Below are 144,179 nucleotides of genomic sequence, written 5' to 3'. Positions count from 1 at the left end.
AGAGATTATGACTGGTGTTTATTGAAAGTGTTTGTTGCCTTTTTGGACTTGTTGCTTTCCACCTTCTCTGTCTCCTCCTCTAATGGATCTACCCTTTTCGCCACCTTCTCTTGGACAGCATCCTCTAACCTGGCCTTTTTAGGGGACTTTCCTCTCAGGGCGAATGAAAGGATGCTTAATTGCTTTTTACCTGACATCTTTGAAAGACAGATGCAATGATTAATGCATTCATGGCCAGGATATATTTATAAAATATGACATGATTTTAAAAGTGACCTATAACATTGTCTATGCAATACACTTTAATTTATTTAGTGCTAATAAAATTATTAAGCCTATTTGGAGAGAGAGAGAGAGAGAGAGAGATGTTTATAATGTGACAATATGTCAGTCATCGTGTGATAACGAAAATATGACTAGGCCTAGACTACTTGTTCTGAGCAGGTGTTGTCAGTGAACAGGCTGTAAAACTGTTGGCTAAGTTTTTTTTTCCCCACAGGTGACTTCCCGGGCTCCGTACGTTAACAATTCCAGATGTGCTTTTTTTCATTGGTTGTTTTGCGTTAAATCTTACCCAGATACAATAGTGCTATTTTCTGATTGGCTATTGTGTAGCCCCTTTGTTTGTTTTTTTTTGATTGGCTGATTAGTGAGATCGGCACGCCCAGAGAAATTTTGGGCGCTGCGGCATAAATAGTTTTTCCGTGTGAGAAATACAATGTGTGGCGGGAGTGCGTGACAAAAGACCGAAATGAGTGACTGTCACGCTCAATGTGTGACACTTGAGAGCCCTGTTGGTCCCGACATGAGCAGTAGAACCTGCGTGACGCCGTGTGACATAGGGTGATAATTCCCCTATAAACACAATTTCCTATGTTTTTATACAAACTAGATAGTAGTCACTAAGCCTCTAGTGTGGACTTTAGGTTCCAATTTAAGAAAGAACTTATGAACGGCTGGTGCAACACAATACTTCTTTTAGTTGTCTATGGTCTTGTCTCAGACTGAGACATGGCAGGTGGCTTCTATTTCTGGCTCCATTTTTGTATTTAAAAATTTGTTAGAAACACATCTTTCACTGTTGCTAGGCGACAGGAGCGGCGGGAACAGCTGGTGATGTAAACAGGAAATCCTCCATATTTTAGAGCGTATTGTTTAACAACATTCTCATCAACCTTACTGGACTTCGAAGGATTCAGCTCTGAATTGGGACACAATTATTGTGTGACTTTCCTGTTGTTTCAATACAACTAACAGATGAATAAGACTGAATGAAACATAATGAAATATGTTTAGAACAATAACACACTGTTTCTCCTGTTTCACGTCAGAGATGGAAATATCATCCATCCTGAAAGTCTAAATGTAGACATAATCAAATGAGTGATGAGGATGTGTTTACATGCAAATGTGTTCATGTTTTATAGACAAACATATAAACAGTAAACAGCAGGAGTATGAAATGAAACAAAATAATAATTTCACAAAGAGATACAATCTGAAAATGCATAACAAAATTTTAATCTCTTCATTCCAGCCAATCACAATCAAGTATTTAGACGGAGAAAATAAAGACAGGTTTATTCTGAAACAGCAGCAGCAGAAGATGATGATATTATTTCAGTGAGATAATGAGAGTCCAACAACCTTTACTAACATTAGAAATGGACTTCAGGGGAATGAAGCATAATATGAGCACTTTAATGTCTTTATCTCGTCTCTGTTGTGAATGTTTGTCGTGATCTCCTCCTCAACACCAGCGATCTCGGCTCTCAGAAGAGGAACAAGAAGAAATATAAAAATATAAGAGCAAAAACAGTTTTCAAACCCTCTTCTCAACACAAACTCTATTAATAGTCAAACTCACTCCCAACACAAACACACAATAAATTGAACAGTGATGCAAGTTATACAGTCCAGCAATAACATTAAAGCAGCTGTTTAGTTATTAATGTTAAAAAATAAATTATGAATGTAAATATGATTATATTTTCTGTTTAAGGTCCATGTTTATATTGACTGATATTGGCTGACAATATGCAAATAAAGGAAAAGAGAAAAATGTACAACTAAGGAAGAATTAGTATATGAAAATTAGTTTTAGTGAAATATACAAATGACGTGATGAGCTGAATGAGGGATGAGAGCAGATATAATAATCACGTAGTGTAAATCTGCAGACAGAAACATCAGACTCAGGACAGAAACACACGACCTCTAAAGTAAGAACATGTTCATTCTTCAAACACAATTACACTTTCGGATGTTAATATTGTCTCAATGATTGTGAATCGTGCTTTGCTGCTAAAATGTTTTTATTACATGATGTTAAAACGTGAGTTTTTTTTTTTTTTTTACTTGGGTTTTTGAGTTTTTCTATGTGTTTCTTCCTCAGAAATGGAGCAAACTCTATATTTGACTCTTCTTCTCATTGGTGAGTGTGTTTGTTGTATTATTTATGGTTTATAGTTTCATCAGGTTTGACCCTGTTATGAAAAGCATTAAATCAAACGCTCTCTTTCACAGCTCTCTGCTCCGTATCTGAATGTGTTCAGCGTCAGTATCACTTTATAAACGTGAACAAGACCTGGACTGAAGCTCAGAGATTCTGCAGAGAGAATTACACAGATCTGGCCACCGTTGACAACATGAACGACATGAACGAGCTGAAGAAGAGTGTGAATGATGGACGTGTTCAGTATATCTGGATTGGACTGCAGTGTTGATAAATGGCAGTGGTCTTCAGGTGAACCTGCGCTCTATCTGAACGAAACTTATCAATTCACAAAATTAACGGAATGCATAGCGGATATAAAAAATTGGATGACTCGTAATTTCCTACTTCTAAATTCTGAAAAAACAGAGTTTCTAATTATTGGACAAAAAACTTCCTCACGTAATAACCTAGAATACTGTCTAACACTTGATGGCTGCTCTGTTAAGTCTTCGTCGTCGGTTAGGAACCTGGGTGTGCTCTTTGATACCAATCTTTCATTTGAAAGTCACGTGTCTAGTATCTGTAAAACCGCATTTTTCCATCTTAAAAATATATCTAAATTACGCCATATGCTCTCATTGACAAATGCGGAACAATTAGTTCATGCGTTCATGAGCTCAAGGCTAGATTACTGTAATGCCCTACTGGGTGGTTGCCCTGCACGCTTAATAAACAAACTACAGCTAGTTCAAAACGCAGCAGCTCGAGTTCTTACCAGAACCAGGAAGTATGACCATATTAGCCCGGTTCTGTCAAAACTGCATTGGCTCCCTATTAAACATCGCATAAATTTTAAAATATTGCTGATCACTTACAAAGCACTAAATGGTTTAGCTCCGCAGTACTTGAGCGAGCTCTTAACGCATTATAGTCCTTCACGTCTATTGCGATCTCAAAATTCCGGCCAGTTACTAATACCTAGAATATCAAAGTCGACTGCTGGCGGTAGATCCTTCTCCTATTTAGCACCAAAACTCTGGAACAGTCTTCCTACCATTGTCCGGGAAGCAGACACACTCTGTCAGTTCAAAGTTAGATTAAAGACACATCTCTTTGACCTAGCATTCACATAATACATTATAGACTTCTATAATTTAATGTTAGGCTGCATAGATTAGGTCAGCCGGAACCGGGAACACTTCCCATAAATCCTGATGTACTAGTTACATCATGAGAAGAATGGCATCTACGCTAATTTTAGTGTCTGTGTTTACCCCGAGGTTTTCCCGCAGCCTGCCGGATCCAGGCCGTATCCAGATCTGACGAAGGACCTTCGCCTGGGCCGATGACAACGCAGTGCTGAAGTGCCAACTAGTCTCCCCCTATGGAGGATCCCTCTACCACTATACAGATAAGGCGTTGTCCGGAAAATTCGTTTCGCGTTCCTACCCCAAAGCAACAAAATAAAATAAAATTCTTTATCAAAATCTATAAGGAAAGACAAGTACTTTGTTTAGGCTTGGCTTGTAGGGAATTCCAAACCTGCGTATATTCAAACGCACATAACTATAGAACCCATTCTTAATGCGCATGTGAACGCCATCAGCATTTCTCACAGGTTCGCGTTTAAAGTCTGTGTAGAGAGAATGGTGTTGTCTTAGCGGCCCCTAATTTAATAACAAATGATCGTTGCGACGGAAGCAAATCAATCAAAACTAACTTTAGATTGAAACTAACTTAACTCTGCTATAAAGCCAAAACAATCTCTGTTACCTTACATTATACGCTTATCTCTGTAAAGCTGCTTTGAAACAATCTATATTGTTAAAAGCGCTATATAAATGAAGATGACTTGACTTGACTTGACTTGAACTGGGGATCTGGACAACCTGATGGCAGAGATGAGTGTGCTATGATGAGAAATGGAGAATGGAATGATGTGTCATGTAGTAACAGCCGGACTTTCATCTGCAATTCATCTAACAGTAAGTGCAGCTCCATACAATCACAATAAACATTCATTTATAAAAAGATGCACAATTTACTGTACAAAATTTTAATGCAATAAATGCTGCTATTTTTTAATGTGCTCATAAATATAGGAGAGACTGTGGATTTTTGTCAGAATTTTAACCCTCTGGGGTCTGAGGTGTTTTTGGGGTCCTTGAGATGTTCTGACATGCGCTGACATTTTTGCTTTTTTCAGTTGCTTATAAACATATTAATGACAAAGGTGTAAATTCACTCTATTTAGCACAAACAGGGCTACCATAATATGTGAGCACCATGCATGTACATGTTTGTATTTTTGAGAGAATAATGTTTATGCATGGTTATTGAAAAAACTAAAAACTAAAGTTTCTGAAATAAGGCCACAAAACACATAGTAAATATGTGTCAATACGACTTTTGACTAATGGATGTCATTGCCATGTGTTTTTTCTTCAAAAGTATGTGAAAATTATCCTGCCTAATCATTCACATAACACAATACATTGATTTAAATTTTACAAAACACTTTCTATCTGGAAAGTCAACATGCGGAGTGGGCGTCAACGATCATGCATATTTAGTGGTTCGCACCTGGAGACAATGGGGCCGCATACTTAATGAGGCATTCATTCAGGTGTGTCACAAGAAAGAATGCAAGAGCAACAGTTGGAAGCATTTAGTATTGGCCTATAATATGAAAAGGAAAACATGTCTAGTAATTGTGCAGTTAATTCTCATACTGTATTTTCAGTTTTGGAATATTTATCCTCTCCCCAAATTTGTCACAAATAAAACACAATAAAATATTATTTTAAAGAAAAGTCTTATATTTACCTTTTATTAGTTTGTTTACATCTACCTTGATTTTTTTTTTTTATTAAAAAGGTTACAATTACAACAACAATTCAAGTGTAATATTTATTTGTAAAAACTAAAGTATACATTTATCATACATATTTCAAAGTTAAGGATTCATTACTTGAATATAGCCTAGGCTACATTGGAATAAACACTATAACATATTATTTGATTACTTTATTTTTGACAAAACATACTATATTTAACATATGAGCAAAAATTGTCAAACAAAAGCTTATTTGAGGTGGCAGATATTTTACAGTGAAAACGTATAATCTATTCAAAACTAATCAATGAAATGTTGACTTTCATATGTCTGTAACATAGTTACTTTCGTTTTTATAATAAGAAATATAAATGTTAATTTGCAGTTTAATACATTGCTTATACAAATGCATTTTAATTCAACATATTTCACTCGATTTTTACTCAGTAGCCTATAGCAATGCAGTTTGCTAAAAGCGAAACATTCACAGACAGAAACGATTCAAATTTAAACCGTCTTTTGCCAGTTTTGGTAAACAGCGCGCATCTCTGCCGTTCATTCATTCATTCATGCACAGAAACGCGACGCACTTGAGAATGAAAAAAAACAAACTTACTACATTATTCCATAGCCTCGGATCTTTTGCTCCTCGTACGTCTAAGGTAAATTTTCCATTATAGTATTATTCCTCACAGCGCTGCGAGACTGTGTAAACAAGTACAATGATCTGATGTGTTTTCTCGAGCTGATGTGTATTACTTCATTTAAAAGGAGAGAATTCAAGCTTCATGCCTGTGTGTCTGTATGCCTGTTTGACTGAGTATTCGCTGAGTTATGGTTCATTTTCGGACAGGTTTCAGAATGGACTACACTGACAGAGAGGAGGCAGAACTCGCATCATGTTTATTTTTCTTTATTTGGCGAAAAGCACAACACTTTGTTTTTATTGTGAGTGTACACAAAAATAATACACACTTAACAGGATAGATTGATGTATAACACAAGCATATAAGATAAAAATAATTTAAAAAAAAAATTTTTTTTTTGCACTCATACGGAAAAAAAACGTGCCGACCCCGATATTAAACACATGTTGATCTTTTGTTGTTGATAACTGCACTGTAAAACCCAACAAGTTAACTCAACTCAAACCGATTGAGGAAACTGATTGCGGCAAACCATTTGAGTTTAAAAATAAATACATATGAGTATTGTGAACTTATATATATATATATATTGAGTCATATATATAATATCAATATATATATAAGTTCACAATACTCATATGTATTTATTTTTAAACTCAAATGGTTTGCCGCAATCAGTTTCCTCAATTGGTTTGAGTTGAATTAACTTGTTGGGTTTTACAGTGTGTGATAATCTGACATTAGAGCCTAGATAATTATTTTTCAGAAATTTCAAACCATTGTTTTGACAAACATAACTTGTAATGATTTAATGAATGCATAATATTTTAACATATAATAGATCTTGCCCCATCTTGATATTTATGAACAAAGAGAACAAGTTGTTTTTATTGTTTTCAACTGTCTTACAGAAATATGATATAGTCATTTTGTTTTGGAGATTGTTATTAAAAAGAAATTATCTCAACATAAACCTGTAAAAAATGTCATTCTTAGATGAACTTTAAATGACCTCACATAGACAAATTGTCCATTACAACATGAAAAACCAAACAGACTATTAACAAAACAAACACTAATAGTGTTATTATTGCAACAATATTAATTTGTATGTATTATTAGTCTACAATTCAACCTTTTGAATGAATATTTTACTGATATATTTTTTAAGGACTAGTTAAAATATATATTTAGCTGCAGTTTAACATCTTCATCTGTTTGATGTGTCTCTCATTCAGCTCTGTGTGTCTGAATCCAGTATTCTAGAGAAATGTGTAACAAAACATGATGGAGAAATATAAAGATGCAATAAAATTACCACAAACATTCACAAATGATACTTAATGTTAGCAAAATCATCATTAATATAATTTGTAATATAGCATCAGCTGTAGAAACAGTCTTTGAATGACACGTGTTTCTGATGCTTCGCTGCTCTTATTCACATTAAAAACCATAAACCAGCATAAGAATGATGAACAAACTGATTTATGAATATGTTTCCATGTGTTTTTCTTAAAGTGAACACAGGACTCGTCTTTGTCAATCAGACGAAGAACTGGAGAGACGCTCAGAGTTACTGCAGACAGAATCACATTGATCTGGTCAGTGTGAGGAACCAGAATGAGAATCAACAGATTCAGAAGTTCATCAATGATAGTCACATATCTGATGATGTCTGGATCGGTCTGTTCAGAGACTCGTGGCAGTGGTCAGATCAGAGTGACTCCTTATTCAGAGACTGGTATTATGGTGAACCTGATAATGTTGGAGGTGTTGAAAACTGTATAATGATCGAACCAAAAGCTCCAAAAACTCTGGGTCAATGGCATGACTACTCTTGCATTAACCAACTTCCTTTTGTGTGTCATGAAGGTGAGCAGATCCTCACAAACACACACAATCCATCCATCACCTCCAGATATCTTAAAGTTCACGCTACATGTCTGACATGACAGTTTCCTCCACAGTGTTTGTTCTGCATGTTGTTTTTGATCAGTCTCTCTCTAGTTTTTGCTTGTGGTTTGTTTTGTGTCCAGATAAACTGATTCTGATCAAAGAGACTCTGACGTGGCCTGAAGCTCTGAGATACTGCAGACAGAATTATACGGATCTGGTCTCGGTTCATTCAGAGGAGATGCAGCGTCGTGTGATGAATGTGGTTAAAGGTGCGTCTACTGAGGCGGTGTGGTTGGGTTTACACAACTACTGCCAAATGAACATGTGGCTCTGGTTGAGCGGAGAGATCGTGTGCTATCAGAACTGGGCTCCAGGGAACGGAACGACACCGGAAAACTGCAGCCTTACGAAGAGAAAAGGAGCAGTTCAGTCTGGAGGAGATCAGCGCTGGATCAGCCGTCCTGAGACTCACAAACTCAACTTCATCTGCAGCAGATCTGAGGAGTGAGAAGACGTCAGTGCTTGTGGGTTTACTTACATTCACTGTTTTCATTCCTCATTATTTTTTCTTATTTACTTTCAGGTTTAATTAGTTAGTTTTTTGGTAATTTCTGAGTGAATCTTCTAATTATATTTTAATAGTCTGTAATATTACTCTGTGTTAATTATCATAACATAATGTGATCTTATTAAAGTTTTCTGACATCAATGAATGTTCTTTAGGTGTCTAAAATACTAACACAATATATGTGTGTATTAAGAATCTCTGCATATCTGGTGTGTTTATGTGTCTTTATGTTTTTCACTAATCTTATCTGTATCAATAACTGTTGAATATGATTCTGTGAGCAGCAGCTCTTAAGAATATTCATTATTTGTGTCTCAGGAGAATTAAATCTGGTTTATGCTTAGAAAGGCAGAAGTGAAGTGATGTCACAATAAACTGTCAGTTATATGTAATAAATTTGTAAAATTTATATTTGCTGGTTTGGTGTTCTTGGTTGATATTTAGGATATGATGTTACTTACAAAACATGCATATTTCAGTTTCCTGAATAAATTAGTGGTGTGAATCTTTGGGGTGAAAGCGAATCGATTTGATTCATGATTCATAGGTTTTCACAAATTCAGAATGATTCGATTTGAGACGTTTCACAATGCGATACAATTCAATTAATTATTTGATTCTGAATTTCTAAAGTGCATTCATAAAATTGTTTAAATGCTTCCCTTAATGTGTCTTAGTCATGGTGTGAATCACACAGAAACCTTCAGTGGGTCTAAGAGTCAAAATCAAAACCCTTTTTTCCATTGATAGATCATGTTGTTATTAATGATGCGACATCACTTTATTTTATTAGCCAAATGTCTAACAAATAGAACCTGCATTTGTCCATAAAGCTTCCTATGGAAGTAAAATAATGCCAAATGTTTTTGAAACAAAAAAGCCTGTTGAATTGCACTACTTGTAAAAATATGCATTGCATTAACCATGCTTGCATTTTAATGCATTGTATTTTAGGGCTTGCATTTTAATGGGCTGAAATTCAACATGGTTGAATATTTAAGCGGTGAATATTTCAATTAAAAACATTTCAAACACATTTTCATTATTAAAAATTCAATAATCCATATTCACCTTTCATATTTCACTTCCAAAATATTCAAACTGTTTAAAAATACAACCTATAATATTCAACAGGCAGTTTTCGGTCCATTTAATTTCACTTTGCAAATTCACATCTGTGAATCTCTTGCTGTTAACTACATACTTGAATTAATGTAACTAAACTTCACTGCATCTGCAACTACACAGTTAATGCCTCTTAACCCTCTGGGCTTCTTCGTAAAATAGTCACACTTAGCTTCCTCCCGCCCGAATACGGGCGAAGCCTTAAAATTTTACTTTACTTTTTCCCAGGATAACCAATCAAATATATTTGTGTTCTATAATGTTTTCTGATTATTATTTAGAATTTTTAGAATTTTTTATGATATATCTGCATTAATTATATAATTTTAATGAGCTATTTTTGAATTAATATATTTTTTTTTTTATTTTTTTTTTTTTTCAATAAATGCAACATTTCACATCAAATTAGAGTGCAGGCCTAAAAAAAAAAATTCAAGTGAGAAGAGCGCCACCTAGTGGCTTCAAAATGTATTAATTTGTGCCATGTCCTATAACCGCCTATAGGCGGCCTATAGCTTTTTTATTTATTTATTTGATTTATTCCCATTCGGAACGAAAAAAATGTATTACTAAGCAACCACTGAATTACATTTATTAATTCCTAACGAGTGCTGAGTAATCCCTCTAAAACCAAGTGTAACACCAGCAGGCGCCACCTAGCTGCGAAAATATTCATTACCATATTTTTCAAAAATCTTGCCTTGATTAACACAAAGTTGATGTCATTTGAAAGCTTGAAGTCTGAACTTTACAGTGAATGTATCCACTTTGAAAAACTCTTAAGTATTGCTGAGTTATTTGCTGATAAATAGAATTTCTTTTTTTTCATAATCTATAAAATAATGTACTGCAATGTGTCAAAAACATCATACAGCTCATGAAACATTCTCAGATAATTGAAAATGTCACTTCATTTTTTACAGCATATTATTACAATTGAAATGAGCCTAAAATTAACATAATCTCTTGCTTTTATGACAAGATATTCTTCATGGAGAAAAAATTGCCCATGAGGGGGGGTGTCAAAGACTTTACAAAAGGGCCATCTCTTTTCAAAATGCTGTAATTTTTGATTCCTTTATCCAAAAATTATTATTTTTTTATCCAGATGCAGCTAACATGTAGGGGGACTTCACTAAAAAAGAATTTTCCTCCTACCTTATTTCCTTCCTGAGTTATTCCATGACAAATAAGAAAGATATGCAAAATCATAATAAAAATTATATATATATATTGTCTTTTATCCGCCGTTTCTTGGCAGGACAATGTCCAAATGTAATGTAATTTATATTTTCAAAAAATTTAAAAAGAGTTCTTTCAAACGATACCTACCTTTTGACTCTCCTTGCTATAGTTTTGGAGTTATATTGATTATATAATTTTTATATACTTTGGGGCAAAATTTGCTGTTTCAGTCTTACCAGTTCATTTCTCTCTGCGTGTGTGTTTGTGTGTGTGGGTGTGTGTGTGTGTGTGGGGGTGTCTTATTTGACTCTTGATGTTCTAGAGTAGAGACCTGCGCGGGACACAATGTTCAGTCCCGCTCCCGCCCGCTCCCGCAGTGTTCAGTCCCGCTCCCGCCCGCTCCCGCAAAGATTTGTCATTTTTAGTCCCGCTCCCGCCCGCATCTGTGATATTATGTCCCGCTCCCGCCCGCAAATGCCCGCAAGACGGCAGGCAGCAGGATGGATGTTCACATTCTGTCTCACGAAAGGTCTTGGAAAAAAAAATGCGTGCGCACATAATTCCTTACAGTAACTAACGCCAACAAAGATAAACATTAATCGGCCCAAATTTCAATAGGCTTAATTATCATGTAACATAAAAACAGCCTTAGGCATGGCCTACACACATAGGAACATTTGTTAAACGGATCATTTTTATCCTAGACTACAGGCCATTTAAACATTTAAAATGTGATCACCAAAACACGAAACGGTCCCATATTAGGCCTACGAACAGCATAATATTCACTAGTAGGCTAACAGTAACCAAAAAAAAAAAAAAAAAAAAAAATGTATTCGATTAGGTAATATTATTATCTATCTAATATATATAATTATATATTAGATAATGTTAGAATGTTATTGCTGTCTATTTTGAGCTTTCGAGTTCGAACACGGAGCAGCGGGAAGGAATTGTCTCTAAACAAGTGTGCGTGAGATTAGGCCCCGCCCGTACTCCAAAGGACAACATCCACAAGTTTAGGCTGCTTAAAACGTTTTTATTGCTGCCAAACAGAATCTCCCTCAAAACTACAAATTATGTACGCTACTTTAATCATTTATATATTTTACTTTACACTCATATTTAATTTGCGGGAGTGCAGCGTATCATCCCTCCCGCCCGCACCCGCAAGTGCACCTCCATCATCCCGCCCGCGCCCGCAATGACCTTTCAAAATTTGTCCCGCGCCGCACTGTTTTGCGTCGCAACCCGCGGGTCCCGCGGGACTCCCGCGGGAGTGCAGACCTCTATTCTAGAGTGTCACCCCTTCATTGCTGTACACTTTTTTTCAGCACAGTGGCTGATCTGTAGCTTGTACCACCAAAAGTTTCTCTGAGTTTTCCTATTTTTTCGTATTTCCCATTCATTTCCTATGTCGCCCGTTTTCGGGCGGGAGGAAGCTAAGTGTGACTTTTTTTTTACGACCCTTTAACATATCAGAATCATCTCCTTGATTTTTTTGTGTGTTCATATCGGTAATAAAACAAAAGTCACAAAGTTTCACCCCCATCCGATGAAGCAAAAAAAATTTTATAATTCGAAATGTTCAAGTTTTCGCCCGTTTTCTGGCGAAGAAGCCCAGAGGGTTAAATAAACAACAGCTCATCAATGTTTCTCGGTCTTCTCCTGGACTGAAGCACAGGCTCTACTCTTCAATAGGGATGGCTGACGCGAAACAGTTGTTCCGAAGCTTTGCGAGATCCCGAAGCGCAGATGCTTCGAAACACTGATCCGAAGCGTGATTCAAAACACCCATGTCACGTGACTATGGCCAAACGAAGCCTCGAAGTGTTTCGCCAAGAGTTTCATCAGGTCTGGTCCGCTGAATCAGCGTTTGATTGACACGGTCGGGAACAACCACACAATCGCACATCTGTATAAAAGTGAAATCAGTGCATATTGACCTCGTGGGTTTTTGTGAGAGGAGTTTGATTTTGAGATAGCGGATTTTTGGTGATATAGTGACATAGTCCTTCCACAAAGTCCTTCCACAGCAGAGAAATTAATATTTTTGAATAAAAATCTCTAAAAAAGTGAGACATTTTGGCTTGATTTCTTTTATTAATATAAATTTTGCAGGACCATAACATTATGCACAGTGAGGAGCCTATAGGTTACAAGCTTCACATATTACAAAAATACAATAAAAAAAAAAAAAAAAAAAAAAAAAAACATTTTTTTAATGGCTCGTCAAGGTGGTTTCAGATCAACACCTGCAAGTGACCACTAGGTGTCACCGTTGAGACGGGTGTCGGATTGATTTGAAGCCTTGAAACAATATGATCTTTTAGTATTTTTTTTTAATTAGTCATTTCTCATGACAACACTACTGCAAAAGTACCTGCAGTGCTGTGATATTCTAGAAGATTTTAGTAAATAATTATGGAGAAAATGACAATTGTTACCATTGTTGAGATTCATATGTTGATTCATGATGTCTCTGTGTGCCAAAAAAAAGTCTTCTCTGTATAAAGACATAAAACAAATCAAAATACCAGATATATCACAAGAAAATATGTGATATTAACAGCTAAAATACTCATATGTTTGCCTTAAAGCAATATTAGTGAACCAGCAGAGATCTTGAGAGATATGTTAGGGTGTATGTGCTGTTGCTGCCATTCATTTGAATTAATTCAGGAAAAACCTACAAAATAATAATACATTTAAGGAAAAAATCTGTTAAAGTTTTATTAACTTTATTGAAAATAGGATTTTTACTTTAATTTTACAGTTTTTGTAGTGAGGAAGGAGATTAATAGCCTTCATATAAAAGTTTGAATTTGGATCTGTTCCTGTAATAACTTAGAGAGAGATACAGTAGGTCTGAGAATTAAAGATTGATCATTTACTGAGTGAGTTTAATCTAGCGCATCACTGGATCCACATGCACAAACAACAGCTTCTTCTTTGCTGCTTTTAAAGCTGTTGAACTGCACTAGACTGTCGTAAATATTCACATACAACATTTAAATCTCACTCTACAACAATTCCTCACACAAAGCATCACATCCCGAAGAGTTGGATTACAGTCCAGTAATAAAATACAGTGTATTCTATGAGAGCATATTAATAGATTAAGAAAATACTGCATGATAATCATGTACATTTTAATCAATTCAATGTTGTAGTGTTGTTTAAATGTAATCTTTGAAATGCCAAGTAACAACAGATGAAACATTATAATTTCAAATTAAGTACATTGTAAATCAGTCAAGTCAACTGCATTAAAGTGCACTTAATATGCCCAAGGTCACAAGCCTGATTTGGAGCAGATGATCACTGGATTGATCATGCTGTGCCATCATTGCCACACAGGACCCAGCTCTGACATTGCCAACACGAGGCCAGCAGTGCCAGCGTGAGGACACATTCGGGCCAAGATCGCTTGCTATGTGGGATGTACCCTTTAGGTACTATGAACTTTTAGGGGTAAAAATGGTACAAATAAGTCCTTTTGAGGGCAATGCTCCAGTGAATCTGTTGTACATCTGAAGGTACAATTTTTGCACATGTTTTTTCTACATACACTCTCAGTAGTCAAAGTTATTCCTTCATCTCACACACGTTTCTTTCTCTTTGACTGGAGTCTCAAACAGGGGTTTTTAAAGGCTCTCAGTAACCAGTATCACCAGTCTTCACTAATGAACTCAACCCTCATTAATCAGATCATTAGTGGGTTGTTCAGATGAAAAATGCCTGAAAACATTTGTCAGAAAAAAAAATGTATGTCAATTTAAACAGGGAAGTAACACGTTTCGCTGCCTAGCAATAACATGAAAGCAGCTGTCTGGATGTGAAATTTAAAATGTAATTTTACATAGTTTCTTGGTAATTCTTTTTTTCAGCAGAAATTGTAGTTTCATTGATATTGACTGACACATATGCCAATATGCAGATACAGAGAAATACAAATAAGGAGGAAGTAAAAATATAAAAATTAGTTTTAGAATAATACACAAATGATGTAAGCTGAATGAGGGATGAGAGCAGATATAATAATCACATTGCAAACACACTGTAAAAAATATTTTTGCAATTTAGTTATTTCAACTTATTTTTGTGAGTAGAGATAACTAGATTGTCCAGACAACAATTTTTTTTAAGTTTTCTTGTCCTCAACTAGACTGAAAATTGAATGAACAACTTAAATTGTTATTTTAACTCAAAAATGTATGTTTAAACAACTGCACTAGATTTTCTGTTGAATTAACAAGTATAATTGTTATTTTAACTTATAAATGTAAGTTGAAACAACTGCACTAAATTTTCTGCTGGTTTTACTTCAATTATACTCTAATGCTTTATTAGAAGTAAATTTACTTTGTAAACTAAACTTAGTAAACTAAACTTAATTTATCTATATATCTTGCTGTCTGGTAGACTGCATAAAAACCTAAACTTCAATTTTATTAGTGTGTACATTAAAAACAATACACTGTAAACCCCAATGTTGTCGTTAATAAAGAAATCAAGTTATCATAACTTATTTAACATTACTTACAATAGCAAGTTTTTGCATCAAAAAATAAACATTTGATTTTAATGCAGCCTACTCATTTGGCAGCAAAAATCGTTCATTAAGATTTTAAGTGTTATGCACTCAAAATGTCAAGTAATTTAAATGATTGATTCCCTATGTGTCTGTTTAATATGATTGTGCCGGAAATTCTGCCTTGACAACACGCTGATTGGTCGATGCACAAGGTAGTAGTTTTTTTTGTTAAATCGTGAATTTGCTGATGCAGGTGTAACAGAGTTAGAATTGTATTTAGTTTTATTGTGAATCCTCCTGAATTCAACAGTAGTTATTCGTTTCATGTTAAAGTAGTGCCCTCATGTGGTTTGTTTGGGAGCTGCAGACAAAAATGCGTGGTTTGACGGAATATAGCATAACACAGCAGTTGCTATGGGGAATGCGTGCTGTTGGTGCGTATGGTCATGCTCTGTCTCATTTTGGCAATATTTGTGTGATTATGACACAAAATGACTAGCAATTTCAAGTATTTTGTGTTTGTGATTTGGTTTAGCCAATGTTTAAACCATTTAATCTGAGTAGTAACATATATTTGATTAGTTATGGCCTTTTGTAAACTTCCGTCTGATAGTGCTCTCGTTAGCAAGGCCACGAGGTTGCTAATTATATCATATATTTTATTTAGATGTGTAATGTCTGCAGCAAAACACCACTGAGAGGATGTTTTATTTCACTTTTCAGGTATGTTTTTATGTATATTTTTGTGTTTATTATTGCTTTTGCTTTTATTATTGCGTCAAGTTTCATATGAAATGTGGTCATGTGTCGTGTGTTCTATTATTGGTTATATACTGTTGTAGCATAACACAGCAGTTGCTATGGGGAATGCGTGCTGTTGATGTGTAATGTCTGCAGCAAAACACCACTGAGAGGATGTTTTATTTCACTTTTCAGTAAATACAGATCAACACAAAAGATGTGTCCTTGCATTTATTGGGGAATTGAGCCCACTGAGTCCTGTTTATCTGAGTGCACGAAGGACGTGTGAACGAATCACAACGCAGAATACGGGGAAAGAGACCAGATCCATTTACAAAAGCGACGAGATCCGTCACACAGGCAGCAGGCCAGAGGCACTGACACGGCATAAAAACAGTAATCTCGGGGTTAAAACGGAGCCGGTGTAGCAGTCGATTCTGTTCCCTATCGGAATTCCTGTTCCCTTTACGCAATCATACTACAAATCATGCATAGTTGTCGAGTTACCATGCGTACCATCAGAACTGAATACGAGCAAGAAGCTCAAATGGATGTACGGGAAGCGAAAAGGTTAAAAAAAAGGATTGTATGTTTTCCCGAAATTTAAGCGTTTTTTATTGTTTTTATTTTTTATTAGAAGCGAGTTTTTCCCCATCTGTCAATTCAATCCAGATTATTTATTTTCAAATTTAAAACGTTATTATAGATTATAATGTAATGTTTATTAAGGCTTTGATTTATTAAGGTTTATTAAGGCTTTGGCGCATGCGCTGTCAGCAGACACGGCTCGTTCAGGGGGAACAGGAATTCCGGGAGGGAACAGAATCGACTGCTACACCGGCCCGTCCATCACGTAGCCTACGGACATTTCAGGCCTCGCATTTGGAACTGAATCACAGGAGACTTTAAATTCCTGACGCCTGTAAATGGAATCTTTTTTTGAACCGACTCAGTCTCGAGCCTCTTCTCCCCCTCCCCCGCTGATTCACTGCAGTTCTTCCGCGCGCAGAGAGCGTCCGGTATTTTCTGAGGCTGAAAAAACGTATGGTAAGTGTGAATTCATAAAACTATTTTAAATAACATGTTTGCCAGAACATAACGTCAACATTTGTTCAATGTTCTAACATTTTTTTTACTGTATTTTCTAGACCGACATTGTTTTCGAGCCGTTAATTCCCGCTCCTGCTCCATTCAAATCTTGCGCGCTGATAACGCCCGGTATTTTCTGTGAGATTTACATCAGACGAAGGTAAGTTTGAAAATCATTGTAAATAACATGTTTACCATAAACAACGGCAAAGTTTTTCAATGCCATATTTTATCTGAACCGTATTTTCTAGCCCACTGCCTTCAGTTAATGTTACTGCGTGCGCTGCCATCGTCCAGTGTTTTCAGACATTTAACGTTATATCAGACGAGGGTAAGTGCAAATTCATAAAACCTTTTTAAATAGAGTAACTACACACATTTCTAAGAAGTTAGTCATTAGTTAAATATTCACGTTATTAATTAATTTATTTATTAACTAGTGTGCTTGAGTTGTTAACGTATTCTCCTTTGACAAATTAGTAGACACTTTCTTCTCAACTGTCCTCGGAGGCTTCAGAAACGGCACTGAAGGAAGCTGACTTTTGATTGATGTGAGGCAGACAAGGCCGAAAAGGTGTTTTAGCTATGTACTTAAAAATATATCATATTTGTTAAAGTGCAGTGTAAATTTCACTCCTTTTGTTTGTTTTAATGTTCTAGTAAGTGTGGAAATCTACCATGTACTTAGTTTTATTATGATGTAATGTACTGTGCAAGTTATATATATGATTGTTTTCAGGCCAGTTGGTAAATGCTGCCATTCTTCTCATACTGCTGCTCTTCAAAGAACAGAGTCATCCATCAGGTAACACACACAGAAAGAGTTTTTGTTTGAATACCATTTAGTTTCCCAAGTTATCTTGTATTTTATTTAGTTAATGAAACGGCAAGAACACACTTTGACTTGCTTTATTTCCATTATTGTTGCTGTCCAACTAACAAAATTGCTTTGTATTGTTACATTTTTATTATTATATCACTCTAACCTGTTATTTACAATTATGAGCACAGATTAATTAAATTACACAAAAAAATTGTCTAGCTGTTTCAGTTTTTATTCATGGTCAGATTCAATCCATCATGGATGGATTTGAGCACATAAACGATTCACTGATTTTAAACTTCCTTGTGTTCAAGCTTCAGTCAAGTTGATTAAAAGCTGCTTGTTCACCAACCGGACCAAACAGGATTTTTTCTTTTACCTCAGTTTCATCTCAGTTGTCTTAGGTAAGTCTTCACCACAATCTTTGAATTAAAAAAAAGTTACTGTCAAATTGAATCGAAATGGGTGATATAAATAGCAAGTAAAACGATGTTGTCACAAATTTAAGATTATTGAGTGTATTTCAAATCAGAGTGTTTTGCACATAGAAGATTCGCTCATTGTATTTCCTCGTGTTGACTCACAGGTTCTTTCAAGTTGACTAAAAGCTTGTTCACCAACCGGATTTATTACCTCAGTCACTACATCTCAGTTGCAGAGCACCAGATACAGGTGAGTTTTCACTGCAATCCTTGGGAATCATTAAAATTAACTATCAATTTTAATTGATGTGTGTAAAATAAGTAACTTATTATATCTGTACTTTTAAATGTTACTGTTTTTATTGATATTGGAAATGGTTGTGATTGACACTGCATGTTTCAGTGATGCGTGTTTGAGTCACCTGTAATTTGAGAACACATTTCAACCATCTTCCGAAATGAATCATGTGAATCGTTTATAAACCTGTTGTCTGAAGTTTTAGGCATTTGGAAGCAAAAATATTAAAGGGTTAGTTCACCCAAAAATGAAAATTCTGTCATGCATTAATCATTTCTTGTAAAATAATTCTGTAATTAATCACCCTCATGTTGTTCCAACCCCGTAACCCCTCATTTCCACCAACTGCAGAACGGCTGCGGATCCGCTCCGAAACGGCGTGGAGTCAATAGGTTTCCATTAAAGTCAATGTGTGTATTTTCACTTACTGCGGAACGGCTGCGTTCTGACTCCGGCGATCTGCAGCCCTCCGGAGCAGATACGCAGAGCTTCTATTTTTGTCGGATGCCGGAGAGCTCCGCAGCAATTCAGCACTTATATCACGCAATCATACGTGAATTTGCGAGATCTCATGGGTCCTTGTGACTCAGCTGTCAGTCATGGCCGCAGCCGTTCTGCAACAAATCGGACCTGGTGGGTATTGAAGTATGACAGAGCACAGAGCCTACACGCAGCGGAGCCGATCTGCAGCCGTTTCGCAGTTGGTGAAAATCTGGGGTAAGACTTTCGTTCATCTTCGGAACACAAATTAAGATATTTTGTCATGATTCTGCCTTGTCTCTGATTTTCCCTGGTCTTGAGGCAGGATCATGACAGGCCCATGTTTTGTGTGTAAGCACATGGCCATTTGTTTGGCTGCGTGCTTGCGTTGTCTCGTCATGTAACCCCGCCCCCTTGTTATCTCATCTTATTATCTTTATTGTATCATCGCCGTCACCTGTTTCCCTCATTAGTTTCTCCCTATTTAATCCCCTTGTGTTTGCTGTCTTGTTTCGGTTCATTGCCATACTTTATGTGATTCTCAGTGTGTGTAAACCTTCCTGTGAGTACCCTGTGAAGAACTTTGTCTTGTAAAGTCCTGATCTTGTAGCTGTTGTTAGTTTATTGTCTAGTTATCAGTTTAATCTTAGTCTAGTGTAGTTTGTCTTTGCTTTTGCCCACCAGCCATGTTTTGCCCCATCGTTGGTGTTGTTTTCCCTGTTTTCTCTGAATAAATCTGTGTTAATTGTGACCTCTGTCTGCGCTTGGGTTCATCTCTCCTACAACCACATAACAGAATGAACCGACCAAAGCAGAACCCTGCAGACAGTTTGTCTTCCCCTGTTGATCAACCTTTGGCTCTTCTGGAAGATTGGTGGCTCAGAGCCGTTTCTGACTCGAAGAGGGGCAAGCTCCCGTTTCCTCCTCAGGGAGAACTGCCATTGATGGAGTATGCTCAAGTCGTAGAAAAGAGGAGGTTTTTCTTACCTGATGATCTCCTTAATCGTTACCTCATCGCGGGTCTCAATGATCCCCCTCCACTGGCAGAGCGGGAGAAGCTGGTCCGCCGCTCGTTCCGGGATATGGTGCTCTGCTTATCACGGAGGTCATCGCAGGGTTCCTCCTTGTGGTCTTCCCCTGGTATGCTGCCCGGGATCCCGGAGGGTTGCATTCTCGCTGTTGCTTCGCTGGGGGACCAAGCTCACTCCTCTTCTACGCCCGAGACACCCACCGCGTCTGTCAGCCTCAGCGGAAAGCGAGGAAGACGCTTATCGTGGGAATCTGCCTCAGAGTCCTCTTCGACGGAGTCTACCCTTCCTGGGGTTGTCTTCCCAACTCCTGCTACAGACCCCACGGAGATTCTTCAACCGGTCGCTAGTCCAGCTACGGATTCCGCTCCGCGACCAAGGAGAAAGAGGAGGAGAAGGGGAGCCTCTAGTTCTTCATCTCAGGCTGCCCCTTGCGCTGTTCCAGAGCCCGCTCCTGCAAGCGCTGTTCCAGAGCCCGCTCCTGCAAGCGCTGTTCCAGAGCCCGCTCCTGCAAGCGCTGTTCCAGAGCCCGCTCCTGCAAGCGCTGTTCCAGAGCCCGCTCCTGCAAGCGCTGTTCCAGAGCCCGCTCCTGCAAGCGCTGTTCCAGAGCCCGCCACTGCAAGCGCTGTTCCCGAGCCCGCAGTCGTGTGTGCTGTAGAGAGAGCAGCGGCCGATTCAGCTGCTGAAGCTGTCTTGCGGTCGGTTTCTGCTTCTCAAAAGATGCCTGTCCTCGTTGTTGCCGATGCATTGTCTCAATACTTAAAACGTCTTGTCCAAATCCTTGAAGTCCCCGCCATGTCTTGTCCTGAGTCTGTGAGCGTCGTACCCCAGTCAGCTGCCGAGAGCGCCGTACCCCAGTCAGCTGCCGAGAGCGCCGTACCCCAGTCAGCTGCAGCCAGTGTTGATCTGAGGCCAGCCACTCAGAGCGCTGTTCCTAAGTCAGCCACCGCTTGCACTGTTCCAGCAGATGTGTCCAGCACTGTTCCAGCAGATGTGTCCAGCACTGTTCCAGCAGATGTGTCCAGCACTGTTCCAGCAGATGTGTCCAGCACTGTTCCAGCAGATGTGTCCAGTCCTGTCCCAGCAGATGTGTCCAGTCCTGTCCCAGCAGATGTGTCCAGTCCTGTCCCAGCAGATGTGTCCAGTCCTGTCCCAGCAGACAGGAGGATGTCTGTGTCCAGTCCTGTCCCAGCAGACAGGAGGATGTCTGTGTCCAGCCCTGTCCCAACTGTGTCCAGCCCTGTCCCAGCTAATGTGTCCAGCCCCGTACCAGCTGTCACCCGACCTCTGTTTGTTTCCCCGGACACCCCTGTCACCACTTCACCCCGGTCTGTTTCTCCTAAGACTGTTCCTCGTGTTTCCCCATCCAAGTCTGCCCGGACCCCTCGCCCTCAGCCATCATCCTGTCCACCCAGGACCACAGTCCCATCCACCCACCCTGGACATTCCCCCATGAACTCTGTGTTGTCTCCACCTCCTCTGCCTTGTCTGTTGTTTTTGATTTTTCACCCCAACCCAGCTATTGTTTATTCATGTTTGCCGTTGTTGGTTTTTGTCATGTTTTGTTGGTTTGTGTCCATGTCTCAGTCCGTCATGTCACGTGTTTAGTGTTCCCTTAGGGAGCGTCTGGAAGCCGCTCCTTAAGGGAGGGGTTCTGTCATGATTCTGCCTTGTCTCTGATTTTCCCTGGTCTTGAGGCAGGATCATGACAGGCCCATGTTTTGTGTAAGCACATGGCCATTTGTTTGGCTGTGTGCTTGCGTTGTCTCGTCATATAACCCCGCCCCCTTGTTATCTCATCTTATTATCTTTATTGTATCATCGCCGTCACCTGTTTCCCTCATTAGTTTCTCCCTATTTAATCCCCTTGTGTTTGCTGTCTTATTTCGGTTCATTGCCATACTTTATGTGATTCTCAGTGTGTGTAAACCTTCCTGTGAGTACCCTGTGAAGAACTTTGTCTTGTAAAGTCCTGATCTTGTAGCTGTTGTTAGTTTATTGTCTAGTTATCAGTTTAATCTTAGTCTAGTGTAGTTTGTCTTTGTTTTTGCCCACCAGCCTTGTTTTGCCCCATCGTGGGTGTTGTTTTCCCTGTTTTCTCTGAATAAATCTGTGTTAATTGTGACCTCTGTCTGCAATTGGGTTCATCTCTCCTACAACCACATAACATATTTTTGATTAAATCTGTGAGCTGTCTCACTCCTCCATAGGCTTCTAGGCAATTTCATTCTGCTGGTCCAGAAAAGTTAGTACAAACATTGTTAAAATAGTCCAAGTGACTAGTGCTGGGCGGTTTGACCAAAAATCAACATCACGTTTTTTTTCTAAATTATACCGGTTTCACGGTTTTTACCGTTTTTTTTTTTTTTAAGCATGATGGGTGTTAACCACATTTTCTACTGAGTGAGAGAGGAAATACTGGAGTAGATTTACTTATAATGCCCTATTTTATTGTCATGAGTGAATATTATAGAAAAAATCCACACTAATATTAATAATACAGGTTTGCAAGGCTGTTTACAAAGAGGTGCCAGCAGGACGCGCTTTAGGAGCGGCAGAAACAGTGGTTTCCCCGGTAACGGCTGTACACAAAGCAGCAACGCTCATAAACACTGCTTTATCAGGAAAGATAAAGAAAGATTCAATCGTAATACCAAAGAAACTTTTCTAAAGACCGTCAGTTCACTTCAGATATGTTAATACAGTATAAAAACACGCGCCGCGAGAAAAAAAGACACTCTCACCCCCACACGTCTCGTGCCCATTCTAGTCAATGCTTGTGTTTCAGATCGAAGCTTCCCAGAAGCGGCTCTCCGCGCCGCTTCGCTAAATATAGGCGCCTAGTCTATTTTGACACACCGCGTGGAGGACGGAATAAAACCTTGTCGCAGCTGTAATGCGCCGCAGACGTGTGTTGTAATTGAGGGGTGAGACTGTCGCGCTGCGCGCAGCGCTGCGTTCCGATTAAAGCGACATGCACCGGTATTGCGGTATATTAAAAATTCATATCGTAACAAAAATAAACACTGGTATTTGGTTTGAACCGGTAAACCGCCCAGCACTACAAGTGACTACAGTGGCTCAACCTTAAAGGAGAACTCCAGGCAATTTTTAAGTTAATCTTGATCGTTATACCTTTGTGAGTACTGTCTATAGAAAAAATGACACAAAATGCAATTAAAATGTCTGTCCAACATGAACAGGGCCCTTACATGACAACAAGATGCGTTTGGCAACATAGCCATTGTTTAAATTCACCTAAATAGTGTTTTAGACAGCTAGCTGTAGTCTCGCGCTGAAGTCCCGTGGGAGAACTCGGTTGTAGCCGGAAAAGGTAAATAGCAGTGTGCAGGTGGGAGGAGCGTAGTGTGTGAAGAGTGATGATCGGAGTTGCTCACAAGTGAAGAAGAAATGGTTCGCGTTTGTGCCGTTCCGAACTTCAGCGCGAGACTACAGCTAGCTAGTTATGCCCCCATAACTGCCATTTTAGCTGAGTGGGAGCTCTGGGCATTAGCTATAGCAGCTCTGTGTTGAAAGCACCAATCCGTTTATATATATATATATATATATATATATATATATATATATATATATATATATATATATATATATATTGTGACGAGCGTCCTCGAGGGAATCAGCGTCGCCCTGGCAACAGACACAAAACACCTGCACGTCCTCACAGCGGGCTGATCGGTCACAGCTGCACCTGATCAGCCCACAGCTACAAGAGCAGCACGCGCTGAGCAGACAGGCAGACTCTGGTCTCGAGCTGAATGTATTGCTGGACTAACCTTTCTCTCTGTTCCCTTCAGAAAGCAGCGAGTGACCGACAGCCCATCACGTTTGGAGCACGTTTGGACACCCACTTTCATTTTGGATTGAACACTGCAGAGCACTTGGAGCACCAGCCATCACTCACCGGATCACCGTCACCCTTCACCTTTTATTTCATCACTGTAAATAAATCCACCCTCCGGGGCCTTTTCACTAAGCCTGCCTTGTCGAGTGATTCTTCACCCCGTGACATTGGTGGAGAATGCGGGCAAGTGCGTGAAGAATCACCGTCAAGTTCACCGCCCCAACCTGAATTTTTTCCTTTTTTTTCTGTGTGCACTACAGGACCCGGAAAGCGGCGCGCTCGTTCCCCACGATGGAGGAGGTTCTACAACGCCTCACGGAGGTGAGCATCCGCCAGCAGCAAATTGTAGAACATCTCGCCACTCGCCAGGGCAGGACGGAGGAAGAAATAACCGGCATCCGTGCCGCCGCCGCCATCCAGCGCGTTCCGCTACCTGATCCTCGTGCTCAAGCAACCCGTCTGCTGCCGAAGATGACGGCTGATGATGATGTGGAAGCTTTCCTGCAAGTCTTTGAAACTACAGCTCAAAATGAGGACTGGCCCGAGGACGATTGGGCACGCGCGCTGGCACCTCTTCTCACCGGAGAAGCCCAACGGGCTTATTTTTCACTTCCCCGTGAGACCGCCGAAGATTATAACGAAGTCAAGCGTGAAATCCTGGCGAGGCTCGGCCTCTCATCCATCTGCGCCGCCCAACAGTTTCATGAATGGGAATTCAAATCCCGCGTGCCAGCCCGTGCTCAAGCCACTGAACTCAGCCGCATCGCTCATCATTGGTTGTTGGAAGGCAATCCCTCTGCCGCTCAGGTAGCGGAACGGGTGGTGGTCGATCGGCTCCTCCGTGCTCTTCCCCGTCCAATTCGGCAAGCTGTTGGAATGAAAAATCCTACCAACACTCTGGAGCTCGTGGAGGCAATCGAGCTGGCGGATGCCATCCATCACCGTGAGGCTGGGGATCGAGCGTTGCCGTTTCCCCGGAGGGTGGTCCAGGAGCGACGCCCGCTCGAAGGCACCTCGCGACCAGTCAGCAGGCCGACGGTTCCCCCGCCGCGAGACGAGCCCATGCCCAGCGCTGAACCCGGAACACCGCCGCGTGCGTGGCTGGCAGGCTGTATCGTCCACCAGCGTGTACCATCGGGAGCCCCTGAAGCGGACGTGGTCGTGGATGGGAGACGTTTCCGGGCCCTGCTGGACTCCGGCAGTGCGGTCACCCTCATCCAGTCTCGGTTATGTGCCCCTCGGAGCGGCGAAAAGAGTTTCCTGCCGATTACCTGCGTACATGGAGACACTCGCCAAGTGCCAGCCCGAAGAGTCACCATATCGTCACCTCAAGGCACCTGGCCGGTGGAGGCTGGCTTAGTAAAGGACCTGCCGGTGGCCGTACTGCTGGGGAGAGACTGGCCGGGCTTCAACAGACTGCTCACCGCCGCTACTCAGCCTGCCAGCCCAGAGGGGAACCGTCGACGACGGAGGCGGCCGCGTGGACCCCGCCGCAGACCAGCCCTATTGGCCTCCGACAGCGGGAGAGATGGTGAGTCCCCCTCCCAGTCTTCTAATCCTTTCTTTGATGTTTATCAACAGGCCGCAGGAGGGGGCTCATTCGCCAAGGAACAGCGGGAGGACGGTCGTTTAAAGCACTGTTGGTCTCAAGTGCGGATCATCGATGGAAATGACGTCCTCCCACGGCCCCATCCTCTCCCGCATTTTGTCGTCGATAATGGCCTGCTGTACTGTGTCGCACAGCGGAGGGGGGAGGAGAAGAAACTACTGGTGGTACCCCGAGCGAAGACCGAAACTATCCTGGAGCTGGCCCACTCCCATCCCATGGCAGGTCACCTCGGGGCAGCCAACACCACCCAGCGCATCCGCGACCGTTTCGTCTGGCCGGGCCTGGAGGCCGAAGTAAAGCGGTTTTGCCAAGCCTGCCCGACCTGCCAGGTCACATCGCCCAGGACTCCTCCCCCCAGCCCGCTCATCCCGCTGCCCATCATCGAGGTGCCCTTCGAGGGGATCGGAATGGACATAGTGGGGCCGTTGCCAAAGTCTGCCCGGGGACACGAGCACATCCTGGTGATCGTCGACTATGCCACCCGGTACCCAGAAGCAGTTCCCTTACGCAAAGCCACCGCGAAGTCCATCGCCCAGGAGCTGTTTCTGTTGGCCAGCCGAGTCGGCATCCCCGCGGAGATACTGACTGACCAGGGAACACCGTTCATGTCCCGGCTAATGGCAGATCTCTGCAGGCTGCTGCGGGTGAAGCAGTTGAGGACCACGGTCTATCATCCCCAGACGGACGGGCTCGTGGAGAGGTTCAACCAGACCCTTAAGCAGATGCTGAGACGCGTGGCGGCGGAGGATAAGCGGGATTGGGACCTTATGATTCCCTACGTACTCTTCGGGATCCGCGAAGTACCCCAGGCCTCAACTGGCTTCACCCCCTTTGAGCTCCTGTTCGGCCGCCAACCACGTGGGCTCCTCGACATCGCCAGGGAAGCTTGGGAGCAGCAGCCTGCCCCTCATCGCACCGTCATCGAGCATGTACGACAAATGAGAGAGAGAATCGATCGAGTGATGCCATTAGTCCGGGAACACCTCAGCAAAGCCCAACAAGCCCAGCAACGCCATTACGACCGGGCAGCCCAACCACGGGAGTTCCAGCCGGGAGACCGCGTCATGGTCCTGGTCCCCAGCTCGGCCTGCAAGTTCCTGGCTTCGTGGAAGGGTCCATACACGGTGTTAGAAAGAATCGGGCCAGTCACCTACCGTCTAAGGCAACCTGGTCGACGCCAGACAGAGCAACTCTACCATATTAACCTCCTAAAGAAGTGGGTGGGGACCCGGGACCAAGTGGCGGCCCTCAGTCTCACCGATCCCGTGGTTGTAGACGTCAACCCCCATCTTTCGGCTGCCCAGAAGGCGGAGCTGCAGCACCTGGTCAGTCAGTTCCAGGATGTGTTCTCGACCCAGCCCGGGCAGACCAACGTAGTCCAGCACGACGTCAGGACACCCCCAGGAGTCGTCGTCCGGCAACGGCCCTACCGTGTCCCGGAAGCTCGTCGGCAGGCTATTGAGGAGGAAATCCGACAAATGCTAAAGTTGGGGGTAATAGAACCATCCCGGAGCCCGTGGTCCAGCCCCATCGTAATGGTTCCAAAGCCGGATGGCACCCTCCGCTTCTGCAACGACTTCCGCCGCCTGAACGAAGTCTCCGAATTCGACGGGTACCCCATGCCTCGGGTCGATGAGCTGCTGGACCGTTTGGGAAGGGCCCGGTACATCAGCACCTTGGACCTCACCAAAGGCTATTGGCAGGTACCACTCTCTGAAAATGCTAAACCCAAAACTGCTTTCTCAACCCCCAGTGGCCACTGGCAATACCGGACCCTTCCCTTCGGCCTGCACGGGGCCCCCGCAACCTTCCAAAGAATGATGGACATCATCCTACGGCCCCATCAAGCCTACGCAGCCGCCTACATCGATGACGTCGTGATCCACTCCGAGGCATGGGGAGAACATCTGGAGCGTCTGCGGAGGGTGCTTTCGGAGCTCCGGCGGGCTGGACTCACCGCCAACCCCCGAAAATGTCATCTAGCTCTCTCTGAAGCCAAGTACCTGGGTTTCCGTGTCGGGCGGGGCCTGATACAACCCCAGGAAAAGAAAGTAGAGGCCATCCACTCCGCCCCGAAGCCCCAGACAAAGACCCAGGTACGAGCTTTCTTGGGGTTGGCAGGGTATTACCGGTGTTTTATCCCCAACTTCTCCTCTTTAGCCGCCCCTCTGACAGACCTGACCAGGAAGGGGCAGCCGGAGAAAGTATGCTGGACCCCAGAGGTGGAGGAGGCCTTTGCCCGGGTCAAAGAAGCACTGACGTCTTCACCGGTACTCCGCGCTCCAGACTTTAGCTGCCCCTTCCTGCTGCAGACGGATGCCTCCGACACGGGACTGGGAGCCGTCCTGTCCAGGAAGGTGAGGAGCATCCGATCATCTACATCAGCAGGAAGCTGTCCCCGGCCGAGAGGAAATACGCCGCCGTCGAGAGGGAGGCCCTGGCCATCAAGTGGGCAGTCCTGGAGCTCCGGTACTACCTCCTAGGCCGCAAGTTCACCCTGGTCACCGATCATGCGCCTCTCCAGTGGATGGCCCGCGCCAAGGACACCAACGCCAGGGTGACTCGCTGGTTCCTAGCGCTCCAGGACTTCCACTTCGAAGTACGACATCGGGCCGGGGCCGCCAACGCGAACGCTGATGGCCTCTCACGGATATGGACAGCTTATGCAGGTCTGTCAGGGGTCATTTCCCACCCTCCCCTTATTTCACCCCTACTATCTCCATACGTTCACAGGACCAGAACGACGCTTAGGGGGGGGAAATGTGACGAGCGTCCTCGAGGGAATCAGCGTCGCCCTGGCAACAGACACAAAACACCTGCACGTCCTCACAGCGGGCTGATCGGTCACAGCTGCACCTCATCAGCCCACAGCTACAAGAGCAGCACGCACTGAGCAGACAGGCAGACTCTGGTCTCGAGCTGAATGTATTGCTGGACTAACCTTTCTCTCTGTTCCCTTCAGAAAGCAGCGAGTGACCGACAGCCCATCACGTTTGGAGCACGTTTGGACACCCACTTTCATTTTGGATTGAACACTGCAGAGCACTTGGAGCACCAGCCATCACTCACCGGATCACCGTCACCCTTCACCTTTTATTTCATCACTGTAAATAAATCCACCCTCCGGGGCCTTTTCACTAAGCCTGCCTTGTCGAGTGATTCTTCACCCCGTGACTATATATATATATATATATTATATATATATAGACAGTACTCACAAAGGTATAACGATCAAGATTAACTTAAAAATTGCCCAGAGTTCTCCTTTAAGTTTATCAAGTGATGAGAATACTTTTTGTGCGCAAAAAAACAACTCGTGAACTCATTTTGAGGCCCACACAGAAGAAAAAGAATAGTTGAAAAAAAGTTTTTTTTTTTTTGTTTTTTTTACGAAAAGGTATTCTCGTTGCTTGATAAACTTGAGGTTGAGCCACTGTAGTCACTTGGACTATTGTAACAATGTTTTTACTAATTTTTCTGGGCTGGCAGATATCGATTACCCAGCAGTCTATGAAGGAGTGAGACAGTTCTCAGATTTCATCAAAAATATCTTAATTTGGGTTCCGAAGATGAACGAAAGTCTTACAGGGTTGGAACACCTTTAATGCTTTTCATAGTTTCTTTTTGAAAGGAATGTTGTGAACAGGATGTTTCATTTGTTGGTATGTTGTGCATGGGCGTCAGTTTGGTTTGAAATGTGCTGGGGACAGAGACGCATTCGGAAGTGCTTTTTCAGAAGTGCTGGGTACAATGACGCATCATTTTTTTCTCTCTTTCGCGCAGGTTATGTTTTGAAAGACGATGTCCTGTAGCTCAGGCACGGGCACTTTTCAACAGGCTCACCCAAAACTTAAAAAAAAAACACAAAAAAAACCTTTTACTATATTCTAATTTTGTCAATAATTATAAAAAAATCGCCAATAAGCTCATAATTTGTGCTAAAATAGTGTTTAGTTTTAAAAAACATTTTAAAAAGCAAGTTATATTTTGATGTTTCTGCGCAAGTTCACCAGACAGTGAGGTTCGGGTTTGTTCCGATCAGAGCTCGTGAGTGGAGAGCGCATTTCTGAATATTCCGCTCCGCTCGTTCATTCCGCAGGATCGCTCGCTCAACACAGATGTCCTGTTGCCTGGTTCGAAAATATGTGGAATAAGGGCTGCTTCCGACTAAAAGGTTTTTTTTTCTAGTCGACTAGTAGGCTAGTTGTTCATTTAAGTCATTCGTGGACAAATCGCCCCTTTATATTAATTTAAGTACTTATAGCCTGCCTACAGGATAATGAGCGTTTACGTAATATAGCCGCACTCAAGCGCACGACCGCACCATAGGACCGCACGCATAAAGCTTGCCACAAAGAACCGGTAAAAGTAATGATTATGAATGCGTCTAAATGTGTCTAAATACGCTGTGAATGTGAATGTGCATTATACGCTGAGTTTCGGTTCATTTGTGAGACGAACTCCAGTTCACTCGCCAGCGCCTCCATGTCGTGATTCTGCTATATTTACTTTAAATCCAGGCAATTTGTTCATGAAACATTGATTAAAATTAAGATATAATTAATACAAAACGAAATTAAATTTAAATAAAGGCAGCTGTTCTGATTGAGGTCTCTGTGAAAGTTGTAAAGCAGTCTTTTAGTGACTCTTTCAGAGCGCTCACGTCCGTAAGCGAGAACTGACACGTTGTTTTTTCCCTCATAAATGCGAACATGAAAAAAAACAAAATTATTATAATGTTTTTTTTGTTGGGTCAGACAATGATTACCAAATTTCTCTCTCATATTGCTCCTCATAACCACTGAAAACGGTCAAAAAAATCGAACCAAAAGTCAAATTAATATGGACGGAATTGGTGGGTACAAAATGACTCATGACGAAATCTGGTGGATACGCGTCCCCCCCGTCCCCCCCGAAATCGACGCCTATGATGTTGTGGGAGTGGCATTTAAGAGTGTTTAGTTTAATTGATGAATTTGTTGAAGCTTGAGAGCATAAATAATTGGTAACGTAGTTGATATTAAAATGGCATTTAAGCCAATTCATAGGTCTTTAATGTGTTAAACAATGTTTAAATGGTATATTTTGGAACAAAGGATGTTTCTATATTGAATGCTGTGGGTTGATCTTGTTTAATGTAACAGATTAATCCACAAGACATGCATTGAGACAGGTGTAAAACACCTTTCCATGAGGTTGTTTTCTGCAATTTCATTGCAGTTCATTGCAAAAAAAATTGTATTGTATACAACACCTGATGTACTTGTTACATCATAAGAATGGCATCTACGCTAATGTTAGTCTTTCTGTTTATTCCAAGTCAGCCGGATCCGGGCCGTATCCAGATCAGGTGGTGGACCTGCGCCTGGACTCATCCACGACACATCCCTGAAGTGCCAGTCTCATCAGCCCTGTGAAGGCCTCATCAACACGACAGCCATCAGCACTGATCCTCAACAAACTTGTCTACATACCGGCGTGTCTCCGACTTCCGGTCAGATGAAACTGGATAATATTCTGAATGTTCTGATCCAATCTGACTTCTGACCTTTAGTGCTGCCTGAATCATAATCATACATTGTTCGTTCTTTGCCCAGAGAACTGAGCGACTGAGCCTGGGTTCTCCCAAGGTTTTTTTCTCCATTCTGACACCTGATGGAGTTTTGGTTCCTTGCCACTGTTGCCTTGGCTTTTGGCTTGCTTAGTTGGGGACATTTAATATTCAACAATATTATTGATCTGCCTTACTTAAGGTGAAAGATGACACAATTTTCTCCTAGAAACAAACTTTGTTGTATTATTTTCATGTTATCACTGTGCTGCTTTGATACAATCTGCATTGTAAAAAGTGCTATATAAATAAAGGTGACATAACTAATTAACTTATTGTAAATTGTATCAGTGATCGTTAATTTTACATATTTTTTTAAATCAAATGTATTTTACAAATTAATGTTCTAGTAGTAATTCATTATTTGGTACTGCTGCAGTTTTCAAAACACCACTTTAGTTGGCTGAACTTATTGGGTGTAGTTTAGAAAACAAATATTTAGTTTGCTGAACTTATTGGGTGTAGTTTAGAAAACTTTACTTTAGTTGACTGAACTTATTGGGTGTAGTTTAGAAAACTTAATTTTAGTTGACTGAACTTATTGGGTGTAGTTTAGAAAACTTAACTTTAGTTGGCTGAACTTAAATTAGAAGTTTACTTAACTAAATTAAATCAGTTCATTGTACTTTATAACTTGTCAGGTAAACTTTTCCAAATTTGTCAGGTACACTTTTATAAATAAGTTAGTAAAACTCAAAAAAATCCATGCAAAAAGATAACAAAAAATAATGAGTTAAGTCAACAAAAGATTTTTTTACAGTGCAGAAACATCAGATCAGAGTCCTGCACGGGTTCGGGTACCTGATGAGTGACCCGCAAATTTTGCTCAGACGAGTGAAAAATATCCAACTGTGTCGGATACGGGTGCGGGTCGGGTCGGACACGGGCTAAACACAGGTTTAAAACAATCACGTGCAAACGTAAAAATATATGCATATTTTTAGGAACACATCTACAAAAAATATGCCTGTATATGCCTGTAAATCCACATCAGTTTATTTGTGCCCACGTCCTCCCAGGAGTCTCTATACCTACTTTCACTTTTAGAAATTCATCATAACCGCACGTGCTCGCTTGCAGAGATGGATGCTGAGGAGTTGAAGAAAATAATAGCTAGTGGAGATTGTAAAGTTTTCGACAATACGTCATCAAAAATCAAGTCCAGTGTGTGTGAGAAATTTAGAGTTATCTGAAGAAAACAATGTTGTGAAAGGCATTGCTGCATGCATTTTCGTGTTGGATGCCGCAAATGTGGAACTTCATCGCCGAGGAAGCACGCAGAAACTGTGGTAACAAACCTAGCAGTTCTATCGAACGGAATTTTTCAAGTTTAACACTGTTCAGTATGTGTGGTGTGCAGGGCGTCTTTGAACCCAAAATGGTCAGATGTAGGCTAGACGAAATTGCGTGGCATATAGTGTTGTAGCCGCGTCTGTTCGATTGGTAAAATGTTATATGGCACTCAGTTTTGTGGTAACTTTAGCCATGTTCTTCATGTACCGGCCTTTTGACAGCTTCGGCTGAAGTTGTCCTTGTGTTAATGGTCGTGTAATAACTTTTGTATGACCTGGTAATAAACATTTTTGCAAGTGTGTCTATAATGTGATAGTCTAAACTGATTTTATTTCAATTGTGGGTCAGTTCTATTTAAGCAGGTCGGGTTAGGTGTGGATTTTAATTAGTGCTGCTGTCGGAAAACGGGTCGGATGCGGCTTTACAAAATCAGACCCGTGCAGGACTCTGCATCAGACTTAGGACAGAAACACACAACCTCTAAAGTAAGAACATGTTCATTCTTCAAACACAATTAGACTTTGAGATGTTCATAATGTCTTAATGATCGTGAATTGTGTTATGCTGGCTGCTGCTAAAATGTTTACATGATCATGTTTAACTTAATATTTTAGTTTTTCAACTCAGAAATGGACCAAACTCTATATTTCATTCTTCTTCTCATTGGTAAGTGTGTTTATGGTTTCATCAGGTTTGTTCCTGTTATGAAAAGCATTAAATCAAACGCTCTCTTTCACAGCTCTCTGCTCCGTATCTGAATGTGTTCAGCGTCAGTATCACTTTATAAACGAGAAGAAGAACTGGACTGAAGCTCAGAGATTCTGCAGAGAGAATTACACAGATCTGGCCACCGTTGACAACATGAACGACATGAACGAGCTGAAGAAGAGTGTGAATGATAGAGGTGTTCAGTATATCTGCATTGGGCTTAAGAAGACGAGTGTTGATAAATGGCAGTGGTCTTCAGGTGAACCTGCGCTCTATCTAAACTGGAGATCTGGACAACCTAATGGTGGAGATGAGTGTGCTTTCATGAGAAATGGAGAATGGAGAATGGAATGATTATTCATGTAGTAACAGCCTGACTTTCATCATATCAATACAGATTTCTTCCATTCGGCCTAGCCTGCCTGGTGTCTGCAGCAATGAGTAGTCCACAATCCACACATAATCCACAAATCTAATCCAAGCAATGGTAATAATCCACATAATGGTTATCAAAACTCAAGCATGGCTGCCACTGATAGTTGCATCGCTTGACTCAGGACATCATTCAATGCAAACTCAATCAAACCAAAATAAGACTTGACCATTGGCATGGTTTTATTTCAGTTAGCCTAATAGCTGGTTTGATTTGCATTGAGAGATGATCTTATGGAAAGTACCCCATGCCAATCTCTAGGTATGGTGAAGGCTATGTGATGATGTGGGGCTATTTTAATTCCAAAGGCCAAGGGAACTTTATCAGGTAACACAGTCTCACCCCAAAACGTCACATACTGACGGGTCTTGACCATACGGCAACATACGACGAAAAGGGTACCCCTAAAACGTCCATATGTGACGATTCGGGTTATGGGTAGGTTTAGGTATGCGTTAGGGTACCGCTAGAAGGCGCTGCTGGTGCGCTTATGTCTTCGTCTCATATGGACGTTTTAGGGGTACCCTATTCGTCGTATGTTGCCGTATGGTCAAGACCCGTCAGTATGTGACGTTTTGGGGTGAGACCGGGCTGTATCAGGATGCATAGTATCCTAAAAAAAAATAATAAAAAAAAATACTTAAAAATAAAAATCTGCCTGCCTCTATGGGAATTTAACATAGGGGTGTACTCACTTATGCACCATGTATTTTAAGGAAGAACATTTATTTATTTACGATACATTATTCATTCACAAAGAAAATTGGTGTCCTTAAAGGTTGGCTTTTTCCTCATTTTTTAAATGAAGGCATTAAGTTCAATTTCCAAAATATGATTTTTTATTCCTCTTTTTAGTCAACTTTAGCATGGGTGTCTAAACTTATGCATTGCACTGTATATATATATATATATATATATATATATATATATATATATATATATATATATATATATATATATATATATATATATATATATATATATATCAGTTGTGGTCAAAATTGATGGCACCCCTGATAAATATGATAAAAAAATAGCTGTAAAAAATAAATCTGCATTGTTTATCCTTTTGATCTTTCATTCAAAAAATTCACAAAAATCTTACCTTTCATTGAAGTAAAATAATTGAAATTGGGGGGTAAATCACATTATGAAATAAATGTTTTTCTCCAAAACACACTGGCCATAATTGTTGGCACCCCTAGAATTTTTTATGAGAAAAATATCTCTGAAGTATATTCCCATTAATATTTACCTTTTTAGCACAGCAGGGTGACTAGGAACATGAAATTTTCCAGCTATGACTTCTTGTTTCACAGGAGTTTAAATATGAGGATGCACAAAGGCCAAATTCCCTGAATCATCCATCACAATGAGTAAAACCAAAGAATAGAGTTCTGATGTGCATCAAAAGATTGTTGAGCATCACAAAATAGAAAGTCGCTGTAAGAAAATATCTAAAGAATTGAAAATCCTCATTTTGACCATCAGGGCAATAATTAAGAAGTTATAATCAACTAAAAATGTTACGAATCTGCCAGGAAGAGGACGTGTGACTATATTATCTTAATGGACGGTGAGGAGGAAAGTTTGAGTGGCCAAAGACTCTCCAAGGATCACAGATGGAGAATTGCAGAGATTCGTTGAGTCTTGGGGGTCAGAAAGCCTAAAAAAAAATTATCAAACAACCCCTACATCCCCATATGTTGTTTGGGAGGGTTTCAAGAAAAATCTTCATCACTCCTCCAAGAACAAACTCCAGCATATTCAGTTGTCAGACACGACTGGATCTTCAAAAGGGACCGGATTCTGTGGTCAGATGAAACTAAAAAAGGGGCTTTTTGGCAGCAAACCCAGCAGATTTGTTTGGTGCACACAGGGATGAAGAGTACCCCATGCCTACGGTTAAATATACTGCTGGATCTTATATGTTGTGGGCCTATTTATTTGCTGGAGGTCCTGGACTTCTTGTTCAGATACATGGTATTATGGATTCTAGCAAATACCAACAGATAAAAAATCAAAACCTGTCTGCCTCTACTAGAAATCTTATAATGGGCCGTGGTTGGATCTTCCATCAGGACAACGGTCCAAAACAAACATCAAAATCAACACAAAAATGGGTAACTGAGCACAAAATGAAGCTTCTGCCATGACCCTCCCAGTCCCCAGACCTGATGAGTGGAGTGAACTGAACAGAAGAAGCACCAACATGGATCTGTGAATCTGCAGGATCTGGAGAGATTCTGTATGGAGGAATGGTCTCTGATCTCTTGTCAGTTGTTCTCCAAACTCATCAGGCATGATAGGAGAAGACTCAGAAATGTTATCTTGGCAAAAGGAGGTTGCAAAAAGTTTTTAATAACAGGGTGCCAACAATTATGGCCAGCGTGTTTTGGAGAAAAACATTTATTTTATAATGTGATTTACCCCACTTTCAATTATTTTACTTCAATGAAAGGTTAGATTTTTGTCAATTTTTTGAATGAAAGATCAAAAGGATAAACAATGCAGATTTATTTTTTACAGCCATTTTTTATCATATTTATCAGGGGTGCCATCAATTGTGACCATGACTGTATATATATATATATATATATATATATATATATACACTTCTAAAATTCTGAATGAAAATGAAATTAAATGAAATATGTTTCATTCAAAAGCCGGAGGGTAATCTCTTCCAGAAAATACAAAACGGAGTCATGCAATTATGAAGTTCCAGGAAGTTCCTTATATGGACAAATGAATATGAACAAACACACGACTGCGACTATATATTGTTTGTGCTTGTATATTTTTTTTTCAAGCAACATCAGTTTATTTTCATATCAGTAAATTATAAACAATGCAGTGCCCATTTCTACAGATAAGATCAGTGAAAAACATAAATACACATAAACACACCAGATATGCAAAGAGATTCTTAAAACACACATATATTGTGTTAATATTTTAGACATCTAAATAATAGTAATCATTGGTGTTAGACAACTTTGATAAGATCACATTATGTCATGATAATTAACAGAGAAATAAATCAGATTTTTAAAACACAATTAGTAGATTCACTCAGAAATTACTAAAGATCAAATCAAACAAATGAAAGTAAATAAGAAAAATAAAGAATAATGAACACAAGCATTAACGTCTTCTCACTCCTAAGATCTGCTGCAGATGAAGTTGAGTTTGTGAGTCTCAGGAAGGCTGATCCAGCGCTGATCTCCTCCAGACTGAACTGCTCCTTTTCTCTTCGTAAGGCTGCAGTTTTCCGGTGTCGTTCCGTTCCCTGGAGCCCAGTTCTGATAGCACACGATCTCTCCGCTCAACCAGAGCCACATGTTCATTTGGCAGTAGTTGTGTAAACCCAACCACACCGCCTCAGTAGACGCACCTTTAACCACATTCATCACCTCCTCCTGCATCTCCTCTGAATGAACCGAGACCAGATCCGTATAATTCTGTCTGCAGTATCTCAGAGCTTCAGGCCACGTCAGAGTCTCGTTGATCAGAATCAGTTTATCTGGACACAAAACAAACCACAAGCAAAAACTAGAGAGAGACTGATCAAAAAAAACATGCAGAACAAACACTGTGGAGGAATCTGTCATGTCAGACATGTAGCGTGAACTTTAAGATATCTGGAGGTGATGGATGGATTGTGTGTGTTTGTGAGGATCTGCTCACCTTCATGACACACAAAAGGAAGTTGGGCGTCGCAAGAGACGTCATACCATTTACCCAGAGTGTTCAGGTTATTTGGATCGAGAATTATACAGTTTTCATTTCCTCCATAATTATTAGGTTCACCAGAATACCAGTATCTGAATGAGGAGTCACTCTGATCTGACCACTGCCATGAGTCTCTGAACAGACCGATCCAGACATCATTAGATATGTGATTATCATTGATGAACTTCTGAATCTGTTGATTCTCATTCTGGTTCCTCACACTGACCAGATCAGTGTGATTCTGTCTGCAGTAACTCTGAGCGTCTCTCCAGTTCTTCGTCTGATTGACAAAGACGAGTCCTGTGTTCACTTTAAGAAAAACAAATGGAAACATATTCATAAATCAGTTTATTCATCATTCTTACACCGGTTTACAGTTTGGAAGTAAAGAAGACCAGTGGTCATCAGAAACTAGTGATGTTACATTTGACACTGAAGCGTATATCGAGTTTTCAGCGCAATATCTCATGAATCTCCGTGCCGGAGCGCGTATTTCTTTCAGAGAAACATGTGATCAATGAAAAAGTCTCGTGGATGCGTGTCAGAATGTTTGAACCCAGACCACTACACTACAGGTTTTTGAAAGTTTAAGTCCATTTACTATTTTTATTTTATTTTTTTTATAAATAGACCTATAGCCTATATAGCCATGATCACATATTCTGCCATATAAACATCATAGAAACCATAAAGTAATTAGACCACCATTTACTTGCATCAAGCAACTTTGTTGGTATTTTTATAAATATTATGAATATAATTGTTAGATTTAATTTATTGCAACACTTTAATATGTGATTTATATTATCATAAAACTGAACATTTAGTGTTGCCAGGCTTTTATTTCCGCTCAATAGATAAAACAACGGCGCTGTGGACAGGGTTTATGGCTGCTATAAATTTGACCTGCCACAAGATGGCGCTGTTTTCGACACTCTTGATGCTTCAAATCTTTTCCCGGAACAATCAGGGGAAATTCTCAGTGCTTCATGAGGCTTCATTTCTCCATCCCTATCAGAAACATGTGTCATTCATAGACTGATTTTACTGATAACTGTTGTGACAAACTGCTGGCCCAGCCAGACTGCAGCAGGTGAAGCTGATCTGCTCATTAGCAGGGTAGACACAGGCTGTGTATGAAATCGCCCATATACACTTAAATAGGGCACTATTATAAACAGCCAGTTGTAGTGGTGTGTGTAAAATCCTGTTTTGTATCTTTGTATGCTCTTAAAGTGGTGTTTGTATTTGTGTTTTAAAAGTTTTCACCTGACTGATTGACTGCATCAAACTTTCAAAATAAAAAAGAAAGAGAGCAAAAGTGTGGTCAAAGAGTGGAGTCCAGTTTTATTATTACTGTAGGCTATTGGAAAGTGGCAGACTTCTGCACACTGAGAACTATTGAGGAATCACTTGACAATAACATTGAGTACCATTTAGTGAATTTTCATGACAATTTTATTGCAACTTTATATTTCTCCATTACGTGTCCTTACACATTTCTGTGAAATACTGGATTCAGACACACAGAGCTGAATGAGAGACACATCAAACAGATGAAGATGTTACACTGCAGATTAATGTTTGTTAAAGTAACACTAAGTAACTTTTCAACCTTCATAATATATTTCCAAAACCCTTGTGATGGTACATCGACTTAAAATAGACTGAATGACGCGTCTGCCATAGCCTGACGGGGTCTGTATCGCTTTTACTGGCACTATGTAACTTCGGGGTGCGGGTAGTAACCTGAGCAGCACAAAAAGAACAACATTCGGTCGCCTAGGGCGCAAACAGCTGGGGGGCGCCAGTGAGAGCCCCCACCCCACCAAGAGATTTTTTTTCTCACCCAGGCGAGTGGAAGAAAATCCTTTTTTTTTACATTTCCGATAATGGAGCGTATATTTGCACTAAGTGCCTGTCTTTTTGGCAAAAAGACGCCCACTACTTAATATCTACAGTGGTATAGGTCGTAAGGCGTGAGGTGCTTGTAGCTTTTGATGCGTTCGACCCGAGTTCGAATCCGCCTTTTGCCGAACTCGCTCTTCTCCCTTTTCCCAAGACATGAGATGTAAAAGTTATAGCCTAGCATAAAGGTCTCTAGCGTTACATTTTGTCATCGAACTAAAATCGAAATCGTGATATGGCTTTGTGCCTTTATAAAACAGCACAAGACTTTAATTAAGTAGCCTATATAGGCATTCTGTTTGTGCTGCGTGATTTAAAGAAAAGCGCGCTTAAGCGCTTAAGCGGAGATAAACATGGCGGCAGTCAACGGGACAGGTGCGTCAGGAGCTCTCCTGGCACTTTTAGTTTTTGGAATTATTTTAAACCTCACAGAATCGGGACAGTTTGTAAACACACAGCAAGTTTCCCATAATATATCAGTATATCGAGAAACATCATCAGTAAAGCATTTCGGATATGGAAAGCACATTTTAATGCAGACGTTTGTAAACACTGCGGTCGGCCGGGATCAACACAAGCGAAATAATGCAGTCCGGGGCAAACACCAAAGTGACAGTGGGATTATCATCATACTCTACCTGTTGCTGTCCGGAGATGTGCACCCGTGTCCAGGTCCGATTTTCCGGGACGCCAGCTATAAGGCACCAGCGAGCGCACTAGTCGCCACTGAGGGGCTGGGGCTCATTCGGCTTCGACCGGCAGGTGGATCTATCAATGACGGGGAGCGAAGATCTCGGACGAAGCGGGCTGTGACGCCGGGCTTGGTGAGTGCTGAGGGCCTTGACTGGCCATCTTTCAGCGCGTGGACCGACGGCGGCGGGGCTGTCGCCGTTGAGGAGCAAACAACTACAAATTCCTGGCCCTGCGTTTCTGACCCGACTCGATCATATCGTGCGGATGTTAAGGTAACTGGTCATTGCGCTCAAGGTAAGCGTGAAAATCTGCACGATACAACCCACAGTCGTTTCAAAAACTTTATAAACCCTGCTTTGAAAAAACACCGCAAACTGAACTTTTTTAAAACTGTCAATCACTCTCGACTGATCTGGGATCAACAACTCAAACCAAGGGGTCTATTTGGAGGGCATATGAACATCCGTAGCCTCAGCCCAAAGTCTGAAGAAGTACATCATCTTCTTATTAACTCCAACTTAGATTTTTTAGGTCTGACAGAATCTTGGTTACATAAAAACTCTCCATCTGCTGCATTACATGTACCAGGGTATAATATTTTTAGACGGGACAGATGTGAGGGAAGAGGGGGAGGGGTAATGATTTACATAAAAGATCACATTAACTGTCAGCAGATATGTTGGCCTTTTGACCATGATTTGGAGTGTATTGGGGTGAATATACTGCTCTCACCTGAAATGTCTTTTGTGTTAATTGTTGTATATCGTCCACCCTCCTCTATTAATGATTTCTATATCACTTTTAAAAAGTTACTTCAAACATGTGATTTTAAAACTGAGGTAATACTGCTTGGTGATTTTAACTGTAACTGGCTTAATAAGACTAATAGGAAATCCCTTAAACAGATCACAGATAGTCTGGATTTTACTCAATTGTTGGAAGGTCCTACTAGAATAACCACATCGTCTCAGACACAGATAGATTTAATATTCAGTAACAAGCCTGAAAGAATTGTAAAAACATTTAATTTTATTACTGGACTGTCTGATCATAATCTGACTCTACTGTCGAGAAAACTTACAAAAAAGCGATTTCATCATTCTAATAAACCCGTGGAGCAACTTAGAATTCCTAAGAATGAAATGGATAATTTTCAAAAGGCAGTACAGCAGACTAATTGGATAGATATATTTACTGGGATCAATATAGAAGAAGTTAGCAAAATGTTTTCTACCAAGCTACAAAATCTAGTTAAGGAGTTTACTAGAAAGGTAAAAGGAAAGAAAAAAGCAAATGCACTCCCCTGGCTCAATACTGAAATATTTAATTTGATGAAAGAAAGAGACTCCGCTTTAAAAAGATCATTAAAAACAAAATTAAATAGTGATAGGCATAGGTTCACTTCACTACGTAATCAAGTGATTAAAGTGATAAGAAAGGCTAAAGCCAATTTTTTTATGACAATTATTAATGAGGGAAAAGGTAACACAAAACTGATCTGGGAACAGATTAAGAATGTGATGGGAATTAGCCATAAGCATAGAAAGCAGTTAGAATTGAACCTGAATGGTAAACTAATTCAAGACCCAGCTCAAATAGCTGTAGCTTTTAATGAATATTTTATTAATTCTGTGAATGAAATCGCACAGAATTTTTCCCTAATAACTGAAAATGTTGTCACAATAGATGAAAGCATGCCTTCTTTTAGCATTCAACCTATCTGTGAAGTAAAAACTCAGGCAATTATTAATTCTCTTAAAGTCTCATCAACAAAAGATATTTATGGAATGGACTCGAAAATGCTTAAATGCCTGAAAGAACATCTATCCTACCCTATCACTCAAATTTTTAATCAGTCAGTACTAGAGGGGATATTTCCAACCACCTGGAAGACTGCAATTGTAACTCCCATATTTAAGTCAAATGACCCACGGAACATATCTAACTACCGCCCAATTAGTATTCTACCAGTGGTCTCTAAGGTTGCTGAAAAATGTGTGTCAGAGCAGCTTGTCTCTTTTCTTAATAATAGTCCCTTCACACTTCATCCGATGCAGTTTGGCTTCCGGGCCCATCACTCCGCAGAAACGGCTAACTGTTACTTTTTAGAGACTGTTAGAGCAATGGTGGACAAGGGAGGTGTTGTTGGCGCTGTATTTTTAGACCTCCGTAAAGCATTTGACACAGTTAACCATCAGGTCCTTATTGCCAAATTCTCTACTTTTAATTTTTCCCCTTCTGCAATTAAATGGTTTGAGTCATATTTAACTGGTAGAACTCAATTTGTTTCTGTGAACACCCATCGTTCACTAGCTCTTAATTTATGCACAGGGGTGCCACAAGGATCAATACTTGGCCCGCTTTTGTTTAGTCTTTATATTAATGATTTGCCATCAGTTTGCCCTGATATCAATACAATAATGTATGCGGACGATACTGTAATTTATGTGCATGCCAAGACAAAAAATCTGGCTGCCACAAAATTGACCAAAGCCATGGACCAGATCACCAATTGGCTAAATCGTTCATGTCTTCAATTAAATGTAGATAAAACTGTGGGAATGTTTTTTACAAAAAGACATAATAGTGTGTCAAACATATCAATTTCGGGTCAAAACATTACTATTGTGCCACAATTTAAATATTTGGGCGTTATTATTGATTCTAATCTCTCTTTTAAAACACATATTAAGAAAGTCTGCAATAGGGTCAAGTTTAGTTTAGCTAATTTTAGATATATTAGAAATGCCCTTACTTTTAATGCTGCTAAATTATTTATGGATGCAATGATTATGTCACATCTAACATATTGTCTGACAAGCTGGGGACAAACTAACAGCTCATCACTTAAGCCACTAGCAACTATTTATAAAAAAACTCTTAAAATTTTGGTCCAAAAGCCTAACAGTTTACACCATTGTATAATCCTTAAAAACTATAAACTGCTGAGCTGGGAAAATATAATCAAATATAAAAATATTTGTCTGGTTTACAAAATTTTACATAGTACCGCTCCGCCTCCTTTCAATTCATTCATAATCCAACGTAATAATAGCAGTCATAATACCAGAAGCACCACACGTGGCGACCTAGTAATCCCACTCAGAAAAAGTACATTTGGTCAATTATCATTTTCATTTACTGCAATACATAATTGGAACTCATTGCCCATTACAATTAAAAACATACATATGTATTCGACTTTTATTGCACACCTTAAAAATTGGCTAATCGACAATTACACCTGCACACATTAATATGCTAGATGTGATGTGCGCACTAGATGTGACATGATCATGCTTCTGCCACCTGATCTCTGCTGGCTGCTTTAATGCTATGTCCTGTATGTGCTTCAATGTGGCCTGTGCATGATTATTTTTTGTGTCAATTTTCTCTAGTTCTTGCTTGACCTGCTTTTATGTCTTTGCAATTTGTGCTTGCTTGTCTGTTTCAATTTTGTGCCACCTTGTTTGTTTGTCTAAGCTCTTGCTTAAGCCCTGTTTTAATTGTAATGTATTTATTGATGTATGCCAATTAACAACTGGCTGGGGACTACAGCTGGAAATTAGCCGTAGAGGCTAAAGCTGCTCTTTTCATTAAAAGAGGTCGTCCACATTATTATAAACCAATAAACTAAACTAAACTAAACTAAGCTTTGCTCATGCGATCAGGTGTTTTTCTCCAAAATAAAAGCTCAAGGGTTTATTTCTTGCAACTTGCAAGTGAAAAAATTAGGACCAAAGTATTGTAATTTTCCTATACTATAGTAGGCTATAATGTAAAATATACGTACTGTTTATAATTTATACAGTACATATTATTGGCTATATGGATTTATTTTACGTCATAAGAATACTTAAAAATCATAAACACCAGTGATAATGTAATGTAGATTGAGACTCTATATCATAACTAAGATGTTTGAGCCCTTTAGTGTCCAGGTACAAGTCAATGTTTTTTTTTTGTTCAATGTGCACAGTTCATGGGTTGAAGCTCTTAATTTTTAGCTCTCAAAGTGCACCAGATTGATGCATTAATTTAACCTTAAAATGTACAAAATTTTCTAGCGGGGGAGCATGCCCCCGAAACCCCTGAGGGACAGGGGTCCACCCAACATAGTTTCACAAAATCCTATGGGAGAGAACGATCATTTATTAATTTATTTATTAACTACTTCAGCATAGTTCAACAACAAAGTCCTTTTAAGTTAGTAAAACTGTTAATGCCAAATTACAATATATAATTTTTATATATAATATTGCTCAATAGGAATCTTGCCTAGGGTGCCAAAAAGGCTAGAAACGGCCCTGTGTCTGTTACACCACGTCCACAGCATTACTTGATAGACAAAAATACTAGGACAAGAATGAGCATCAAACAGAAACAATCCGCTTACGGTGTGTTCGAGGCGCACATACAATACAGACTGTCGACAGTTAAACAGGGCGTGCAGCTCTTAAAGGGGCCACACCTTATTGCCACTCGTTACCAATATTATCTGCCTGCAGAGCCGGAGGCTGCATTTTCAGGACCCCACTTCTAGGACCGCATTTCTAGGACCCTAGTTTTTTGTGACAGCGCCACCTACCGACTCGGAGAACCGCAGTCTCAGGAACGCATTTCCAGGACCCTAGTTGTGCCAGGCAGTATTTCCACCCACCCAGTTTTAACTACATTAGAGTTTTACAGTTTTATTACACCCAAATACTACTTTATTTATTGCAATTAAACCTGGTTCCTAGGAATGTTGAGAAATTATTGGGTCTAGCATAATATAATAACTCAAGTAAAATAAACAAGGAATCATGTTATAGTCTTTTCAGTCACTAGATCGACCACATTTTCAAGTATAGAGGGAAGACAAGGATGACTCTGGGGGTAGATTGTGTATATTTTACAAAATAATATATCACACCTCAACTTGAACACACTAAATATTTTACAAAATAATATATAACAACTGAACTTGCACACACAAAATATTTTACAAAATAATATATAATAACTGAACTTGCACACATAAAATATTTTACAAAATAATATATAATAACTGAACTTGCACACACAAAATATTTTACAAAATAATATATAATAACTGAACTTGAACACACACAAAAACAAATTTGTTCATGATGTGGACCACAAACAGAACTTCATGGACAACATCATCACTGACTCCTAAGAGAGAGAGAGAGAGAGAAAGAGAAGTGAATTAAATAAGGAACATTTAGTTGAACATGTTCTACTCTTTAATTTTTTTTTTTCTTAGTTACCAAACAGTGCACACATATCAATTAATGTTCATAATACTATTATTGCATACTGTTCAAAGATTTGAGAAAAAAAAAAAGGTTTTGATGTTGTGGGAACAAAGGTTCTAGAAACACTCATGTCAATAAAGCCCATCTCAGTTGAGAAATCTGAATAGAAATAACATTGTAACATTGAAAATAATAATGACTTATTTTCTGACCATATATATATATATATATATATATATATATATATATATATATATATACTGTATATACACACACACACATTTACATATGTATAATATTTAAAGCACACATTATAAAACCATGTCAAAATGAAGAGACGCATGTAGACGCATACTACACATAACATGTATTGTGGGTAACGTTAAACAGGCTGACTGTGAGCACGTGACAGTGAAAACATAAAGATTATTTTAACTGAATTAAAATGGAAGAACAATGAGTAATTAACAAGCTTTCAGAACGAACATGCTACAGTTTTATTGTGCTGTCAATAAGTCAACACAGGCTTATCACGCAACAGTTCCGTTAAATGAACGTGCTAACAATTCATTTTCAAGCAACAGTTCCGTTAAATGAACGTGCTAACAATTCATTTTCAAGCATTAGAGGCTAAATACTATGGCTATGCATTCAAGACTATTTATTTAGCAAATCACCATCACGTTTGCTACGTTAACTTTCCAATTAAATGCATCGCAATTGTAAAAATTTATTCGCATTTGATACTCACACTCTGATTGTCATCCATCTTCGCTGGTCCTCTAATTCGGTAGGTGGCGCTGTCACTAAAAACCTAGGGTCCTAGAAATGCGGTCCTAAAAGTGGGGTCTTGAAAATGCAGCCTCCGGCTCTGCAGGCAGACCCTACTCCTCGTTACAGCTTCTATCCGACTAAACAGGGACCGGTATAAAGGGGCATCAGGCTCAGGATCAGTGAGTGAAGAGACTGCTTCATGAGTGGTATTTACGACAGTAACGTTAAATACAAGTAGTCCACAGCGACTCTAGGGGTCGTTGTTTGACCAAAACGGAAATCCTACATAATGGGGCTTTAACTAGTCCTTAGAAATAAATCAGTAAAAAAAAATCAAAATGTTGGATTGTAGACTTATAATTTAGGCTATTCGAATGATTATTGTTCCAAATTAAATTCCAGTTAATTCAATCAATCAAATCATTCAATCAAAACAAAATTATTATATCATATTTGCTTTCGTACATACAGTACAGGTCAAAAGTTTGGAAACATTACTTTTTTTAATGTTTTTGAAAGAAGTTTCTTCTGCTCATCAAGCCTGCATTTATTTGATCAAAAATACAGAAAAAAATGTAATATTGTGATATATTATTACAATTTAAAATAATTGGTTTTCAATTTATTATACTTTAAATTATCATTTATTTTTGTGATGCAAAGCTGAATTTTCAGGATCATTACTACATAGTCTATCACATGATCCTTTAGAAATCATGCTAATATGATGATTCATTATCAAAACTGGAAACAGTTCTGCTGCTTAATATTTTTTCAGAACCTGTGATACTTTTTTAGGATAGTTGATGAATAAAAAGTCAAAAAATTCAAATTAAAATAAAAAAAAAGAAGCAAATGTTTTAAAAATAGAAATCGTTTGTAACAACAATATACACTACGGGTCAGTAATTTGGGGTCAGTAATTTTTTTTCTTTCTTTTTTTTTAAATAAATCAATACTTTTATTCAGCAAGGATGTATTAAATTGATAAAAAGAGATAGTAAAGAAGAATTATATTATTAGAAAATATTTTTTTTATTTTGAATAAATGCAGTTCTTTTTAACCTTTTATTCATCAAATATATTAGGCAGCAGAACTGTTTCCAACACTCATAATAAATCAGAATATTAGAATGATTTCTAAAGGATCATGTGATAGACTGGATGTCATGTGACACTGAAGACTGGAGTAGAAAACTATTATTTTAAGTTGTAATAATATTTCACAATATTACTGTTTTTTCTGTATTTTGATCAAATAAACGCAGCCTTGATAAGCATTAGAGACTTCTTTCAAAAATATAAAAAAACGTAATGTTTCCAAACGTTTGACCTGTACTGTATATCAATTTGAAATTTGTTCTCGGTACAAGAGTTTTGTTCATATATATTATTCAAGATGTGTAAAGTTATTGTATGTCTATTATATGTTGACATTATATGCATTCATTAATTCATTACAATTTATTTAGAATTTATAATTTTTTAGTATATATTGTTGCTGAATTTTTTTTATCTGTTCTCTAATGGCAGATTCCAGAGTTATCAACAACAGAAGATCAACATGTTCAGTATCGGTTTATTTTCTATCCAGAAGATGAAACTGTGACAAATATCCACAGTCTCCTCTATATTTATGAGCACATTAAAAAGTAGCAGCATTTAGTATTACATTAATTTTGTACAGTATATTCTGCATCTTTTTTTATAAATGAATGTTTATTGTGATTGTATGGAGCTGCACTTACTGTTAGATGAACTGCAGATGAAAGTCAGGCTGTCACTACATGACACATCATTCCATTCTCCATTTCTCATGAAAGCACACTCATCTCTGCCATCAGGTTGTCCAGATCTCCAGTTCAGATAGAGCGCAGGTTCACCTGAAGACCACTGCCATTTATCAACACTCGTCCTCTTCAGCCCAATCCGGATATCCTGAACAGCTCCATCTTTCACACTCTTCTTCAGCTCGTTCATGTCTTCATGTTGTCAACGGTGGCCAGATCTGTGTATTTCTCTCTGCAGAATCTCTGAGCTTCAGTCCAGGTCTTCCACACGTTTATAAAGTGATACTGACGCTGAACACATTCAGATACGGAGCAGAGAGCTGTGAAAGAGAGCGTTTGATTTAATGCTTTTCATAACAGGGTCAAACCTCATGAAACTATAAACCATAAATAATACAACAAACACACTCACCAATGAGAAGAAGAATCAAATATAGAGTTTGGTCCATTTCTGAGGAAGAAACACATTAAAAAACTCAGACATCAAACATTCCCTGATTCATTTTGGAGTAAAATATGACAATTTCAGTTAGTATCTTAACAGCAGAATGAATTCACTGTACATAATCATTGAGACAATATTAACATCTGAAAGTCTAATTGTGTTTGAAGAATGAACATGTTCTTACTTTAGAGGTCGTGTGTTTCTGTCCTGAGTCTGATGTTTCTGTCTGCAGATTTACACTACGCTATTATTAAATCTGCTCTCATCCCTCATTCAGCTCATCACGTCATTTGTTTATTTCTTCTAAACCCATATTTCATATTCTACTTCCTCCTTATTTGTGTATTTGTCCAACTCTTTCCCCTTATTTGCATCTTGACGCCTGTCAGTGTGTATCATTCAATATGAATATGGACCTTATCAGAAAATTATATACATATGAGCATTCATAATTTACATTTGAACATTAATAACTAAACAGTTTCTCTAATGTTATTGCTGGACTGTATAACTCGTGTTACATCCCTGTTCAATTTGGCTTGGTTTTGTGTTCCTCTGCTTTTGGTCACTTTTTATCTGTTTGTGTGTGAACTGAACAACCCACTAATGATCTGATTGATGAGGGTTGAGTTCATTAGTGAAGGTGCTTGGGTGCTTGGGTGGTTGAGGGATAGAAAAGGACAATATTAAAGCTACAATACGTAAGATTTTTGTAATAAAATATCTAAAAATCTCTTGCACAGTGTGATATATTTCCTGCAGTTGTGTACCAACAATATCCCAAAAGTTCCCAAAGATTTTTAATTTCAGAGAAATTCCAGTTTTAAATAAAGGCTCGTCCATGTTCACTTGTCGCCTGTCAGTGACGTAATATCCGCGTTATCCCTGGTTTCCACTCGATCTGCCATAGTAACCAAGGCAACAGACGTGGACAATTGCGTTATGTTTAGCTCACACTGTTGTTGTTTCGTTCAAACATTATGGACCATGGCAAGCAGACTTTGGGACAAAAGGAGAACTAAAACGGGGATCAATATCAGCGTGCCGCTTTCGAGATGCCGAGACTGCAATGGGCTAAAGCAATCCACACCAGGCAGGTAAATCCACACAATGACTGGACGCAGACACAGGAACAGAGAACTAGAGATACACTGGTGAGAATAACGACAGGACAAGAGCAAACAACAATCTGACAACAAACACAGCAAACCGTGAGGCAGAGATAGGAGCTTTAATGCACAGCAGGTTCAGCCGCTCTGATTAACTCGACAGCAAACAACAATCTGACAACAAACACAGCAAACCGTGAGGCAGAGATAGGAGCTTTAATGCACAGCAGGTTCAGCCGCTCTGATTAACTCGACAGCACAGAGGTTTGATTGTTGTTTGCTCTAGGCTGAAACCAATGGAAACTTGTTTCAACCACGGAATAAAACCATTCAAAAGATAATTGCAACGTTTTGTCTCTCAACTGAGACTTTTTTTCTCACAATTGCGAGGTAAATAGTCAAAATTGTGAGATATAAATTCACAAATGCAAGTCATGAAGTCAGAATTGCTAGATATAGTCACAATTGTGAGAAAAAGAAAGAATTGCGACTTTATAACTCACAATTGATACTTTATATCACAAAATTCTTTGGAAAAAACAGTTTTGTGAGATAAAAAGTCACAATTGCATTTTTTTTATTGTGTTGCAGAAATATGCTTGTAGCAGACCACAATGACATGACATTCACAACAGAGACGAGATAAAGACATTAAAGTGCTCATATCATGCTTTCATTCCCCTGAAGTCCATTTCTAATGTTTGTAAAGGTTGTTGGACTCTCATAATCTCACTGAAATAATATCATCATCTTCTGCTGCTGCTGTTTCAGAATAAACCTGTCTTTATTTCCACCGTCTAAATACTTGATTGTGATTGGCTGGAATGCGGACATTAAATCATAAAAAAGAACTAAACTTTGTGAAAATTCTTATTTTGTTTAATTTCATACTCCTGTCGTCTACTGTTTTTTTTTTTTTTACACATTTGCATGTAAACACATCCTCATCACTCAGTTGTTTATGTCCACATTTAGACTTTCAGGCTGGACAATATTTACATCTCTGACGTGAAACAGAAGGAGAAACAGTGTGTTATTGTTCTAGTCATATTTCATTCAGTCGCATTCATTTAGTTTTTCTGCAACAACAGGGAAGTTACACTATAACTGTGTCCCAATTCAGAGCTGAATCCTTCAAAGACTAAGAAGGTTGAAGTGAGTGTCGGCTGCGTCCGAAAACTTAGGCAATGACTTTGCAGGCAGACACAAAGGTACCTCACAAAACAGATTTCAGCCAAACACCCCCCAGAAGCTTTTTCTCCCTTGGTTGAACATTATTAAAGTTAGAGTTTATTTAGAGATTAGTTTCTTCAGCTGAATGGCTTAGTGCAGGCGCTAATGGATCATATGATGTATCTCGTAAATTACCCCACTAATAATGCCCAGAATGGTACCAAACTTCTACAGTAGTACAAATAGATTCTGTACTCATAAAACTCCTCGATTCCTTGATTCCTTGTGGTGCGATTAGAGAATTGAGATTTCCTTCAAGATGGCTGAGCTCGATCGGTTTCCAGGTCATAGGATGGATGACAGAGGAGCGAGGAGACAAGGAGGGATATTGAAAAGCACCCCTCATGTCTCTCTTTTACTCCTTACCTGTGTTATTGTCCACTAAGACATATTGTCAAACAAATATTATGAAATAGATTTTCCATATTACTTTTTCCATATTACAGTTTTTGCTCGTTGCTTGAACACTATAGACCCATGCTTAGACTAAAGTATCACAACTTGAAGCTTTTGTTACCATACCTCAAACACATGTACCCATACCTTAAACAAAAGCGCTGCTTTGCACTCTAGTTGCAATTCTGCAACACACTTACTCCTTTATGCAACACACTTGGTCCTGCATACTAAACTCTATTTCATACATAAGACACTTAGTTCAAAAATGAAATCTCAGGGTGCCATTTGGAAAACACATGTATCCAAAATACAAAACACATCAGGTAATTGCAACCACTCAAATACACACCTGAAGGCACTTACTTGCAAAACTGAACACCAATCAACCAGCTACAAAAAGCCCTCAGTTTAGCCATTTCAAGAACTCTGCAAGCATGGATGGAGGAGGATGAAGGAGGAGGAGGAGGAGGATGGAGGATGGAGGAGGATGGAGGAAGGAGGAGGAAGGAGGAGGAGGAGGAGGAGGAGGAGGATGGGGGAGTGGGAGGAGGAGGATGGGGGGGAGGAGGAGGATGGGGGAGGGGAAGGAGGAGGAGGATGGGGAAGGAGGAGGAGGATGGGGAAGGAGGAGGAGGATGGGGGAGGAGGGGGAGGAGGGGGAGGAGGGAGGAGGAGGATGGGGGAGGAGGATGGGGGAGGAGGGAGGAGGATGGGGGAGGAGGGAGGAGGAGGAGGAAGGAGGAGGAGGAGGATGGAGGATGGAGGAGGAGGATGGAGGATGGAGGATGGAGGATGGAGGAGGATGGAGGAGGATGGAGGATGGAGGAGGAGGATGGAGGAGGATGGAGGAGGATGGGGGAGGATGGAGGAGGATGGGGGAGGATGAAGGAGGATGGAGGAGGATGGAGGAGGATGGAGGAGGAGGAGGATGGAGGAGGAGGAGGATGGAGGAGGATGGAGGAGGAGGATGGAGGAGGATGGAGGAGGATGGGGGAGGAGGATGGAGGAGGATGGGGGAGGAGGAGGATGGAGGAGGATGGGGATGGAGGAGGATGGGGGAGGAGGAGGATAGGAGGGGGGGAGGAGGAGGATAGGAGGGGAGGAGGAGGATAGGAGGGGAGGAGGAGGATGGGGGAGGGGGAGGGGGGGGAGGAGGATGGGGGAGGGGGAGGGGGAGGAGGATGGGGGAGGAGGAGGATGGAGGAGGATGGGGATGGAGGAGGATGGGGGAGGAGGAGGAGGATAGGAGGGGAGGAGGAGGATGGGGGAGGGGGGGGAGGAGGATGGGGGAGGGGGAGGAGGATGGGGGGGGGAGGAGGAGGAGGAGGGAGGAGGAGGGAGGAGGATGGGGGAGGAGGATGATGGAGGAGGATGATGGAGGAGGATGGGGGAGGAGGAGGATGGAGGAGGATGGAGGAGGATGGGGAGGAGGATGATGGAGGAGGATGGGGGAGGAGGAGGATGGAGGAGGATGGGGAGGAGGATGATGGAGGAGGATGGAGGAGGAGGAGGATGGGGGAGGAGGAGGGAGGAGGAGGATGGGGGAGGAGGAGGATGGAGGAGGATGGGGAGGAGGATGATGGAGGAGGATGGAGGAGGATGGTGGAGGATGGAGGAGGATGGGGGATGAGGATGGGGGAGGATGAGGAGAAGGATGGGGGAGGAGGAGGAGAAGGATGGAGGAGGATGGAGGAGGAGGAGAAGGATGGAGGAGGAGGAGGAGGATGGAGGATGGAGGAGGAGGAGGAGGATGGAGGATGGAGGAGGAGGAGGATGGAGGAGGAGGATGGAGGAGGATGGATGAGGAGGAGGAGGATGGAGGATGGAGGAGGAGGATGGAGGAGGAGGAGGAGGATGGAGGAGGAGGAGGAGGAGGAGGATGGAGGAGGAGGAGGATGGAGGAGGAGGAGGAGGATGGAGGATGGAGGAGGAGGAGGAGGAGGAGGAGGAGGAGGAGGATGGAGGAGGAGGATGGAGGATGGAGGATGGAGGAGGAGGATGGAGGAGGAGGAGGAGGATGGAGGATGGAGGATGGAGGAGGAGGAGGAGGAGGAGGATGGAGAAGGAGGAGGAGGAGGATGGAGGAGGATGGATGAGGAGGAGGATGGAGGATGGAGGAGGAGGATGGAGGAGGATGGAGGATGGAGGAGGAGGAGGATTTCTGATGATATAAGAGCAACTTTGGTGGACCATGTCATCAACCATGGCCTGACTATGAGGGAAGCTGGAAAGAGAGTCCACCCACATCTAAGCCGCTTCACAGTGGCATCGAAGAACATTCCGACTAGAAAACAGGTATGTCTAACTTCTACTCTACTCAGATGGTATTTACAACACTGTACTACAGTATATCACATTACCACATCACGTGTACAGGGTATTGCAGGGTGCTAATGCTCCTTTTGCAGCCAAAGTGGTAGTTTTTGTGAAACATACCATGATGATTACTTACAGTGTATTGAGATGTTTCAGTACAGTGGATAATACAGTATATACAGTAAAGTACTGTAAGAAAAAGAAGCAAACCGATGACAATTTGTGGTTGTATTTCTCTAGAATGACTAGAAGACCTTCTGGGGGAGGACGCCAACGCCTGTTCACACAACAGCAGGAACTTGCCGTTGTGGACCTAGTGAGGGCAGACAATGCCATCCGTCTCCACCAGCTACGACAGAAAATACTTGCAGACAGGCAAGTGTTCAACAACAGAAACCATGTGAGCATCACCACCATCAGACGCATCTTGGGAAAACACAACATCACCATACAATAGCCAACATATACTCACATTTATAGATGCTCTCCATAATATAGTTGTACAGAACAGCCCAGATCAGCCTAGGTTTGTGGTGGTATGGGATAATGTCAGTTTCCATCGGGCTGCTCTGGTCCATGCCTGGTTCACAAACCACAATCAATTTGAAGTGGTATACTTGCCCCCTTACTCGCCATTTTTAAACCCCATAGAGGAATTATTTTCGGCTTGGAGATGGCGTGTATATGACCGCCAACCACATGCTCGCAGGCCTCTTCTGCAGGCAATGGAACAGGCCTGCGGCGACATTCAGGTGACAGCAATCCATGGATGGTTTCGACATGCAAGGGGATATTTTCCCCGGTGCCTAGCAGGAGAAGACATTGCTTGCGATGTCGATGAGGTCCTGTGGCCAGACCCCAACAGACGGCGGGATCCATGAGCCCACGTATGCACAATTGCCATGATTTTCTGTGTTTATAGTATAGTGTTTTTTTTTTGCTTTATCTGAATTCATGTTACTGCAATGTACAGTGCTGCAATGTGCAATATTGAGTAGGCCTATTTGCTTTTTTGGTAGTTTGAAAATGTGCCTCCTGAAAATATGCCTTCTGAATAAACATTGAAAATCAAAGACTGCAGTGTTTTATATAAAGTAGACGTGTGTGTTCCCCCTGATCTGAAAGTGTATGCATATGATGCAGGTATGTGTCATTTTGTCATCAGAGTTACATTTTGACAAAGGAATGTTAGGTTTTGATAGCAGAGTTTAGGTTTTGATAGTAGAGTTTCAATTTGACACAGATGTGAATGGTATATTTCCCAGAGTTGTATCATGTTTACTTGTGTGTAGAGTTTTAGCACAATTAGCGAAGTTTTTCAAAATGTGTTCAAGCAACGGGCAAAAACTGTAATAATATTAAGAAATTAATCTGTTGTTATTACAGTTTTTGCCCATTGCTTGAACACTATATACCCATGCTTAGACTAAAGTAACACAACTTGAAGCTTTTGTTACCATACCTCAAACACATGTACCCATACCTTAAACAAAAGTGCTGCTTTGCACTCTAGTTGCAATTCTGCAACACACTTACTCCTTTATGCAACACACTTGGTCCTGCATACTACACTCTATTTCATGCATAAGACACTTCGTTCAAAAATTAAATCTCAGGGTGCCATTTGGAAAACACATGTATCTAAAATACAAAACACATTGGGTAATTGCAACCACTCAAATATACACATGAAGGCACTTACTTGCAAAACTGAACACCAATCAACCAGCTACAAAAAGCCCTCAGTTTAGCCATTTCAAGAACTTTGCAAGCATGGATGGAGGGAGAGCAAGAGGCAGAGGTAGAGGAAGAGGAAGAGGATGATGAGGATGATGATGATGATGATGATGATGATGAGGAGGAGGAGTAGGAGGAGGAGGAGGAGGAGGAGGAGGAGGAGGATGAGGAGGACAAGGTCAAGGTCGAAGAGGCCATGCACGGACCCATATTTCTCATGATATAAGAGCAACTTTGGTGGACCATGTCATCAACCATGGGGCTGGGCAGAGAGTCCACCCACACCTAAGCCGCTTCACAGTGGCATCTGTAAGAGCATTCTGACTAGAAAACAGGCATGTCTTCACCTCTCTACCTTCTATACTCAGATGGTATTTACAGCACTGTACTACAGTATATCACATTACCACATCATGTAAAACAACAGGGTATTGCAGGGTGCTAATGCTCCTTTTGCAGCCAAAGTGGTAGTTTTTGTGAAACATATCTTGATATTGAGATGTTTCAGTACAGTGGACGATACAGTATATACAGTAAAGTACTGTAAGAAAAAGAAGCAAACCGAGGACAATTTGTGGTTGTATTTCTCTAGAATGACTAGAAGACCTTCTGGGGGAGGACGCCAACGCCTGTTCACACAACAGCAGGAACTTGCCGTTGTGGACCTAGTGAGGGCAGATAATGCCATCCGTCTCCACCAGCTACGACAGAAAATACTTGCAGACAGGCAAGTGTTCAACAACAGAAACCATGTGAGCATCACCACCATCAGACGCATCTTGGGAAAACACAACATCACCATGAAGCAGCTCTACAGGGTCCCATTTGAGAGGAACAGTGTCAAAGGGTCAGGGTCAAAGGACTTCGAGCTGAATATGTACGGGTAAGTAAGTGTAACTGTCCTTTACATTTACAATACAGTATTGGTGAAATCCAGTAGCAGCTGAATATGTACCATATCAGTACCACATGGATCCATTCGGAGAGCTACACGGGTACCTGTGTGATGGGGTGAGGGTTCTGTATGTGTAGCACTGTAGTACAGTAATATGTTTTTTTTTTTTTTTTTTTTTTTTACAGAGAATCTTGGCCATATGGAGCTGCACAGCTCATGAATTAATTTTCATTGATGAAGCTGGATTCGACCTGAGCAAAACAAGACGACGGGGCCAAAGTCAATTTTTGGTTGTTTGAAAATGTGCCTCCTGAAAATATGCCTTCTGAACAAACAGTGAAAATCAAAGACTGCAGTGTTTTATATAAAGTAGACTAGTGTATTCCCCCTGATCTGAAAGTGTATGCATATGATGCAAGTATGTGTCATTTTGTCATCAGAGTTACATTTTGACAAAGGAATGTTAGGTTTTGATAACAGAGTTTCAATTTGACACAGATGTGAATGGTATATTTCCCAGTGTTGTGTCATGTTTACTTGTGTGTAGAGTTTTGGCACAATGAGCGAAGTTTTGCAAAATGTGTTCAAGCAACGGGCAAAAACTGTAAGTGGCTCCCCCTACACTTCCACCTAATGTTAGACCTAGCCTACCTGTTACCTTCCCCTGTCTTTCCTGATCCACCATCCTCACTGTTAAATATAGCAGTCTAAATTCTATTCTTAAATCAGCCTAGTGACGGCATCAGATATGAAAACTATTATGCAGTAAGAGGTTGTGCTGCTGTTGAAATTACATTCACATTTTGGATTTTAAAAAGTACAAATATGACACACACACACACACACACACACACACACACACACACACACACAGACATACATATATATATATATATATATATATATATATATATATATATATATATATATATATATATGTGTGTTTGTGTGTGTGTGTGTGTGTGTGTGTGTGTCATATTTGTACTTTTTGTACACACACACACACACACACACACACACACACACACACATATATATATATATATATATGTGTGTGTGTGTGTGTGTGTGTGTGTGTGTGTGTGTGTGTGTGTATGTCTGACAGCACAGCTAACATGAACAGCTAATGGTAAAACAAAATCTATAATGATTCCATGGTATACCAGACTTATTGCATATTTTATGTTTTCCAGCTTCTAGTCATTTATTGTGCATTCTACCTTATATTTACCAGTTGTTATTTTACCTTAATAAAATTGAGATATGTCATGCATGGGATGGGTACCACAGGGTTTAACCAAAATTTAAATCTAAATATTAGCAACCTTAGTTTGCATTAAGTTAGCAAACACTAGCCAGTCTGTTAACATTAATATTTGCAAGCCTCCATGTTTGGGAGAAAATCTATGCATTATTCCATGGTAAACCAGAGATATTGCATTAGTTGTTTTCCAGATCATTTATTGTGCATGCTACCTTATATTTTCCTGTTTGCAGCTCAGCAACCTCGGTTTTGCATATTCTAAGCTAGCCGTAATTTAAACCCCCATTTAGCTGTTACATTTCCAGTGTTAGCTAACACTAGCTAGGATGTTAACAAGAATATTTGCAAGCCTCCAAGCACACACAGACGTCACACTTTAAATTGTACCGGTTGCCTTTCACCATCCACTTATTTAGCTGCTGTCGCATCCTCTGACATGCTCTCCTTTTCCCTCTTTCTTTTTCTATGTTTAGCCCACGACAGCTTTTTTGCTTTATCCATCTTTTTCGACGACAACTCACTACTCGCACCTGCTCGCTCAGCGCTGACGGCACCCCCGCCCTCTCATGATATTACCTCCACACACTATGTCAACATTCTATGAGGGAATCTTATGAGGGCGCCGGCGCCTACTCTAGCCTTTTAGTCCTCTAAAATGTTATATAACATTGAGGAAATGCAGAAATTATTTAGAAAGCACAACAGCAGCTACATAAGAAAATACCCCAAAAAATATTTTTAACTTAATTTTTTTTTTTTTTTTTTTTTTTTTTGCCATCACTTTGGCGCCCCCATGGTGCTGTGCCCCTATGCGCCGCATATAGCGCATACCCACTTTTTGCGCCACTGCATTTGTTACTCCACTGAATTTTCGCTCAAATTGACCTTTGTACTTGCACATTACTTTCTGTTTGTTTGCGAGTCTAGTTTTCCTTTGCAAAGCAGATAGAGTTTGTTTGCAAAATGCTGAATTTTTGTTTAATTATGGCACAATATTAACTCCATAGGGACAGAGATTAATCTCTCTCTGCGTTGTCCGAACTGAGTTGCTGACCAGTTTCATTACAATTCATCACTCGTTCACAGCTTCTGGCGGAAATTCACCCACGGCCTAATGGAGGACTGATTCATCGGCATCGTCGATTTGAGATTGTTACATTCTGATTTTTGTTTCGGTTTGAAGCCAGTTATTCGGGACCTTGGACTCCCATCGCGCATTACACATGTATGCAGATGAGTGAGTACAGTTGGACTGAGCTCTGTTGAATATCAAATCTTTTGGAGGAAAAGTGCACCAACGGTTCATGGCAATTTCAAATGTACTGGTTTAGAGACTAAGTTTGGGGGTTCTCACTTTTATTATTGAGGTATTGAGGGTTTGATATCTGTATTGACACATGTGAACGAGATTTGTAATGAGTGAACTGATTATCAAAGACTAGGTTTAGGGAAACGAATTAGTTTAAGAGTGATTATATACAGTATAAGGAAAATTTTATTTATTTATTTATTTATTGGAGGGGGGGGGGGGTTATATAACACCCTCAGGGTTTATAACACTCAGGGGATATAACACATCTCAGGGTTTATTATTACTTTCTTATGGTCAACCTGTTTTTTTTTTATTTATTTATTTTTTATTCTCAAACACATGAGAATATATGTTTATTAATTGGAGGCACCGCACTATATAACAAAATATTCTTGTAGTATTCTTGTAGCTAACTACCCATTCTTCAGGGGAAGGACCAGACATTACCCTTTTCTACTGCTGGGATACCAGGGCTCCTTTAATAGTATTATACGAGTGTACCCGACTGGAGAGGGTTACACAACACTACCCTGCTTATTTCAAATATGAAATAAAATATCAGTTAAATAATATGAGAAATATACAATACTTCTTTTAACTGTCTATGGTCTTGTCTCAGCCTGAGATATGCCGGGTGGCTTTAAAAAAAATAAAATAGAAACATTTCTGGCTCCATTTTTGAATTTAAAAGTCTGTCAGAACGCATCTGTCACAGTTGCTAGGCGACAGGAGCGGTGGGCAGGAACAGCTGGTGATGTAAACAGTAAATCCTCCATATCTTAGAGCGTCTCGTATAACAATATTCACTTTGACCTTACTGGACTTTGAAGGATTCAGCTCTGAATTCAAACTCAATTATAGTGTAACTTTCCTGTTGTTGCAGTAAAACTAACAGATGAATCTCACTGTTTCTCCTGTTTCACGTCAGAGATGGAAATATTGTCCATCCTGAAAGTCTAAATGTAGACATAAACAAATGAGTGATGAGGATGTGTTAACTTGCAAATTTCTTCATGTTATATTAACAAACAAAGAAACAGTTAACAGAAGGAGTATGATATTTTTACAAAAAGACAAATTAAAAAAAAAACATTAACAATGTTTTATCTCTTCATTCCAGCCAATCACAATCAAGTATTTAGACGGAGGAAATAAAGACAGGTTTATTCTGAAACTGCAGCAGCAGAAGATGATGATATTATTTCAGTGAGATAATGAGAGTCCAACAACCTTTACTAACATTAGAAATGGACTTCAGGGGAATGAAAGCATGATATGAGCACTTTAATGTCTTTATCTCGTCTCTGTTGTGAATGTCTGTCGTGTCTCCTCCTCAACACCAGCGATCTCGGCTCTCAGAAGAGGAAAACAAAATTTCAAACCCTTCTCTCATCACAATGGGTGCTTCTCAATATCCCTCCTCGTTTCCTTGCTCATTTTTCCTCCATCCTATGACCCGGAAACCGATCGAGGAGTGAGGATTGAGGAGGGAGGAGTGAGTAGCGAGGACAGAGGAGCGAGGAGTGAAGAGTGAGGAGTCGAGGAGTGAGGATGCACAGGTGTATCCTATGCAGAAGTGTTTTATTGACTAAATGTGACGCACAAATAAATTATCCTCCCCCTTCACAACTGTCACAATCATTTTAATTTATACTTTACCATTGCAGTTTAAATAAACCACACATATTTCAAAAGGAGATCTTGCTTTATTATTAATTATGAATTTCTAAAATAACCAAACTTCAATAACATAAGGGCATCCTTTGAGCGCAGCAAATGACGTTATGAAGTGACGCTCGAGTGATCAAGTATTCCAATGAACAAATAAGCTTTCCTTCGATTCCTTCGTCCTCATTATCTTTCCTTGCAGCGTTCGCTCGTATTCTACAGGAGTGGAGCTGAGACGCGAGGAAAGGAAACAAGGATGCACAAATAAGAAATGAGAAGCACCCAAACTCTCTCAATAGTCAAACTCACTCCTTCATCTCACACACGTTTCTTTCTCTTTGACTGGAGTCTCAAACAGGGGTTTTTAAAGGCTCTCAGTAACCAGTATCACCAGTCTTCACTAATGAACTCAACCCTCATCAATCAGATCATTAGTGGGTTGTTCAGTTCACACACAAACAGATAAAAAGTGACCAAAAACAGAGAAACACAAACAAATAATAAATTGAGCAGGGATGATACACGAGTTATACAGTCCAGCAATAACATTAGAGAAACTGCTTAGTTGTGAATGTAAAAAAATTAATTCTGAATGTAAATGTGATTATATTTTCTGATTAAGGTCCATGTTCATATTGACTGATATTGACTTACAATATGCAAATAAAGGAAAAGAGGTGGAAAAATTTAACTAAGGTAGAATTAGGATATGAAAATTAGTTTTAGATAAATACACAAATGACGTGATGAGCTGAATGAGGGATGAGAGCAGATATAATAATCACATAGTGTAAATCTGCAGGCAGAAACATCAGACTCAGGACAGAAACACACGACCTCTAAAGTAAGAATATGTTCATTCTTCAAACACAGTTAGACTTTCTGATGTTAATATTGTCTGAATGATTGTGAATCGTCATTTGCTGCTAAACTGTTTTTATTACATGATCATGTTAAATCTTGAGTTTAAAAAAAAAATTACTTGGGTTTTTGAGTTTTTCACTGTGTTTCTTCCTCAGAAATGGAGCAAACTCTATATTTGATTCTTCTTCTCATTGGTGAGTGTGTTTGTTGTATTATTTATGGTTTATAGTTTCATCAGGTTTGACCCTGTTATGAAAAGCATTAAATCAAACGCTCTCTTTCACAGCTCTCTGCTCCGTATCTGAATGTGTTCAGCGTCAGTATCACTTTATAAACGTGAACAAGACCTGGACTGAAGCTCAGAGATTCTGCAGAGAGAAATACACAGATCTGGCCACCGTTGACAACATGAACGACATGAAGGAGCTGAAGAAGACTGTGAATGATGGAGGTGTTAAGGATATCTGGATTGGGCTGCAGAAGACGGGTGTTGAGAAATGGCAGTGGTCTTCAGGTGAACCTGCGCTCTATCTGAACTGGAGATCTGGAGAACATAATGGTGGAGATGAGAGATGTGCTTTCATGAGAAATGGAGAATGGAATGATTCCTCATGTAGTAACAGCCGGACTTTCATCTGCAGTTCATCTAACAGTAAGTGCAGCTCCACACAATCACAATAAACATTCATTTTTAAAAAGATGCACAATTTACTGTACAAAATTTAATGCAATAAATGCTGCTACTTTTTAATTTGCTCATACAGTAAATATAGGAGAGACTTAGCCTGGCACAGACTTAGCCCTACATCAAGATGTTAGGTCTGGCAACTCTCCATAGACACGGCTCAATCTGAAGGGGCGGGATAAACGTTGGTCTTTCAAATTCCCTTGGCACGCAATAGGACAGCGCTTCAACCAACCAGAGCCTTTTCCTAACAGCGGAGCTAACGTTAGTTGATAGATTCAACTTTTGCCATATCTGGCCGGCAAAACTACAAACACATCTTCCTTTTTTAAGAATGACTTAAGTAACTCCAAGTCCTCCAGAGTCGTGGCCAAAGCTGATTCGAAAGACCGCTGTTCGTCATCAGCCATTCTTTGTTTTCAAGTAGCAGGGATTTCACACGGAACCATCACAACTCTGTCGTCATTATGTTAAGCCCGCCCACCGACTTTATACACAATGTGATTGGCCTGACCAGAGTTTGTTTTTTCCAGCTCGAAAGTTGACGGAAAGTTGCTAGATGACACTGGAAGCAAAATAAATGTTGCTGCCGCTAGGGTGCGTCTAGATTTCTGGGCTAGGAGAGACCGTGGATTTTTGTCACAATTTTAACTTCTGTATAGAAAATAAACCGATATTAAACGCATGCTGATCTTTTGTTGTTGATAACTGTGAGAATCTGACATTAGAGAGAGAATTATATTTGTAAAAATTTCAAATCATTGTGTAGAGACCTAGAAAAAAATGTTTTAGGTTTTCTAAATGTATACCTGTCATTTATCTTCTTTATAAATAAGATAATTTAATTATTTGCATTTGGGCCTGAAATTGTATTCATACGCAAACAAAGTGTTGATGGATTTTTTTTTTCTTTTCTCTCTCATGTTCATATGAGACATGTTTATAAAAGTTTTTTCCAAAAATGTGTAATTGTGTAATTGAAAACAAATCATAAATGGTTGCATTTAATTGTGTTTTCTGAGAGCATCAGTCTTACGATGAGAACTGTGGACTTCTGACCTCTGAAAAAGTTCGAGGTGCAGGGGATTTTCCTCTCGCGGATGAGTTGCAGTTCGGCTGACAGCTGAGAGAAATCAATTTTCACGGACATTTTTGAGTGCCATTTGGTGATGAAAGTTTGGGCGAAAGTTTGGTGTGAACTGTGAAAGTGTCACAAATCAGTTTGCAGCACGAAAAAACGAACATTTCGAGAGAGTTTGGTGAGAGACTGTGCATTTCCGTTTCGCGTGAGGAGGAGATCTAGCACGAGGATCACACGTGAGATAATTCCTGTTATTTTCTATCTTTATGTTGATTTGTTTTATTAGTTTTAGATTGTGAAATCACCCGGAAGAATATTCCCGAGTTTAATTTCTTGAGTGCAGTGTTGCAGTTTAAGTTATAATAAGTTGTGTAAGTCGTTTGAAATCTGGAAGAAAATATCCGTGTTTTATTTGGTTAATTTTGGGAATAAGCTTTGCAGTGGTCTATCTAGTTGAGAGTGCACGTTAAGTGTGTGTTTATTTTTCTTTAACACTGAGAGATCGTTGAAATCGGGAGATCTAGGCCTATGTTGATTTTCGCGGTTGCATCCAACCACTTCGAGGTAACGTAGACTAACCATCAGTGTTGCCAACTATTTTCAAAGGAAAGTAGCTAACGCCTCCCCTAATAGTAGCTAAATGTCGCTAGATGATGTCATACGTCAATTAGCATATATCATGACGTCATCGCGGCGTACTTGCGTTCTGCCTGCCTAATGTTTTTTCTCATTAAAATCATGCTCACATACTGTATTTTAATATAATATAATATAATATAATATAATATAATATAATATAATATAATATAATATAATATAGGCTATATAGCCGAATGTCCAAGCTGTTCTCATTTACTATATTTTTTTTGTCAGACAATAGAACGAGCTCTATTGAATGACTATTTTTTTATATGTGTAAAATTATCTAAATTGAGAGAGTTCGGGAACTGGGTGAACTAAAGCACTGTGATAGTGAGTATTACAAGTAATAAGCTCAAGAAAAGAAACGAAAATAAAATGGTCAAACTAAATTCTTTAAATATAAAACAAAAGATAAGTCCGTCCTTGGAAACAACACTGCTCATTCACGTCTGTTAGCTGCCGTGCTGCTGCCCTCAGCCTTTCACAGAACAGGGTAGACGCAGAGAGAGGTGTGTGACGGCAAGGAGAAAGCAAATCTCGCACTCGCAGGACTCATGCTGGCAACATTTGGAGGTTACTGAGGTTTGTTCAAAAAGTAGCTAGATTTGTCGCTAGTCACTTTTTTGAAAAATTGTCGCTAAAGGGGTCTGAAAAGTTGCTAAAAATAGCGACAAAGGCGCTAAGTTGGCAACACTGCTAACCATGTTCCATACACTTTTCACCTTTCACCGCACGTCAACGGCCACTCCTCTGTTGCTGAGAGGCAGACATGCTTGTGTGAGTGCTTATTCTCTGGGGAAATTCCTATTGGAGGATATATTCTTTGATTGATGTCTTTTGGACCAATAGTATTTGAGAAAAGTGGGGTAAAGTCCCTCCTCCGCCTGGGTTTGGATACTCACAGACATCAACGGTGTTCTGTACAGGCTGCCAACGGTGTTCCGTACAGAGCGCATACCTTGATTTCAACTGCAAAAATTTACTTTTGACTTTTGAAAATTGACACAAATTATCATTTGTGAGCTGTTTATTTATTTTAATTGTCTATTAAAGTATGACTATCTTAAATGTTAAAATATTATGAATATAATCATCACTGCACCACAGTCTGTGTTGACAGACGTGCTGCATCTCTGCTGCCTGTCTCAGTGTGAGAGTGGCGCCAAGCGGCCATCGTACGGAATTTACGTTTAAAAATTTCCATTTCAAAGCAGTTATTCAATAAAAGGTAATATATTTAATGATTTGTGATCAGTGGCGGTTCTACATTGAATTACACCCTGGGCGAGACCCCCTTCGAGCGCCCCCCCCCCATACCCCCCCCACCCCCTCCCCCCCCCCTTTGGACATAATTTTTGTTACCCCGTTGACGGATCATGTTTTGCTTGTTTTAAATGAGAACTTGGTAGCTTTTTTAACTTAATAAAACTGTCTAGAAATCATTTGGATGGTTAAACAACCTGTTCTGGTGATATTGGTGACTTTCCCCGCTCCCCCCAGCGTTCCCAGGCGGAAAACCAACCTTGCAACTTGTTCACTACCGTCCCGGCAAGATAGAAATTGGAAGTCTCGTGAGAAGCGAGAACTAGAACGAGAACGAGCGCGAAACACAAATTGCTTTACGGCAATTCGACATAAACACACACGCATGTATGATGTATTACCAGATTACCCACCTCGGTAGACATAGCTCCACGCGATACAGTTGGCTTGCTCCGATCAAAACAAACGCACATGAGCAGCGGTAGAGAAGGGGAGGAGGCCGCCGCAAGTGAGTTTTTTACGACTGTGTTGTGAAATATACGCCCCACCACAGCTGTAGGGGGAGCTCGTGGGGAAAACATGCGACAACAAAAGGGAAAATCAGCGAAGAAGTGACTAGAGTTCGCTAAAGTTGCCGAGTTCGGCTTTAAGCAAAAACTCAATTTTAAGTCTTTCACTCAATTTTAAGATATTAAGTCTTGTTTTCTGGGGAGATAAAAAAAAATCCCCTGAAAACAAGACTTAATAGCTTATGTCATTTTACCACTTTGTTAAAATAACGTTATGCATCTTTAAGAAATGTTTGATATTTGGACTGGAAACAAGTCAAGTCAAGTCAAGTCAACTTTATTTATATAGCGCTTTTCACAATACAGATTGTATCAAAGCAGCTTCACAGGATTAAATAAAATAGTACATCAGTGTTTGTTTCTAGTTTAAAACATCCATGTTTGATAATGCTGATCAATAGTATTGTTGATTGATTAATTAAATTAAGTATCCCCAACTGAGCAAGCCAAAGGCAACAGTGGCAAGGAACCGAAAAACTCCATCAGGTGACCTAATGGAGAAAAAAAAAAACCTTGGGAGAACCCAGGCTCAGTCGGGGGCCAGTTCTCCTCTGGCGTTTATGAGGTAAAGACCGGATTTTACTGTAAGATTAAAAATATTATATAAATGCCTGGCTGAAGAGATGCGTCTTTAATCTAGTTTTAAACTGGGAGAGCGAGTCTGAGCAACGAACAGTATCCGGAAGACTATTCCAGAGTTTTGGTGCTAAATGTGAAAATGCTCTCCCTCCTTTAGTTGATCTAGATATCCTAGGTATGACCAAAAGCCTCGAATTTAGTGATCTTAAAGAGCGTGATGGATTATAGGGCGATAGAAGATCCGTTAAATAGACTGGAGCTAAGCCATTTAGGGCTTTATAAGTCAGTAGCAATACCTTGTAATTAATACGGAACTTTATAGGTAACCAATGCAGTGATGATAAAATTGGTGTTGTAACGAATACGACTCTGGGTTAATTTGAATTAGCTCAAGGATATAGGGAATTTTGGAAATATTAACAATCATAATTCATAAGTCGCATGTACATTTATTTTATCAATTATCGAGATTACCTCGTTCTATGACTGGTCTAATCATCAGTTATTCGTCCAGCGAATAACTAAGATCATCACAGTCAAGAACAAACTCCAATAAAGTTTAGGTTCTGGCCACGAACAGTAAACTTTATGAGTTTATTAATTAAAACTACGGAATGTAGTCTAATATCGAGCTTGTAGCTTAAGACCTTTTATTTCAGTGACTTTAGAATGGTGGGTTTTCAAACACAAAGACAGTGAAAAGTATAAATGGATTTTAATAAGTGTAACTTAACTAGATTATATGAGCTACGAATAGAAACGTACGTAAAAATGCCAACAATAAACACAACAAACATTTAAACAATAATAACATACGTGATAAGAATAAAATGACATGAAAGAAGGAAAGAAAGAAAATGGAAAGCTAGTAATTGTTACATACAGAAACCAAAAGTTTAGAGACACCGGGAAAACAGCTTTTATAAGACAATGAAGCCTACTTGCAAGTTTCTGTTCTCTGTTTGGTTGATGCTGAAAGCGTGGACGAGGTCCTGTTTGCCGCTGCGTCTTCCGGTGTCGCGGGAAGCTTGAAAAGGCTCACTGAAATGTAACGTTACCGAGAAAGTTCGTCTTCGTCTTCCGTGAAGGAAGAGGCAAGATATAACTTAGTTGCAAAGAACGGCTGCTATGGCTCGAACATGTGTTCGAGCGAGGAGAAGGCCGGAGCCTTTCAGATGTTTCTTGGAGCCGTGGAGAAGAGGATATAGATCCAGGAAGAGGGAGGAAGAGAGGAAGAGCCAAGAGAGTGTGATGAGGGGGTTTCTTCCTTTTAAGCAAACATCTGTTTACGCCTTCTCTTGGAACGACAGCGAATCAGATTGTCTTTTCTGAGGCGGGGAAATTCTCTTTGTGTGAAGAAGAAAACGCCTACTTTCACCATATGTCTTCTGAATGAAATAATTCATATTTCCTCTTAAGATTATACATACTGAACTAAAGATGTTACATATATAACTTAGGTGGGACTGATTGAATTAAAACAGGACGGTCAGACAGATACCAAGAATTACAGGTAGATTTTGGACACACATAACGTTACGTTCATATTTATCATTACACACCAATAAAGCTTGATTAAACATTCAATAAAATTGTCAGTGTTTCCGTTATGGCAAACGACGACACTTTAGAGAAACATAGGAATACATATCAACTTTTAGTGACTTGTATGTGTTGGACTGTGTGTTTCAAAGTCCACGAGGGTGTTTTGTGTGTGTGTGTGTGTGTGTGTGTAACATTTCAAAGAATGTCTTTGAAGCTGGTCACGCAGTTATAAAATCACCAGGGTTCCCCGCTGAAATTGGGGGAGGTCAGTCAGACCGGCGCTGGCGAATTGGTCTTTGTGTTTAGTTTAGCTTTATTGTCCCCCATGGGGCAATTTGGTTGTGGGGTGATTATTAACCCGTAAGCACACAAAAAGATGTGTTTGGAGACAGGATATACTAATTTGAACAGCATGTGACCTTATGTCAGTCATTAGCTATGTTTCCATCAACTTGTCAATCGAATTATCTGAAGTTCGGTAAAAAAAATCATGTGAATTAAGCTGCTGAAAGTGTGTTTCCATAAAACGGCTTTAAAGCGAATAAAAACCTGTGCGTAATGACGTCACATGCTGTTTTGCGATCAAATTGGTATATCGAATTGATTTGAGACATTTTAAGGTGTTTCCATTCATTTTCGCACTGAATCGCACAACATTCAAGCAAACATTTGCGAACAAAGTTTTGCAAGACAAAATCAATAGGCCTATTGCACAAGTTGTAATGGTGCAGAGTCCTGCACGGGTCCATTTTTTGAGACCGCCCCGCCCGTACGCGCAAAGTTCAGCAGATCTGACCCGTGCCTGCAATAAATCGCACACAAGCTAAAATCATTCAATTTAAAGTGCTTTATTTTTATCTCGCACCTCTCTCAACATCACCATGATAGCCTCATGAATGGGCTAATGAGCGCTAAAGTGCGCTTTGTTTTGGGCCATTCAAGTAGCCCAGGCTACCTCCAGTTCACGCGCGGGCGCCTCTCCGTGTCCTGATTAGGCTATATTGCCTGAGATTTAGCTCTTATTTATCATGACCGCCGCTAGCGTAGCTAGCGAAAGCGGTCATATAGGGATTGTCAAAGTTTTTTTTTTTTTTTTTTCCCGTCACCTTACTGAATTTTTCGTCAACGATACCAGGGACACCGAAGCACCGGGGAACATGAAATTTGGTGGGCATGTAGCCCCACTAGACTTCTAAGGAAAAATTTCGTTTGGTCCCCGGGGGCCACTCCCCCCCCCGCGCTGGGCCCCCCCAAACCCCAAAAAATGCAGTTTTTCCTAAATAACTACCTGAACCGTGGCACCGAGGATGAAGAAATTTTTATGGTATGTTGGTCTACTAGACTTTCACGGAAAAATTTTGTTTGGTCCCCGGGGGCCACTTCCCCCCCCCCGCGCTGGGGCCCCCGTAAATTTTTCGTCAACGATACCAGGGACACCGAAGCACTGGGGAACATGAAATTTGGTGGGCATGTAGCCCCACTAGACTTCTAAGGAAAAATTTCGTTTGGTCCCCGGGGGCCACTCCCCCCCCGCGCTGGGCCCCCCCAAACCCAAAAAAATGCAGTTTTTCCTAAATAACTACCTGAACCGTGGCACCGAGGATGAAGAAATTTTTATGGTATGTTGGTCTACTAGACTTTTACAGAAAAATTTCGTTTGGTCCCCGGGGGCCACTTCCCCCCCCGCGCTGGGGCCCCCATAAATTTTTCGTCAACGATACCAGGGACACCGAAGCACCGGGGAACATGAAATTTGGTGGGCATGTAGCCCCACTAGTCTTCTAAGGAAAAATTTCGTTTGGTCCCCGGGGACCACTCCCCCCCCGCGCTGGGCCCCCCCAAACCCAAAAAAATGCAGTTTTTCCTAAATAACTACCTGAACCGTGGCACCGAGGATGAAGAAATTTTTATGGTATGTTGGTCTACTAGACTTTTACGGAAAAATTTCGTTTGGTCCCCTGGGGCCACTTCCCCCCCGCGCTGGGGCCCCCGTAAATTTTTCGTCAATGATACCAGGGACACCGAAGCACCGGGGAACATGAAATTTGGTGGGCATGTAGCCCCACTAGACTTCTAAGGAAAAATTTCGTTTGGTCCCCGGGGGCCACTCCCCCCCTGCGCTGGGCCCCCCCAAACCCCCAAAAATGCAGTTTTTCCTAAATAACTACCTGAACCGTGGCACCGAGGATGAAGAAATTTTTATGGTATGTTGGTCTACTAGACTTTTACGGAAAAATTTCGTTTGGTCCCCGGGGGCCACTTCCCCCCCCCGCGCTGGGGCCCCCGTAAATTTTTCGTCAACGATACCAGGGACACCGAAGCACCGGGGAACATGAAATTTGGTGGGCATGTAGCCCCACTAGACTTCTAAGGAAAAATTTCGTTTGGTCCCCGGGGACCACTCCCCCCCCGCGCTGGGCCCCCCCAAACCCAAAAAAATGCAGTTTTTCCTAAATAACTACCTGAACCGTGGCACCGAGGATGAAGAAATTTTTATGGTATGTTGGTCTACTAGACTTTTACAGAAAAATTTCGTTTGGTCCCCGGGGGCCACTTCCCCCCCCGCGCTGGGGCCCCCGTAAATTTTTCGTCAACGATACCAGGGACACCGAAGCACTGGGGAACATGAAATTTGGTGGGCATGTAGCCCCACTAGACTTCTAAGGAAAAATTTCGTTTGGTCCCCGGGGGCCACTCCCCCCCCGCGCTGGGCCCCCCCAAACCCAAAAAAATGCAGTTTTTCCTAAATAACTACCTGAACCGTGGCACCGAGGATGAAGAAATTTTTATGGTATGTTGGTCTACTAGACTTTTACAGAAAAATTTCGTTTGGTCCCCGGGGGCCACTTCCCCCCCCGCGCTGGGGCCCCCATAAATTTTTCGTCAACGATACCAGGGACACCGAAGCACCGGGGAACATGAAATTTGGTGGGCATGTAGCCCCACTAGTCTTCTAAGGAAAAATTTCGTTTGGTCCCCGGGGACCACTCCCCCCCCGCGCTGGGCCCCCCCAAACCCAAAAAAATGCAGTTTTTCCTAAATAACTACCTGAACCGTGGCACCGAGGATGAAGAAATTTTTATGGTATGTTGGTCTACTAGACTTTTACGGAAAAATTTCGTTTGGTCCCCTGGGGCCACTTCCCCCCCGCGCTGGGGCCCCCGTAAATTTTTCGTCAATGATACCAGGGACACCGAAGCACCGGGGAACATGAAATTTGGTGGGCATGTAGCCCCACTAGACTTCTAAGGAAAAATTTCGTTTGGTCCCCGGGGGCCACTCCCCCCCTGCGCTGGGCCCCCCCAAACCCCCAAAAATGCAGTTTTTCCTAAATAACTACCTGAACCGTGGCACCGAGGATGAAGAAATTTTTATGGTATGTTGGTCTACTAGACTTTTACGGAAAAATTTCGTTTGGTCCCCGGGGGCCACTTCCCCCCCCCGCGCTGGGGCCCCCGTAAATTTTTCGTCAACGATACCAGGGACACCGAAGCACCGGGGAACATGAAATTTGGTGGGCATGTAGCCCCACTAGACTTCTAAGGAAAAATTTCGTTTGGTCCCCGGGGACCACTCCCCCCCCGCGCTGGGCCCCCCCAAACCCAAAAAAATGCAGTTTTTCCTAAATAACTACCTGAACCGTGGCACCGAGGATGAAGAAATTTTTATGGTATGTTGGTCTACTAGACTTTTACAGAAAAATTTCGTTTGGTCCCCGGGGGCCACTTCCCCCCCCGCGCTGGGGCCCCCGTAAATTTTTCGTCAACGATACCAGGGACACCGAAGCACCGGGGAACATGAAATTTGGTGGGCATGTAGCCCCACTAGTCTTCTAAGGAAAAATTTTGTTTGGTCCCCGGGGACCACTCCCCCCCCGCGCTGGGCCCCCCCAAACCCAAAAAAATGCAGTTTTTCCTAAATAACTACCTGAACCGTGGCACCGAGGATGAAGAAATTTTTATGGTATGTTGGTCTACTAGACTTTTACGGAAAAATTTCGTTTGGTCCCCGGGGGCCACTTCCCCCCCGCGCTGGGGCCCCCGTACATTTTTCGTCAATGATACCAGGGACACCGAAGCACCGGGGAACATGAAATTTGGTGGGCATGTAGCCCCACTAGACTTCTAAGGAAAAATTTTGTTTGGTCCCCGGGGGCCACTCCCCCCCTGCGCTGGGCCCCCCCAAACCCCCAAAAATGCAGTTTTTCCTAAATAACTACCTGAACCGTGGCACCGAGGATGAAGAAATTTTTATGGTATGTTGGTCTACTAGACTTTTACGGAAAAATTTTGTTTGGTCCCCGGGGGCCACTTCCCCCCCCCCGCGCTGGGGCCCCCGTAAATTTTTCGTCAACGATACCAGGGACACCGAAGCACCGGGGAACATGAAATTTGGTGGGCATGTAGCCCCACTAGACTTCTAAGGAAAAATTTCGTTTGGTCCCCGGGGGCCACTCCCCCCCCCCCGCGCTGGGCCCCCCCAAACCCAAAAAAATGCAGTTTTTCCTAAATAACTACCTGAACCGTGGCACCGAGGATGAAGAAATTTTTATGGTATGTTGGTCTACTAGACTTTTACGGAACAATTTTGTTTGGTCCCCGGGGGCCACTTCCCCCCCCGCACTGGGGCCCCCGTAAATTTTTCGTCAACGATACCAGGGACACCGAAGCACCGGAGAACATGAAATTTGGTGGGCATGTAGCCCCACTAGACTTCTAAGGAAAAATTTCGTTTGGTCCCCGGGGGCCACTCCCCCCCCGCGCTGGGCCCCCCCAAACCCCAAAAAATGCAGTTTTTCCTAAATAACTACCTGAACCATGGCACCGAGGATGAAGAAATTTTTATGGTATGTTGGTCTACTAGACTTTTACGGAAAAATTTCGTTTGGTCCCCGGGGGCCACTTCCCCCCCCCGCGCTGGGGCCCCCGTAAATTTTTCGTCAACGATACCAGGGACACCGAAGCACCGGGGAACATGAAATTTGGTGGGCATGTAGCCCCACTAGTCTTCTAAGGAAAAATTTCGTTTGGTCCCCGGGGACCACTCCCCCCCCGCGCTGGGCCCCCCCAAACCCAAAAAAATGCAGTTTTTCCTAAATAACTACCTGAACCGTGGCACCGAGGATGAAGAAATTTTTATGGTATGTTGGTCTACTAGACTTTTACAGAAAAATTTCGTTTGGTCCCCGGGGGCCACTTCCCCCCCGCGCTGGGGCCCCCGTAAATTTTTCGTCAATGATACCAGGGACACCGAAGCACCGGGGAACATGAAATTTGGTGGGCATGTAGCCCAACTCGACTTCTAAGGAAAAATTTCGTTTGGTCCCCGGGGGCCACTCCCCCCCTGCGCTGGGCCCCCCCAAACCCAAAAAAATGCAGTTTTTCCTAAATAACTACCTGAACCGTGGCACCGAGGATGAAGACATTTTTATGGTATGTTGGTCTACTAGACTTTTACGGAAAAATTTCGTTTGGTCCCCGGGGGCCACTTCCCCCCCCCGCGCTGGGGCCCCCGTAAATTTTTCGTCAACGATACCAGGGACACCGAAGCACCGGGGAACATGAAATTTGGTGGGCATGTAGCCCCACTAGACTTCTAAGGAAAAATTTCGTTTGGTCCCCGGGGGCCACTCCCCCCCTGCGCTGGGCCCCCCCAAACCCAAAAAAATGCAGTTTTTCCTAAATAACTACCTGAACCGTGGCACCGAGGATGAAGAAATTTTTATGGTATGTTGGTCTACTAGACTTTTACGAAAAAATTTTATTTGGTCCCTGGGGCCCCCGTAAATTTTTCGTCAACGATACCAGGGACACCGAAGCACCGGGGGACATGAAATTTGGTGGGCATGTAGCCCCACTAGACTTCTAAGGAAAAATTTCGTTTGGTCCCCGGGGGCCACTCCCCCCCCCGCGCTGGGCCCCCCCCAAACCCAAAAAAATTCAGTTTTTCCGAAATGACTACCTGAACCGTGGCACCGAGGATGAAGAAATTTTTATGGTATGTTGGTCTACTAGACTTTTACGGAAAAATTTTGTTTGGTCCCCGGGGGCCACTTCCCCCCCCCGCACTGGGGCCCCCGTAAATTTTTCGTCAACGATACCAGGGACACCGAAGCACCGGGGAACATGAAATTTGGTGGGCATGTAGCCCCACTAGACTTCTAAGGAAAAATTTCGTTTGGTCCCCGGGGGCCACTCCCCCCCCCGCGCTGGGCCCCCCCAAACCCCAAAAAATGCAGTTTTTCCTAAATAACTACCTGAACCATGGCACAGAGGATGAAGAAATTTTTATGGTATGTTGGTCTACTAGACTTTTACGGAAAAATTTCGTTTGGTCCCCGGGGGCCACTTCCCCCCACCCCCGCGCTGGGGCCCCCGTAAATTTTTCGTCAATGATACCAGGGACACCGAAGCACCGGGGAACATGAAATTTGGTGGCCATGTAGCCCCACTACACTTCTACGGAAAAATTTCATTTGGTCCCCGGGGGCCACTCCCCCCCCGCGCTGGGCCCCCCCAAACCCAAAAAAATGCAGTTTTTCCTAAATAACTACCTGAACCGTGGCACCGAGGATGAAGAAATTTTTATGGTATGTAGGGCCCACTCTTAAGGGCCCACATCAACCTAGCCCATAATCACTCATTTGTGATTTGCGCCCCTCCCATAAAAAAATGAAAATGCAATATTATTCTGCTTTAATCGCCCCTATCTTCAGTGGAGATGTTCAGAACTGCACCATATTTCATGTGTATGATTAACTTGACATCCTCTGGGGGTATCCTCTGCTAAGTTTTGTAGAATTTCATCCATGGGGGGGCATAAAATAAATTCATTTATGTGCACATTTAGTGACTGTACACTCATCGGCCTGTAGATGGTGCTGTTGAGCGAAGGGTTGCTGGTTTAGGATGATACTGTCACACACACACATGCAGGAATACAAACAAATGCAAGCATGCACACACACTGACATCCACACGCACAGACACACACCCATACACACACATACAAATCCACATGCACAGACACACAAACACGCACGCGCACACATACATATACGCACAGACACACACACACACACACAGACACACACACATTCACAAACACACACACACACACACACACACACACACACAGACAGACATGCACATACTATTACTTTTTTTAGGTATATACATAAACACGCAATACAGCCAAATTACTCCACGTCATTTATTTTTGTGGAAAGCCAGTGCAGGCCTGAGCGGCGGTCATATTTTGTACCGCGATGCGGTACATCTAGTTAAATCCAGGAAAAATGGTTGATTAAACATTGATTAAAATTAAGATACTGTAACCCAGTGGCAATACAGGGTTAAAATTACTTTAAAATGGAATTAAAATAGTGTAATATCTCTTTAGGAAAAAATCTGCCAAAATAGCTTAATATCCCTTTAAGAAAAAAACAGCCAAAATAGTGTAATATCTCATTAGGAAGAAATCAGCCAATCAGGAGTGATAGTTCCTCCCCTAGCTGACCATGATTGACAGGTCACGAGGCAAATTGCGTGATTCGACCATGCGCGCGAGTATGTGAAAGAAAGAGAGAAGACGAACACGATTGATGGCGACGGGAAACGAGAGGAAATTTACAGATTTAAAGATAACAGAGTGATAAAAGTGAGTGTATTAGCAAGCTAAAGAATCAACACAGAAGACAGAATAAGGAGGAGCAACCGAGAGTTTGGAAAACCCCGTTTTCCACCTGTATTTGTCTCGGTAAGCTAGTGAACTGCATGATGTTGATATTGCTTGCTAACTGTGATACAAAGAGTACAGAAATAGTAAGCTGATATTTAAGTTACCTGAACACAGCTGTTTTTATGTTCATTTGTTTTGTTTTAAGGAATAGTTGAGTGAATTACACAGCATTTCTATTGAAGGGAATGTTATAAAAAATACTATATGTTTCTATGATGATTTTATTTTAATGTTGTGAGTGGAAATGTTAAACTTTAATGTTTAAATTCTGCTGTGAGTAGATAAAACATTTTTGTTCTAAAAAAGGGTACTCTAATTAGAGTATTAATGTTGCAACTACAGCTATGTGTTGCAACTTAACTTATGTTGCACCTGTATTGTTTACAGTTTTTCTCTAATCCAGGGAGTTAAGAGTATGCCATTTTTGTTGATTTATTATCAACTGTTATTAAGTATAAGGTTGTGCATGTTATATTCTAGATATTGAGTTGAGATTTGAAGTTGAACTAAAGTGTGATAAATAGACCTGAACAGGTGATCATTTAGTATTATGCAGCATGTGATGCTTAATGTTACGTGGTTGTTATGCTTTAGTATGACTGTTGTACAACATATATAGAACATTATTTTAAATTTCCTGTTTAAAAAAAAAACAGGTCAGGTCTTATGGACAGAGTGAAACTACTTGGAAGATCCTTTTCTATCGATGGCGAGCCTCCCAGTGTGATCGTGAAGAGACGCAGAGTCGCAGACCAACTCATCGAACGTTTCCCCTGGTGGTAGGAAAGTATCAGTCGCCTGAGCTGGTACCCACTCTTTCATCCAAGTGCAAATTTCCTTTTAAAAAGAGAAACTGTCACAGAACTGGTGACACACACTTTTGACATCGAACTATTGACAGGACTGACTAATACAGAAAGTGATCACAAAACAGACTTTAACGACTACAAAAAGACAAAACCAGAGACTCATTTGTTTTAAAGGGCCCGTTTTTTTATTTTTCATATACATGTTATTCAATTGTGTTTCAACTGTTATTTGCAACTTAATGTGAGTAAAAGTTACTGGTTACTACTTACCTGGTCTGCTACTTCCTTTTATGGGTACAGTTTATATCACTTAGCTCCTTTCGAACCTAGCACAGTGTTAGTTCACGTTTAGAGTGTAGCACGGTTACAATACAATTAATACGAAACGAAATTCACTTTAAAGAAAGTCTTTCTACAAAAACAAACTTAATAAAGTGGTCAAAATCATGTCTGCCCACTCCATTTGTCTCCCGATATTCGGGATCATCTTATCTTATTCATGCTTTTTTCACTTTTCATATAATCAACATAAAAAAAAAAAAAAAAAAACTAAATCGTTTTTTAATGATAGGGCTACAACACATGGGTTTATTAGCCTGCCCTACAATCATTGAATATTATTTTGCTAGATTGACGGGTTTTTATTTAAAAGAAAGAGTGTAGCCTACGTTTGTAGGCCTATAATAGGCTATGGGCAATTTATATATACAATAGGCCTATTAAAATATAATTAATATTATTTTATTGCATTTGTATTAGTTGTTTGAAGAGTAAAAAAAAAAAATCGGTCGATCTTAACGCAAGTTTACAACCGGCCATTCGGTCGGACTAAAAGGGGGAAAAAAAATTTATTGGGTCGGTCCTAAATTGACAGGATCGGTCGGGTAACGGCAAAGAATATTTTTAAGGATGCCCAAAACACAATATTTGCGAGTGTGTAATGGCAATTTAGACAAACAAATATTGCACATATTTTTCATCCGCTACCCGCCCGCAAGGAGTTCATTATCCACCCACATCCCCGCCTGTGAATTTTAGGAATGTCACAATCCACCCGTTTTAGACACTTTTATGCGGGAACCCAACCCATTGCAGGACTCTAGGTGCTTATGTGACAGCTGATAGCGACATTATTTGACTGTTATGGCATTTCTTAGATTTTTGCTATAATAGCCGTTTTATTTTTCTGTTAAATTCAATTCAAAAAGTAGCCTATCTAGTCTCCTCGTTTGTCAACGTTGTTGACACCGCCACACCGGCCATGTGTGCAAACCAGACAGTATATAATGGGTGCAAACTGGGCGGAAATTAACTAAAACTTTTTCTTTTGTGGTGGGTTGTACCCATAAAATGACCTAAAACTTAATCGCAATCCATTATTTATTCGGCAAATAACGTTTCCATCAGCGTTTATCGCATAAACCGTATTTCGATCAAGATGAAATCCGATCAGACCGACCGTATTTCATTTTAGTCGATATTCAAGAAATTCAACCGAATTTTGCTGTTTCCATAAGGCATTTTTCATTCGATATCACATAATTCGGATAAAAACGTGGTGATGGAAACATAGCTACAGTCGCTACAGTGTTATATGGTCAAATTTTCTTGATCTAGTAAGAACTCTAGCGGCGGCATTTTGGACTAACTGTAGCTTGTTTATTGAGGATGCAGGACAACCAGCCAATAAAGCATTACAGTAATCTAATCTCGAGGTCATGAACGCATGAACTAACTTTTCTGCATCAGAAACAGAGAGCATATTACGTAGCTTAGCAATGTTTCTGAGGTGGAAAAAGGCTGTTTTTGTAACATATGAAATATGATTTTCAAAAGACAGGTTACAATCTAATATAACACCCAGGTTTTTTACAGTAGAGGATAAAGTAACGGGACATCCTACTATGTTAAAGTTGTATTGTAAGAGGTTTTGTGGGCGGTTTTTTGAACCGACAAGTAGTACCTCTGTCTTGTCTGGATTTAATAAAAGAAAATTGCGCGTCATCCAATCTTTTATATCTTTAACACACTCTGTCAATTTGGATAATTTAGCGTTTTCATCCGGCCGTGATGAAATATATATTTGAGTGTCATCAGCATAACAATGGAAACTGATTCCATGTTTCCTTATAATATTTCCAAGTGGCAGCATATATATTGAGAATAATAGAGGGCCTAACACAGATCCTTGCGGCACTCCATAGTTTACTGGAGTTATGATCGATTTTTCTCCATTTAAATAGACAAAATGGTATCGGTCAGATAGGTATGATCTGAACCAGCTTAGTGCTTGTCCTTGAACACCGGTATAATTTTGTAGTCGATCTAAGAGTATTGTATGATCTATAGTATCGAACGCAGCACTAAGATCAAGTAAAACTAATATTGAGATACATCCTTGGTCAGAAGCTAAGAATAAATCATTTGTGATTTTAACGAGCGCAGTTTCAGTGCTATGATGCGGCCTGAACCCAGACTCAAACTTTTCATAGATGTCATTTTCTTGTAAGAAAGAGCCTAGTTGGGCGGACACAACTTTTTCTAGTATTTTGGACATAAAAGGAAGATTTGAAATGGGTCTATAATTTGCTAGATTATTTGGGTCTAATTGTGGTTTCTTAATGAGAGGTTTTATAACTGCCTGTTTAAATGTTTTTGGAACATGACCTAAAGTTAAAGATGAGTTAATAATATTGAGGAGAGGCTCTTCCACTACAGGTAACACTTCTTTCAGTAGTTTAGTTGGTATGGGATCTAATAAACATGTTGTTGTTTTAGAGGAAGTGATAAGTTTATTTAACTCTATTTGTTCTATAGTTGTAAAGCACTGTAATTGTTCTTGCGGGGTGATAATCGAGGCTGAATTATAAGGCGCGATTGAGGATTGAACGTTTACAATTGTGGTTCTGATGTTTTCTATTTTCTCAGTGAAAAATTTCATGAAATCATTACTACTAAACTGTAACGGAATATTTTGTTCAGGTGACGCTTGTTTATTTGTTAGTCTAGCCACGGTGTTAAATAAAAACCTAGGATTGTTTTGGTTATTTTCTATTAGTTTGCGGAGATGCTCAGCCCTGGCCGCTTTTAGGGCCTTTTTATAACGTGACGTACTGTCTTTCCAAGCGATTCTAAAAACCTCTAAATTAGTTTGTTTCCATTTACGCTCTGAATTACGAGTTTCTCTCTTTAGAACACGCGTAGTATTGTTGTACCATGGTACTTTAATTTTCTCTCTGACCTTTTTTAGTCTCATAGGTGCAACAATATTCAATTTCCCAGAGAGAATGGTGCTCAACAAGACAAAAATACTAAGTAAGAAAAGCATTTTTTGCAGTGTAATTGTAATAACTGAATTTGTAACAGTTTTATTGCAAAGAACAATATTATGGTGAAATTCGATCTCGTGTTTGAGTTAAAACCGAATTATTGTTAAGCATAGCAAGAATCATAGCAAAAAGGCTAACAAATAAGAGTTATACCCACCAATTGCCCCTTCATGACATGGATACCGTAATCATACAAAGAAAACATAGCTGCATACCTTTATCTTTCGCTCGTTTCTAAATTGGGCACCTGATGGCTGTCGACCTTTCTTGTCCATCTCTTATTTGGCGCTTGACATCGACAATCAACAGATTTCCCCTGATCCCCCCCATACCAACTGACACTCACGAGTCACGACCAGAAGTCAAGACTAAACCAATTCACCTTGGTGGTGGTGACCAAGTAATCGTTTTTGTATGACCTATTTTTATTAGCCATTCAGACCATTCAGAAAAACAAAAATGTGCAGGAAATATAGAGGCCTGTATTTATAATATTATGAATGAAATGTGTGTTATTTGGAAGAAAGTCGTGGTGTGACTGACTTAGATAACTATATGGATCCCCCTCCTTGTCCGTTCCATTTGGGAGAGACCCAGAGGTGAACTGTCATCCACGCCCGCGCCTCTGCCGCGCCCCCTCCCTTTTCCCCTTCTCAAACAAACAGCTTCTGTGCACGGCATCTTCTTAGTAAGCAAAGGGCGCCTGCAGCTTCAGGGGGCGCAAATTTGCTAATTCCCCACACAGTGAAATGATCGATAATAGAAAACTGTTTCGCGGCGCAGATTTTATTATTATTTTTTTTTTTTCTGCTCGTGTCGGCGGCGCCACCCCCCCCAAAATGCCGCCCCGGGCGATTGCCCGGTTCGCCCGTGCCTAAAACCGCTACTGTTTGTGATAAAATAATAATCATTTCATGAAGACTATAGTAATGTGAGAAGCATTAATCCAATTGAAATGTACATTTTCACCGCTGTAATTGTCTCCCCACCTAAAGCTAATATCTGAGCTGCAGCTTGCCTACCCTCCATTAGCAGGCGCAGTGGGCGCACCTAGCAAACTTACTGAAATCTCTCTGAAACAAACGGCGGGGGATTCTCTTTCTTGGTCAGGGATCAAAGAGGGAGAAATTATGATAACACACATTTTATGTATAACCTGTTAGTATTTATTCAGCGATCGGCGGGAAAAGGTCATCTGTACGGAACATCGTTGTTGTACGGAACATGGTTCGTCTACGTTAGTGATGTCCGGTTCGTGAACGAATCGTTCTTTTGAACCGGTTCTTTTTAGTGAACTGGTCGATCCAGTACACTAAATCGGACTGAATCGTTCGAAACAGTTCGCGTCTTGCGTCAGCACTGATCCACAACCAGTGCTGGCCCGAGCCTTTTGGGGGCCCTAAGCAGAATTTGATTTGGGGGCCCCCTCCCACCACGCGTTCTCTCATGCTATTTTGCAGGTTTAGAAAACAATTCCGCCACTGACCGAAAAAAACTAGTTTAAAGTCAGCGGTGCGTTGCGCATGTTATTCATATGCTATTTTAAGGGCCATAATCAATGTAGCGTGTGCACAACGCGCATACACTTTGATTCTCTCATCTACACAGATTCATGGAGTCACCTGTGCTTGACGATTGACACAATGTCACTCTATAATATTACATTATAAATTAATACAATGACGTTATGTATTAATACAAAATAAATACTTAATAAAAAATAGATACTTTAATATTTTTTTTTTTTACTTTTTCTTTACTCTTTTACTAACTCTTTTAAACGTCTGAAAACAAATTGTCACAAAACATATTAAAAACAATTATTTGCAAAATATCCTCCAACATTTTGCAACACTTTGCAGTTTGAATGATGTCTTGTATGAACATGACGGAGTATGTTTTTATGTTTCCTCTGTTCGATCGCGCCCGCGCTTCACGCAAACACAGACACACATACACACACACACACACATAACATGCAACATATTCCAGCATTGCAATCTTGACATCGCAGCCTGTTCGTTATAGCCGTAATAAAATATAATAATAAAATAGTCAACCTAACATATAAAAATTACACTGCTCTGTTTAAATAGTCAGCAGTAGCCTACAATTCGTACCATTCAGCACTGCGTAGCCTAAGCAGCGCTCCACTGTGATGTTTCCAAGCACATTTTTGCGCATGTGAAGAGATGCTTTTTTTTCCCCTCGATATTGTAACATGGGTGAAGTGAAGCCTATAATAAAGAATAGTTTACCATCCAAATCCATCGCGAATGTTGAAACATTTTGATTCTAATGAGAGAGATACGTGAGCCCAACGCCTCTTTCACTTTCGCTTTAAATTATTTAGTTTTGGCTCGTTTATAGTTATTTTTTTATTCTTGTTCTGTTCTGAATATCATTAAATTTAAAAGATAAATCATTGATCAAATAAAATTTTTGTGACATGGCTTAACATTACCGTGACTTTGCGCACGAATTGTCTATGCACGCGAGGTTATGCACATGACTCAAACACTGGCAGACACAGCAGCAGTTGTAGGCAGGTATATTGATCATGAAATCAGAATTTTCTTGTCTTGAATTATTAATCCATTCATTCATTTATGTCACTTGTTTAATTTAATTAATATGTAAAAAAAATAAATACAAAAAATCGCTTGGGGGCCCCCTGGTGCCGCTTAGTTCGCTTATGCCTCGGGCCGGCCCTGTCCACAACAAGTTACTAAAGTTACTCACTTTCGGACATGCCTGAGTCCTGACAGTCCATTCGACTCAAAATAAACCAATATCCCGGAGTAGTCATATATGTTACTCCAGTAAATCCAACAGTTCACTGAACTGAGACATGTTGTGCTGAGAGAAGTGATGAGCATGAGCAGTTGATATGAGCATGCGCGCACTACCGAACGTACAGGTACAGCGGTTCTCGGACCACCAGTACAGAACCGAGAACTGTTTCTTTCGGACGCGTTCGATACGGAGAACCGATGAGCTGATGAGCTGAGCATGCGTGCAATTCTTTCAGAGGGACGAAATGCATGTTTCTTAAGTATTTTATTGAACATCAATAAGTGTAACAAAATAAAACATGTTTTAGAAACATGTTTATCACATCGGCTACTGCCTTTTCACTGTATTATTTTAAAGATTGGAAACACAATGAATGGATTGTAAAACTAAACATTTATTATTATAGCCTACTAAAACATTATTTTCTGGAACAGATCATTTAATTTCTAAGTAAGTTGATATACATTTTTGACGTAAACTCTTGCCAAGGTTTCAAAGCAAATGCTTATAATGTGCAGTGTTGGGGAAGTTACTTTTAAAAAGTAGTGTTTGCTCGTTACTCGTTACTTTTTAAAAAAGTAATCCGTTACTTTACTTAGTTACCCCATTTGGAAAGTAACTTTTTACGGTACTCGTTACTATTACGTTACTTTTATGTTGCTTGACTTTGGGCAGAACCCAATATCTGTTCCTAAATATGTAGACATAAAGTTATACAATGGAGGACATAACAGGTAATTATTTTGTGCTCTTTATTATAAAAAATAGTATCAATTTCGAAAGAAAAAAAGTCCTTCTCATTGGCGCTGCTGTGTGCGGCAACTTTTATTCTCAGCCGGCTCTGCATCATGGGGTAGAGTGCGACACTCCGCGATGAGCAGCGCGCCCGCACCACTTCTCTCCGCTCCGCTCCCCCTCCCTATCCACCGAACTTTAAATTTCGGCAACAGCCAATAAAGCGCTCCTGCTCTCTAACACCGGTGCGAATCGCGTCTTGATAGCATAGGACAAAATGATATAGAAGACATAAGCTTAGTTTTCAGACATACGACTCACTCTAAGGGAGTAGGAGAAAAAAAAGAGATTTTGAGAGAAAAAAATATATTTTGTTTAAAAGTACACATATTCAAGCTTTCTATATATTTCTCAGGTCTGTGAGACAAGTATAGCTTATCTGAGTTTCGGTTCATTTACAGTATGGAGACGAGCTCCAGTTCACGCGCTGGTGCCGTCATGATTATTTTGCATGCCATATTTACTTATTTATTAAATTCAGGCAATTAATTGGTTGGTAAAACATTGATTAAAATTAAGATACAATTAATACTCAACGAAATTCGTTTTAAAGAAAGTCTTTCTACAAAAACAAACTTAATAAAGTGGTCTAAATCATGTCTGCCCACTCCATTTATCTCCCGATATATTGCACAAAATTATGATCTTACTCATGCTTTTCACTTTTCATATAATCAACATAGATTAAATTATTTATTTATTTATTTCATTTAAACATAAATATGAAACTAAATAGTTTTCTTTAATTTACTTCTTATTAAATTCAGGCAATTGATTGATAAAACATTTATTAAAATTAAGATACAATTAATACAAAACGAAATTCACTTTAAATACAGGTTTTCTACAAAAACAAACTTAATAAAGTGGTCAAAATCATGTCTCCACACAAAATTGTTATTTTATTTTATTTAAACATAAATATGAAACTAAATCGTTCTCTTCAGATCTCAACCGTTCTCTTCTCTCAAGCGCGCAGCTGAGGCAGTGTCGCTGTCAAATATATCCATGGGAAAAGTAACGTTGCGCCGAATTGAAAAAGGAACTACGTTTCGTTACCAATTTTTTTGTAGTAACGCGTTACACTACTTTTTACCCGAAAAAGTAGTTACGTTACTGTAACGCGTTACTTTGTAACGCGTTACACACAACACTGATAATGTGTTAATCAAAACATAACGTATTAAACATACTGAAGACATGCATTGAGTTTTTAGTTTTGTCGACTGAAGGCTATAACCTAAGGTTTCAGTAGTTCTCAGCTCACACACAGGCATATGCTACGGTGCTCGAGTCAAGAACTGGTTGTTGCAGCAGTTCTCGGATCACCAGTACAGAACCGAGAACTGTTTCTTTCGGACGCGTTCGATACAGAACCGTCGAGCTGGAGAGACTGCGCATGCGTCTCTGAACCGAACTTTCTTTTGGCCAACTGATGCTGTGTTTATACTGTCTATGTGCTGTGCTGATACATGAGCACGGGTGAACCAAGGACTTAAATGAGGGGCCGAATTCGGCGAAATGTAAGTTTATTTAATTACAAATAAAAAAAAATGATGAAGACCAGTTTATTCACTTCAAGACATGTAAAACAGACGCGTTTTACTCATCGCCTTAGGCCTACTACAGGGTTCATTTTCAAAACGTAAATGTAAGAAACCTATCCAAGATGATTATGACGATGAGTACTATTATTTAACTGAAGTTAAGATTACAAATGCCTTTATTTGAATGTATTTTTATCCGCCGGGATTATAGAATTGACGTCATTACGTGATGACGTAAAAGAACTGGTGAACCGGTTTTTTGAACCGGTTCATTGAAACGAACTGTCTGAAAGAACCGGTTCGCGGAAAAGAACCGGACTTCCCATCACTACTTCGAGGAGGGAGGAGTTCATTGAGATCCACTCAAGCGTCGTCGTGGAACGTGTCATCATGGATGCTGTTCATCTCGGCGAGGAGTAAGGACAAAGAGTATAGAAGCCCAAAAGGCGAAACTCAATAGAATGCTCCATAGCAACAGTTGCCCCCATGACGTGATGGCGCGGCCGCCATTATGGACTGAAAACTGAAGGAAAACGCCGAAAAATAATGGGAGTCAATGGCACTGAAAAACTTAACATAACAAAAACTTAACATAACTTAATTTTTTCTGGCCGTCATATCTAAATATGAAAACAATTTAAAATACATTAATGAGGATGACCGACGTTAAATGACGTTAAATGACAGAAAATATACGTCTATGTGTTGGTTATGCATGTCCTAATTACCCTTAGGAAAATTGTATTTTGGGACAAAATATTACTATATAAGTACTATAAGACTACTATAGAAATACTATAGCGGCTCTAGGATATTATAGAGGTATTACAGAACATAACATACTTCTGTGATGTTCTGTAATAATAATATTTTTAAACTGCTATAGTATTTATATAGTAGTCTTGTACTCCTGTAGTATGTCCCAAATTACTATAGCTTTCCTATAAGATTACTATAATATTTTGTATAATATAGTACTATAGTACTTTTTCGTAAGGGTATGTCCCCCACCGAATCGGCTTCATTAGCCTAGCACTTACGGTTTGCAAAGATACAATTATAAAAGTACTGCAAACCTTTAATCGATCGATATTTATGTTCTATCATGCATTTTCCTTGTTATATGAATAACATAAATTCATGAAATAATATATAGGCAGACACACAGTAATAAGATATTTATTCAAATGTTGATTTTGAAATTAGTGAATCTCACCATATATATGATTTGGAAAAATAAATAAATAACATTATAAATGAACATTTCTAAAAACTTTTATTTTACATAGAATATCACAAAAATATTAACAACTTGTTTTTTCAACATCTTCAGTGAAAGTGCACACAGTGAACGTTTCAATGGCAAGAAAAAAAAAAAAACAATCTATGAATGTCCTAAAAGGACTTTGACTATAAACACCCACTAAAATGGATTTTGCCATTGACTGGCGCTAACGATTTCAGCAGCTTTCAGTCCATAAGGGCGGACGCGCCTCCGCAGCGCCATCTACAGACTGTTACCCATAACACAACAGAGTTTCGCCTCTTGGGCTTCTATACTCTTTAAAGGGGAAATGAAGCAGTCAATCAAGTTTACATGATTTACAAGATGGATTTCCACTTTAATCAACAATTATATAAGAAACATGACAAATGAAAACATATAAAAGAAAAAAAAGAAAAACCGCTATATCTTTTGCTGCCAGGGCGCTGCCATTGTGTGCAGTATTCTAAAGTGTGACGTCACGGGGTTGGTTGGCTTTAATAAACCCGGCTGAATGTATTAATATCACGACGTCAAACTGTCTACACCACGGAGTTTTGACCGCGATTCGCGAACAACTAATGAAGTCTAACATATGTTATATACAGCAGATGGACTCTGACACGGTGGGCATCGCATTACAACAGCCACACGCGCTGCAACTTACCAACCCGCTCTTCGCCCAAAACCACCACCGGCTGTTCGACATAACAACGTAACTTACCACTGCTCGGTTCCCACGCCGTATCGGCTCAAATGCATATATTAATACATGCTAACTTACATGGTGTTGTTGACAAGAGACATGAATATGATGGCAGACATCGCGAACAATGTTTCCATGTGCAGTTTGTTAACATAACGTTAACGTTAGACGTCGTCTTTTTGTCTGGTACTAATAAACTCCACTAAAGTTAGCTAAACACTAAGTTAGTGTTAGCTAGTTCATGCTTACAGCTGTTAGCTAATAATGACTGTACCTAACGTTAGTTGTTCGCGGTCAAAACTCCGTGGTGTAGACAGTTTGACGTCGTGATATTAATACATTCAGCCGGGTTTATTAAAGCCAACCAACCCCGTGACGTCACACTTTAGAATACTGCACACAATGGCAGCGCCCTGGCAGCAAAATATATAGCGGTTTTTCTTTTTTTTCTTTTATATGTTTACATTTTTCATGTTTCTTATATAATTGTTGATTAAAGTGGAAATCCATCTTGTAAATCATGTAAACTTGATTGACTGCTTCATTTCCCCTTTAAGGATTCAAGGTTACTATTCTACAACTGGAATTCTTGTTGTCCTGATTCGTGAGTACTCTGGTTTTGCATCAAAGAGCTCCAACTAGCACGCCATCTGTGTACTGAAAATCTCAGCTGGGTAAATTTTGAGTATTGCACTGACATTTTATTTTATTCGTTTTGGGGTTATGTTGATTCCTTGTTGTGACTCTGTAAATTGAATTATTTGGTAATTCAAAGAGAAACAAAAGAGAAAAGAGTTCCGGATACATGTTTATTGATCTGCCATAATTTTGTGTGATTTCCTGTGGAAAGAACTGATTTGTTAATAGGGTTTTATTTATTTAACGGTAAACACAGTAGGGGTTTATTTATTTATTATTTTCAGAAAAGAAGAAACATAAATCTGACACTATTAGGTGAAAATCTGACAATCTGGGTTATAGTTGTACTGTGACTGAAGAGAATATGCCTTTACCGGGGTAGTGGGTAAATTCAAGATCCCCTAGACAGATTTCTAACTTGTGAGCCATAAGATTCTACCCGGTGGGAGGGCTACAATTGTTTTGACAAACATAACTTGTAATGATTTAATGAATGCATAATATTTTAACATAAAATAGACATACAACATCTTGCCCCATCTTGATATTTATGAACAAAACTCTTGTCCTGAGAACAATGTTCAGTTCACATCTTGCCAGTTGATTTTATTGTATTACAGAAATATGATATAGTCATTTTGTTTTGGAGATCGTATTTAAAAATAAATCATCTCAACACAAACCTGTAAAAAATGTCATTCTTAGATGAACTTTAAATGAACTCACATAGACACATTGTCCATTACAATGTGAAAAACCAAACAGACTATTAACAAAATAAACACTAACAGTATTATTATTGCAACAATATTAATTTGTATGTATTTTAGGATGTACCAGCAGCCAGAAATGTAAATGACATGACAAAGGCAGAAATAGCACAGTCCAGAGTGGTTTTAATTCCATAAGGTGCAAAAATATCAATATCCAATGGCAATAGTAAAGTAACAGATACAAACAGATTATCAAAAATTATAATACCAAAGAAAATCAATCAAAATTGTTGACAATACACAAATGCAAGTTGACTATGCCAATATACAGGCCCACAAATACAAACGGATTCAACCTTTCCACACTTGCCCTCTCCCCTAAAATGGCTACCTCTTTTATAGGCCTTAGCTCCACCTATTTTTGTAAAATACCATTTTAGGGAGAAACCTATAAATTACAAAGAAGTGACTAGACATAAACAAAGAAACAAACTGTCATGACATTTCAACTCTAAATCATACATAATTTATTTCTAGTACAATTTAAAGGGCTCAAAACAATAAAGACAAAACATAAGAAGAAAGCTTAAAAACCCTCCCTCCCCCATGAGGCCAGAACCAGATGGAGTAATCTTCCATGAGCACATGCTGGTTTAAATATGGCTACTCTCCTTGTGTACTGGACTGGCAAGTAAGGGGTGCACCAGAAGGTATGTGTAGCTGTTTGAAATGCATAAAGTTAACTTGGTGTTGTGAACTTCGAATCGAACGACCAGGAGACTTGGTTGTATCTTCAGCAGGATTCTTTATTGAGATCACAAGCTGTCGGTAGCTGCAGTCACCAAAGTCTGACGTGAATGTTCTCTTACAGTTTATATACATTTAGGGGCAGGAACCAAAAAGACAGGTTTAGGAACCGGTTCTAGACTGAGAGTGCTGCCCACCCTAATGCACTCAGCATATCTATTCAAACACTGAGACCTGAGTACAGGACTGGCTGGACTTTCTTGCTAAAACACAAACTCCAAGAGTTTCAGTAAAACAGGACTGACTAGAGTATTTTGCTAGAAAACTCTGATAATCATAATTTATACCTAACCTTAACATGCTAAATTCAATGTAAACCTAAATTAAACCTTTTAATAAATCTGCATTCCCACATTGGTAACTGAATTAAATGAAATAAACCCTTATTGTATGAAGTATTTTTGGTGTACTTTTCTGTGTAATGGTGGAAACAATTTGTTGTGTGCACATACCCATGCTCAATCCCTTCAAAATAAAAGTCCTGTGTCACAGTCAGTCTGTGACAGTATTATTAGTCTACAATTCAACCTTTTGAATATTTTTTTTTTACTGACATATTTCTAAGAACTAGTTAACAAACATATTTAGCTGCAGTTTAACATCATCTGTTTGATGTTTGTCTCATTCAGCTCTGTGTGTCTGAATACAGTATTCCAGAGAAATATGTAACAAAACATGATGGGGAAATATAAAGATGCAATAAAATTACCACAAAAAAATCACAAAGGATACTTAATACTAGCAAAATCATCATTGATATAATTTGTAATATAGCATCAGCTGTAGAAACAGTCTTTGAATTACTTGTGTTTCTGATGCTTCGCTGCTCTTATTCACATTAAAAACCATAAACCAGCGTAAGAATGATGAACAAACTGATTCATGAATATGTTTACATTTGTTTTTCTTAAAGTGAACGCAGGACTCATCTTTGTCAATCAGACGAAGAACTGGAGAGACGCTCAGAGTTTCTGCAGACAGAATCACATTGATCTGGTCAGTGTGAGGAACCAGAATGAGAATCAACAGATTCAGAAGTTCATCAATGATAGTCACATATCTAATGATGTCTGGATCGGTCTGTTCAGAGACTCATGGCAGTGGTCAGATCATTTAGATCATCAGTCCTCATTCAGATACTGGTATTCTGGTGAACCTAATAATTATGGAGGAAATGAAAACTGTGTAATGATCTATTTGAAACGTCTGGGTCAATGGAATGACATCTCTTGCAACAACCAATATCCTTTTGTGTGTCATGAAGGTGAGCAGATCCTCACAAACACACACAATCCATCCATCACCTCCAGATATCTTAAAGTTCACGCTACATGTCTGACATGACAGATTCCTCCACAGTGTTTGTTCTGCATGTTGTTTTTGATCAGTCTCTCTCTCTAGTTTTTGCTTGTGGTTTGTTTTGTGTCCAGATAAACTGATTCTGATCAAAGAGACTCTGACGTGGCCTGAAGCTCTGAGATACTGCAGACAGAATTATACGGATCTGGTCTCGGTTCATTCAGAGGAGATGCAGCGTCGTGTGATGAATGTGGTTAAAGGTGCGTCTACTGAGGCGGTGTGGTTGGGTTTACACAACTACTGCCAAATGAACATGTGGCTCTGGTTGAGCGGAGAGATCGTGTGCTATCAGAACTGGGCTCCAGGGAACGGAACGACACCGGAAAACTGCAGCCTTACGAAGAGAAAAGGAGCAGTTCAGTCTGGAGGAGATCAGCGCTGGATCAGCCTTCCTGAGACTCACAAACTCAACTTCATCTGCAGCAGATCTGAGGAGTGAGAAGACGTCAGTGTTTGTGGGTTTACTTACATTCACTGTTTTCATTCTTCTTTTTTTTTATTATTCACTTTCATATGTTTAATTTGTTCTTTAGTAATTTCTCAGTGAATCTACTAACTGTTTTAAAAGTCTCTGATTTATTTGTGTTAATTGTTATGACATCTACTATTCTACTATACTATACTATCTACAATACTATAGATATCTAAAATACTAACACGGTATACAATATAGGTGTGTTTTAAGAATCTCTCTGCATATCTGGTGTGTTTATGTGTCTTTATGTTTTTCACTAATCTCATCTGTATCAATAACTGTTGAATATGATTCTGTGAGCAGCAGCTCTTAAGAATAATCAGGAGAATTGAATCTGGTTTATGCTTAGAAAGGCAGAAGGGAAGTGATGTGATGTCACATTAAACAGTCAAATAAATTTAACAAATATGTAAAAATTATATTTGAATGGTTTATATTTAGGAGATGATGATCACTGATCAGAAAGATCACTTTATCAGTGACTTGACAACTAAAGTCACTGATAAAGAAACAACAAACAATAATGCAAATTTTAACTAAATTGAAAACAAAATAATGAAAAGGAAAATAAACCTCTTAAAAAAATTATAACTATAAAGAGCCTTTAGCTGCATTCAAACAGTTTAATGCAGCACTAGGCAACTTTTCAACCTTCATAATATATTTCCAAGACTCTTGTGATGGTACATCGACTTACAATAGGTTGAATGACACGTCTGCCATAGCCTGATGGGGTCTGTATCGTTTTTAATCGTACTTTTAAACTTTGGCTTTCGGGTAGTAACCCAAAAACAAAAAGAACTACAAAATTCAACTGCTTTACGGCATAGTCTACCTCACTTCCCTCAACACGTCCTCGCGTGCTGTTGGACTTGTAAGTAACGTTATATTGCTTATATTGTATATCACTCGGACAAGCTTTCACTCGCTGGTGTGAGCTAAAAAGCACCTGGCGTTCTTGTTGATTGATTAGTAGATATCTTCGGAGGCTAGCTGTGCTTGTTCGATGTCCGACGATTTGTAACAGGTTGTGTTTATTCCCCAATCGAACTTGTGTAACTGTCTGTCACACGTTCTACCGTCCACAGCATTACTTGATAGACAAAAATAGGACAAGAATGAGCATCAAACAGAAACAACCCGCTTACGGGGTGTTCGAGGCGCACATACAATACAGACTGTGACAGTTCAACAGGGCGCGCGCAGCTCTTAAAGGGGCCACACCTTATTTCCACTCGTTACAGCTTCCATCCGACTGAACAGGGACCGATATACAGGGGGGAGGGGATCAGGCCATGAGTGAAGAGACTGCTCTGCGTGAGTGGTATTTACGACAGTAACATTAAATACAAGTAGTCCACAGCGACTCTAGGGTCGTTGTTTGACCAAAATGGAATTCTTACCTAGTGGGGCTTTAAAATATTGACCTCACACATTCGACCGTATGGCCGTGATTGCCCAATGGCTGTGAAGGCAGAACGGGCGGGCAGTGATCAAGTAGAGTGGCTGATATAAATGTTCAAAACGTACACATTAACAGCTGTCCAGGGCGGGCATGCAGTGATCGAGTAGAGTTGGTGATACAATGTTCAAAATCTGCATTAAAGAGACAGCTGTGCAGTGATCGAATAACGTTAGAGTTGCTGGTACGTAATGTTCAAAACACTTGAGAAAACAGCTGTCCAGGACGAGCAGGCAGAACAATCGAGTAAAGTTGCTGATACAATGTTCATAATATACACGTTGGGCAAGCAACACTCCAGGACGGACGTACAGCGATCAGATAACGTTAAGGTTTATGGTACAATATTCAAAAATGTACGTTAAACAGACAGCAATCCAGGCAAAACAGCAGCTAGTGAATGAATGCTCTGCAGCTGAAGTCAGTCTCCCGTTGAACCAGCCCGGTTCATGTTATTTATAAAAAAAAAGTGAATTAACCCCAAATCAAACAAATAAATCCTATACTATACACTGTAAAAACTAAAGGAGCCTCAAATATCCTGTCGGGGTTTATGGTACAATATTCAAAAATGTGCGTTAAACAGACAGCAATCCAGGCAAAACAGCAGCTAGTGAATGAATGCTCTGCAGCTGAAGTCAGTCTCCCGTTGAACCAGCCCGGTTCATGTTATTTATTAAAAAAAAGTGAATTAACCCCAAATCAAACAAATAAATCCTATACTATACACTGTAAAAACTAAAGGAGCCTCAAATATCCTGTCGGATACTCAAGGAACTTCAAAATGTAATTTAGGTGCCTCAAAGCTCTTTCTCCTATAGTAGGGTTACTGGAGGAGCATTGACAATGTTTGAGGTTCTTGCTGGAACTTATGGGATCCTTTAAGCACTTTGTATTTAGTTCAGAGGTTCTGGAGTCACCTTTTCATTACCATGAGACCATGAGACCTTGCTTTGGGTGAAAATAGAGGAACTTGAATGCAATAAAAGGGTTATTGGAAGATCTTTTAACATTTAAGTGGTTCCTGGAAGATCTCTTATGTTAAAGCCAGCATCTGGAGGATCCTAATGGTTCAGTGAGGCCAGAATAAGATTATTATTATCCTATTATTATTATTATTATTATTATTATTATAGGCTTACTTAACCCTTGTATGGTGTTCGGGTCTGTTGGACCCGTTTTCATTTTTTATCAAAAGAAAAATGATAGAGTTCCTGTTGATGAGCGTATGAGGATTACAGTGCAGAATGTTCCGACTGGTGAAAGATCCTCTCGGGCTTCTCACTCCTCTAGTAGCTCGTTGCCATTGGTTGTCCCGGCGGAGCTTCCGGGGCCGTCTCGCGCGGTCCCGGTTGTTTCCTTCAGGGCGCCGCCTGACGATCAGATGTCGATCGCGGCATCGGAGGGAGAGCGGTCATCCTCTGGTGATGCCTCAGCGGGTCTACCCCCTTCGGGTGTGGTGGCTGCGCCCGAGCCGGATCCAGAAATGGCCGCTATGCTCGAAAGGGCGGCCGCGAATGTCGGGCTTGTGTGGAACCCTCCACCGGGTCCCGAACATTCGCGGCTGGATGATTGGTGTCTCGGAGGGGGCCGTGCTGTTGCCCCGCGGCCCGCTCCAGTACCATTCTTCCCTGAAGTGCATGAGGAGTTGAGGAAGTCTTGGCTGGCCCCTCTGGTCGGTTGCGATACAGCTGTGTCCAAAGACCGCTTCCGCTTGGCGGGGTGCCCCTTCACTCCCCTCCCGTGCCTGTAAGTTTTCCTCTGGTTTGACCAGGGATGCTTACATGGCGTGTGGAGACGCCGCCTCCGCCCTGCATGCCATGGCGTTGCTCCAAGTCCATCAGGCTAAAGCACTCCATGACTTGCAGGCGGGTGGTCCCGACCCAGCCCTGCTGCAGGAGCTACGTGTGGCGACAGACTTCGCCCTCCGGGCAACGAAAGTCACCACACGTTCGCTGGGTCGGGCGATGTCCACCTTGGTGGTCCAGGAGCACCACCTGTGGCTTACCCTTGCGGATATGCGCGATTTTGAGAAGAACAAACTTCTCAACTTCCCCATATCCCAAGGCGGCCTCTTCGGCGACGCGGTGGAGAGCTTTGCCCAAGAGTTCTCCGCCGCCCAGAAGCAGTCAGAGGCAATACAGCATGTCCTGCACAGGAAACGGGCTGCTGCTGGCCCGTCTACTGTTGCCGTAGAGCCTCCGGCTGCTTCCCGTCGCCGAGGACGTCCTCCTGCGCCAGCTCCTCCTTCAGGGCATCAGTCTAACCCTGGAGGCCGGAGGTCTGGTCGCAAGAGGACGGCCCAGCCCGCTCAGGCGCCCCCGGCCCCTTCCCGTAAAAGGAAGGGAGGGAAGCGTTCCTGAGACGGGCGACCTGAGGGAGGTTCGGGTTGCTGCTCTTTGGGAGGGTGCCTCTGCTGCTCTTTGGGAGGGTGTTCCCTTTTGTTTCTGTTCCACCGCTGACCACGCAAGTAGTTTCTACCTCCTCCTTCAGGTCATCCACGGTCGAGACTGGTGGGCACACAGTCTCCTCCACCCAAGAGGGCCAGAATGGCAGTGGATGCCGTCTTCGAGCGGCATCGCTCCCGTTCCCCTCTTCCCAGTCTGCGGATAGCAGCGACGCAGCCTCTGGTGCGTCGCTCCTGTCTGCGGTTGGGCCTGGAGGCGCAGAGACCAGTTCACGAGGAGGCAGGGCCTCGTTCCTCGTCTCTTCCCCTCCCCTCGCCACTGGGCAGCCCGCAGCAGAATGTCCACGGGCCTTCTCTGCCGTCTGCCCACCGGGGGAAACAGGTTGGCGTCAAGTTCCACGCCCAGACCCCGCTCTCGGTCACTACAATGCCTCCGGAGCCGGGTCCCTGTCTTCCCCCTCGCTGCCCCTCCGTGGGTACACCGGTGGGTCGAGTGGGCTCGTTGGGATGGTTTCTGGAGGCCTGGCTAGAGCTCCCAACTCCGTCCCGATGGCTCATCCGTAACACCGGCTATGCAATTCAATTTGCACACCGGCCTCCCAAGTTCAGGGGCGTCCACTTCACCCATGTGCGGTCAGTGGATGCCCCTGTCTTGTGGAAAGAGATCTACGTCCTGCTGGCGAAGGACGCGATCGTGCCGGTCCCTCCTGCCGAGATGAGGTCCTGGTTTTACAGCCCATACTTCATTGTACCCAAGAAAGGTGATGGGTTACGGCCAATCCTGGACCTGCGAGTTTTGAATCGGGCCCTGCACAAACTCCCATTCAAAATGCTCACGCAGAAGCGCATTTTCGAATGCATCCGTCCCCAGGATTGGTTTGCGTTCGAGGGTCGAGCGTATCAGTACAAAGTCCTACCCTTCGGGCTGGCCCTGTCGCCTCGTGTCTTCACGAAAGTCATGGAGGCGGCCATTGTTCCCATGAGAGAACAAGGCGTTTGCATTCTCAACTATCTCGATGACTGGCTTATTCTAGCTCACTCGCGAGATGTGTTGTGCGATCACAGGGACATGGTGCTCCGGCACCTCAGTTGCTTGGGGCTTCAGGTCAACTGGGACAAGAGCAAACTCTGCCCCGTGCAGAGGATCTCTTATCTCGGTATGGAACTGGACTCGGTCGCCCAGACTGCGCGCCTCACAGAGGAGCGCGTCCAGTCAGTGCTCACCTGCCTCAAGTCCTTTCGAGGCAGGACAGCGGTTCCACTGAAACAGTTTCAGAGGCTCCTGGGGCATATGGCAGCCGCAGCCGCAGTAACGCCGCTCGGCCTGTTACATATTAGACCGCTTCAGCGCTGGCTTCACGATCGAGTCCCGAGGTGGGCGTGGCAGAGCGGTACGCTCCGGGTCAAAGTTACCCCGCGCTGCCGCCAAACCTTCTTCCCATGGTCGGACCCTGTGTTTCTACGGGCCGGAGTGCCCCTAGTCCAGGTTTCCAGGCATGCTGTGGTGTTCACGGATGCCTCTGCCATGGGTTGGGGGGACACGTACAAAGGGCATGCAGTCTCGGGTCTGTGGACGGGGCCCCAGCTGCATTGGCACATCAACTGCCTAGAGTTGCAAGCAGTACGTTTAGCTTTGTGTCGCCTCAAGGGGTTTCTCAGACACAAGCATGTACTGGTCCATATGGACAGCACTGCGACCGTTGCGTACATCAACCATCAAGGTGGTCTACGCTCCCGTCGTATGTCGCGACTCGCCTCCCACCTCCTCCTATGGAGTCAGAAGCATCTGAGGTTGCTTCGTGCCGTTCATGTTCCAGGGGAGCTCAACTGTGTGGCAGACGAGCTTTCATGGTTGCCTCCCCTGCCAGGAGAATGGCGACTCCATCCCCAGACGGTCCATCTGATTTGGAGTGTCTTCGGAGTCGCACAGGTAGACCTGTTTGCCTCTCCAGACACAGCCCATTGCCAGTGATTTTACTCCCTGACCGAGGGGACCCGGATGCCCTGGCTCACAGCTGGCCTTGGGACCTACGCAAGTATGCGTTTCCCCCAGTGAGCCTTCTTGCACAGACTCTGTGCAAGGTCAGGGAGGACGAAGAGCAGGTCCTGTTAGTGGCACCGTATTAGCCCATCAGGACTTGGTTCACGGAACTCATGCTCCTCGCGACAGCCCCTCCTTGGCCGATTCCTCTGAGGAAGGACCTCCTTTCTCAGAGACGGGGCACTCTTTGGCACCCGCGTCCAGACCTCTGGAAACTCCATGTCTGGTCCCTGGACGGGACGTGGAGGTTCTAGATGGCCTTCCACAGGCAGTGGTAGATACCATCACTTCCGCTAGAGCCCCCTCTACGAGGCGCCTCTATGCGTTGAAGTGGAACCTGTTCGTCGATTGGTGTTCCTCCCGTCAGGAGGACCCCCAAACTTGCCCGATCAGAGTCGTGCTTTCCTTCCTGCAAGATGGGTTGGAGCGAAGGCTGTCTCCCTCCACCCTCAAAGTGTATGCCGCTGCAATAGCAGCGCATCACGATGCAGTAGAAGGTAAGTCCTCGGGGAAGCACGACCTGATCATCAGATTCCTTAAGGGTGCTAGGAGGTTAAATCCACCTCGTGTTTTGCACTCTGTACCCTCTTGGGACCCAGCTCTGGTTCTTAGAGCTCTTCAAAGTCCTCCTTTTGAGCCCTTGTCAACAGTTGAGTTGAATATCCTGTCCATTAAGACAGCGCTTCTGTTGGCATTGGCTTCTTTCAAGAGGGTCGGGGATCTGCAGGCTTTTTCGGTCGACGAATCGTGCCTAGAGTTTGGGCCGGGCCATGTTGTATTGAGACCCCGGCTCGGATATGTGCCCAAGGTTCCTTCCACTCCCTTCGTGGACCAGGTAGTGAACCTGCAAGCGCTGCCCAGGAGGAGGCAGACCCAGCCCTAGCTTTTCTCTGTCCCGTCTGCGCCCTGCGGGTTTATATTGACAGAACACAAAGCTTCAGAACCTCAGATCAGCTCTTTGTCTGTTACGGAGGCCAGCAGAAGGGGAAGGCTGTCTCCAAGCAGAGGTTAGCTCACTGGTTAGTGGATGCTATCACCCGAGCGTATGAGTCTCTGGGTTAGCCTTGTCCTCCCAGGTTGCGGGCTAGTAGAGGCTACTAGAGGTGTTGCCACTTCCTGGGCTTTGGCTCAAGGTCGCCTCGCTGACAGACATCTGTAGAGCTGTGGTCTGGGCGACACCGAACACGTTCGCTAGGTTCTATAGCCTACGTGTGAAACCTGTTTCCTCCCGAGTACTCGCTACAGCCAGTGGTGCGAGGGAATAGGTTGTGTCGGCTTGCTACGCCATTCCGTGCCTCGGCCGGATACGTGCGACTTTTGCTCCGTTGGCGCCCTACGTCAGTGAGCCTCGTGAGTTCCTCCATCACCCCTCCGGTGCCAGGCGTGGCGGACCGCCTGGCGCCAGGTCTGCTACCTCTAGTAGGAGTTGCTAGTAGACTGGGTGTTTTCAGTGGTCTCTACGGTGACCCATAATGCCACGTGCAGTTCAGCCGTGTTTTCCCCTTGACAGACTTATTCTGTCGTCCCTGTTGAGTACGCTCCCACTTCCCTCGGACTGGGACTACCTCAGGGACTGCCATGTGTTTCACTACCCCAAATGGGTTAGTACACATGTGTATTCCTGGCCTTCTTCAGGCAGGCTGGGCTTCCGCAGCGTTCCGGGCACACTTTCCCGGTGTTATCCAAATCCACTGTGCGGGTCTTGCGGAACAGCAGTGTGACGAAAGGGAACGTCTCGGTTACGTATGTACAGGGAACGGAGACGTGTCGTCCCGTTGCCATGTTGCTGTACCTTCGCGGAGGACTGGACACTGTTCGGCTCCTCAGCGAAAAGCATTGCGCAATGTTTACTTCCGCCTTTTATACCCGCGCTAGTAGGCGGGTCGCGGAATGCAAATCTTGCATGCCAATATTCATTGGCTTGTTTTAATTTTCTCGAAGGCAATTGGCTCCCTAGCGTGATCCCAATTCGTCAGGGAATTCCCCCGGCGACACGTTGGAGTTCCCAGGACGAAAGGGATCCCAATTCATCAGGGAACTCCCCCGACGACACGTCTCCGTTCCCTGTACTCAGGGAACGAGGGTTACATACGTAACCGAGACGTTTTTTGAAATTCAAAAAATGGCAAAAGTTTTCTGTGATTGGTAGGTTTAGGGGTAGGGTTAGTGTAGGGGGATAGATTATACAGTTTGTACGTTAGAAAAACCATTATGCCTATGGTGAGTGACCGTACACCACATATCCGAGTGAGTGAGTGTGTGTGTGTGTGTGTGTGTGTGTTTTGTGTGTGTCTGTGTGTGTGTGTGTGTGTGTGTGTGTGTTGTGTGTGTCTGTGTGTGTATTGTGGGTGTGTGTATGTGTGTGCATGAGTGTGTGTGTGTGTGTGCGTGCGTGTGAGAGAGAGATTGTGTGTAAGTGTGAAAGAGTGCAAGAGTGAGTTTTGTGTTTCTACTCCTGCTATTCCCACACGAGGTTGCAATTCTTAAATGTGATCTAACAAAGGTAAAGAGAAAATATTAACCATATATGCTGTTTATATTGCTTGTAATTGGGATGAAATAAACATTTGTTGAGTATTTTAACATAATATTTTTGATTGTGTTGAATTAAAAACCCAAAAATGCAGCGGGTCCACCAGACCCACGCACACTGGCTGAGTAACAAAAATATGAACACCACGCAAGGGTTAAGTTTGATTCAGTATACCCAGGTGAAAAAGACATACTATTAAATGTATTAAAAATGTACTTGTGTGTTTTTAGTAGACCTACAATACAAATATACTTTAATGCATTTTTAATAACAGTAGCCTACATCTTTTTCACTTGGGTAGCTTACATTTATTTAGTATAGGACTATTTTATTGATTAATTTAAACCTTAAACAACACTAAATAATAATAATATTAATAATATGAATAAGAAGAACCAGGAGGAGAAAAGTTTTATTCTGTCACAAAACTGCTGCTATTCCTCTGCTGTCGTCGCTTCAGTGATGCTCGCGCTGCTCGCGCGCAACAAAGCTCAGCTGATCGACGTCATCGGGTTTGAAAGTAACAGCTCCTCTCATCAAAGCTTCCACCGTTTGTTCGGCTCTCCGTTACAAGGTTTGTAAACTTGCCAAATAAATATAAATACAGAGTCTACTCACTATATATTCAAACACACATATAAACTAAATTTATTATACATTACTACGTTTTTACAGTGTTTACCACTCATTTATTGCACAGTATCTGGTATGAAGGTTTAAGCCGCGATGCTAACTTCGTTGATCTAACTTAACCCTCTGGGGACCAAAAACGCGCCTGCGCGTTTTGCTCGTTTTTTTTTTTAGCAATGAAAAATAAACACTAAATGCTCTGTTAATTTTGATCTTTCATTTTCGTGTAATACATTAATCGATCCTGTTCAGTTTCTATTTTTTTTCTGTATACTCACAATAAAAATAAAGTGTTTTGCTTTTTGACAAATAAAGAAAAATTAACATGATACGATTTCTGCCTTCTCTCTGTCAGTAAACTCCCATTTGAAACACGTTCGAAAATGATCTATAACTTCGCGAAAATTCAGTCAAACAGGCAAACAAACCCACGGGCATAAAGCTTGAGATCGCATCTTTTAAATGAAGTAATTTATATAAAAAACAAATATTCTCAGCTTCTGTAATCTGTATAAAAAGAGAGCGACTCCAGTCGAGCTCATTAAGAGCTCATTCAAAAGTAATGTGACCACTCCCCGGAGAGCGTGTGCTATTCAAACGCAAATTCTGAGAACCATTTTAGACCTGTGAAACGCCCACATCAGCTGTAAACAAAGCGCGTCACGAGTGAGGCATAATATAGCGTACCTTATGGAGAAAAGATTCCTCAGAACAAGATCCCGCTGAGGAGTGAGGTAGGCTGTTTTCTTTTCTCAAATGTTGATGTGGAATAACGTTTCTGTGAGATGAATGAAGGGTACATATTTGTAAAGACTGTTTAGCCTAAATATGAATCGCGCGTCTGTGTGTGAAAGAATAAACTGCTTTGCTATAGCCTACTGAGATGAGTAAAAATTGACTGGAATATGTTGAAATAAAATGTATTTGTATAAGCAACGTATTAAACTGCAAATTAGCATTTATATGCCCTAATATTTCATAAAAACAACGTCTCTCAATCGCTCCAGCTTCACCTCCTCAGACAGCCACCAGCGGTCACCGCTCCTCGACCCAGGAGCACGGCAGCGAGCTCTCCATCTCAATCGATCCAGCTCCACCTCCTCAGACAGCCACCGGCGGTCACCGCTTCTTTTCTGCTCGACCTCCTCAGCACCGCGATCCCCCTCAGCAGCGACGGCTCTCCCACAGCGTATCCCTCCTTCCTCCCAGGCTTTGGCACCAATGTAGCAAAGTATGTTGTTATGGGAAGGAGGAGGCGGGAACTGGCAAACATTCATCACATTTTAATAATCAGAAAATAAATAAACACAAAGCGAAAGTAAAGGCAATAGCCCCTCATGGACGACTGCCACACACAAGATTAAAATAATATCAGATTTGTCTAATTTTACATAAACACAAAAAATAGAGATGGAAATATTACTTAAGTAAGAAATGTACTTATTATATAAATGTTCAGTGATTTTGTTTGTCTACTATTTATTTATTTATTTTTTTATTTATTTATTTATTTATTTATTTTTTTGGCACATTTTTTCTCTATATAGTGTTGATATGGCAACTACTGTAGTAAATACACTAAGTTCCGTCATGCTGACATGTTTGGAAAGTTTTCAACCATGTGTGTTACAACTAACCCCACGTTAGTTTGTGCCCCGCTCACTCCTACTTTGTAATGTAGTAACTTGAGTAGTTTTTCAGCAAACTACTTATTTACTCTTACTTGAGTTATGTTATTTTTCAGTACTTCTACTTGTGCTCAGGTAAATTATTTCTTAAGTAGCAATATTTTTACTTAAGTAGGCCTACATTTTTTCTTTTCACCACTGCACAATAGTTAACATGAAAATATACTTCTAAATAAAAAATTACATAGTTGGCAAATTAATGGTAAAGCCACTGCTGCAACTGGGCCATGGTTCATCCTGAAGGATGAGGTGTTGTTAGAGAGGTGTTCCACCACTGCTTATTTCAAAAATAAAACAAAATGTGCATTGTTAAATAACATAAGTAATTTACTTCTTTTAACTGTCTATAGTCTTGTCTCAGCCTGAAATATGCCGGGTGGCTTCTAAAAAAATAAATATTTTTTGTAAAACGTCTGTCAGAAACGTCTCTGCTGTGTCCTGATGGCATCTGTCACAGTTGCTAGGCGACAGGAGCGGTGGGTGGGAACAGCTGGTGATGTAAACAGGAAATCCTCCATACGTTGGAGTGTCCCGTTTAACAACTTTTGATTCGACCTTCGTGGACTTCGAAGGATTCAGCTCTGAATTGGGACTCAGTTATAGAGTAACTTTCCTGTTGTTGCAGTAAAACTAAATGAATACAAATGATTGAAATATAATGAAATACGACAAGAACAAGAACACTCACTGTTTCTCCTGTTTCACGTCAGAGATGGAAATATTGTCCATCCTGAAAGTCTAAATGTGGACATAAACAAATGAGTGATGAGGATGTGTTTACATGCAGATGTGTTCATGTTTTATAGACAAACAAAGAAAAAGTAAACAGCAGGAGTATGAAATGAAACAAAATAAAAATTTTCACAAAAAGATTAAATAAAAAAAAAAAAAAAAAAAAATTAACAATGTTTTAATCTCTTCATTCCAGCCAATCACAATCAAGTATTTAGACGGAGGAAATAAAGACAGGTTTATTCTGAAACAGCAGCAGCAGAAGATGATGATATTATTTCAGTGAGATAATGAGAGTCCAACAACCTTTACTAACATTAGAAATGGACTTCAGGGGAATGAAAGCATGATATGAGCACTTTAATGTCTTTATCTCGTCTCTCTTGTGAATGTCTGACGTGTCTCCTCAACACCAGCGATCTCGGCTCTCAGAAGAGGAAAAATAGTTTTCAAACCCTCTTCTCAACACAAACTCTCTCAATAGTCAAACTCAATCCTTCATCTCACACACGTTTCTTTCTCTTTGACTGGAGTCTCAAACAGGGGTTTTTAAAGGCTCTCAGTAACCAGTATCACCAGTCTTCACTAATGAACTCAACCCTCATCAATCAGATCATTAGTGGGTTGTTCAGTTCACACACAAACAGATAAAAAGTGATGTAACACGAGTTATACAGTTCAGCAATAACATTAGAGAAACTGTTTAGTTATTAATGTTCAAATTTAAATTATGAATGTTAATATGTATATAATTGTCTGATTAAGGTCCATATTCATATTGATTGATACAGACTGACACAGATGTCAAGATGCAAATAAGGGGAAAGAGTTGGACAAATACACAAATAAGGAGGAAGTAAAATGTGGAATATGGGTTTTGAAGTAATAAACAAATGACGTGATGAGCTGAATGAGGGATGAGAGCAGATATAATAATAGCGTAGTGTAAATCTGCAGACAGAAACATCAGACTCAGAACAGAAACACACGACCTCTAAAGTAAGAACATGTTCATTCTTCAAACACAATTACACTTTGAGATGTTAATATTGTCTGAATGATTGTGAATCGAGTTATGTTGCTAAAATGTTTTTATTACATGATCATGTTAAAATATTTTTATTTATTTTTTTTTTACTTAAGTTTTTGAGTTTTTCTATGCGTTTCTTCCCCGGATATGGACCAAACTCTATATTTGATTCTTCTTCTCATTGGTGAGTGTGTTTGTTGTATTATTTATGGTTTATAGTTTCATCAGGTTTGACCCTGTTATGAAAAGCATTAAATCAAACGCTCTCTTTCACAGCTCTCTGCTCCGTATCTGAATGTGTTCAGCGTCAGTATCACTTTATAAACGTGAACAAGACCTGGACTGAAGCTCAGAGATTCTGCAGAGAGAAATACACAGATCTGGCCACCGTTGACAACATGAACGACATGAACGAGCTGAAGAAGAGTGTTAATGATGGAGGTGTTCAGTATATCTGGATTGGGCTGCAGAAGACAAGTGTTGATAAATGGCAGTGGTCTTCAGGTGAACCTGCGCTCTATCTGAACTGGGGATCTGGACAACCTAATGGTGGAGTTGAGAGATGTACTTTCATGAGAAATGGAGAATGGCATGATGTGTCATGTAGTATCAGCCTGACTTTCATCTGCAGTTCATCTAACAGTAAGTTCAGCTCCATACAATCACAATAAACATTCATTTATAAAAAGATGCACCATATAATGTGGTTATAAATGTAGAAGAGGTCTGTGCATATTTGACACACTTTCAACTTTTTTATAGAAAATAAACTGATATTGAACACATTTTGATATTTGTTGTTCATAACTGTGGGAATCTGATTATGATCCTAGAGAATTATATTTTCAGCAAACTTTATACTGTAAATTTTAAATTGAAAAATATCAAACCATTGTTTTGACAAACATACTGTAAATTGTAATGAATTAATGAATGCATAAAATTTCAACATATAATAGATGTACAATAACTTGCCCCATCTTGATATTTATGAACAAAACTCTTGTCCTGAGAACAAAATTCAGCTCTTGTCTTTTCAGTGGAATTTGTTTATGTTCACTTGTTACACGTATTACAATAAAAAATGTAATAAAAAATAACTTAACACAAACCTGTAAAAATCATCATTGTTAGATGAACTTTAACTGAACTCACAAAGACAAATTGTCCATTATAACATGAAAAAAATCAGACTAGAAACAAGACAAACACAATAAAATAGTGTTATTATTGCAACAATATTAATTTGTATGTATTATTAGTCTACAATTCAACCTTTTGAATATATTTGTTTTGCTTATATATTCCTAAGGAGTTAACAAACATTAATATAATAAAATAAACTATAAAACTATAATAGATTAACATCTTCATCTGTTTGATGTTTCTCTCAGCTCTGTGTGTCTGAATATAGTAGTTGTCAGAACTCAGAAGGAAAAATTTAAAAGTATTCAGTTGCGAGTGAATAGTAGAATTTATTAAATTCAAGAGTCAGTAGGTAGTAGTGCTGGTCAGAGTGGAGGCAGGCAGATGAAGATCCTGGACTCTGTAACGCAGGGACGCAATGGGCAGACGTAGATGCAGGAATAGGCTGTAAATCCACAGGGAAAACTCGGGAAGTCCACTGCATTGGAACATGGACTGGAAATGCAGGAGAAACACGGTGAGGTGAACCAGGTCAGCCTCAACAATCATCTGACAAAGACAGGACGAAGTAACAAACAATATATGGGACATCACATTCAAAACAGCTGGCGCTGATCAGCTCATCAACCGCGCTAACGAGCCGCGCTGATGAGCCGTGCCCACTCACACAACACGCACACACATAGCGAGTCAGTGAAACCATGAACCGTGACAGTACCCCTCCTCCCAGGGAAACTTACCCATTGATTGTAATCATCAATAAGGGAGTGATCCAGGATGTCCCTAGCAGGAACCCAACTTCTCTCCTCCGGACCGTAACCCTTCCAGTCCACTAAGTACTGAAATCCGCGTCCCCTCGAGTCCAAAATACGACGAACCGAATAGGTTGGTCCCCCATCTACGAGACGCGGCAGTGGAGGAACCGGGGCAGGCGGATTAATGTGGGAATGAAACACAGGTTTTAATTTAGACACATGAAAAATGGAATTAATTCTCCTGTACGCAGGACGACACCTCTGGACTAAAGCGTGAGCAGAGGGGACCGTGACTTTGGATTCCAGACTAGGAAAAATAGGTGGCTGGTAACCTAGACTACACTGAAACGGAGAGAGGCCCGTGGACGATACTGGTAACGGGTTATGAGCATACTCAACCCAAGAGATAAGCTGGCTCCAGGAGGAAGGATTCTGAGATGCCAAACATCGTAAAACTCTTTCTAAATATTGGTTGGCTCGCTTAGCTTTATAGTTAGTCTGGGGATGAAACCCAGAAGAAAAACCAACGCTCACCCCCAGTAACCGACAAAACTCTCTCCAAAATTTGGATATAAATTGGGGCCCTCTGTCGGAAACCACGTCAGTCGGGAGGCCATGAATGCCAAAGACGTGATCTACGACAGTAACCGCTGTCTCCTTAGCTGAGGGTAATTTGGGTAAGGGAATAAAATGCGCCGCCTTCGAGAACCGGTCCACCACAGTGAGAATGACTGTGTTACCCCGAGATGGTGGGAGACCTGTGATGAAATCTAGTGTGATATGGGACCAGGGTCTCGAAGGGGCAGACAACGGTTGAAGCAACCCATCTGGGGGCCGATTAGAAGTCTTACCATGGGCACAGAATGAGCAGGCCAATACAAAATCCCGAATTTCACGAGCCATAGAGGGACACCAGAATCGTTGCTTGACCAAAAATCTGGTACGACTGACTCCTGGATGACAAGCCACATTGGAACCATGACCCCATTTGATAACGTCGGACCGGACTCCCACCGGCATGAATAACCGACCCGGTGGGCAATCAGGCGGAGATGTTACCCCTTCTAAGGCCGTGCGGACCTTCGACTCGACCTCCCATGTGAGTGTAGAGACAATAAGCCTCTCAGGTAGAATGCACTCGGGAGTAGACGGGCGTTCAGAGCGATCAAAAATGCGAGACAACGCATCGGGCTTGATGTTCTTGGACTCCGGGCAGTACGAGAGCGAAAAATCAAAAAGACAGAAAAAAAGTGCCCATGGAGCCTGCCTGGAGTTCAGTCGTTTGGCGGACCTGATGTACTCAAGGTTCTTATGATCGGTCCAGACGATAAAAGGTTCCCCTGTACCCTCTAACCAGTGACGCCATTCTTCCAATGCTAACTTGACCGCCAACAACTCTGTTACCAATATCGTAGTTACGTTCGGCGGACGATAAGCGATGAGAAAAAAACTCGCAAGGGTCATCTTGTCATCCCCAGGAGACCGCTGGGAAAGAACTGTGCCTACCCCCACCTCCGACGCGTCGACCTCCACCACGAACTGACGTGAAGGATCAGGGGTTATGAGAATGTGAGCTGAAACAAAACGGCTCTTGAGGTTGGTAAATGCCACTTCCGCAGCATTAGACCACCTGAATGCCGTTCTGGTGGAGGTCAAGGCTGTCAGAGGAGCGGCTATTTGGCTGAAATTACGAATAAAACGTCTGTAAAAATTGGAGAATCCCAGAAACCTCTGCAGGGCCTCACAGGAATCTGGAATTGGCCAGTCAACCACAGCCTTACACCCACGCGCACTCCTTTGGATGAGATGATGTAACCCAAGAACGGAATGGACTTGTGCATGAAACGCGCACTTCTCCGCCTTGACAAAAAGCCCATTCTCGAGCAACCTTTGGAGCACTCGTCTGACGTGTTGAACGTGTTGAACGAAGAAAATATCAATATGTCATCCAGGTAGACATATATGAACTGGTCGACCATGTCTCTCAACAACAGCGGGGGAGTTGGACAGGCCGAACAGCTTAACCAAGTATCAAAGTGTCCCCTGGGGGTATTAAATGCCGTTTTCCACTCATCCCCCCTTCTTATGCGGACCAAATGATAAGCGTTGCGAAGTTCCAGTTTCGTGAAAAGAGACGTTCCCTGCAGCCACTCGAAGGCTGAAGACATTAGCGGCAACGGATAAGTATTCTTTACCGTAATGTTATTCAGCCCTCGGTAGTCAATGCAGGGTCGCAGGGAGCCATCCTTCTTACCCATGAAAAAGAACCCCGCTCCTGCGGGAGATGAAGGACGAATGATCCCGGCTGCCAGAGAATCAGAAATATATTTCTCCATGACCTCCCTTTTAGGAACAGAAAGCGAATATAACTTGCCCGTAGGCGGAGACGTACCTGGCAGTAAATCTATGGCACAGTCATAGGGATGATGCGGAGGAAGAGAAGCAGCCCGGGACTTACTGAACCCTTCCTTCAGGTCGAGATACTCCGGTGGCACGTTAGAGAGATTCACTGGTTCCTCCTGCAACATAGAACGAGAGACAGACGAACAGGCAGATGAGAGACATGAGGCATAACATTGAACACTCCAGGCAGAGACAGAGTTCTGACCCCACTCAATCCTGGGTCCGTGCTTCACCAACCACGGGTGCCCCAGGACAACGGGAACCAGAGGTGACTCGGTGAGGAGGAATGAAGTCCTTTCAGTGTGATTGCCGGAGGTAGTGAGGGTGAGGAGACCAGTGGAGTGAGTGATACCCGGGAGTTCCTGTCCATTGAGTGTGTTGACGGTGATGGCGTGTTCCAAGGATGTGACGGGAATGTGTCTCCGAGCCAAAGAAAAGTCCATCAGGTTGCCCTCAGCCCCCAAATCCACCAGCGCCTGGCAGTTGTGGAATTGGTCTGCCCATTGTAGTCTTACCGGGAGAAGAGTGGTGGACGAGGATCTGGCCATGGAATGCCTCCCCGACAGTAGCCTCCGTCCTGCCAGTCTAGGTCCTTTAAAAGGACAGGTAGCGATGAAGTGGCCGGCCTCGCCGCAGTACAGGCACAGACCCCTCGTCTTGCGATGTTCCCTCTCCTGCCGGGAAAGCTGAGCTTGACCTACCTGCATGGGTTCTGGATCGTTCGGAGGGCTGACCGTGTTCATGTTCCTGGAGCCGGGATACTCCGAAAACTCCGGTACTGGAGTCTGGTGCGATCGGCTCTCTCTCTGCTGCAAACGTGCATCCACACGCAAGGCCAGTTCAATCAATCCATCGAGACTCTTAGGTAGCTCCAGGGTGTAGATCTCTCTTTGAACACGGTCAGCCAACCCATGCAGAAACACGTCCCACTGCGCCTCCTCGTTCCATCTGCCCTCGGCCGCTAACGTCCGGAACTCGATGGAGTAATCGGAGACGGTCTTGTTGTTCCGATAAAGGTTGGCGAGTTGACGAGCCACTTCGTGGCCCACGCCTGCGTGGTTGAACACCCGCCTCATCTCCTCCCCGAGTGCGTGGAACGAGGAACAGCAGGGATGTTGGTTCTCCCACAAAGCTGTTCCCCACAGAGCTGCGCGCCTGGAGAGTAAAGTCATTACCAGTGCCACTTTAGACTACTCAGAAGCGAAGGTCACTGGTTGGAGAGAGAAGAAAATGGAAAACTTGGTCAGGAAGGATCTGCAGAGATTAGGCTCACCAGAATATCTCTCTGGTGTAGGGATTCGCGGCTCTGGATGGTTGATGTTGGAGAAATTCGGGGGAACGGAAGGCGGGGGTGGCGCAGTGGGAGCTCTCAGTTGTTGTAGTTGATAGGTGAGCTCGGACACCTGCCTTACCAGAGTCTGTATCGCACGACATGTGGCGACGATGTGTTCGTCCTGTCGATTCATACGGGTGCTGTTGCTGGCGAACATCTCCTCTAAACCTGGCGTATATAGCGAGGGTGAGTCATAGCGAGGGTGAGTCAGTGAAACCATGAACCGTGAAAGTATTCCAGAGAAATGTGTAACAAAACATGATGGAGAAATATAGTTGCAAAAAAAATTATCACAAAAATTCACAATGGATACTTGATGTTATATCAGCAAAATCATCATGAATATAATTTTAATATTTAATATAGCATCAGCTGTAGAAACAGTCTTTGAATGACACGTGATTCTGATGCTTCGCTGCTCTTATTCACATTAAAAACCATAAACCAGCATAAGAATGATAAACAAACTGATTCATGAATATGTTTACATTTGTTTTTCTTAAAGTGAACACAGGACTCGTCTTTGTCAATCAGACGAAGAACTGGAGAGACGCTCAGAGTTACTGCAGACAGAATCACACTGATCTGGTCAGTGTGAGGAACCAGAATGAGAATCAACAGATTCAGAAGATCATCAATGATAATCATAGATCTGATGATGTCTGGATCGGTCTGTTCAGAGACTCATGGCAGTGGTCAGATCAGAGTGACTCCTCATTCAGAGACTGGGCTTCTGGTGAACCTAATAATGCTGGAGGTGTTGAAAACTGTATAGTTCTCAATCCAAACGCTCAGGGTCTTATTCCGAACTATCAGGGTAAATGGATTGATAGCTCTTGCGACGGCCAACTTCCTTTTGTGTGTCATGAAGGTGAGCAGATCCTCACAAACACACACAATCCATCCATCACCTCCAGATATCTTAAAGTTCACGCTACATGTCTGACATGACAGTTTCCTCCACAGTGTTTGTTCTGCATGTTGTTTTTGATCAGTCTCTCTCTAGTTTTTGCTTGTGGTTTGTTTTGTGTCCAGATAAACTGATTCTGATCAAAGAGACTCTGACGTGGCCTGAAGCTCTGAGATACTGCAGACAGAATTATACGGATCTGGTCTCGGTTCATTCAGAGGAGATGCAGCGTCATGTGATGAATGTGGTTAAACGTGCGTCTACTGAGGCGGTGTGGTTGGGTTTACACAACTACTGCCAAATGAACATGTGGCTCTGGTTGAGCGGAGAGATCGTGTGCTATCAGAACTGGGCTCCAGGGAACGGAATGACACGGGAAAACTGCAGCCTTACGAAGAGAAAAGGAGCAGTTCAGTCTGGAGGAGATCAGCGCTGGATCAGCCTTCCTGAGACTCACAAACTCAACTTCATCTGCAGCAGATCTGAGGAGTGAGAAGACGTCAATGTTTGTGTGTTTACTTCACTGTTTTCATTCTTTATTTTTCTTATTTACTTTCAGGTTTAATTAGATTTTTGGTAATTTCTGAGTGAATCTTCTAATTATATTTTAATAGTCTGTAATATTACTCTGTGTTAATTATCATAACATAATGTGATCTTATTAAAGTTTTCTGACATCAATGAATTTTCTTTAGATGTCTAAAATACTAACACAATATATGTGTGTTTTAAGAATCTTTTTGCATATCTGGTTGTTTTTCACTGTTTTTCACTATTCTTATCTGTATCAATAACTGTTGAATATGATTCTGTGAGCAGCAGCTCTTAAGAATATTCATTATTTGTGTCTAATGAGAATTAAATCTGGTTTATGCTTAGAAATACAGAAGTGAAGTGATGTCACAATAAACTGTCAGTTATTTGTAATAAATATGTAAAATTTATATGTGATTGTTGGTGTGTTTGGTTGATATACTTAGGATATGATGTCACCTACAAAACATGGACATTTCAGTTTCCTGGAATAAATTAGTAGTGTGAATCTTTGGGTTGACAGCGAATCAATTTGATTCATGATTCATAGGTTTTCGATTCAAAAGCAATTTTCACAAATCCAGAATGATTAGATTCGAGATGATTCACAATGCGATACAATTAAATTAATGATTCGATTCTAAATTTCTAAAGTGCATTCATTAAATTGTTTAAATGCTTCCCTTAATGTGTCTTAGTCATGGTGTGAATCACACAGAAACCTTCAGTGGGTCTAAGAGTCAAAATCAAAATCACTTTTTTCCATTGATAGATCATGTTAGTTATTAATGATGTGACATCACTTTATTTTTTTAGCCAGACTTCTAAATGTCTAACAATTGGAACCTGTATTTGTCCATAAAGCTTCTTGTTTATTATTTTCTTTTTTGAAAAAAAAAAAAAAAAAATTTTTTTTGCCAATGATAAACTCCAATTATTAGCCCAATTTCAACTGTCTGTATGACTTTGGTTACATGTTTTGAGTTACAACCCATATAGCCTGTAATCTGCATACAGTGGTCTCATATCTTCCTTTATTTTCTGAAAAAGTTGATCACTATGTTGAACAATGTCATACAGCATACACTACCTTGTGGTGTACCATTATCTATAGTATATATTTTCAAACAAGGTGTTCCCACTCTTACATGCACCATACTATCAAAAAAAAACCCACTATCCAATTATACATACTTCCTTCAACACCTATGTTTTTCTAATGAATCAAAAGCCCCTCTATCCAAAAGATATCATATGCATTGATGGAAGATGCCAGGAACCAATGAGGTTTTTATTATTTATTTATTGACTTATTTGTTAGTTTGTTTTAAACCAATATGGTGGCCATGATTGTTCTTACTTAAAGTGCCCTTCATCTAAAGTGCCCTTCGGAGGCAGATTTATCCTGTTTGGGACAGTTTTCAAATGTTGTTCACTTTCAACACTCCAAATACACAGCGGTGACGATAGACGTGAGAACCAATCAAGATGCTACGCTGCAGGCTGTGGCAGGACGACATACTTGATTAATCCAAAATCAAACCACTAAGGTTTGTGTGCAGCTTCTTTATCGCTTATGCAAACAAGCAAATGGTTTCACAAGGGGAGATGGATTCAAATGAGGGAGGACATGATTAGAAAAAAATAATAATAATAAAATATGACTTAAATTGCAACCTGTTCATCAAATAAAGCAATCAAATTAACTCAGAAGACTTTGAATAGTGCACATGAATCATATGGGCTACTTTTTACACTATGTTTATGAGTTGACATTTACATTTCACACATAAATCGAAGATTGTTTAGAGAGATATAAGTGAGAGAAATAAATGAGATTTCTTATAAAGTCTTCTTCAGGAGGATCAACGGGAACTGATGGCTCCAGGACGGTACCAAAGACCAGGGCGGAGCAGATTGTGAATGCGGAGACGACCCTTCGGGCGGTCATGGCGGAGACGACCCTTTGTTGCCTTTCCATTGGAGCCCGGCATGATTACTATGGCGGAGGATGAATAGCCCCCTGGACGGGCGGTCTTGGCGGGACACTACGGGCTTGGACGAAGGGTTATCTCTGGAGCGGGCAGAGAGATGGCTGCTGGAGGTGTTGATAGTCCTGGGGAGTCAGAGATCATGTTTTCGTTGTCCTCGACGACTCCCACAGTGAGGGAGAATCCACACACCCACAAGGCACAGTCGACGAACTCGATGAGATACACTGATGAACAATGAAGACAAGCTGATAGCGATGATCGCGGGCATGTGCGGGTAATGGTGGAATGAGTGCAGGTGTGAGCCGAAGAGGATGATGGGACATGTAGTGCAGATGGTGACTAACAGATGACAGTGACATGTTGTTTTTTTGTTTCTGTTATTGTTTCTGTTTGTTTTCCAATTGTAATGTGATATGCAACTGCAATCGCTCATTTCTTGGACTGGGCAAATGTTTATTGTCCATTTATGTATGAACTGATTGTTCTTTACTGTTATTGTGAAGCGTCCTTGAGCTTGGGAAAGGTGCTAAATAAATTAAACATTATTATTATTATTATTATTATTATTATTATTATGATGATGATGTGGAGTTAGTCTGAGCCGTGCATTAATATACAGCTATTATGGGAGTGGCTTGACAAAAAGACAAAACAAAGCTGTCTGCTGTGCATTAGAAAAAGTTCTTGACCCTTCAGAAACTAATTAATGCTGTCACATAATAAATCTGCTTTACGGTAAAATTAAATTAATTTCTAACATTGAAATAAAAATGTAAAGCCTGTACAAATACTAGAAATCGTGAAATTATTGGGAATCATTACACTGTAAAAAATATTTTCATGATTTGTTATCTTAACTTTTAATCTTTTGTCAAATCAACTTAGATAATTAATGTGGTTCAGATAACATATATTTTGAAGTTCTATTTATTAAACCATAATCTTTTGTCAAATCAACTTAGATAATGTTGTTCAGATAACATATATTTTGAGTTTTTTTTATTAAACCAATCTCTTTGTTGCATTAACTCAATTTTTTTATTTCAATGAACTCAAAATTTTAAGGCAACCAGGTAACTTACATTTGTAAGTTAAACCTTTAACTTAAAAATGTAAGTTACCTGGTTGACTTAAAATTAGTGCCGTTCTGTGTTTTTTCCCTATGTGTGCTTATGAACATGTGTTGGCCCGCACCGCTGGCCATCTGTTTGATCACCTCTATGCTTTTCTATGAGTCATATGTGATTGTTAGGCTCGCACAGCGTGGACAAAGGGTTCCCGCAAAGAACCTCTCGTAAGAGAACGATACTTGGTTACTCACGTAACCTCGGTTCTCTCTAGAGAGGGAACGAGTATTGCGTTCCCTGACCGTGCTGAGCCTATCGCTCGCGTCGCTTCAGTCGACAGAAAACAGAGAATATAGCCTACGAGCCTTCCTTATATACGCTCTGACGCCGCCCATTCTGGCGGGCTGTGACGCGCGAGGTCGCGCGCGCCCCCATTGGGCGTGACGTCACGCCAGGCTCACTGGTAGGCTTAAGCAGTTGCCGCGAGGCAGCCAATGAGCGCGCAGTATGCCGCTCTAGCTCAGCTGCCTACAGCTGCACTGCGTTGACAAAATATGAAAATTAAGGATAATTTTTTGGTTTCAGTATCTCGAGAAAAGAAGGCTTTTCCCGCTGCGTAAGCAAGCTTACGCAATACTCGTTCCCTCTCTAGAGAGAACCGAGGTTACGTGAGTAACCAAGTATCGTTATCCTCTAAAAAAATTTTTTTTTAGAGATGAAAGATACCCTCTGCCCGTCAGGGAAGATTAACATTACAGGTTAATATTGTGTACCCTTTGCTTTAGCACAGAGAAGAATTTTAGCATATGTGCTAATATTTTGGTTTATCCTTTGCTTCAGGCAGAGAAGAATTAGCTTACGTGCTAGTTATTTTTGTTTATCCTCTGTTTTTTAGTGTGGGGATCCAAATTTATTAAAATGTTTAATTTAGGTTTACATTGAATTTAGCATGTTAAGGTAAGGTATAAATTATGATTATCAGAGTTTTCTAGCAAAAGACTCTGGTCAGTCCTGTTTTACTGAAACTCTTGGAGTTTGTGTTTTAGCAAGAAAGTCCAGCCAGTCCTGTACTCAGGTCTCAGTGTTTGAATAGATATGCTGAGTGGGTTAGGGTGGGCAATGCTCTCAGTCTAAAACTGGTTCCTAAACCTGTCTTTTTCGGTTCCTGCCCCTAAATGTATATAAACTGTAAGAGAACATTCACGTCAGACTTTGGTGACTGCAGCTACCGACAGCTTGTGATCTCAATAAAGAATCCTGCTGAAGATACAACCAAGTCTCCTGGTCGTTCGATTTTAAGTTCACAACAATAGGTACGACTGAAGTGGAGATTTCGGACTTGGAGTATGAGAGAAAGGTCATTTTGAGAAAACGGGCTTTAAAGATTTATCATCAGCCAATGAGATTGTGCATTCAGTCCTTTTACTTTCACGATTGGTTGCTGATAAAAAGGAAATGACCATATTTGGATCCGACAGGATTGTACAGAAGAGAGAGAGCTTCCTAACGCTGCATGTGATGAGAGGGTGATGGCAGAGATCACGGAGAAGTATGTTGATTAAGAACGCAAACTTTTGTTGAATTTATGAGAAATCTACAGACGCAAACAGACAAAGTGTAGTAAAATAAAGACCTAAATGTGCATTTCGGACTTTTTTTCACCACAAGTCTGAAAGAAGACATGTTATTGAAGACAAATATCCAAAAATCTCAAAATTGACCAGTAAAAAAAAAAACGATGTTTTTGCCTGCCGTGTCACGCCTTAAATGAGAACTCGAGTCAATTTTAACATTGAGCTAATTTTTTTGTAAATTTGGAGTGCTGTCAATACAGAGAACAACGACAAAATACAAAAACAACGACCATGTTATCCTCTTTAAAATTTGCACCCTGTTGACTTCAATGGGGCAAGTTTTAAACCAGCTTTTAGCCTCTTAACATCCTTGATGTGTCATTACAAGTGCACAGCTAATGTGAGTGATTCCTTTAGAGTGATCACGGGTGAATCTGACTGCAGTAGATGTGAAAGATATTAATAAAAATGATGTTATTTCAGCCAGCGCACATACCTGTATTTACATCCTGTTTTCGGTCGAAGTCCATAGTAATCGATTGTCGAGTTCACGCGCATGATCATAGGTAACTAAACATATGTTATATGAAAACAGGATGTAAATACAGGTATACGTCTATAGTAATCCAGACGAGCAGCATGTGTTCTAAACATCTTCTTCTGACCCCAATATAGGATCGCAATGCCAGGAGAAACATTTGCATAAAGACGATTTAGTCCGCCATTGTAATTGTTATGCTTGAAGTTGGCGCAAACGTTTCTAAGAAAGCTAAGACGTAGCATAAGGCAACATACACAGTGACGTAATGACGTCGTTCGCTGGGCTCTCTAGTCAGTGGAAAAACAAAAAGGTTCTGAGAAGGTTCGCAAGTTGAACCAACTTTGAACCAGCACCAGTTCCGAACCAGTTCTTTTTTGGTGGAAAAGGGGTATTAGAAGACACAGGCTATATATCACATCAGGGCAAGCTGTATCTTCCTTTGGTTCCAGCAGCACCATGAGCAGTTGCAATCATGAAGAGGCAGACACCTGGATTGTGATCCATATACAGCATGGAGCAAGGTGCAAATACTGTCCATGTGTGTACTGTGGACACTGATGTCATTGTGATTCTTGAAGGTCTATTCCGTGATTTACTTGTGATTCAACCTTTTACTAACATCTGGGTGGCTTTTGGCATGGGCAAAAAGTACAGATTTTACCATATCAATTACATATGTAAAAGTCTGGGTAAGGACAAGTTTCAAGCACTGTTGATGTTCCATGCCTATTCAGGGTGTGATACAACATCTGCTTTCACTGGGAAGGGTAAGAAGTCAGTTTGGTGGGCCTGGCAAGCCTATGATAAAGCCACTGAAGTATTTGCTTCCCTTGCCAGAAATCCATTCCAAAAATTAGATGCTGCTTCATGGCAGTTCCAAAAGCTTGAGAGACTGACTGTCATCTTGTATGACAAGTCCAGTCCTTCAAGCTCCATTGTCCAGAAGAGGAAAGAACTCTTCTGCCATGGGAGTAGGACAATGGAGAAACTGCCGCCCACCCAAGATACTCTACTGCAGCACACCAGACGGGCAGTTTATCAGACTGGAATCTGGGCGACCAGCACACTCTCACAGTAAGGTATTCCTTCTCCAAGGGACTATGGATGGACCAAGGAATCAGGGTCTTGGGAACCAGTTTGGATGACACTTCCAGAAGTCCCCATGCACAGCCTGCAGAGAACTTATCAAATATAGCTGTAAGGGGGATTGTTCCACCTGCAAATGTGGCAAAGCAAATCTAGACTGCTCACCTCTTTGCAAATGCAACCGTAACGACTCATAATTATCAATTACAGGGCAAATAAAGATCATATTGCTAATACTTTAAAATGTATTGAAGCTTTAGTTATGTAAAAGTTCATAAACATAAATAAACATATCAAAATGCTAACTTTGGGATTCATTTGAATACTTTATCTTGTGCAGGAACTTGAAAATCTCTGTGTTTTTAAGCATATTTCATTGATAATGATATACTTCTAATATGACATGTTACAACATTTATTTCCGAGGGCTCCTAGGCCAAAATTACACTATAGACCCTAAGGAAACACCATGCAAAATTTGGTGCTTTTATCACCTCGGTAACGGTATTTTCACTACGCCACCGGACTAAGAGTTCGCATAAAGATCACAGGAAATGTCTCTATGGTAATAGAAGGTCACTGGAACAGTCTCAGAGAAAGGATGCAGATCACGGCACAGGCGGTTGGCAGCGCAGGCTTGCAGAAGACAACTCGGTCAGTGCGTGAAGTCAGATGAGTGAAGTGCAGACTCTTAAGTGAAGATGCAGGAATGACGACTGGAACTGCTACAGATAACTCCCCACATGAAGACAGGAACTGAAGCACGGAAACACGAGGAGGAACTGAACAGCACAGGGAAACATCCACAAACAATGATCTGACAAACACAAGACACAAGAGGTGAGTATAAATAGGCACTAGTAATTCGAATCAGCTGGCGCTGATTCTCCCGTAGGATCATCAGCGACCACGCCCATACACACACACACTCATGCACACACACATAAACACAGCGCAAGGAAGAGTCAATGAATTCATCAACCGTGACACACCTTTTGCACCATTTTTGTTGGAAAAAACTTACTGTTTTGTTACCAATTTATGGATGATCTTACCTGAGTAATTTGTTTTAACTGTTTGTTGGATACCTGTTTCCTGGAGTTTTATTTTCCCTTTTGGGTCCTTTTTCATTTAACTGCTATTGTAACTGGCTCCTGTTGTTGTTTCTTAGCTTAATTAAATTAATATTTTTTACTGTTATTGACAATCATATTGAAAACTCTAGGATTAGACATATCGGATGAACATATTTTCTCTCCTTTCCCCCCCTTGTTCAAACTGATAGTGATCTACAATAACAAAGTGACCTGAAATCATTCATTTTCAAAGTGAATGTGTGATTTCAAAGTGGTGATTTGCAGCTCGTCCAGTGTGCATTATTCACTGCTGCTGTAATACATAAAACTTTGCTGGATATCCTAGGTATGACCAAACGCCTCGAATTAAGTGACCTTAGTAACTAATTGAATTAAACATTTTACCTCAGTAATACGAACTAAATACAATTACATTAATTTTGTGATTTAATAACAGAAATTTCATTTCACGTAACTAGTCACTCCTCAGCCCTGAATACATTTTGTTCTAAAATAGATATTGATCATATTCTTGAAATAAATTACCCCCTCAATGTTGTTTAATTAGTTTTGTTCCAATGTAAATTTTATTTCAAAGTAATCAAACACAAACACAAAGTTGTTGTAAATGCAGTTATCATTTATTCCAATGCAAAAAATTACTGAGCAACACTGTTGCATCTAATTCTCAATAGCTCCTCAAATGTTTTTTCATTGAGTCTGCACCGTTCTGGTCTGAATATCTTTCCTGCAACACTAAAGATTCTCTCAACAGGTGCAGAGTGAAGTTGTAAGGGACTTCTGAAACTTAAAAAGTCCAGTGTTGCCCATCAAATTGTGCTTTCAAACAAATGTCCACCTCAAATTGTTTAGCAACCATTTTAAATACTTGGTTGAAGTAAAGCATTCTGGGAAATGGAGTCATGTTCCATCATGTTCCACAAAATTACAATTACAATAAATCAAACTTAATTATTTGTTCTGTGACTAGAGCTTTTAACATTCATTGCTGGGGGAAAACATATCATGTTAATGTAATCTGTACAAGTAGTTCAAACTAATATAATTTATTATGCAATCATATCTGACATATACTGTAAAGCTTCGTTGTTAAACACTTCACTTAAAATATGTATATGAATTTCTTTGAATGTTTATTGAATTGCAATTCTGCTTCCTTTAATTCAAATTCGAATTGTAATTCTAGATGCTGTTTTTGACATCAATTCAAATTCAATTGAAATTCAAGAATTGAATTGGAATTAAGGAGTCATTCTCAATTCAATTCTGAATTGTGCACAAGCCTGGTGAGCAGCAGCATTTAAGAATAATCATTAGTTGTGTCTCAGCAGAATTAAATCTGTTTTATTCTTAGAAAGGCATAAGTGAAGTGATGTCACATTAAACAGTCAAATAAATAATTTAATAAATATATAACATTTATATTTGATTGGTTGATATTGAGGATATGATGATCACTTACAAAACATGAACATTTCAGTTTCCTGGATTAAATTAGTTCTGTGAATCTTTGGGTCGATTTGAAGCAAATCGATTTCATGAGTGATTTTTGCAAATTCAGAATGATTCGATTTGAGACGATTCACAATGAGATACAATTCAATTAATGATTTGATTCTGAATTTCTAAAGTGCATTCATACAATTATTTAAATGCTTCCCTTAACATTTCTTATTCATGGTGTGAATCACACAGAAACCTTCAGTGGGTCAGAGAGTCAAAATCAAAACCCTTTTTTCCATTGATAGTGTTACGAACTGCTCCAAGACACGAAGGTTGAGATCCAAATGCAGCTTTAATTAAGGGGCAATCCAGACACGTAATCCAATATACAGGCAATAGGTCAAAACACAGGTAGGCCGTCCAAACAAACAAACAAACAAAAGAGTAATCCACGGAACAGGCAAAAAATCCAAAAACCAAGACACATGAAACCAGGGAAAATGCTCGGAAATGCAGTGCAACAACATACAAAACTTTGCAATGAGTGAATGAGTGAACATGGTATAATTAAGCTGAGAATAACAGGGTATTTATTTTTTCCCCACATTAATTTCCCACATGTCTAGTACAATTATGTGTTTTTGTTTTATTAATACATTATATACTTTTTTCTTGATATACCCCGAAAGAATGGAAGTGAAATGTGACAACATGCCCCATAGGTGGGGTACATTGTAACATGTGTGGGGCACATTGTAACATGACATATGGCAGCTTAAAATGTTATCTGATCTAATAAAAAAAAAATATACAAAACAAACTAAAATATTTTCTAAATAAAATACAATTAAAAAACTTTTTCATATAAAATAATGGCAATTTTTAATAATTAAATATAAACTCATTTTTGAGTTTTGACTATGAACACATGAAAACACAGCTATACAACATAGTTCAAAACAAATAAATAATTAGTAATTTCTGAACATTGACACTCAGTCTTTATTCACCTTTTTCTCACGTTTTCTCAATAAAATTAATAAAAGTATAGAATATAATAGCATATTTCTAATAGTTCTAATATTTACTAATAGTAATATTTCTAATAATTTCAGCCTGCACAACTGGGATTTAAACCCTGCTAGTGTCTCCTGCTAGTTAGCGAAGCATTAAAGAACTATCTCAACTGTTAAATCACTGATTCTTGAGAGTCGGGACAAAACATGTCCCACATAGAAAAGTCTAATTTATAGCAAAAATTAAGAAATTCATCATGATTGACATACTTACAAAGTTCAATCTAAAGGAATTCTATATACCTATCTGATTTTTAGAATAAACTTTTTATCTTTTTGGGGAAAATGTGTTTAAATGTATGGTCTGTGGTTAGAAGGTCCATGTTATTGCACTTGTCCTCAGCAAGAGGTCACAATATTAACCATCCCAAAAAACTTTAAAAAGCTCTACAATTGTGAAAACATATATATCAAATAAAGAAATAAGGGGTATAAATATAAAAAAACAATGCATGAAGTGAACATCAAACAATATTTTCCATAAAAATCTGCCTATTAAAGTTGTGTCCTCAGTTTCTGTCAACTCCGTCAGATTTTTTCATAAGGCTCTTTAAATCAGGAAATAGCATGGTCAGCTATTTCCCTGAGGACCCCTTTTCATCTCCCGGCCTGTGGTGAATGCAGCACTACCACACGTGCTCTGGTACATTTGACATTTTTTTTATATTTTAGACAAACAATGTCAATATTCCTATGGTCACAGCTGCACCATGTCAATACCATCTTTCTGTTAAGATGCTTTTTTTAAAACCATAGTGGATTGAATTTAAGCATTTTAGTGAGGTTATTGGGACAGCTAGCAACTGAGGAAAAACTACCTAGCTGCAGTGTACAATCCATGTTTTGGCAGGAAAATACATGCCCTTACGTCAACTCCATCAGACGTCAACTCCGTCAGGTTCTATGTCTGACGGAGTTGACCTGTAAGCTGACGGAGTTGACAAATCCACCAATAACCTCTTAATGTGCGAATATAATATTATTTGTGAATATAGTGAAGGGTTAAACTGTTATTTCAGGGTTTTATTTACACATAAATGCTTATACATAGCATGCATTACATTATTTAACCATACGCATCTGACTTGTAGATAATGGGCAGGCAGTGGTCTACTTATTATTGTGTAACGTGTAACTTTGCCAGCACTTTAATATATATATATATATATATATATATATATATATATATATATATATATATATATAATTATTTATATATGTAGAGACAGAGATAGAGAAATGAGAAGCCAGTGTAGGGCTGGGCGATATGGCCAAAAAAATGATCACAATCTTTTTTTTATATCAGTCGATATCGATAATTATCACGATAAATGTCTTTCAAGTTTAAAGGCAGATTTTTGCTCCTAAGTGAAAGTTGTAGAAAACAGCGTTAAAGGAGCTGTATGTAAGATTGTGGCCAAAACTGGTACTGCAATCACTTTCAAATTACTGTTTCCCCTCCCCCTCCCCCCTGACTAGGGGTTGCCAGATAGGCTGCAGGATCCAGCAGGAACCTAGGCTACAGTTTGTAGCTGCAGCTGTGGTAACTAGAGCAGAGCTGGCAACCCGGATGCTGAAACACAACTAACTTCGTGATTGGTAGATAGGTGGAGGGTGGGGCATCAGGCCAAAACACAAGATGACAACATCAACATCAGTTGAGGGCTGCAACTTCACTTTTTAAATGACAATATCCTGGCCGTACTACTGTTGTCAGTGATATAAGTATTTGAAATGAACATGATTTCTTAATGTCTAGTGACATATCAGGGCCATTTTATGATTAATTGAAATAAATTTCTTACATACAGCTCCTTTAATTGTGGTTTTTGTCACGGTTGGTAGATCCGCTGTCTCATTCTAGTCTGTGTGTTTACGTGTGTGTGTGTGTGAGTGTGTGGGTGTGTCTAAGTTCATTCATTGTTTCATGTGGGCGTTGTCACTGATCTCCCTATCATCCTGATCTGCGACAGCTGATTGTAATTATCACAGCCTATTTAATGCCCTGTCTTTCGTCCCATGTTTGTCAGATCGTTGTTGATGAATCCCCGTCTGCGTGCCTGCTCCTGTTTGTTTTCCTCGTGTTTCGCCCGCACTGTGCTGGATTGGATTCCTCACTGCTGATCTCACCACGGATTCTTCATTGTCGATCTCACCACGGATTCTTCATTGTCGATGTCACCACGGATTCTTCACGGTCGATCTCACTACGGATTCTTCACTCACCCACTCACTGAGGATCGCCTGTCTCAGCCCCTGTGTCACGCTCTCCTGTTTGCTGTGTTCCTGGCGATCTCCTGTTGGCTGTGCACTGACGATCTCATCAAGAAGAATACTGTATCTGTCATTTACCCTGAGTGTTTATTACAAAATAAACTTATTGTGCACTCGCACTTGTTTCCTATCAGTTTGTCGTTACAGAACGATCTGACCACCATGGAAGCAGCGAGCGCGGAGTCCTTCAAGGATTTTGTGGACCACAGTATCGCCAGGATGGATCAGCAACAGGAGAGTATCTCTAACACCGGACGCGCGGTTCAAGCGCTCGTGACACAGGTGTCCGGGCTCACTCAGCAAATCCAACTGCTGAGCCCTCCCACTGTGCCGCCCACACCGCCTGTTCCCCCCGTCGTGCCAGACGTCAGAGATCGTCCAGAACCACGACTACCTGTTCCTGAGAGCTATGCTGGTGAGCCAAACTTTTGCAGAGCGTTTCTCACAAAGTGTTCTATGCATTTTGCTCTACAGCCGAAGACGTTTGAGACTGAGAATTCCAAGGTGGCCTTCGTCCTTACGTTGCTGAAGGGGAGAGCAGCGTTGTGGGGAACAGCGGTGTGGGAGAACCAGGACCAATGCTGCGCCTCGTTCCACGCACTCTCCACAGAGATGAAGAGGGTCTTCGACCGCGCGGTGGCCGGCCGGGAGGCGGCCAGAAGACTAGCCGACCTGAAACAGGGAAGCTCTTCGGTGGCGGATTACTCGATTGAGTTTCGGACCCTGGCGGCGGAGTGCAAGTGGAACGAGGAGGCACAGTGGGATATGTTCCTGCATGGGCTGTCCGACCGTGTTCAACGCGAGATCTACCTGCTGGACCTGCCTCCTCGGCTCAACGGGCTCATCGACCTGGCTCTGCGGGTGGATGCCCGCATCAACCAGCTGGACCAACACCTCCCTCCCCGCCGCATCCATGGCGGAGTCGAGCCGAGGGGCAGCCTGGAGGAGAGCACGGACGGACCCACCAACGATCCCGAGCCCATGCAGGTAGGGAGAGCCTGGCTTTCCCGGCAGGAGAGAGAAAGGCGGAGATCCCAGGGACTCTGCCTTTACTGCGGCGGCCATGGACACTTCTTACACTCTTGCCCGGTAAAAGAGCAAGCCCGATAGTAAAGTTGAGGCTACTATCGGGTGGGATCTCCGCCGGGAAGTCCTCACCATCCACTCTCCTGCCGGTAAGGCTGAGATGGGCCATCAGCACGCACACTTGCCAGGCACTTTTGGACTCCGGGGCCGAGGGAAACTTCATGGACATTCAGTTAGCTCACAAGTTACACCTTCCCATCTTGTCTCTTCCCCATCAGATTTCGGTCAGTGCTCTAAATGGTCAACAGCTCCCCAACATCTCTCTCTCCACTGGTCCCATAACCCTCATCACCTCTGGCAACCACGTTGAGACTATTCCCTTCCTCCTTATGGACTCTCCTGTCGCCCCGGTGGTGTTGGGTCACCCTTGGCTCGTCAGACACAATCCTCGTGTGGATTGGGGCTCCAACACTATTTCTATGTGGACCGTGTCCTGTCATGAGTCCTGTCTTGTTTCTGCCTGTCCGTCTGTGTCTGTTTCTGTGTTACAGGAGAAGGCGGCGGATGTATCAAACGTGCCTGCGGAGTATCTGGACCTGAAGGAAGTGTTCAGTAAGTCTCGGGCTGCTTCTCTCCCTCCGCATCGTCCCTATGACTGTGCAATAGATCTAGTGTCAGGTAAGTCTCCGTCTAAGGGCAAACTTTACTCTCTTTCGGTTCCTGAGAGGGAGGCCATGGAGAAATATATTTCTGATTCTTTAGCAGCCGGATTCATCCGACCTTCCTCTTCTCCCGCGGGGGCGGGATTCTTTTTTGTGGGTAAGAAGGATGGTTCTCTGCGACCTTGTATTGATTACCGGGAGCTGAATAACATCACGGTAAAGAATACTTATCCTTTGCCGTTGATGTCTTCAGCTTTCGAGAGGTTGCAGGGAGCATCCATTTTCACAAAATTGGATTTACGTAATGCCTATCATTTGGTTCGCATCAGGAAGGGGGATGAATGGAAAACCGCTTTCAATACCCCCAGGGGACACTTTGAATATTTGGTTATGCCTTTTGGGCTTTCCAACTCCCCAGCGGTTTTCCAGGCACTCGTCAATGACGTGTTGAGAGACATGGTTGATCAGTTCATATATGTCTACCTGGATGACATATTGATTTTTTCTTCGTCTCTCCAGGAACACGTTCAGCACGTCAGACGAGTGCTTCAGAGGCTGCTAGAGAATGGGCTTTTTGTCAAGGCGGAGATATGCGAATTTCATGCACAGTCTGTCTCTTTTTTAGGATACATCGTCTCTTCTGAGGGAATGCGCATGGATCCTGACAAGGTTAAGGCTGTGATGGATTGGCCAAGTCCAGATTCCCGTAAGGCCCTACAGCGGTTTCTGGGGTTCGCCAATTTCTATCGGCGTTTCATTCGCAATTTCAGCCAGCTAGCCGCGCCTCTGACTGCCTTGACCTCCCCCAGAACGACGTTCAGGTGGTCGGACACAGCTGAGGCTGTGTTCTCCAACCTCAAGAGTCGCTTCGTTTCGGCTCCCATCCTCGTCGCCCCTGATTCCACACGTCAGTTCGTGGTGGAGGTCGACGCGTCAGAGGTGGGGGTAGGAGCAGTTCTATCCCAGCGCGCGTCCTCAGATGACAAGATGCATCCTTGCGCGTTTTTCTCCCATCGTTTATCACCTGCCGAACGTAACTATGACATTGGTAACAGAGAGTTGTTGGCCGTCAAGTTAGCGTTGGAGGAGTGGCGTCATTGGTTAGATGGGTCGGGGGTACCTTTTATCGTTTGGACCGATCACAAGAACCTTGAATATATTAGATCTGCCAAAAGACTCAACTCCAGACAGGCTCGGTGGGCACTTTTTTTCGGACGTTTTGACTTTACTCTCTCGTACCGCCCGGGTTCCAAGAACATCAAACCCGATTCATTATCTCGTATTTTTGATCCATCCGAACGCCCGGTTACTCCCGAGTGTATTTTACCCGAGAAAGTAGTTATCTCCACACTCGTATGGGAGGTCGAGTCGAAGGTCAAGACGGCCTTAGAAGGGGTAACGCCTCCGCCCGGTTGCCCACCGAATCGTTTGTTTGTGCCGGAGGGGTCACGGTCCGACGTTATTCGATGGGGTCATTGCTCCAACGTGGCTTGTCATCCAGGAGTAAGTCGTACTAGCTACTTAATAAAGCAACGATTCTGGTGGCCATTAATGGCTCGCGACATTCACGATTTTGTTTTGGCTTGTTCAGTTTGTGCCACTGCTAAGACGTCTAACCGACCTCCTGATGGGTTACTTCGACCGCTGTCTGTCCCTTCTAGACCCTGGTCCCACATAGCGCTAGATTTTGTCACCGCCCTCCCGCCCTCTAATGGCATGACGGTTGTTTTAACCGTAGTGGACCGGTTCTCGAAGGCGGCACATTTCATTCCCTTGCCCAAACTACCATCAGCCAAGGAGACAGCGGTCACGGTCATTGATCACGTCTTTCGGTTACATGGCCTCCCGATGGACGTGGTTTCTGACAGAGGTTCCCAGTTTGTGTCCAAATTCTGGCGATAGTTTTGTAGATTATTAGGGGCCACAGTCAGTCTGTCTTCGGGTTATCATCCCCAGAGCAATGGTCAATCTGAGCGAGCCAACCAAGACCTGGAGAGAATGTTGCGATGTTTGGTCTATAAGAATCCTTCGTCCTGGAGCCAACAACTCTCTATGGTTGAGTACGCACATAACTCGTTGCCAGTGTCATCCACGGGCCTTTCTCCGTTTAAGTGTAGCTTAGGATACCAGCCACCTATCTTTCCGAGTCTGGAACCCGAAGTCGCGGTCCCCTCCGCTCACGCCTTCGTCCAGAGGTGTCACCGCACATGGACTAGAGCCCGTGAGACTCTGCTCCATGTGGGGGCGCGCACCAAGGCTAAAGCCGATCGCCACCGGTGTAAGCCACCCGTATACGTCGCTGGTCAAAAGGTGTGGCTTTCTACTAAGAACATTCCTCTCCGCTCCGTGTCTAATAAGCTTGCCCCCAAATTCATTGGCCCGTTCACTGTCACCAAGATTATTAGTCCGGTGACAGTCCGCCTCAAACTTCCTCCAGCGTACAGGAGAATTCATCCCGCCTTTCATGTATCCAAAATAAAACCCGCGTTTCGTTCTCATCTTAATCCGCCTGCCCCGGTTCCTCCCCCGCCGCGACTCGTAGATGGGGAACCTACTTATTCGGTACATCGTATCCTGGACTCGAGACGGAGGGGACGCGGGTTTCAGTACTTGGTGGACTGGGAGGGTTACGGTCCGGAGGAGAGGAGTTGGGTACCTGCTCGAGACATCCTGGATCACTCCCTCATCGATGATTTCAATCGACAGGTAGGGTTGTCTGGGAACGCCAGGAGGCGTTCCTAGGGGAGAGGGTACTGTCACGGTTGGTAGATCCGCTGTCTCATTCTAGTCTGTGTGTTTACGTGTGTGTGTGTGAGTGTGTGGGTGTGTCTCAGTTCATTCATTGTTTCATGTGGGCGTTGTCACTGATCTCCCTATCATCCTGATCTGCGACAGCTGATTGTAATTATCACAGCCTATTTAATGCCCTGTCTTTCGTCCCATGTTTGTCAGATCGTTGTTGATGAATCCCCGTCTGCGTGCCTGCTCCTGTTTGTTTTCCTCGTGTTTCGCCCGCACTGTGCTGGATTGGATTCCTCACTGCTGATCTCACCACGGATTCTTCATTGTCGATCTCACCACGGATTCTTCATTGTCGATGTCACCACGGATTCTTCACGGTCGATCTCACTACGGATTCTTCACTCACCCACTCACTGAGGATCGCCTGTCTCAGCCCCTGTGTCACGCTCTCCTGTTTGCTGTGTTCCTGGCGATCTCCTGTTGGCTGTGCACTGACGATCTCATCAAGAAGAATACTGTATCTGTCATTTACCCTGAGTGTTTATTACAAAATAAACTTATTGTGCACTCGCACTTGTTTCCTATCAGTTTGTCGTTACAGTTTTAAACTACTCTTTATTGTCAGAACATATCATGACAAACAGGTGAACATTTCACAAATCTGAGGTAAAACATTCAAACATTTTTTGTCAACACCGTCAGTTTTTCAGTCAACACCGTCAGATCTTCGTCAACAGCGTTGGATGTTTGTATGTTTTTGTTAATTTTTTGGGGGGAAAAAATATTCTTCCTTCAGTTTATGTTGTTTTTTTAATAAAGGACCATCTGATCTACATCCTCTTATGTTTTATTTATTTAAGGAATTTGTTTTTACAATATTGAAATTAAAATGCAAATATTTAGAAATCTGAGTTTTCAGAATAGTGTGGCATCACAACTTAAGTTTATATATTGTATTTTTTTTACATATCAGAGTAACTGAACACTATTACAATATACTTCAGAACTTTAGATTCTTGTTGAATTTGAAGAATTAAAATTGTATACTTTTTAGTGTGTCTGACGGAGTTGACACAAATCCAGTTCTGAAGGGAAACATGTTTATTTGTTAAAAATGTGTTTTTATTTAGAACCTGTTCCTCAACCTGGTCTCATAGGATTCCGTGAAAAATAAGGCCCTTAACTCAAAATCCGTGGAGCCATCACGGAATCGCCCCAAATTCCGTGATGCGGCCACGGATATTACTCCAGCGCAAGTCAATGACACTGACCTTCCGTGGTCCACACACGGATACCCGTTTCAATGACGGAGTACAGATCTCACTCAATGGACGTGCTTTCTCATTTGGAAACGCAACATTTGAAGTATTTGTTACTTTTCCAACATCAAATGCCATAATGACGTTAACCTATTGCATTGTCCTGTCATCATAAAATTTCGGTTTGTTTCAGTTAGCCTAACCAAAGTCCCGTGATGGCACCATGCACGGACCTCAACAACCTGACCTCACTCATGGACGTTGTAATGTTGCTGGCTTGTTTAGGAACTTATAAGCTTTAGGTCGACTGTGTTGCAATGGCATGTAATTAACTTGATATTTTGTCTCGTCCTGTCATCATAAAATCCAGTTTGATGGCGTTTTACACCTATTGCTCACTTGGCTATGTATAGTCAGATCTAAAATCTGTGGTAGGAGCACGGAGTGAGTCTGTGGTGAGACCACGGATAACTCCAACGCGCAAGTCAATGACACTCATCTTCCGTGGTCCACACACGGATACCCGTTTCAATGAACAGATCTCACTCAATGGACGTGCTTTCTCATTTGGAAACACAACAATTTATTTCTTTTCCAACACCAAATACCATAAAGACTTTAACCTCTCTGTTATTGTAGCTGTTGCATTGTCCTGCCATCATAAAAATTCAGTCTGATTCTGTTAGCCTAACTGAAGTCCCGTGATGGCACCACGGACCTCAACAACCTGAGCTCACTCACTGGATGTTGTAATGTTGCTGGCTTGTTTAGACACTTGAAAGCTTTATGTCGACTGTGTTGCAATTTTGTCTTGTCCTGTCATCATAATATCCAGTTTGATGGCGTTTTACACCTATTGCTTGCTTGGCTATAGTCAGATCTAAAATCTGTGATAGGAGCACGGATTGAGTCTGTGGTGAGACCACGGATAACTCCAACGTTCGTGATATGGTCACGTAATATAATCTATTGATTCGTGCCACGGACACGTTTATTTCGTTATTTTTCGTCTTTCGTGATCACAGCTCGATTATTTCTGCCTGTCGGCTGCAGCAGAGAAGCTGTTTAATCAGCATTTATTCACGAGATCTTATCTTATCGTGGTTTTTGTATTTTTTTTAATGTTATTATTTCGGTCTTATTGCCAGGGAAGCTGGATTGCTTTGCTGTTTATTGATATTTTCAAAATTATATTTTACGAAATCGCGCTGAAGAAGTCTCGTTCCGAACACATCGCGATATTTGGCATCAGTTCACGAGTGTCAGCTGTTGGTAAGTAGCCTAGTAAATAAATACCTAAATACGCTGTCCTAATAATGTGTGATATAATGTATTTTCTGTTTGTCGATATTAATCTGCCATTATATCTGCCATTTCCACGGAGACTTTGCGTTTCATTGCTTTCTAATTCAAAATAGGGTGATTACACGTGACACTGCCTGTCACGTGACGTGCTATAGGCCTAGATATATCAGATTAAAAATAGTACAATTAGTTCCAAAGTTGTATTTGTAGTAGAAGCACAGTAAAAACAATACTTACCATGCTTTTACCACTGTAACATTAGTTCTCTTACGAGAGGTTCTCTCGTATTGCGTAGTTAGCTTACGCTACGGGAAAGCCTTTCTTTCTCGAGATACTGAAGCCAAAAATTATCCTTAATTTTTATAATCTTGTCAACGCAGTGCGGCAGCCTGCAGACCTAGGGCAAGCTAACTAGCGTGCCCATTGGCTGCCCTGCGGCAACTGCAGCAGCCTACCGCTGAGCCCTTGGCGTGACGTCACGACCAATGAGCGCGCTTGGCGCGCTTAATGCGTCACAGCCCGCGAAAAGGGGTGTGGCTTAGCGTATATAAACAGGGCTCGGAGGCTGCTTCTCTGATTTCTGTCTTTTCAGCGAAGCTCTTCGCATCGCTGCTCTCTGAGGAAGCCGCCGTCGAAACAAGCGACCAGCACGCCGAGGATCTCAGCCTGAGGACGCCGGCCGCCTTCGCCGCCTTCAGCTTTCCCTGCCTGCTTCGCTATCCGGCGATCATATCCTTTACTGCTCTGTTTTGTATGTGTTTGTGTGTTCGCCCCGCGACACACTTTTGCATCTAAAAGAGCGCGAGGCGTTGTTGCAAATGCCTCGCTCATCCTGTGGCTCGTGCAGAGCCCCGCTCAGCGATGGAGACCGCCACGTGGTTTGCGCTCTCTGCCTGGGCTTCGACCACGCAGCCCGCGCCCTCTCCTCGGGCGGCTGCGAACAGTGTGAGGACTTGCCGATGTCGACCCTGCGGGCTCGACTCGCCATGTTTGACGATCCTCCACCTTCCCCGGCTGCCTCTTCAGGGCCGCGTAAGAAGAAACGCCGCTCTCAAAGGCCTCCAGAGCCGGTGGTTATAGCTGAGCGCTCGCCGGAGCCCCTCCCGCGAGCCTCGCTTTCTCCTTCTCCCCCGCCCTTCACCGACGCGCAGCGGCCGGCTACTGCCCGCACTGCCGTCGCCTCAGGGGATGAAGCAGATGACGCCGCTGACAGCTGCTCTCTGCTTGCTTCGGACAGCGAGGAGTGGTCGGGCTCTCACCGCTCCGCCTCCTCGACTCCTGAGTCTGGCAGGTCCCGCTCCAGTGTCGACGCGGAGCTTATCCGCCTCCTCACCAAAGCGGTCGACCGACTGGGGTTGGACTGGTCCCCACCCAAGGAGCCCGCGCCTAACCGACTCGACGGGTGTTTTCTGCCTAGCCGCCGCCAAGCGCCAGCCTCTAGGTCAGCACCCTTCCTGCCTGAGCTCCACCAGGAGCTGTCGAAGTCGTGGAACGCGCCCTTCTCCGCTAGACTCCGCTCGTCTGTCTCCTCGGCTCTCTCCCAGGTGGACGGGGCCGCCGAGAAAGGCTATACCGGCATCCCTTCCGTTGAGGAAGCGGTGGCAACGCACCTTTGCCCGCCGTCTGCTAGATGGCGCTCAAAGTCTGCCCTGCCGTCTAAAGCCTGCAGGACCACATCAGCTCTCGCCGGCCGCGCATTCGCCGCCTCCGGCCAAGCTGCTTCTGCCCTGCACTCGATGGCTGTTCTTCAGATCCTGCAAGCCGACCTCCTCCGCGAATTGGACGAGAAGGGCTCGGATCATACAGCCTTAACAGATCTGCGCAGCGCGACGGACCTTTCGCTCCGTGCTACTAAGACCGCTGCACAAGCCATCGGCAGATCTATGGCCGCGCTCACCGTCATCGACAGACACTTATGGTTGACGCTGGCGGATATGAGTGAGTCAGAACGCGCTGTCTTCCTCAACGCCCCGCTCTCGCCCACCGGCCTCTTCGGCCCTGCGGTCAGCGGGATTGTGGACCGCTTCTCTGAAGTGCAGAAGGCGTCGCAGGCTATGAATCTCTTCCTGCCTCGCCGCTCGAGCCCAGCCGCAGGCCGCTCTCAAGCTCAGCCTCCTGCGCGCAGCTCCACACAGCGCTCGTCTCGGCCACCAACCACTTCGCAGCGACGCCAGGGCGGCCGCCCTAGGTCGCGCTCGACCAGCCGTCACAGACCGCCGCCCCCCCGGGGTCCGCGTCCCAAGATAACGCTGAAGTCTGAGCCCGCGAAGTCCTCCTAGCACCCGCAGGGAGGAAGAGATGGCTGAGTCCCGCTGCGGCCGGACCGCCATCAAAACGCCCAGCTCTGTCAGTCCCCTCAGTGCAGGCTACTGCAGCAGCTTACACCGCAGCCAACGAGCCAGTAATACCACTCGCTCGCCTGCACACAAACGCCGTTTTTACGGCGGCCCAAATAAATCTCAGAAAGAGTGTAAATTCGGGCTTTCCGGCTCCGGCCGAAGGTGTTGTAAGTGTAGAAAATGTGCCCACTCCCACGTGCTCACTGCTTCACACAAACACGATCCCCATGGTAACGTGTTCAGAGCGCTCTCTCATAAAGCGGTCACACGCCGCTCGAGTAATAAGTGTAGTAAATGTGCCCACAACTCTGTGCTCACATCTACCTGTAACTCGCTCTGCCACTTGGTTACCCCGGGCAACAGCGGCTCAAGCCGAGGGTGTTATAAGTGTAGAAAATGTGCCCACTCCCATGTGCTCACTGCTTCACACAAACAGGGTCCCCATGGTAACGCGTACAGAGCGCTCTCTCATAAAGCGGTCGCAAGCCGCTCGAGTATTAAATGTAGGAAATGTGCCCACAACCTTGTGCTCACACCTACCCGCTGCTCGCTCTGCCAGCCAGTTACCTTGGGTCACGGATCCTCTAAAGCTCCCAAACACTGGCCGTGTCATAAGTGTAAACCCTGCGCCCGCTCACGAGCACGCGCACTCACTTGTAGACATGATAATCCCCACGCCTCTCTCGCGCCTGGGTTGTTTGACAGCAAATCACGCTCCATCCGATGGGACCGAGCTACTGAACGCTGTACAGTCGGCCAATACTGTTTACCAGCCCCCGTGTTCGAGCACCAGCGGCGCGCGCGCCGCGCCTTTCTCTCTGATACAGGCTCCCCATCCCGCGCAGCGCGGCGATCTGAGCCCAGAGACCATTCGACCCCTAGCTATGCATGCGGAAGCATGGGAAGCGATTCAGGGCGCGTCAGAATGGGTGCTGAAAACTATAAAACACGGCTATTCGCTTCAATTCGCTCGTCGCCCTCCGCGCTATACAGCACAGACGGAGACGAGAGTGAGTTCAGAAGCGGCGCACTTGCTTCAAGCAGAAATAGCGAAGCTGCTGCGCAAAGGGGCTATAGAACAGGTTCATCCTTCTTTGAGCGAGTCGGGCTTTTACAGCCGCTACTTCCTCGTGCCCAAGAAGGACGGAGCGTTCAGACCTATTTTAGATCTGAGACATCTGAACAAAGCCCTCATGAGACGGCCGTTCAAGATGATCACAACCAGAAAAATCCTCGCGCAGATTCGCCCAGGAGACTGGTTTATCTCTCTCGATCTAAAAGACGCATACTTTCAGATCCAGATAACTCCCCGTCACAGGCCATTCTTGAGATTCGCCTTCGAGGGTCGAGTATATCAGTACACAGTCCTGCCGTTCGGCCTGTCTTTGGCACCCCGTACATTTACGAAATGCATGGACACGGCCCTCGCTCCCCTGAGGAAACAGGGAATGCGAATACTGAATTATCTGGACGATTGGCTTATTCTAGCGCAGTCAGAGACGGAACTTGTGTCTCACAGAACAGCGCTTCTCAGCCATCTGGAGGAGCTGGGTCTCTCGGTCAACTGGACCAAGAGCTCGCTATCACCCCGTCAGTCAATTTCCTTTCTTGGAATAGAACTGGACTCGGTGGCTATGACGGCCAGACTGTCGGAGCAGCGCGCGCGCCGCATCCGCCTTCTCGCCGCATCCCTCCAAATAGGCAGCCGGGTTCCGCTGAGGACATTCCAGCGTATCCTGGGGCATATGGCCTCAGCTGCAGCAGTGCTCCAGCTGGGTTTACTGCGCATGCGCCCGCTCCAACGCTGGCTGAAAATGCGCGTGCCCCACCAAGCCTGGGCGGCCGGCGGCTTGCGAGTCAGAGTGAATCAGGGATGCATTTCAGCCCTGCAGCCCTGGCTGGCAGCCGAATGGTATCACACAGGAGTGACTATGGGAGTGATTTCACACCGGAAAGTTGTCTCGACAGACGCTTCCAACCTAGGTTGGGGAGCGCTCTTCGAAGGCAGACCGGTCTATGGCCGCTGGTCAGACCAGGAGAATCTCCTACACATAAACTGTCTAGAGATGCTCGCGGTCGAGAAAGCGCTCAAACACTTCCTCCCATTCCTCCACGGTCACCATGTTCTAGTCCGTACGGACAATACATCGGTAGTGGCCTACGTGAATCACCAGGGCGGTGTCAGATCAAAGATGCTCTGCACCCTGGCGGAACGCCTCCTCGTGTGGGCTCAGCACTCTCTGCGCTCGCTGAGAGCCGCGCATGTGCCTGGCCACCTGAACGAGGGCCCCGACAGACTGTCCAGGGACAACGTTCCCCCTGGGGAGTGGTCTCTACACCCCCAAACAGTCCAGTCACTGTGGCGACGGTTCGGCAGAGCGAAAGTCGACCTTTTTGCGTCAAAAGACAACGCTCACTGCCCAGAGTTCTTCTCGAAGAACGAGGACGCGCTGGCCCAGATCTGGCCCAGCGGCCCGTTGTACGCTTTTCCCCCGGTCTCTCTGCTGCCTCAGGTCATCGAGAGAATCAGGGAAGCGCGCCACTCAGTGCTCCTCATAGCCCCATGCTGGGAGAACCAAGCTTGGTTCCCGGATCTAATACAGCTGGCAGACTCAGCCCCCTGGCCGATACCGGTGAGGAGAGACCTCCTCTCTCAAGCACGCGGATCGATATGGCATCCCCATCCAGAGCGCTGGTCTCTGCATGCGTGGAGCCTCAACGATTACACGCTAATCTGCCAGACGGGGTCATGAACACGATCATACAATCTAGAGCCCCCTCTACGAGGCGGCTCTACATGTCGAAATGGTCAGTGTTTAACACATGGTGCACTGCTAAGGGGCTCGATCCACAGACATGTGGGGTATCGCGAGTACTGTGTTTCCTTCAAGAGCTACTGGACGCGGGCAGGTCCCCCTCCACGCTCAAAGTCTATGTTGCGGCCATTTCAGCGCTCTCGGTTTCTGAGCAGGGCCGCGCATTAGGAAGGAACGAGCTCGTCATCCGCTTCCTTAGGGGAGCCAGGAGGATGAACCCCCCGCGACCCCCCTCGGTTCCTATGTGGGATCTCTCTCTGGTCTTGGAGGCCCTGAGAGCGCATCCCTTCGAACCCTTGGAAACTGTGGATATGAAATACCTCACGCTCAAAACCGTTTTTCTGATAGCACTGTCGTCAGTCAAACGAGTGGGAGACCTTCACGCGTTATCTGTTAACGCCGCGTGCCTCGAGTTCGGACCTAATGACTCCAAAGTCATTCTCAGACCGAGGCATGGGTACGTTCCAAAAATTTTGGGCACTCCCTTCAGAGCACAGGTCATTTCCCTCTCAGCCCTGCCGACGCACGGCAGCGAGGCCGATAGTAATCTCCTCTGCCCGGTCAGGGCGTTGAGAAACTACATTTCACGGTCCGCCGCTTTCAGGCGCTCGGATCAGCTCTTTGTTTCGTTTGGTGGGCGCACCAAGGGTCTCGCCGCCTCGAAACACAGCCTGTCCAGATGGATAGTGGACGCTATTGCTGCTGCTTATGCGTCTAAAGACCTGCAGTGCCCATTGGGCGTTCGAGCTCATTCCACTAGAGGCATGGCCTCGTCGTGGGCATGGTCCAGCGGGATTCCCATTCATGACATTTGTGCAGCGGCAGGCTGGGCCTCCCCCTCCACGTTTGTTAGGTTTTACAACCTGGATGTTCCCGCCTTGCAGGCGAAAGTCTTATCAGTCTAAGTCTCGCGTATGCCAGCCCACTATCTGTGCGCGGGCTACGTTGTGTGATTTAGCTCTACTGGTTGAGCTGCACTATACAGGGAATTGGCAGTTAGGACCGGCCGTGCCGCTCCTAACCCCCTAGTGTGTGCTTATGTACGGCGCTAGCCCTCTTCGGGCTGCCCGGCTCTCCGCTATCACGTTCCCCGGGCTCTCCCTGGGACTCATTCAGTGGATGCTGGGCGCGCACGGCGTTGACAAGGGCGTTCCCGTAGCGTAAGCTAACTACGCAATACGAGAGAACCTCTCGTAAGAGAACGTTTCGGTTACTCACGTAACCTCTGTTCTCTCTAGAAGAGGGAACGAGTATTGCGTAGCCCGCCGTGCTCGCGCCACGAGCTCATTTCGCTTCATGCGACAGAAACCAGAGAAGCAGCCTCCGAGCCCTGTTTATATACGCTAAGCCACACCCCTTTTCGCGGGCTGTGACGCATTAAGCGCGCCAAGCGCGCTCATTGGTCGTGACGTCACGCCAAGGGCTCAGCGGTAGGCTGCTGCAGTTGCCGCAGGGCAGCCAATGGGCACGCTAGTTAGCTTGCCCTAGGTCTGCAGGCTGCCGCACTGCGTTGACAAGATTATAAAAATTAAGGATAATTTTTGGCTTCAGTATCTCGAGAAAGAAAGGCTTTCCCGTAGCGTAAGCTAACTACGCAATACTCGTTCCCTCTTCTAGAGAGAACAGAGGTTACGTGAGTAACCGAAACGTTTTACTGTGATAAGTGTAGTAAAAAGACAGTAATCACAAAACTTACCATGCTTTTACCACACTATTGGTAGTTTTAATGTGATACTTATTGTAAATGCACAGTAACCACAACACTTACCATGCTTTTACCACAGTAACCCTAGTTTTACTGTGATAGGGCGTGGTAAAAGGACAGTAACCACAAAATTTACCATGCTTTAAACCTCAGTAACCTTAATTTTACTGTGATTGGTGTAGTAAAGGACAGTAATCACAAAATTTACCATGCTTTAAACCTCAGTAACCTTAGTTTTACTGTGATTGGTGTAGTAAAGGACAGTGATCACAAAATTTACCATGCTTTTACCTGTATTGATAGTTTTAAAGTGATATTTGTTGTAAATGCATATTAACCACAACACTTGCCATGCTTTTGTCACGGGGTGACTAAATACATCAGTCCCCTGTAAAGCGGAACTAAAATTTGTCGCGACTCCCCCGGAACCTAAACAGTGAAACACCTACACAGCCTGAACCAGCGTAAGCGCCCCGTAAACAGGAATTAATTATCCGAGATCACCGGCAGCTGGGCCCGAGGTGAGCGAGGGCTGAGAATGAGACACGTTGTCTAAGAGGAGCATAAAAGGAGAGGTAAAGGGAAGCTGCGGTGTGTTTTTGGGGTGGTGCCTGTGCAGTGCTTACAGCAATGTTTGGAGCTGAGTTCGGGGCTGAGCTGTGATGAGAGTGAATGGGCTGCGGGCACGGTCATTCAAGGGCAGGTGTTGATTCAGGTACGTTCGTGGAAAGAGGGAAGACGCTGGAATAAGGAAAACTTGATGAGAACTGTGAGTACAAGATTCGATCGCTGACTTTTCATATATGAAGATGGTTGCTGTAAATGCGGATTAGGAAATGGGCAACGGCCTTAAGCTTTGTATTTCCCCTTGGAGTGATGACTTACAGTGATGAAGTGATGTGATGCACGGTCTCGTTGTGTGAATTTATACACTTAAATCTGCTGGAGCCTATCTACTGACCTGCATTACAATACTGTGATTGTGTGAAGAAGTTAACTATGATATATCTTACAGAGAAGAAAAACGTTGTGAAATACTGAATCATTGACTGTGAGAAACTGTTCATCGGCTGCTTTGCAGTGAAAGACTCCAGTTCTCTGTGTATAAGCCCGCCTCTGAGGAAGACTGTGAGAAACTGTTCATCGGCTGCTTTGCAGTGAAAGACTCCAGTTGTAAGTCCCCTGTCTTCTGTGAACCACGAAGATTTACATGAATGCTCACCTGTCTGCTTTGCAGAATTAACTCCTCTCACCAGCTCTGTGTATAAGCCCGCCTCTGAGGAAGACTGTGAGAAACTGTTCATCGGCTGCTTTGCAGTGAAAGACTCCAGTTGTAAGTCCCCTGTCTTCTGTGAACCACGAAGATTTACATGAATGCTCACCTGTCTGCTTTGCAGAATTAACTCCTCTCACCAGCTCTGTGTGTAAGCCCGCCTCTGAGGAAGACTGTGAGAAACTGTTCATCGGCTGCTTTGCAGTGAAAGACTCCAGTTCTCTGTGTGTAAGCCCGCCTCTGAGGAAGACTGTGAGAAACTGTTCATCGGCTGCTTTGCAGTGAAAGACTCCAGTTCTCTGTGTATAAGCCCGCCTCTGAGGAAGACTGTGAGAAACTGTTCATCGGCTGCTTTGCAGTGAAAGACTCTAGTTGTAAGTCCCCTGTCTTCTGTGAACCACGAAGATTTACATGAATGCTCACCTGTCTGCTTTGCAGAATTAACTCCTCTCACCAGCTCTGTGTATAAGCCCGCCTCTGAGGAAGACTGTGAGAAACTGTTCATCGGCTGCTTTGCAGTGAAAGACTCCAGTTCTCTGTGTATAAGCCCGCCTCTGAGGAAGACTGTGAGAAACTGTTCATCGGCTGCTTTGCAGTGAAAGACTCCAGTTGTAAGTCCCTTGTCTTCTGTGAACCACGAAGATTTACATGAATGCTCACCTGTCTGCTTTGCAGAATTAACTCCTCTCACCAGCTCTGTGTATAAGCCCGCCTCTGAGGAAGACTGTGAGAAACTGTTCATCGGCTGCTTTGCAGTGAAAGACTCCAGTTGTAAGTCCCTTGTCTTATGTGAACCACGAAGATTTACATGAATGCTCACCTGTCTGCTTTGCAGAATTAACTCCTCTTATCAGCTCTGTGTGTAAGCCCGCCTCTGAGGAAGACTGTGAGAAACTGTTCATCGGCTGCTTTGCAGTGAAAGACTCCAGTTCTCTGTGTATAAGCCCGCCTCTGAGGAAGACTGTGAGAAACTGTTCATCGGCTGCTTTGCAGTGAAAGACTCCAGTTGTAAGTCCCTTGTCTTCTGTGAACCACGAAGATTTACATGAATGCTCACCTGTCTGCTTTGCAGAATTAACTCCTCTCACCAGCTCTGTGTATAAGCCCGCCTCTGAGGAAGACTGTGAGAAACTGTTCATCGGCTGCTTTGCAGTGAAAGACTCCAGTTGTAAGTCCCTTGTCTTATGTGAACCACGAAGATTTACATGAATGCTCACCTGTCTGCTTTGCAGAATTAACTCCTCTTATCAGCTCTGTGTGTAAGCCCGCCTCTGAGGAAGACTGTGAGAAACTGCCATTGGCTGCTCTACAGTAAAAGAATCCAGTTGGTCATCCTTTCGCCTGCCCTGTGCGTTTGTCCGCCTTTGGGAAAGACGGAAGGGAAAGCCGCCGCCGTCTGGTGGGCGGTGAAAGACCTTGGTCAGAAGACCCACGCTCCTGGCCGTAAACCCCCCCCCCTTTCTCTTCCTCCTTCCGAGACATACGTACCATACACTTACCTGACGGCAATTCCACGAACCCCTTTAGTCTCCCTTTCTGGCCTGGGAACCGAAGAAATCCTACTCACCGGACCTCTACCTTTTAAGACTTTTAACCTTCTAATTCATAAATAAAATATACCTTTTTGATTATTCTGTCTGTTGTTGTCTTGCTTGGCCTCTGTCCGACCCCCCAAGGGTGAAAGGGGTTCCAGGGGTGGGTGCAGCCTGATTGGCCCACCCCGGCCTGTGACACTTTTAATGCTTTATAATGTAACATCCAATATTTGTAAGGTAAATCAGTACTTTTTCCTTTAAATAATCCTATATATTGTACATAATGATATTTTCTTTTCTCTTTTTTCAGCTGAAAAGACCAAAGGGGCCTTTCGGACTCAGTCAGCCCATTATTGTTGGAGGAGAAGTAAACGGAGGAGACGGACAGCTGCAAAGGCAAATATTCGCAATGGTATGTATGTGTTAGTTTTAACCCTAAATCAAACATTTTATCAAGCATTTGTTGTTTCTTAAAACTTTTCTCACAAAACCCATAGCCCAATCAGGACAAACATAGTCTGAAAGACTTAATAATTCACAAGATTTAACAGGTTGTCAAATTCGTACGATCTCGTACATATTTGTATACTCATACACAATCTTGCAGCTTTTACTCCTAGTGCTGTCATTGGCTACTGCCTCAATTCCTGTACATATTTATCGCGATATTTGTAAATCAGTTGCGCCACTTCTTGGAAAGTTGTCGGATGTCACACACACTGTCAGAAAGTTTATATTAATTGCAAATTGGTCCCGTCTGTTTATGTTCCAGTGATGCATGATGTCTCTCCACACCTCATAACCTACCTCTGTTTGCAAGAGTGGAAAAGCTTATGTGACTTGTCACATGACATCAGATACCCGATTATTTTGTCATAATCAGATCAGTAACACTGCTCATAACTGTCCCGTTTGCATGTAAATCATTTTCATATGATTATTGCTTGCTATTAAAGACATACTTTTATTCATAGAAATGACCACATATCAGTGAACTTATTACATAAAAATGCTTTTAACATTTAATTATGCAACACTCTTTACAGAAAACATATCATACAGTTATAAACTGACTATTTGCAAGTAATGTATTAAAATTACCTTCCTTTCTGTTTTGCAGGATTACTACCAATATCAATCTCAACAGCTCTTTTAAGAGCCAACCATTACAAGAGCTACTAGTGAGTCGCAGTGAATCTTGCCGTGATCAGCCCTTTCCAGATGAAGTTTCTAGAATATTGCAATCAGTATTTACTCATCAAATGTTTTCTCCTGAATCATATGGTAAATTAACTTATTTAATACTGTCTTAATTTATGTTTCAGGAACAATAGTAATTGCACATAGAGTAAGTCGAGACTTTCTTGTTTTACAGCAGAGAAGGAAGACCAGTCCTTATATCAACGCAAGCTAATCGACTAAGTCCTTTGTTTCGGGTGAGGAAAGGAACATCTGGTGCCCAAAGACGACAGAAAAGTGAGCGAGTCCATTGTTATGTCTTGAATTGAAACAATGCTGTAAAATGTAGTACATAATTTGATGTTGACAAATTTACATTGTACAGGTTATCACTTGGTTTTTGATCATGTGAAGCTCTTGAAACAAGTGACAGAAGAGTATGTTGTCTGGAAAGAAATCAAGCATCACTGGCAAAGGCTCAAAAGAGACCATGCCTTTCTTAAAAATCTTTTAAAATAGGTTGCTGTTGATATGGGTAAAACAGTTTTTGTTCAGTACTTGGCTTATATTATGTGCTCCAATATTATATATTATATATCTATATATAATACTTAAATGTGTATATTATATAATGTACTGACTGCTGCTTTGTGTAAGGATTTATGTAAGGAACAGGAAACTCTGGCCCTTTGCATTCTACTTTTTGAGGTTAATTAAGAGATAACCTCCAACCCTAATTGAGCACATCTGAAAATTTTAACCAAAGTCTTTAAGTTTACTTCTAGACAATAGGCAGGAGGGTTTGAGGTCGGAGCTAAATCTGCAGGACAGTGGACGCTGAGGGCCAGAGTAAACCATCACTGCTTTAAAAAACGCAGAACGTAAGCTGACCCGACTGTCCATTAAACAACTTCATTTGAATGGTTTCTGTTTTCTGTTTTACTTTCAGACCAGGACTGGAGAACGCCTGACAATGGGATGTTGAGACTTCTTCCTCTGGTTGAGAAAAGCTACACCACATCAGTGATCACATCTTCTGTTCTTCAACTGAACAAACTGTTTAGACGAGGAAGAAGAACACGAACACGATAGAGACGTACAGGGAAGAGCAAGAAACCAGTTTAGCTGTGATAATGAATCATTATTTTCCAACACTATCAAATCTGTTTTCTGTAGGTGACTGAATATGATTCTCTGGCACTAATTTTATGGCTTCAGCAGCTGTGAATGGACTATTATGATGTTAATGTATTTTGAAGACACATTTTTATTTATCTTGAATCTCATTTGTCTTTATGCTACTTTATTAACTTTATGCTTTGTCCTCCAATAAAGTGTTGTTTAATAAAGTATGGTGACTACTGTGTATTGAAAGTGGTGTTTGGGACAGTAAATAGACATTTTTATTTGAGAAATTTTAATTTCTTATTTCTTTAGTTTAATTAATTAATAAATAACTAGGCCTACATATAATTAATAACTTATAAATTACTACATATAATTAATGACCAAGATTCTTTTACTTGGGACATAAAAAAATTTAGATCTGGTTAATGATATTTGGGACAACAATGCAACAAAAGTTGCACATACTTGCATGTATGCCAGTTTGCAGTTAAATAAAAGGAAGCTATGTGAATAACAAGAGGCTCCAGTGGGCTATCTTGCTATAATACTTAACGCTTAATTGAAGATGATCCATGTTGATCATTCTAGTACATCTACAACTGCTTTTCGAATGATATATATCACTGCAGATATATAGCATATATCACTGATGTCAGGCATATAAGCATGCAGCAATCAGAGGGGGTGAAAAGGAAATGTTGGCACTGTTTTTTTTGTTGTTTTACTGAATGGTGCATTACCCTTGCGTAATAGTAATAGTGTGTGTAGATCTGTGTAGATTGTACGGCCCAGCAATGGCCCCCAGAAGAGCAAACAAATGCACATTTCAAATGGCTGTAACTCAAAGTCCGGTTAGTGTATCAAAGAGAAAATCGGCAGGACGACTGCTTATGCTATGTATAATAAATAATGTTGGCCACAGTTTTCAGATATATATGTAAAGCTGCCATAAAGTTATTTTTAAAATGCTCACAGTAAAATATCAAATTTCAGCCTGTCCCTTATATATGTCATAAAGGTTTGCACAATGAACAGATTTAGATATCCAGTTTTCCATTAAATATATGATTTATTTAACATTTATTGTTTTATTACTAAACGTTTTAAACTACATTACCCACATATCTCTGTCATTCTATCAGTGGAACAGGAAGCATTGTTCTGTAGTTCATTGAAATGTGCAGACATGCTTAGGGTTAGGGTTAGGATCTCGGTAAAGGAGTAATTTCTCACATTATAGAGACACTTTATAGTTAGCTTAATGTATAACTAATGTAATAATAATACCAAACCATACTTTGTCACATGAAGCGCCGTTTTATATGGGTTAAACGATTGTCCAATCACAGCGAGTTCTGCGATAAACACACAGCCAATAAAAACCCAGCTGAACATATGCATCACACTTACATGCCCATTTATGGTAAATGATGACAGATCTCTTCTGGTTCCGGCTGCAGGGATAGATACCTTAAATATTAAATATTTAGGCTGTTAAACGTATTATTTCTAATTAAATCACAAAACTCATATTTAAAAACAAAAGACTCCTTTGTGTGGTTACCATCCAAAAACGAGTTCACATGATCAATGACACAAATTTGCTTATTTTATTAGACTGATGCATAAATACATTTGAAAGAGAAACTTTTTTCTAAGCAATGGCCAACAGCAGGAGTAGTTTTGCAGTATTTTAATTAAAGATAATTGCATGTAGGCCTACTAAAGTGCTTCTAACATTTACAGTGTATGTAGTCAAAGATATATCAATTATATTCAAATAAATGTAACAAAAGCACAATGAATGGACACAATTTTGAAAGCTTATTCCAATATTTAATGTCAAACTGTTTAAAGACAAATGTAACACCAAAACTACAGCACAACAGTATAAAATCAGTTAATTAAAAATATCCAGATACAGGAGCAATCTATTATAGTGACACATACATTAACGTTAAAAAAAATTTGCTATGATGAAGTTATATATTTACCAACCAAAAGATGAGATTCAACTTTGTTATGTGAAAATTTGTTTCGTCGCTTTAAAGAACAATTAGGCAAAAACATAAGCACAGCATTTTACATTCTCAACTTTCATTCTATATCCTTGTGATTATTGGTCACTTTTATCGTAACTATGCAATGAATATGTCCTTTAGCAAAACACCTGATGAGCACTGACCCTTTTTTATAAAGGCATTAGGCAGAAATCAAGTACAGTTCATGAAGCTGAAAAGAGAAAACAAAATGCTTTAACAATATGAAAAAAGATAAATCACTATATTCAATATTGGTTCTGCATATATCGAAGTGATCCTGAGGAGGAGTGGGACTCCACATGAAGACTTTCAGAAACTGTGACAGCAAAGGGTGCACCTCGCTGGACACATCCTACACATGCCCAAACAACAACACCCAAAGACAGTTAGGAAGTGGACACCACCAGAAGGATGCAGGAGACAGGGAAGACCAAGGAAGACACATAGACAGATGTTTCACGAAGATCTGAAGAATGTCAGTGTCCCATGGAAAGATGTGAAGAACTTGGCCACGGATCGAATACGCTGGAGGACACTTGTTGCCCAATGTTCCCAGCACAGGACTTGATGATGACGTTGTGAGTTTATCCATAACCGTGGGATATGTTTTCTGTAAAGAGTGTTGCATAATTAAATGTTAAAAGCATTTTTATGTAATAAGTTCACTGATATGTGGTCATTTCTATGAATAAAAGTATGTCTTTAATAGCAAGCAATAATCATATGAAAATGATTTACATGCAAACGGGACAGTTATGAGCAGTGTTACTGATCTGATTATGACAAAATAATCGGGTATCTGATGTCATGTGACAAGTCACATAAGCTTTTCCACTCTTGCAAACAGAGGTAGGTTATGAGGTGTGGAGAGACATCATGCATCACTGGAACATAAACAGACGGGACCAATTTGCAATTAATATAAACTTTCTGACAGTGTGTGTGACATCCGACAACTTTCCAAGAAGTGGCGCAACTGATTTACAAATATCGCGATAAATATGTACAGGAATTGAGGCAGTAGCCAATGACAGC

At 42.0% G+C, this 144,179-nt stretch overlaps 2 protein-coding genes, 1 long non-coding RNA gene and 2 pseudogenes across 11 annotated transcripts; 4 read left to right on the top strand and 1 right to left on the bottom strand.

Moving 5' to 3' along the window:
- The first annotated feature begins 2,397 nt into the window (after nucleotides 1–2,397).
- LOC308705629 (C-type mannose receptor 2-like) lies at nucleotides 2,398–8,327 on the top strand (annotated as a pseudogene). Its single transcript has 5 exons — nucleotides 2,398–2,434; nucleotides 2,527–2,763; nucleotides 4,305–4,422; nucleotides 7,442–7,795; nucleotides 7,960–8,327. The product of its transcript is annotated as a C-type mannose receptor 2-like (transcript).
- Nucleotides 8,328–33,119: 24,792 nt separating this feature from the next.
- On the top strand, nucleotides 33,120–90,915 carry LOC308686963 (macrophage mannose receptor 1-like; the record flags this gene model as incomplete). Its single annotated transcript, XM_081359099.1, has 4 exons — nucleotides 33,120–33,156; nucleotides 61,321–61,686; nucleotides 89,466–89,807; nucleotides 89,974–90,915. 4 exons carry the CDS (start codon nucleotides 33,120–33,122, stop codon nucleotides 90,339–90,341), a joined length of 1,113 nt encoding a protein of 370 aa, XP_081215225.1. The 3' UTR covers nucleotides 90,342–90,915.
- On the bottom strand, nucleotides 36,796–48,241 carry LOC308685822 (C-type mannose receptor 2-like; annotated as a pseudogene). Its single transcript has 4 exons — nucleotides 48,205–48,241; nucleotides 47,751–48,112; nucleotides 37,322–37,675; nucleotides 36,796–37,157 (listed from the first exon to the last, which is right to left on the bottom strand). The product of its transcript is annotated as a C-type mannose receptor 2-like (transcript).
- A 12,132-nt stretch (nucleotides 90,916–103,047) lies between the features above and the next one.
- On the top strand, nucleotides 103,048–109,940 carry LOC308705619 (C-type mannose receptor 2-like; the record flags this gene model as incomplete). The annotated part of the gene is made up of 4 exons (XM_081390707.1): nucleotides 103,048–103,084; nucleotides 103,177–103,542; nucleotides 109,043–109,408; nucleotides 109,573–109,940. 4 exons carry the CDS (start codon nucleotides 103,048–103,050, stop codon nucleotides 109,938–109,940), a joined length of 1,137 nt encoding a protein of 378 aa, XP_081246833.1.
- Nucleotides 109,941–136,438: 26,498 nt separating this feature from the next.
- Nucleotides 136,439–141,340, top strand: LOC308707735. 7 transcript variants are annotated; one of them, XR_014032208.1, is made up of 6 exons: nucleotides 136,444–136,756; nucleotides 137,003–137,160; nucleotides 139,106–139,207; nucleotides 139,916–140,079; nucleotides 140,171–140,271; nucleotides 140,924–141,340. It is a non-coding gene; the product is annotated as an uncharacterized lncRNA (long non-coding RNA). The 7 variants fall into 7 exon arrangements; XR_014032209.1 differs by having other exon boundaries at nucleotides 136,458–136,756; nucleotides 137,003–137,320; XR_014032210.1 differs by having other exon boundaries at nucleotides 136,470–136,756; nucleotides 137,069–137,160.
- The last annotated feature ends 2,839 nt before the right edge of the window (nucleotides 141,341–144,179 follow it).

This window comes from Scardinius erythrophthalmus (genome assembly GCF_964197995.2).
Source record: "Scardinius erythrophthalmus genome assembly, chromosome: 2".
Lineage (NCBI taxonomy): Eukaryota > Metazoa > Chordata > Actinopteri > Cypriniformes > Leuciscidae > Scardinius > Scardinius erythrophthalmus.
The sequence above is the reverse complement of the archived record's forward strand: the minus strand, read 5'-3'. Positions and strand labels throughout refer to the sequence as shown.